Here is a 144,179-nt window from a genome sequence, read left to right on the forward strand (position 1 = left end):
AGGAATAACTTTGATATTATATATTTGGATCTTAGAAAGGCTTTTGATACTGTTGCACATGGAAGACTGCTGCACAAATTGGAGCAGTGTGGCATTGGTGGCAAATTGTTGCTATGGATAAAGGGATAGTTGAGTGGCAGAAGACAGAGAGTGGTAATTAATGGACGCTGCTCATCGTGGACTAATGTTATTAGTGGAGTCCCTCAGGGTTCAGTGTTGGGTCCATTGTTGTTTTCTGTATTTATAAATAATATTGATGATGGTATATCAAGCTTAATGTCCAAGTTTGCAGACGATACAAAGGTTGGCAGGGTTGTTAAGGATGCTACTGACACTATGCTGCTGCAACAGGATCTGGAAAGGTTGGGCAGATGGGCTGAGAGGTGGCAAATGAAGGTTAACATTGACAAATGTAAAGTACTACATATGGGAAACAGCAACCCTAGAGCAACGTATCAACTCTGTGGTACTACACTGACAGTGGTAGAGAATGAAAAGGACCTGGGGGTAATTGTACAGGCAAATATGAAGTTCTCTGAGCAGTGTAGACGGGCTGCAAGAGTAGCTCATGGTGTCTTATCAATGATATACAGGAATTTTTCTAGCAGGGATAGGGAGGTGATTATTCCCTTGTATAAGGCAATGGTCAAGCCGCACCTTGAGTACTGTATACAGGTCTGGAGGCCTCATTTCAAGAAAGATGTAGAGCTGCTGGAACGAGTACAGAGAAGGGCAACAAGGTTAGTGAACGGAATGAAGGGTTGCTCTTACGAAGAAAGGCTTAAGTTTTGCAAATTACAGTGTCTGGAGACTAGGCACCACTGGCGAGGTGATCTGATAGAGGTGTACAAAGCCTTGAATGGGTTGAGCATGCTCAATGCTGATGGGATACTGCCTCTTGCTCAGAATAATCACCTGAGAGGGCATAAATTCAAATTGAGGAAAGACAGATGTAGGATAGATGTGCGGAAATTTGCCTTTAGCCAGCGGGTAGTTGGATGGTGGAACAGACTTCCATCCCTTGTTGTGGAAGTCAATAGCCTAAATAAATTTAAAGCTCAGCTGGACATGTATTTCGAATGAACAGAGGGGTGAAGTGGAAGGGTTTTTTTTTTTTTTTTTTTGGCTGATGCTACATAAGCTTGCTTTCTTGCATCATATGCCTCTACTAATATACTGTATTAAAAAGTGCTAATTTCATTTCATTCCTTTTTGGCCTTTCACTTTTCTTCTACTACTATGGACAAGTTTAGAAATGCAGTTCCTGATTCGTAGTCAGGTGTAGTCCCCTGATGATACACCTGATCATGTATCAATATTCATTTCTGCTGACATCAGATCAAGCATTTTTGTATTACCTATATTAGACCTTTACTAAAATTGTTAGTATTAATATTAATACTAACAATTAAAATTAGTATTAAAATTAATACTAATAATTTAATTAGTATTAAATTATTAGTATTAATTAGTATTACTAATTAAATTAGTAAATTTAATTAGTATAAATTACTAATTTAATACTAATTAAATTTACTAATTAAATCCCCCCCATATCTGATGACAGCTATACCATTTTCATTTTCATTTTTATTTGCATTTTATTAATATTTTGTTGTACTAATTTTACTTTACAGTTCCCCCACTTTATATTGGCTTGGCAATTCAGCCCATAATTTACTTAATTCATCATAAACTCTAGGTTATTAACATTCTTTCACGTTTGACTAATCTACTACTCTTCTTTTTCTACTTTCTTCACCCTTATAATTACTGGCACCTTGTGTAACTTTCACATCCGTTTATACTTACTTAATTTAATTTAATATTAATACAAATTACATATACTCTTGCATCCTTTAATGTGGCTTTGCACTTTTAGGTGCATCTGTCACACCTAATTTATTAATCTTGCTTTCACCAAAACCAATTCATTTCATCTACTGTTTCTGTTTTATCTCTTTTCTATGTGACTCTTTAAACTTTTCTTTTAAACAGTTACATTAAAAATTCATTTATATATGTATATACGCCTTGTCCAATAGTATTAAGACAGGGGCTTTACTTTTGTATTTTCCCCTTTTCTTGTACTATGGACAAGTTTGGAAACACAGTTCCTGATGCATGGTCAGAAGTAGTCCCCTGATGAAATGCCTGGCCATGTATCAATTTTTTCTTTTTAACTGTCTTCAGATTTTGCATATTTGCCCTCCTTATATTCGACCTTTCTAAAATTGCCCACCCATATCTGAATACAATTATACCCCTTTGTAATTTTTTTTATTTTCTTTTTCCACAGTCCCATTTCTTTGTATTGGCTTGTTAATTATGCCATTGATTATCTTAATTCATAATTGTACTAGGATTTTAACATTCTTTCACCTTTTTCATTACTACTTCATTTCTTTATTCTGCTATCCTTTACACCTTTTTAGTTCAGGCACTATGTGTACTTCTCATATCCATCTTTGCAGACCCTGTATTAATGTTTCTTTCTACACATTTATATATATATAAATGACCCTGACCCAGTAATGTGCAGATTTGCAGATAAGGATTTGGCTCGTGACTGCAAATTTTGAAAAACTGGATAATATAGTGATACACACTACCTTTATTTACCTCTTTTCTCTGTTACTCTTTAAACTTTTCTTTTAAAGAGTTATATTGAAAACCCATTTATATTCCTTTAAGTTTTAGCTTTCTGCTGCTTTGTGTAAAGCTATTCTTTAAAACACACTTACTTAATACTTCTTATTGGATTTGATTGTTACACATCTTGCTATACAAAATTTACTTTCTACACCTAACATGAATAGCAAACCATATATAAAAACGGTGAGTTAACACTGCATCACCTCTAGTGCTCCTAGAAAATGTGTTGTGTTCCTTCCTTCTCTTGGGGATGGTATGTTAAATTTTTCACAGGAGAACCATACTTTTGTTCCTGACCTTCAAAATTCAGTTAGTTCTAAGACTGATATTAATAAACATATTCTGAATCAGACTTTGTCTTTTTCCAAATGCCATGACAAACGTCTAACTTGACCTGCAATGGGTAACCCTGAAATGAACCATAACACAGATTCCATACCCTTTTGTAAAAATACAAACATCACCTATCTACTTATCTGTAAAATTTGCAATATCAATTTATGTAGGACAAACATCTAACCCCCTAAACATAAGAATTAATGGACATAGATCAAAAAGTAAAACCTAACCATTGGAAAAAACAATGACACTGATTTAGAACTATTACACTTCCACCACTACAACTTCACTAATGCTGCCATAAATGTTTTAGCTATCATTGAAGATAAACCACACACGTGAGTACTACAAAACATTTATATGTGTATCCACAAATCCCTTTATCCATATGGTCTCAACAACAAAGCACCTCCATAGCCAGGTGGGAAGGAGCAGCAGTGCATAGCACATGCTTCTTGATTAGATCAGGGTTCGAGCCCGTCACCACCAAATACGGAGAATGCGGAAAGGTCAGGGAATGATCACCGCATATCCCGGAGCAATATGGCCTTAGTTGCTAATGCTCCTAAAAACCAAATAACAAACAACAAACAAACAAACAACAAAAAATTCTTCAATAAAATCTTATTTAGCAATAGTTCTCTTAACACCAAACAGTGAATTTACAAATTATTTAATCTTAGTCATATATTGCTAGCCAAAAAACACAGACACTCACGTGGTAACAAAAAGCATAATCCATACAAAAATATAAAGTTTAATTTTAATAACTTACTCAGTTCTTGGGACCTTACCACTTTTTATTTACCCATAATAAATCGTTTCCTTCTTAACATCAAAAAATCTATCCTTAAAGCCTTAGCTTCATTCTGTCAAAAATTCAGGTTCAACAATATCCAACTAAAACACATCGGTCTTTATAGAATTGGCAATATTACTACCTATTGCACTAAATTTTGCAATATTAAATTTACACAAAAATGGTTTGACAATATATCATGGTCCTCATTACGCAATAAGCATAATAACCTATTGCCTTCAAACAGCCCATACAAATTTGATATACATCATACTTACAACTACAATCCTCCATTAGGCTTAAAAATTTGTAACTATAAACAACTAGCTACCAACATAGGAAATATTCTACCCACTGATCTCCCATGCTGCTGCAATAACCCTATTTATGCCCCTTATATTGATCAACATCATGGGCATATTATTACAGGCAGTCTTAACATCATTAAGGACCGTGACCTAAAAACTGCTATGAGCAAAGTTAATATCAAATTACTGTTGCTCAGAGCGAAATGGATACAAAAATAGATTGTGACAAGTTTAATAATAGGAAATATACATATATTAAATTAGATACACGTCCACATACATCACAGCCACAGGCTTCAACATCCAACAATCAATCACGCACTCCACATACAAGATTGGCAGTACATGCCCTCATGCTCTATTCTTAACTGTCAGTTTAACTGAGGAAGGTTGACAAAACAACCAAAAGCTTTTATTTGTATGTATCTAATCTAATATATGTATATTTCCTATTATTAAACTTGTCACAATCTATTTTTGTATCCGTTTCACTCTGAGCAACAGTAATTTAATATTAATAATGAATCCAGAGCGCACAGGCCTCTTTAATCATATGAGCAAAGGTTTTAAATACAGATCTATAAATAATGTTAAACTTAATAGTATCAACAAAGTATTATATTTAAATCTAATACATTTTGCTAACAAACTTGCTTCAAAATACAACATTCCACATGAAGCATACCAAAATTGGATCACTGTCATCTATCATGACATTGTAAAAGCCATATCAATGCCTGTACAATAACTTTTACACATGCTACTACAACCTTAAAAAACATATAATAGAATTGCCCCGGTAGAAAAAGCTTCCAATAATTTGCCATATTTTGTAAGATTTTACTGTATTCGGCTCAAAAATGAAATAGAAAATAGTTCCACTTTCACTGCCTGCCATCTTAATCCTTCAGCCACAGTTAAAAAGCTAATTGCTTTACATAAAAAACTACACACTAAATTACAGAACTCAACCTTACCATTTCTCTCTATGATTGCAAAATTCCATAAACAACCCATTGGTTTCAGATTCATTACTAGCTCTAAAAACAGTAGCTGTTACCTTCCAGCCTAATAACATTTTTTTAAACTACTAAAAACTTTTTAATAATCTCACATCTACTTGGGTAATTAATAATAACCTAGCTGTCATCAACACCCTTAAATCTAATATTACCATAACAAACATAGAAACAATTGATTTTACCAACCTTTTTACCTCCATACCACATAATCATACCAAATTTATTAATCTTGCTTTCACTGAAACCATTACATCTACTTTTTACCTCTTTTCTATGTTACCCTTTAAACTTTTCTTTTAAAGAGTTATATTGAAAACCCATTTATATACAGTAAGACCCCCATATCCATGGGGGATACATTCCAAGACCTACCGTGGATGGCTGAAACCGCGGATATAAGCGAACACCTGCTGACCCCGTATATAACATGATTTTCTTGTACATACATACATATAATAAAGTTTAATTGATAAATTAAATTAAACACATAGTAAGACATTCGTTACCAACATTAAATATGGTAATAATAAAGTACAGCAGACTCTCGATTTAATGGGATTGGATTAACTGGGACACTTCAAGACTCCAAAAAAAAAAAAAAAAAAAAAAAAAATCAACCAGAAATCATAAAATTCAAGTAATAACTAGAATAGGTATAAACAGATATTTTGCAAGTTGTAAATAAGCGACAAGATCCGGCATTATAAGTTGTCACTGGAAGATTAGTACACCTATTATCTTGCAACACTTGCTGTCTTCACATCTACTGCTCAAAATAAAAAAAATAATAAAATAAAATAAAAAAAGAGACCAAATGTTATGACAGTTTGATTTAGTGTGTCATGTCGATTGTTGTGTTCTGTCACACCGCAAAAAGAACAAATTTTGTTTTTTATTTATGTTAAGGATGTTGGAATTTTTTTTTTTTTGTTTAGAAATCATGAAAATGATGGGCAAATGCAAGCATTGTGCTTTCAAATTAAACAAAAACTTGAAATTATTCAAAATTTTGAAAACGGTGCATCCGTTAAATCTCTAAAGAACCATTATAATGTTGGTGACCAAACCATACGCGACCCTGTAAAAAAATAAAAGGAAGCTATTCGATTTAAAATCGACATCATAAAAAATAAAGGGAAGTATTGTATTGGACATGTGAGTAGTACTTGTTAAGTTTTTTCCCTTTTTTTTTTTTTTTTTTTTTACATGGTTAACCATTGGTAAATGAATCAGCAGATACAGGGGCACAACTATATGTGTATATATAAAATGTTACAGCGGATGAAAAAAGGTTTTCAGTTAACGAAATAGTTTTAGTTAATGAAAGGTTAATAAGTCAGGTATGATAGATTCACCTAAAAGCACAAAGCAGCATTAAAGGATGCAAGAGTATATATAAGTTTGTATTAATATATTGAATGAAGTATGCATAAATGGATGTGAAAATTACACAGAGAGCCAGAAACTAGAAGGGTGAGGATAGTAGAAAAAGAAGTGTAGTAGATATGTGAAAGATGAATAATGTTAATATCTTAAAAGTTATGATGAATTAAGAAAATTATGAAGGTGGGTGAACTGTAAAGTAAAATTAGTACAGTAAAATACAATGAAAACAAAAATAAAATAAAAATAAAAAATGGTACAGCTGTCATCAGATGTGGGGGAACATATTTGGATAATGGTTGAATATAGATAAGGCAAATGTGCAGAATCAGATGTCAGCTGAAGCAATTGTTGATACATGATCAGATAATTTCATCAGGGGACTACACCTGACCACGTATTAGAAACTGCATTTCTATACTTGTCCATAGTAGTAGAAGAAAGGTGAAAGGCCAAAAAAAGCAACAAAAATGTAATTAGCACTTTCTAATACAGTATGGACAATGTAGTCCCAATGCAGTATCATTTATTAAAGTAAAAATAAGGATCAAGTTAGAATAAGATATGGTTAATATAAATAATGTAAACTCTTGTAATAACTGAGAGCAAAGTGGAGGAGAAATTGTTGAAGATAAACACAAGAAAGGCACCTGGGGTGGATGGGATCTATCCAGTTATATTAAAGGAGGCAGCAAAGGAGGTAAGCAAACCCTTAGCCATAATTATGAGAGCTTCCTTGGACTCAGGGGAGGTACCCATTGACTGGAGATGTGCAAATGTGACCCCAATTCACAAAGGGGGATCAAAGGCTGACACAAGTAATTATAGACCTGTGAGTTTAACTTCTGTTCCCGGAAAATTAATGGAGGCACTGGTGAAAGAAGCACTGCAGGATCATCTAGACAAGACTTCAGTTATAGCTAGGACACAGCATGGTTTTGTTAAGGGGAAGTCTTGCCTGACCAATTTGATTGGATACTATGATGCAGTCACAAAAGAACTGGATGCAGGGAATAACTTTGATATTATATACTTGGATCTTAGAAAGGCTTTTGATACTGTTGCACATGGAAGACTGCTGCACAAATTGGAGCAGTGTGGCATTGGAGGCAAGTTGCTGCTATGGATAAAGGGGTGGTTGAGGGGGAGAAGACAGAGAGTGGTAATCAATGGACACTGCTCATCGTGGACTAATGTTATTAGTGGAGTCCCTCAGGGTTCAGTATTGGGGCCTTTATTGTTTTCTGTATTTATAAATGATATTGATGATGGTATATCAGGCTTAATGTCCAAGTTTGCAGACGATACGAAGGTTGGCAGGGTTGTCAAGGACACTACTGACACTATGCTGCTGCAACAGGATTTGGAAAGGTTGAGCAGATGGGCTTCGAGGTGGCAAATGAAGTTTAACATTGACAAATGTAAAGTACTACATATGGGAAACAGCAACCCCAGAGCAACGTATCAACTCTGTGGTACTACACTGACAGTGATAGAGAATGAAAGGGACCTGGGGGTGGTGGTGCAGGCAGATATGAAGTTCTCTGAGCAGTGCAGACGAGCTGCAAGAGTAGCTCATGGTGTATTGTCAATGATATATAGGAATTTTTCTAGCAGGGATAAGGAGGTGATTATTCCCTTGTATAAGGCAATGGTCAGGCCACACCTAGAGTACTGTATACAGGCCTGGAGGCCTCATTTCAGGAAGGATGTAGAGCTGCTGGAACGAGTACAGAGAAGGGCAACTAGATTGGTGAATGGGACAAAGGGGTTCTCTTACGAAGAAAGGCTTAAGTTTTGCAAATTACAGTGTCTGGAAACTAGGCACCAGCGGGGTGATCTGATAGAGGTGTACAAAGCCTTGAATGGTTTGAGCATGCTCAATGCTGATGGGATTCTTCCTCTAGCTCAGAAAAATCACCTGAGAGGGCATAAATTCAAATTGAGGAAAGACAGATGTAGGATAGATGTGCGGAAATTTGCCTTTAGCCAGCGGGTGGTTGGTGGGTGGAACAGACTTCCATCCCTTGTTGTGGAAGTTGATAGCCTAAATAAGTTTAAGGCTCAGCTGGACAGGTATTTCGAACGAACAGAGGGGTGAAGTGGTTATTTTTATTTATTTATGTTACTTTTTTTTTTTTTTTTTTTGGCTGATGCTGCATAAGCTTGCTTTCTTGCATCAAATGCCTCTACTAATGCTAATGCTAATGCTAAATATGTAGCGTTTTGTGTAGGATTTAAAAGTTGTAATTTTGTGTAGATTGGAATTCAATAATATAATAATTTGATAATTCAATAATTTGGAACAAGCACATGGTATAGGGTGAGGTATTAAATTAAGGATAGGGAAAGGAAAAAGGAGTATTTAAATAAATAAAGACAAAAAATAGCAATAGAAGTAGGATAGTAGGAACATTAGTATCACCCTCATATGCACTAATAGTTTTACAAACGGGAAGAATAGAAAGCAGTGGTAGAAATAGAAAGCAGAAAGATATAAAGCAAAGAAAAAGTTATTAAATAACACTAAGCTAGTTATTATTTAATAACCTTTTCTTTGCTTTTTATCTTTCTGCTTTCTATTTCTACCATTCTTCGCGTTTGTAAAACTATTAGTGTATATTAGGGTGATACGAACATATCACCCTCCTATACTATGGGATTGCATAGATGTTTATGGCTTTAACTGTGTTCCCTCCATTCAGCTTTGCTTTAAGCAGGCTTCTGAGTCTCTGATGGTATTTTTCGGTCAGGCAGGCCTTAATTTCCTTGTGCTCTAACTGCTGAGCCTGCATCATCCCCAAGTATTTGTAGGCCTCTCCCTCTGCCATTGCTTCAATCTCTGTACCAGTCTGCAGCTGGTAGTTTCGGTTAACTAATTTTCCCTGGTGCAATCCGTGGATCTTGCATTTGTCTATACCAAATTCCATCCTAATATCACTGCTGAATATTTCGGTGATCTGGAGTAGTTGCTGGAAGTGCTTCTCGGTTCACGCGTAGAGCTTGATGTCATCCATGTACATCAGGTGTGTGAGGATGTACAGGTTCTTCCTTCCTTCTTTGAGTTTATATCCATACTTGCTACTGTTCAGCATGGTGGATAGCAGGTTAAGTGCTAGATAGAACCACAATGGACTCAGAGCATCTCCCTGAAAGATTCCTCTCCTCATGGTGATTGGCCTGGTTGTGATGTTTCCGACCTTAATGGTGGTACTCCATTTCGCCATCATGGCTAAGGTAAAGAAAGCCAACATGAGAATGACAAGAAACGTCAGATAACTTACACGGAAAATTAGTTTCCCGACACCGAACTCTAGCGGTTCTCGCTCGGTAAACAGACAGTAGGTGTTATTGGTCTGGAGCCAAAATCGAGAAGGATATATTAATTGACAGGATATTTAATCCCAAGGGCTCACATCTGGTGAGTTTGGGCTTGGCACACCCAGGATCCTGAGCTGGATATCATCATTCTTCTCTTTCTTGGTGATTCCCTTCTACTTCTCTCTCTCTCTCGCTCAGGGTAACTCGGGATATTTTTTTTTTTTTTTTTTGCTGGTGCAGCATAAGCCTCAGGCTTCCTTGCACCATATAGCTAATAATATTAATTAATTGTAGGCGTGGCAAACGATGAAATGATTGGTGGTGGGTGTGACAGAGGACAAGCTACTGTGTAGTTATTGGTTGGCATTATAATATGTATTTATGAGTAAAGAACGGTGCATAATAGTTTTGTAATGAACAGTAAACAGGTAATAGTAGCGATGAATCTTTTAAAGATGGAAGAAATTTGTAAGGAAAATAAAACGTTGGTTGATTTTTTGATGAAAACTAAATTAATAAAAGTTTCGTTCTGTTAATTTTTGTTTTTTCTCTTTATTAAAAGCAGATTTTTGGAGTTCATGAGTGTTTTTACTATATTGTTGATTTAGGTTTGGTTACGAAAAAAGGAAAAGGTTTCTTTATTTTTCGTTATATTTCATAACCTGACCTTAAATGGTAGGTTAGGAAATAATAGAAATGGTTTCCTTATATTTAGTGACCTAACCTTAAACGTTAGGTTAGGAAATAATATAAGAAAAGAAAGAAAGATTCTCTATATATATATATATATATATATATATATATATATATATATATAGTGAATAGCTGTTGAGGTGTTGATTGACATTATGATACATGTGTATCTGCACGAGTGTCTTTAAAAATAAAAGTACAGTAATAAAAAAATAATATTTTGTTAATAAACAATTTATGCACTAGTCCACATGATTCTAAAGAAAAAAGGTTAGGTTAACCCTTCCATTTAGGGAGGGGTTCAAGCTTCCATGGGATTCAAGTGGAAGCAACCTAACCTTATTTCACCATTATGGAAAGCATTCATTAGGGCAAGTTACCATTAGTGCTTCTGAGTGCTACTAAAATGATACTAACCCGATGTTATCGTTTGATGTGTTTGGTTCGCGCACCAATCATTTCATTGTTTGCCATGCCTACCTGTCAATCAATATATCATTCTCGACTTTGCTCCAGACCGATAACACCTACTGTCTGTTTACCGAGCGAACAGCACTAGAGTGCCGTATCGGGAAACCAATTTTCTGCATACGTTATCCAACATTTCTCGTCGTTCTCATGTGGCTTTCTTTACCTTTGCCACCATCATTTCTCCTAGGAAGTTTGTCACTATCGGATTGACTTTGTAGATGTTCAGCACCTCTATTAGCCAGCTATGAGGCACAGAGTCAAAGGCCTTGTGGTAATCGATGTAGGCTGTGTACATGTTGTGGCACTCCTTGTAGGCTGGCTCCATAACCGAATCTATCTATTTTTAATTGCTCCTTGCATCCTTTGCTCAGCTGCAAAGAGGTTCAATGTGTCCAAGTACTCTCCTGTTCTCTGATTTTTTGTCTCATGTTTGCTGTGGACACTGTCTCTCTTGAGGATGCTCTTCACTTTTCCAATTAAATAAATTCTTACTCCTGTTGCCCCATTGGTACTGGGTCAATTGATTCTTAATATTATTATTATTACTAGCCATATGCTGCAAGGAAGCCTAAGGCTTTTGCTACACCAGTCAAAAAAATTGATTAGACTGATTGGTTGTTTGGATCCCATTCATTGCTTCCATGATCCCTATACTTGATGTCAATAGATTTCTGTATTTGGAGTTTCCATGAAAGATGACATCTGTCAACCTCCATTACTAAGGAATTTGGTTGAACTGAAGGCCTGAATCACTGCTGTCGTAGCAAATGTAACCTCTGAAATACTGCATTAAGTGTGCGAAGAGATTAATTTTCAGTGGGTTGTTCGTTGAATAACTGCTAGTATCCATATCAAAAATCTGTAGCTCATAAAAACTTTAGGTGTTCCTCTTTAACTTGATGTATTTGTCTTCCCTCAGTTTCTGAAATTGTGGTAGTTATAAATGTTTAAAGTTGTTAAGCTACTTTGTAATAATCCTGTATAATATTAAACATAAAAAGAAAATAAAACATGAGAGGACAACTGTAGGAGAATTATAAAGATGAAAGATATTTGCATATCCTCTTTCAAAGCAGCAAAGATAAATGTAGCATAATATGAATTATTAGAACAAAAAATAGATTGAATAATTGAAATGTATGCAGCAAATGAATAGAAGTATAGTGCCTATGAAACTACAAAATTTTAATAGAAATACTAAAGGCAAATGCCAGAAAAACTAAATAAGACCTAAAGAAATAAATTTATAAGCCATCAAATAAATGGGCTTTAAATTCAGAAACAATGTAATATCATAAGGCTCAATGGTGAACACTGTAATTTAGCTTTGCACAGGAATCTATAACTATAGAAAATGATATAGCAAATGCAGTAGAATTAAAGAATATTGTGAATGAATTCATTTGGATTATTTCATTAGATTATTCCTTAGTAAGCTGTGAATTGTCTTATAAGTTGTCATGGTTTACTATAGTTGACTTCAGCTGTATCAAGAAACAAAGATTTTAGCATTAGCATTAGCAGAGGCATGATGCAAGAAAGCAAGCTTATTCAGCATCAGCCAAAAAAAAAAAAAAAAAAAAACACCCACTCCCATTTCACCCCTCCGTTCGTTCGAAATACCTGTCCAGTTGAGCTTTAAATTTGTTTAGGCTATCAACTTCAACAACAAGTGATGGAAGTCGGTTCCACCAACCAACCACCCGCTGGCCAAAGGCAAATTTCCGCACATCTATCCGACATCCGTCCTTCCTCAATTTGAATTTATGCCCTCTGAGGTGATTATTCTGAGAAAGATGAAGAATCCCACTGGCATTGAGCATGCTCAAACCATTCAAAGCCTTATACACCTCTATCAGATCACCTCGCCGGTGCCTAGTCTCCAGACTCTGTAATTTGCAAAACTTAAGCCTTTCTTCGTAAGAGCAACCCTTTGTTCCATTTACTAATCTTGTTGCCCTTCTCTGTACCCGTTCCAGCAGCTCTACATCCTTCTTGAAATGAGGCCTCCAGACCTGTATACAGTACTCAAGATGTGGCCTTACCATTGCCTTATACAAGGGAATAATCACCTCCTTATCCCTGCTAGAAAAATTCCTGTATATCATTGACAAGACACCATGCGCTACTCTTGCAGCTCGTCTGCACTGCTCAGAGAACTTCATATCTGCCTGCACAATTACCCCCAGGTCCTTTTCATTCTCCACCACTGTCAGTGTAGTACCGCAGAGTTGATACGTTGCTCTGGGGTTACTGTTTCCCATATGCAGCACTTTACATTTGTCGATGTTAAACCTCATTTGCCACCTCTCAGCCCATCTGTTCAACCTTTCCAGATCCTGTTGCAGCAGCATAGCGTCAGTATTGTCCTTAACGACCCTGCCAACCTTTGTATCATCTGCAAACTTGGACATTAAACTTGATATCCCATCATCAATATCATTCATAAACACCGAAAACAACAACGGACCCAACACTGAACCTTGAGGAACTCCACTAATAACATTAGTCCACGTTGAGCAGTGTCCATTGATTACCACTCTCTGTCTTCTGCCACTCAACCATCCCCTTATCCATAGCAGCAATTTGCCTCCAATGCCACACTGCTCCAATTTGTGCAGCAGTCTTCCATGTGCAACAGTATCAAAAGCCTTTCTAAGATCCAAATATATAATATCAAAGTTATTCCCTGCATCCAGTTCTTTTGTGACTACATCATAGTATCCAATCAAATTGGTCAGGCAAGACCTGCCCTTAACAAAACCATGCTGCGTCTGAGCTATAACTGAATTCTTGTCTAGATGATCCTGCAGTGCTTCTTTAACCAGTGCCTCCATTAATTTACCTGGAACAGAAGTTAAACTAACAGGTCTATAATTACTTGTGTCAGCCTTTGATCCTCCTTTGTGAATTGGGGTTACATTTGCACATCTCCAGTCTATGGGCACCTCCCCTGAGTCCAAAGAAGCTCTCATAATTATGGCTAGGGGTTTGCATACTTCCTTTGCTGCCTCCTTTAATATAACTGGATAGATCCCATCCACCCCAGGTGCCTTTTTTATGTTTATCCTCAACAATCTCTCCTCCACTTTCCTCTCAGTTATTACAAAATCATCCAGCTCACTGCCAATGTTTACTTTACCTACATCATTCTCCTTCCTGAATAACTCCTCATGCGTGAATGTAGATGCAAAATACTCGTTTAGATTGTTAGCCACCTGAGCAGGATCCTCAACTGTTGAACCATCAATATCCAGTGGACCAATCTGATTCATCCCTTTCCTTTTCGAGTTCAAGTATGTAAAAAACTCTTTTCTGTTTTTCTTTGCATCCTTTGCCAAGGATTTTTCATAGTCTGCCTTTGCCTGCCTAATCTCCTTTGTGACTTGGTTACAGACCAACTTATATCTATCATAGGCTTCCATGTCACCCATTAATTTGTATGTATCCCATGCATTTTTCTTCTCTGCCACATGTCTCATTAGCTCATCTGACAACCATTTAGGCCTAAACCTTGAACAATATTTCTTAGTTGGTATGTAAAGCCTGGTAGCCTCCAAGATTAGTTCCTTGAATGCTTCCCATTTTGAGTTTGCTGTTGGTAACATCATCAGTTGGTCCCACTGTATAGAATTTAAATACTGTCTCAGACCATCATAGTCGCCTTTACGAAAACAAAAACCCTTCCCTTTACCTCTGATGGTAGTTACCTCCTTGAGTAAATCCCACTTCAACACACTGTGATCACTGCCACCTAGTGGTTCATTTATCTGCAGGTTCTTAATGCATGAAGAATCACTACTGATAATCAGATCAAGAGTATTGCTCCCTCTTGTTGCCTCACGAACATGCTGATGTAGAAAACAATCATCCAATAAATCCACAAAAGCCTTGCTAGTGTGCGAGTGACCAACCCACAAATTCCAGTCAATATCTGGGAAATTAAAGTCCCCCATTATAAGACTCTCAGATTTACTGGCCCACTCTATTTCCCTGTACAATATCTTATTATACTCATCAGAGTCATTAGGCCTATAGCACACTCCTACTCTCAATTTTGATTTCCCTATGCTTATGTCGCACCAAACTGACTCGACACTGCCCTGTCCATCGATGTCGACTGGCTTCACTTCCTTGGACTTTATTTTTTTTTTTTTTTTTTTTTGTTTGGTAGTTGTTGGCGCATCGGCTTCTGTGGCCATAGTGCACCTCCCAAGGTTTTTGCAGTACTTTGATCCAAGCCCGAGGCGGGAATCGAACCCGCGACCTTTGGGTTGCCAGGCAGGCACTTTACCCACCTGGCTAGCCCGGTCGGCTTTGGACTTTATGTGTTTCTTAATTAATAGCATAACCCCTCCTCCCCTCCTGTCCTGTCTATCCTTTCTATACACATTGTATTCCCCAAATTCCAGTTCCGCATTACTTATATCTGTGTGACACCACGTCTCTGATATCCCAACAATATCTGCCTTTGATGTTTTGAGCAATACCTCAAATTCATCAAATTTATTTACCAAACTCCTAGCATTGGTGTACACGCAGGTATACATGCACCTGTTTCTATTCTTAGCTACCCTAACACAACCCATGTGTTTACTTGTACCGCAATGACTACCAGCAGTCTCTGAAATATCCTGCATCTTGTTTTTCAGACTTCTGCTCATTTGAATAGAAGCAGTGCAAGAATCACTTCCACCTCTGCCAGTGGCTACTGTTAATCTATTAGTCCTTGTATCCCCCCCAACTAGCAGTTTTCCGACCCACCTAACACTGCCTCGACAGCATCAGCAAAAATTCTTGCACCCTTTCTATTTAAGTGTATCCCATCCCTGTAGAAGCAATCTCTCCTGTTAACAAGTACAGTCCAGGCTGAAAAAAATTCTACCCCTTAAGCCTTGCACAATCCCTCCAGGGCCGAATTGATCGACAAGGCTCTCATCATATACTCCCTCCTATCGTGTCTGGGCAGAATTGCAGACACTTTCAAGTTCAACCCTAATTCACGGCTTTTTTTCAACAGTGACCTGTACTTGCTAAGTAATTCCGCCGGTCTCCTACTCTTAATATCATTAGTGCCAACGTGTACAACTATATCACCTTTTGTGCCCTTAAAAGATGATATCCGCTCTACAACGTCATCAACCTTTGCCCCTGGCAGACATACCCTGGTCCTATTCCACCTATCGTTTTTACAAAGTATGTTCCCCGTTTCCCTGACAATAGAGTCACCAACAACTACTAGTTCCTGTGGGACCAGCGCATTCTGCCTAGGGGGCTGCTTCTGTGTTGCCTGATGACCAAGTGCAAGCTCTGGCGTTGATGTGGGCAGCTGAGAGCTTGATGGGCCCCTCAATTTATTTCCTTCGAGGGCATCCACCCTGTCCTTCAAGCTCTCATAAAGGCCCATAACAACGCTGAGTTGTCGCCTGATTTCCTTGCACTCCTTACATCGTGCACACACAAAGACATCCCCCTTGGCAGTATCATGTCCCGTACCCGACTGCTCCGCAAACATCAAGCAAACAGTGCATTTTAATAGACTGTGATTCAGAGGGCAACTGCCCCCCTCAGTTCTCCCCTGAACCACAGCACTCCCATTAGCTTGAGCCTTTTGCTTTGCTGCTCTGGTCAGAGTCATGATTCCGATTTAATTCAATAAAATTCAAAACAAAAATTAAATCCTTAAGTTATATCCCAAAACAGTTATGTTATATATATATTTTTTTCGGTATCTAGTGTTTTCTACGAGTTCCCTTTATACAACTTCCGTATCACGTGTACCACTATAGTTATGTATTAATTATTTGTTACGATTAAGTCGTTATATATATATATATATATATATAGAGTTAAAAGTACAATTTAATTGACAATAAAGTTTATCAAGATTAATAGATTTACTGATTAATTGACAATATTATATTATGCACTATACGACACTAAGCTTATGCTATCGTGTAAAAATGGCGGGAATCACGAACGGTATTTCTACGGACTCGTAAGTATTGATTAGCTTCCAAATCTCGCTATCTCAATTTAGAATAAACTAAGGATCCTGACTAGGTCTATAATCTACTTATAGATGATAATTTGATATAACAGTTGGTTAATAAATCGACTAAATTTGGTTAAAAAAAAATTTGGTTTGTGACACGTGGATTTGATACCGTTACCGATACTAAGTAATATCTACAAAATCTCTGTCTAAGTTAAACTTTAAACTAAGTATCGTAACTAGGAATATAAAGCTACTCTAGAAAATAAGTTAATATGACAATTTAAACTAATAAAGCAGAAAATAAATCAGGAAAAACTTCTCTGTTTGAAGAGCTTTAAGGAGCAATGTCCGCACAGGCTAACCTCGCACCCAGACTCACTGAAACCAATTTTGCATTAGTCAGTGCTGCATAATTGAACAGAAAAGAATAAATAAATAAATAAATGAAGATTAATAAACAAAGCAAAGAACATTTTAAAATACAAATTATTGCATTCCATGATTATATGCATAATTTACCTGTTGCAGCATGTCACATATATTAATTAGTTATTGTCAATTTGGACAAAAAGTCTGGGAACTGTGGTACTACATTCTGATTGCATCGAATGTAATACCAGAGCATTCTGGTGGCCAAAGCTAGATTTCTATTAAAAGCTTTCCATTTTTTGAATTTTAAAAGTTAGCAAATGTGCACTAATGGACTGCTAATTTTGGGATTTCAAAATATTTTGCAATTTCAGATATTTTGTAATTCAGAGCAGTTGATAGTACTGCCTTTTGAAATGTACATTATCTTATAAAATATAGTACAGTATATAGTAAGAAATTAAGTTCTTTTCTTATATAAGTATTTTATATTAGTAACGGTGGAAAGTTTTTTTTTTTTTTTTTGCATTTCATACTTGTTGTGGCTTTCATCCCTAACGAATATCATGTAATCAATTTGTATGCTTTTATAAATTTATTCTTTCCATTTCCATCATTCATGTGGATCACATTACCCCTCCCAACGTATATTTAAAATGCACTGTCATTAAAATTTAGTTTTAATCTAGTTTAATTTAGCTTTCATTTAGTTTTTAAACATCAAATTGGGCGCCTCCGTAGCCAGGTGGGAAGGAGCAGCAGTGCGTAGCACACGCTTCTTGATTAGACCGGGGGTTCGAGCCCGTCACCACCAAATACGGAGGATGCGGAAAGGTCAAGGGAATGACCACCGCATATTCCCGGAGCAATATGGCCTTAGTTAACTAATGCTCCTAAAAAACAAAATAACAAACATCAAATTTTTAATCATATCAAGTTAATCCAAATATCCAAATTAATCTAATGTTTATGAAACTTTAATTAATACATAGGTTTTTCTAAGTCATCATTTTAATATTTGATCACAATATTAATAATAATATTTGATCACAATAATATTTGATCACAACTTAACTTATAAAATGATTTAATTGAAATATGCTAAAATATATTCTTATACTAATAACAATATTTTTTTATCACTACAGGACCACTTCTCTTATGATTTTATACATTTGGGACTGATGCTGATTTGTTTCCAGATATCAGCCTTTGCATTTCTTTTAAGAAAAGCAGCTTTTAAAGAATAATTTGAGATGACATATATCGCTGGTTTTATTCCATATGAATTGAGAAAGGCTGTCAGTGGAGCTCAAATATTTCCTTACAGAATATCAGCATGTTAAGAATGTAAATAATTGTACATAAATAACATCACAAAGTTATCATGATAATATACAAGTTAATTATGTTTTGGTAATTAAAATCAGCTACTGTAAGGCAGATTATGTGGACTGTTATTTCACTGAAATTCATGATTTAGTCGGATTTACTTTCACACTTAATGGATAATTCTATAATGTAGTATGGATAATTCTATAATGTAGTATGCATATGTTTTATACAGGTAATAATGGATTCTAACACTTTACTGAAATGTTGGTTAATTAAGATGATCACCTTTATTTTGAAACTGTACTGTCAACATAAATTAGCTATCGATCATTATTCTTTGTCATTGTTAATTATTTATATAATTGGAATCTTAAAATATCGTTTAATTTTTAGTAATATAAAAGAAGAGAAATACAAAATGAAAAACTGCTTTTATGCTTTAAAATAAGCTTTATAAATATTTTGAAAACTTTATTTCATTTGGACAGTATAACCAGTGATTGATAAGACTAAAAAAAATTTGAAACAGAAAACAGGTAAGAAAATAAATTTCTAAAGTTCATAAATATTGTAGATCAGGATCTAACAATAAATGTTGTTAGATTCACGGAAAATTAAAAAGTTTAAATTTTTACCCTGTGGGGGGGGGGGAATTGCAAAGTTTAAAGAAATGATGTTTTATGCAATATGGCTGCATTAACTTACAGTGTGCCATGTATAAAACAATTCATAATCATGACTCTTTTTGATGGAGAGGTCCTGAATTTTTGATAGAGGAACAAAAGGAAGAAACTATTTTTGAAAAGCATTCTGAGTTACAAAATGAGTGAAAGCAATGGTGTTAATTATTCTGAATGAAAATAGTAGTTTTAGAGTACAAAAGAAGCTTCAGTGCAGAACAGATACTATTAAGCATAGATAAGTATATATAAATAAAAATTATATATGGGTTGAGCAAAACAAAAACAGTATGTCCAGTTTGTCAGTTTTTTTTTTTAATTTATAGGCTTTCAATAAACACATCTGCACAAATTGCTTCTTTTTCTACTTTGGCAAATTTGCCAGAACACAATTTCATTATATTTTACAGCAACAGTAATTATCTTAAGCACTGAACTTTTTATTAACCCATTGGAAATTAAAGTGCTGTGATATGGCTCCTACTTTAAAAAACAAATTAATTATGAAGCTTTTGAGGAATAGTCTTGCTGTTCTTCAGTGCCTGGCATCCTGAAATTTCTATAGTCAATTTCTTGTGTGGAAATTTTTGACATACTTTTTTAAATTAACTCTTTTGCCTCCTAAAACCACTGTTTACCCACTTTTAACTTACAATACCTTTTAAGAATAGCTTTTCTTTGTTTCTCTCTGAAAATTGTGGAAGATCTCCATTGAATAGGCACAAAATGATCCCCACATGTCCATGAGTCTGTGCTAAATTTTCTTTGCATTCTATTTTCATACTGTAGGATAAATGGATAGATGAGATCAGGTCACTTTCATTGGCCTTAGCTTTGTAGAACAAAATATCCATACATATCCATACCAATGTATGGCAAAAGTATACATCAACAACTTATGTGATACCCACAATTGTATGGATGGGCAAATCATTACCATGAAGGAAACAAAACTCTGGTGGACGAGCCAAGATAAGTTGTCACTGAACAAACAAAAAAGTGTGGGGAGGGATGGCATTTGAGTATACAGGGTGTTTCAGTTAAACGTTTCAGAACTTCTAAGAGGGGTAGGGTACATCCTGACAACTCGAAATCATATAGCAATGTGGGGTCGGAAATGCTTTCCTGAAGCGGTGTTGTACACAGAAGCACCATAAAGAAAAGAGACCGTAAGTGAGAAATCGTTTTAATAATACATGAAAAGAAGCAAAAGGTACATGGATTAAAGTAAGTGTTCGAAGTTTCTTCCACGGGCTACAATGCACGCCTCACATCTCCGACGCATGGACATCCGAACATTCTGGAATACTCCAGGCGAATTTCGAATTTCTTGAACGAGAACGCCAAGTTAGTAGGATGGATGATTACACGAACGCAGAGTTAGCCGATATGCATTTGGCGTACGGGGCTGCAAATTGTAGTGGGCCAGCCGCACAGCGTTTGTACGCGGAACGATATCCGACGAGGTGTATTCCCAGTCATAATTTCTTTGCAAGACTGCACCAGAGGTTAGCTGAGAGAGGTTCATTTGAAAGAGCTGACAGGGACAGGGTAAGAACAGCACGGACTCCAGCCGTCGAACAGAATGTGCTGCAGCATGTACAGGGGAATCCAAGAACGAGTACACGAAGTCTAGCAAACGCAGTCGGGGTTTCCCATTGCAGCGTCTGGAGGATTCTCCGAGAACAAGACATGCACCCTTTTCACGTGCAGCGTGTCCAGACACAGCAACCGGAGGATTATGCACCTCGTATTGCTTTCGCACAGTGGTACCTTGGAAAATGTGCTACAAATCCCCTTTTTCCTGCTGAAGTGTTGTTTTCCAATGAGGCATCCTTCACAAGGGAAGGAATTTTCAACACGCATAACGACCATATCTGGGCGGTCGAGAACCCGCATGCAATACGACGTCGTGCAGCACAGATTCGATTTTCGGTCAATGTATGGGCCGGTATTATGGGAGATCACCTCATCGGACCTTACCTGTTACCGTGTCGTCTAACCGGACCTATCTACTTGATCTTTCTGCAGCAAGTATTGCCACAACTTTTGAGAGATGAACAGATTTCTGCATCGACGCAACAGACAATGTGGTTCCAACACGATGGAGCCCCTGCCCATTATAGCGGAGATGTTCGTAACTACCTGGATGTCACATTTGGTCAACAGTGGATCGGACGTGGTGGTCCCGTGCGTTGGCCTTCTCGGTCACCCGACCTATCATGTCTTGATTTTTATTTCTGGGGTCATATGAAATCGCTAGTTTATGACACCCTGTTGACAATGCTGAGGAGCTGGTTGCAAGAATCGCAGTAGCTGCCGAAGAAATTCGAAATTCGCGTGGAGTATTCCAGAATGTTCGGATGTCCATGCGTCGGAGATGTGAGGCGTGCATTGTAGCCCGTGGAAGAAACTTCGAACACTTACTTTAATCCATGTACCTTTTGCTTCTTTTCATGTATTATTAAAACGATTTCTCACTTACGGTCTCTTTTCTTTATGGTGCTTCTGTGTACAACACCGCTTCAGGAAAGCATTTCCGACCCCACATTGCTATATGATTTCGAGTTGTCAGGATGTACCCTACCCCTCTTAGAAGTTCTGAAACGTTTAACTGAAACACCCTGTATAGGTCCCTACAAATGAGGACTCCTGGAGGAGATTTTTCAAATAATTTTTTGAAACACCAATTTGAGGTTATTTTTTCATTAAAAGAATTGCATAATTGTATAACGTTTGCTTTTGACAACAGTAGCATGTATGTGGTCAAAAACAACTTTTTACATGCACCTAATTTCAAAAGATAATCTAATTAATGTAACAGAAACTAATCTGGAATTGTCACGGGTCCTTTCAGATTACAAGCCTTAGTTGTGTTTGTTTACACATAAATTTTACCTTGAATTTAGAAAGAAAACCTTTTTTAATAAATGTAATTTAATTAAATTGCACACTTTTGAAATGAGGATAAATTTAGGCATTAGTACTAATGCTTGTACTGATTGGACAAATTGGCCATCCTGTACATTTTGGGAGTGATGCACAGCAGTAGAGACAATAGAATCTACAGTGCCGGATTTATCCCGGTTAGTGCCATGCAGTGTTCTTCAGCTGCTCACAGTGAAGGATTTTCTCCAACAGAAGTTTACCAATGTATGGCAAAAGTATACATCAACAACTTATGTGATACCCACAATTGTATGGATGGGCAAATCATTACCATGAAGGAAACAAAACTCTGGTGGACGAGCCAAGATAAGTTGTCACTGAACAAACAAAAAAGTGTGGGGGGGGATGGCATTTGAGTATCTCAGAAAGACATCCAGAATTTATAATTTTGCCTCTGGTCTGCCACACTATAATCCACACTTTTCGTGTTTTTGAAAGACCAAAAGATGATCTTGTAATGTGTCGATTTCCCTCAAAAGAAAGAATCGATCGATCATGCAACAGCAACTAAAAGACTTATTAATAGGATGTGAAAAATGTGGTCTACAAATGGAATAAGTGACTGTGAAGAATTTTTAAAAAATAAAAGCCTAGTTATTGATAAGAAAAAAATTCTAATTTTTATTTGGTTCCCCCTCCTATTTAATGTAATCCTACATTAGCTTCAGTCACTTGGTCACTGGGTGACACTACTGCTTCCTTCACATGGTGGGCTAGAAATTCAAGAAAAACTTTCTCCTGGGAATAAAAATGACCAATTACAGACATTATCAACCAGTTACTGCATGAGTGTGTTGATCCTGATGAAAGAAATAGAAGGCAAGAATCTGTTCACTGAAAAATGTCTCCAAGAAATATCTTGGGTGTAAAGATGTACACTTCTGGAGCTACTGCAAATTGATGTTTTCTAAGTTTTCTTAGAAATTTTATCGTATTTTTGATTAATTAACTTATTAATTTGTGTTTTACAAATAGATTAAACAGACTTAGTAGCATTTGTTAGCTTATTTTTTAAATTTAGCTAGTGATTTTATAAGTTACAACTCATTACTCATACTGTTTTTGTATATCAGTGTTTCGGTGGGAATATCAAAGCACATAATAGTTGAGTTTTAATTGTAATAAATAAGTATTTTGACTTTTTGAGCATATATCTTTTGTATTTAGCTAAGGATACAACTAATTTAACATTGTAATCATTACAGTATAGTGTAACTGACAGCATATATCTCGAACTTGATAGCTAAGGTATAACGTAAAACTATGAGTATAAACCAGAGCTATGGTGCTCAATACGTTCTACGTTGATATCAGCATCTGCAGAAGAATAAAAGAAATTGGTAAAAATTCAGATCTTGGGCAACTCTCCATACTTCGACTAAAAGTCAGAAAGAAGGCAGTGATTGGCAGGTGCCACTCAATATTTTCCCCCACCCCTACCCTCCTAGGTTGACATGCCTAGGGTGTTTATCCCCCCCCCCCACTTGCTGTTTTAAAATCAGGAACTTGTTTTCCGATTTTAAAATAGCATGATGGGGGTGATAAACACCCTACCTAAGCTAATCAGAATGCTTCAGCTAGTTCTTGAACACCCCCTCACCCAATGTGCAACATACCTACATATCAACAGGTTACAAATCTTTCCTCATATCGCAGAACCAGATTTCACTTTTATTCAAAGGATTAAATTATAATTTTCCACCTTGCAAGCTACCTAAAACACAGTTCATAATAGATATTGAATTTGGACTTCATAATGTTTTAAAATCAGGAACTTGTTTTCCGATTTTAAAATAGCATGATGGGGGTGATAAACACCCTACCTAAGCTAATCAGAATGCTTCAGCTAGTTCTTGAACACCCCCTCACCCAATGTGCAACATACCTACATATCAACAGGTTACAAATCTTTCCTCATATCGCAGAACCAGATTTCACTTTTATTCAAAGGATTAAATTATAATTTTCCACCTTGCAAGCTACCTAAAACACAGTTCATAATAGATATTGAATTTGGACTTCATAATGTTCCACAAAAAGATTTATTTATTCAACAAGTTAACCAAGTGGTGAATAACATAAAAGAAACACGACTTCCTAAATTGATTAGACATGAAAGTTTAACTTTACGTGAACTTTGGGAAAATAAAGATATTATTATTCAGAGAGCAGATAAAGGAGATACAATTGTAATACTCGATAAAACTGATTATATAAATAAGTTAGATTCAATTATATCAGATACCTCCACTTACCTTGAAATAGGCCTGGCACTATTTACCAATTTGGTCAATCAGTACAATAAAACGTTAACCACGTATTGAAAAAAAACTACATTACTATGTCTCAGTTAAAGGAATTGAGGGCCAGAACATACAACATTCCTGCACTTTTCAGTCAGGTAAAATTGCATAAGACCAGATTTCCTATTCGGCCCATTGTTTCTTACAGAAACTCAGCATTTTCATCCTTGGCCACACATGTATATAGTATTACAAAACCCTTTAGACAGACGATACAATTTGGGATAAAAAAACTACGATACATTATTTAATAACCTTAAGGACTCTAGACTTGGCAATAATGATAATTTATTCTCACTGGATGTTACATCATTATATACAAATGTAAACATTGAATATACATTAGATATTCTTTGTGATATGTTAAATAATAACTCTATGCTGATTAATTATATGAAGCTTCCTATTAAAGAAATTTTTCAGTTAATTAAACCCTTAGTTGAAGCCAACTATATCGAGACAAAGTATACAAACAAAAATTTTGGTTTGCCAATGGGATTCAGTCTAATCGGCTTAATATCAGAGATCTATCTCTCAACAATTGAGCATATACATTTGACACCTTTTCTACCCTGTATCACATACTATGAAAAAACATACTTTTTTATTCAACGACACCAAAATACTTAGTGTCCAACGTAATTATACAAGACTATTAAGTGCAGAAGCCATTGAAATTAAATTACATGAGAATTCTGCTAATGTTTGCTGTCCATATCTAATATCCGATTCGTGGTCTTTTACATGCATGTGCGAAGACAAATAATCTCTATTTAAGATTCATGCTCACACATACTCCATAATTTTTATTCCTGTCATCACGACATACAGCCAAAAAGCCTTATCAGCTTCAGAAAGGAAAATCGTTTTTCAAAATTTACGTAAACTTTTAAAAAATTTTTAAAATTAATTTTTAATTATGCTCAACTGATTTTTTAATTGTTTGCAATTTTTTACTGTAATCATTTTGTGTTAATGTTATATTTGTTTTAATTTCTGGAAAGTATCATATGGAAGTGTTCTGTGTATCATATTGAGGTAAATTTCTCTTATTCTTCTACAACTCTAGAGCTGAATACATATCACTGCATTAGCTTAGTATAGTTTTGTATAATCAGTCAAGTACAGTGCAGTATAGTATAGTCAGTTAATCAATTAAATTTATTAACCTTATTAATTTTCATTGTTAATTAATTACATCATATTTAAACAGCAATCATGCCCTAGACTAGAGCAGGAAAGCAACATGCACAAAGTAGCAGGAGAACCAAAGGGGACAATTCTCCAACACATCACAGCCTGAAAAAATGTGCAACTTGTAAAATGTTTGTGGACCATTCTGGGACAGGACATGATCTAGCCAAGGAGAATGTCTTTCTGTATGCTAGGTGCAGAATGTCTTTGTGTATGCTAGGTGCAGATAGTGTGAAAAAATTAGGCTCCAACTCAGCATTCTGATGGGTGTCTATGAGAGTTTGATGAGTAGGGTCGATGCCTTCGAAGGAATTAAAATGGGGACCCATCAAGCTCTCAGCTGCCCAACTCAATGTTAGAGCTCTCTCTTGTGCATCAGGCAACACAGCAGCAATCTTCAGCACAGAATGCGTGGTCCCACAGGAACTAGTTATTGTTGGTGACTCTATTGTCAGGGAGATGGGAAATATATTGTGCAAAAAGGATAGGTGGAACAGGACCAGAGTATGTCTGTTAGGAACAAAAGTAGATGACATTGTGCAGATATCATCTTTTAAGGGCACATAGGATGATATTGTTGTACACATTGGCACTAATGACATTAAGAGTAGGAGATCTGCAGACTTACTTAACAAATACAGGTCAATGTTGAAAAAAGTCATAAGTTTGGAAAAAGTCACAAGTCAATTACTTTGCACAAAAATAATTGACTTTCAGTGCCAGGGGAAGTAATTTGAAAGTGTCTGCAATTTTGCCCAGACACAATAGGAGGGAGTATATGATGAGAGCCTTGTCGATCATTTGGTTCTGGAGAGATTATGCAAGGCTCATGAGGTAGAATTTTTTTCAGTGTGGTCTGTGCTTGTTAACAGGAGAAATTGTTTTTACAGGGATGGGATACGCTTATATAGAAAGGGTGCAAGAATATTTGCTGATGCTATTGAGGCAGTGTTAGGTTAGTCAGAAAACTGCTAGCTTGGATGGATTCACAGACTAATAGATTAAGTAGCCACAGGCAGAGGTGAAAGTGATTCTTGTACTGCTTCTATTGGAATGAGCAGCAGCCTGGAAAGCAAGGTGCTGGGGATTTCAAGGAGTGCTGGGAGTCATCATGGAACAAGTGTATACATGAGTTGTGTTAGGGTAACTAAGCATAAGAATAGGTTTATGTATACTTGCATGTACACCAATGCTAGAAGTACAGCAAATAAATTTGATAAATTTTAGGTGCTGATGAAGGCATCAAAGGCGGATATTGTTGTAGTATCAGAGAAGTGGTGTCACACAGAAATAATGCAGAATCAGAATTTGGGGAGTATAATTTGTACAGAAAGGATAGACAGGAGGAGGTACCATGCTGTTAGTTAAGAAACACATAAAATCTAAGGAAGTACATCCAGTTGACATGGGTGAACAGTGCAGTGTTCCTTTATGACCAGTTTGGGGCATTATAGCCTTTAATTTGGCACCAATAAAACCAAACAAACAAACAAACAAATCCTTTATGACCACATCATAGTATCCAATCAAATTGGTCAGACAAGACCCTCCTTTAACAAACCCATGCTGTGTCTGAATTATTACGGCAGTCTTATCTAGATGATCCTGCAGTGCTTCTTTAACCAGTGACTCCATTATTTTCCCCGAAGCCAAAGTTAAACTAACAGGTCTGTTATTACTCATGTCACCTTTCAATCCCCCTTTGTTAATTAGGGACATATTTACACATCTCTAGCCCATGGGGTCCTCCCCTGAGTCCAAGAATGTTCTCATAATCATGGATAAGGGCCTGCTTACTTCCTTTTCTGTCTCTTTTAATATAACTGGATAGATCCCATCCACCCCAGGTACCTTTGTTATGTTTAACTTCAACAATTTCTCCTCCACTTTGCTCTCCGTTATTACAAAATCATTTAGCTCCCTGTTAGAGTTTAGTAAACTTTTAGCATTAGCATTAGTAGAGGCATTTGATGCAAGAAAGCAAGCTTATGCAGCATCAGCCAAAAAAAAAAAAAAAAAAAAAATCCACTTCCACTTCACCCCTCTGTTCGTTCAAAATACCTGTCCAGCTGAGCCTTAAACTTATTTAGGCTATCAACCTCCACCACAAGGGATGGAAGTCTGTTCCACCAACCAACCACCCGCTGGCTAAAGGCAAATTTCCGCACGTCTATCCTACATCTGTCTTTCCTCAATTTGAATTTATGCCCTCTCAGGTGATTATTCTGAGCAAGAGGAAGAATCCCATCAGCATTGAGCATGCTCAAACCATTCAAGGCTTTATACACCTCTATCAGATCACCTCGCTGGTGCCTAGTCTCCAGACACTGTAATTTGCAAAACTTAAGCCTTTCTTCGTAAGAGCACCCCTTTGTTCCATTCACTAATCTTGTTGCCTTCTCTGTACTCATTCCAGCAGCTCTACATCCTTCTTGAAATGAGGCCTCCAGACCTGTATACAGTACTCTAGGTGTGGCCTGACCATCGCCTTATACAATGGAATAATCACCTCCTTATCCCTGCTGGAAAAATTCCTGTATATCATTGACAATACTCCATGAGCTACTCTTGCAGCCCGTCTGCACTGCTCAGAGAACTTCATATCTGCCTGCACAACCACCCCCAAGTCCCTTTCATTCTCTACCACTGTCAGTGTTGTACCACAGAGTTGATACGTTGCTCTGGGGTTGCTGTTTCCCATGTGTAGTACTTTACATTTGTCAATGTTAAACTTCATTTGCCACCTCTCAGCCCATCTGCTCAACCTTTCCAGATCCTGTTGCAGCAGCATAGTGTCAGTAGTGTCCTTGACAACCCTGCCAACCTTTGTATCGTCTGCAAACTTGGACATTAAGCCCGATATACCATCATCAATATCATTTATAAATACAGAAAACAATAATGGACCCAACACTGAGCCCTGAGGGACTCCACTAATAACATCAGTCCACGATGAGCAGTGTCCATTGATTACCACTCTCTGTCTTCTCCCCCTCAACCACCCCTTTATCCATAGCAGCAATTTGCCTCCAATGTCACACTGCTCCAATTTGTGTAGCAGTCTTCCATGTGCAACAGTATCAAAAGCCTTTCTAAGATCCAAGTATATAATATCAAAGTTATTCCCTGCATCCAGTTCTTTTGTGACTGCATCATAGTATCCAATCAAGTTGGTCAGGCAAGACCTCCCCTTAACAAAACCATGCTGTGTCTGAGCTATAACTGAAGTCTTGTCTAAATGATCCTGCAGTGCTTCTTTAACCAGTGCCTCCATTAATTTTCCTGGAACAGAAGTTAAGCTCACAGATCTATAATTACTTGTGTCAGCCTTTGATCCTCCTTTGTGAATTGGGGTCACATTTGCACATTTCCAGTCTATGGGTACCTCCCCTGAGTCCAAGGAAGCTTTCATAATTATGGCTAAGGGTTTGCTTACTTCCTTTGCTGCCTCCTTTAATATAACTGGATAGATCCCTTCTTCTGTCCTTCTGTCCTCCCCTTTCTTACAGAATTCCTCATGTGTAAATTTAGATACAAAATACTCATTCAGTTTGTCAGCTGTATGAGCAGGATCATCAACAGTCAAACTATCAATATCAAGTGGACCAATCTGATTCATCCCTTTCCTCCTGCAAGACACACAATCTTACTGTGTCTCCCACTAAAACAAAAATAACGTATATGAAGGGGTAATCTTAATACAAATAGAACACTAATAGTCAAGCTTGGAACTCGTGCCATAATTCATGTAACCACTTTTTGAACACTAAACAAAACTCAGATTCATGCCACACACTACTTGCATAGTCAAAAAAGTGAAAATTTTCATATGCATTGAACAACAAACTGGGGAATAAAAGGAACAATGTCAGTACTCTAGCATGGGCTGGAAGGTTCCACTGGACCTCTTGGTCATATTTCTGGGCCTCGGCTGCCACTGAATTAGACTCAGACTTATCAAACAATGTATATCACTAGATCTAGAAAATTACATAAAAAAGGAAAATAAGAGAATATGGGAATACTTCACACAACAGTGGCAGATGAAATAGAGGCAGCATCACACAGGAAATTCATACCAAGATCGCATTCACTAAGACCTTATTGTTGTTCATGGCAAGTACTTATACCATCATCCTACTAACTGACCAGGACACAGTGCATGCACTTGGCCATGAAACACTACGAAAAGCTACCTATGTGGTGATATTGAGGACTGGATGCCATTTGTACAGCCCCCCCCCCCCCCAATGAGGTAAAGAGGAGACAAATGACTGATCCCTTTTAACAGCCTTCCTCCATCTACTGATACTACAGCATCATTCATTACTAAATAGGATGCAACTGTATCTGCTGTATGGCCTCAATTAATTGCAGGATTTGGGTTTCCATTAGAGCACAGTTAGCCTATCTGGCTATGTTCATAAACTTAGTATACCTACACCTGTAATAACTGAAAATATTAAGTTAATACTCAGACACTAACTGTTAAACATGAATACATCTGTGGTTTCCACTGACCCATGGTAGCATGGAGCAAGATATTCCCCTGCCTTTCCCTCTCTTTTCTGTATTCCTCCCCCCCCCCAACTCTGGAATGGCCTGACCACACATCATACTGTGCCATGAGGCTAAAACTTGCCAACCCAGTTCCTATCATTGCATCCACAAGACCCTAGTTACAACATAAACCTAAATACCTGCCAACTCATTCTTGTGGGCACACTCTGATGCCAAACACACCCATCATACATCACTCTCTCTCCCTACAGTTCTCCTTAACAAACAGTCCCCCCACTACTACATTGTATTGGTCCTGCCATCATGCAATTGGGCTCAACACTGAATCCCCCTTTTTCTGCCCTCATGCGCCTCCATAGCCAGGTGGGAAGGAGCAGCAGTGCATCTTGATTAGACCGGGGTTCGAGCCCGTCACCACCAAATACGGAGGATGCGGAAAGGTCAGGGAATGACCACCGCATATTCCCGGAGCAATATGGCCTTAGTTGCTAATGCTCCTAAAAACCAAATAACAAACAAACTTTTCTGCCCTCCTGGGTAGCACAGTTGGTAGAATCGCCATCCTCCCAGGTGAAAAAGATCTAAGTTCAAGTCCCTTCAATGACGTGAGGAATCTTTATGGGCCTTTTTCACAGCATGGCTGAATTAGTCAGTCTCGGGTAAGGGTAGCATGGTTTTTCTCCCAGAAACTCAGGTTTTTCATCCAGAAAACAGAAAATCTCCACAGAGCACACTCAATTTACAGACAGTATACATGGAGTCTTGGTCACTGAGCTAAGAAAACCCTACTATGACAATAACAACCCCTTTCCTCTCTGCCATCATCCCCCACAAAATCCTTTCTCCTTCAGCCACCAACTGCTTCGCCATATAGCCACCTGGGGGAATAGGGAATACCACAGCTAACTCCACAATAGAAACCTCGTCCCTCCTTCTGCTTAATTTACCCTCCCTGAAACTATTCAAGTCATCCTGAAGGAGTGTTGCTTGATGCTGGTTATTATTCACTCCACCAAACTTCACATCATCCTCAAATTTTAACATTGTAGCCACTATCCTTCATCAGTGGCATTTAAAAAAATTAGAAACTGAAGTAAACTAACGGCCTCCGTAGCCAAGTAGTCAGGAGCGGGAGTGCAGTAGCACACACGCTCTTTGAGTAGACCGAGGTTCAAACCCCTGACTGCTGAATACGGTCGATCTGCCAACCCAACCCGCACTGGACCAGCGTGGCAGATTATGGTCCATTTCCCTCAGCATGAATTGTTGAGGAGGCTTCCATCCTGCAGTGGGTTGATAATGGCTGCCCTTTACTTTTTACTTTTTACCCATTAATTACGACTGGGTGTCCTCTGTCATGTAGCCATTCCACAATCCATCTAAGGATCTTATCTGTGATCCCAATGTTAAAGTTTATATAAGAATTTATTTTGCAGAACCAAGGCATGCACTTTGCTAAAGCCCAAATAAACAATTTCATAATTATTTCCTACATCCAACTCATGAGTTACCTGATAAATTATTATGACAGTGTACGTTAAACAAGATTTTCCCTTTACAAAACCATGCTGAATTCCCTTGAGGGAAAGATTCTTATCTAGATGAACCACTTTTGCATTCTTAATCATTTCCTCTATGATTGTCCTTACCAATAAAATCAACTAACTGGTTTTCAGTTATCTGCATCTTTCTTCTAACCATGTTTATGAATTGGTGTTACATTGCTGCTTTTCCAATCCAAGTGAATGGAGACCATTAAGGTTAATTATAAGTCCCTTATAATTAACCTTAATGGTCTGCGTCCTCTAGATACTAACCTTAAAATAGCAGGGAATATGCAATATTTCATACCTAAACTTGAAATATTGCATATTTGATTTCCGAGGGCTGTGCCTTTATGCTTGAAATTTTTTATAGTAAACAATTTGTAATTTCCATATCACTGATTTTAGTGCTCAGGTTCAATAGCACAGTTTCTTCTTGCTATGAAGGAACTTTTACCTGTAAAGCTCAATGTGAAGTACCTATTCAATTCACAAGCTACATTATTTGGCTTATCAATGACTTTTCCTCAACCATATCATAATGGTCAATCTGATTTGCTCTTTTCTTTGTTTTATTTATATAAGAAATTATAGAGGATAAAGAATTTTTTACTTTGCTCTTTTAGCCAACGATTCCTCATAGTCAGCCTATGCCAGTCCCACTATTTCTGGCATAGTATTACAGATCAACTTACAGCTATTATACTATTATATATGCTTCAGAGCTTTTCCTTGCTCTATAGTTGTCCCATGCTATAATTTTTTTACTCTATTAAACTAGTTAGTTCTTTTATTCATCCAGCTCGACATCCTTCTTGTGCCATATTTTCTTAACAGTAGTAGGGTGCCTCCGTAACCAGATGGGCAGGAGCAGCAGTGCATAGCACATGCTTCTTGATTAGACCCGGGTTTGAGCCCGTGCCTACCAAATATGGAGGATGCGGAAAGGTCAGAGAATGACCACTGCATATCCCCGGAGCAATATGGCCTTAGTTTCTGATGCTCCTAAAAACCAAAACAACAACAAATAACAACTTAACAGTATATGTAGCTTCTGTGACAGTATCTTTCAGGTTATTCAATAATTCTCCTGTGTTTGCTCTCTGCACATTGTCTTTACAGTTGATAAAGGCTTTTAGCATCTTAATGAGTAAGTTCCCTTCTTGAAATTGAAATCCCTGACCTTTAAATAACAAGATCTTACTTGTCATCATTCACCTTGGCCCTCCTTAATCGCTGTCTGCTATTGGTTTCAGTGTCGTCCATCGTATAATGCTATCTGGATTACAGTTGATAATCAGATCCAAAATATTTGTGTTTTTAGTAATTTCTCTAATATTCTGATATAGATAACAGTTACATAGTTTGCTATAGTGCCTTCTCCATCCAGTTACTCCAATCAGCAGATTGAAATCTCCCATAACTAGGTATTCACTTTCTTATCTTTACAATTAAATTATGAAATAAAATAATAATTATTATAGAAGAAAATGCAGTTTTTCTAATAAGTTATTTAGATGATAGCAATTTTAGTGGTATTTTCAAAATGAATTATAAATTCAGCTATTCTGGGACTTTTCTTTTAACTACATTTAGTGCCCATGGCTAATCAGCAACAATGGCCAAGGCCACAGTCACTATACCCTAGTTAAGCCTCTGATGAAAAGAACTAAAATTTCATATAAGAAAATTTTATGAAATTATTTATATTCAAGACAAGAGGGAACACAAAGAGTTGAAGTCAAATGGAGCATGAATAATATGATATTTTAAACAATATTTATTTACTTATTCATTAATTTAATCAGTTTTGATTATATACTTACAGTTGCTCCCTGTATCACAGTTTAGTGAACAAGGACAGATTTCAGTTAATCATTAGTAAAATATGTGTTATTCTGGCATGAACGCTAGGTCAGAGAAGTTTACAACTTATCATTTTGACAAAGAATGCAATTGTTTTAATTAAATATTTATGTGAGATGTTTTCTTCATGGGTAATATCCATCATGAAAGAAACTTTTCTAACGCTTTATATATAAGAAATATTTTAATAAATGAATATACCATTAGAAACCATTTTCCAGGTTCTTTTTAGCATTCATATTGAGTAAGATCAAGGCTTAAAAATTCAAGAAAGGCAAATTTGTAATCTTTTTTATTATTTATTAAGCAAGTAAAAAAGAAACTGGTAAGGAGTTGGTGACATGATGTTCATTTATTAAAATATATATCATGGTATAAAGTGTCAGGATAGTTTATTTAGTATTAGTATTAGTAGTGGCAAATGATGCAAGAAAGCAAGCTTATACAGCATCAGCCCAAAAAAAAAAAGGAATTTCCATTTCACCTATCCTTCTCCTACAATAGTTTGCTTAGTTCTTTCTTGAATTTATTTAAGCTGTCAACTTCCACAACAACAGATGGAAGTTTGTTTCAGCAATCAACCATATGCTAACTAAAGGCAAACTTCTGCACATCTATTTTGCAACCGTCCTTCCTCAATTTGAATTTGTGCCCCCTCATGTATATAGTCTGAGCAAGAAAAAGAATCACATCAGCACTGAGTTTACCCAAACCATTCAAAGCCTTAAACACCTCAATCAGATCCCGTTGCAGGAGCCTAGTCTCTAGACGCTGCAGTTTTCAGAACTGAAGCCTTTCTTGAGAAGAGCACCCCCCCCCCTTTGTTCTCCTCACTAATCTCATTGCCCTTTTCTGTATCCTTTCCAATAGCTCTACATCCTTCCTAAAATAAGACCTCCAGACCAGTATGCAGTACTCAAGATGAAGCCTGACCATTGCCTTATACAATGGGATAATCACCTCCTTATCCCTGCTAGCAAAATTCCAATATATCATTGACAAAATCTCCACTCCTAGCAGCCTGTCTGCACTGCTCAGAGAACTTCATAACTAACTGTGCAATTATCCCCAGATCCTTTTTATTTTCCAATACCCATCTGCAATACAATAAATATTTTTCATGCACTGTTTACAGAGTTGTGTTCTCTCTTATACATATCTGCACGTGGGAGATTGCCCTGCAACTTATATTATGGTCAAAGTAAGGAAATCGTGATACTGTAAAGGTTAAACTGATTGTAAAAGTTAAAAACATTAGTAGGTATTGATTTGGTTTGGTTGTTATATTATTTAGAAGCACAAGGCTACTTTGTGCTTCTAAATAATAAAAGCCATACTAAAGCCATATTGTGCCTATTTCTGTTCAACTATGAAAATCAGACATTAATTGTGTCTGTTTCAGAATATAAAGAACTCGCTTAGATTTACGTAATTTCCTATCAGATGTAATAATATTAAAGGTTCCTGTAACTGAGAAAGTTATTTGAAAATTGTATTCTGAACATTGTGATACTGACTAGAGTCTAATACCAAAAAGAATGACAGAGTGTACAATGAATTGGATCCGTCCACACACAAAAAAAAAAAAAAAAAAATTCTCATTTCACCTATTCATTCCCTGTCTAGTTCTTCCCTGAATTTATTTAAGCTATCAAATTCCACAACAACAGATGGAACTTTGTTCCAGCAATCTACCACCTGCTGGCTAAAGGGAAACTTCCACACATCTATTCTGCAACTGTCCTTCCTCATTTTGAATTTGTGCCTTCCTTAGCATTAGCATTAGCATTACTAGAGGCATTTGATGCAAGAAAGCACGCTTATGCAGCATCAGCCAAAAAAAAAAAAAAAAAAAAAACCATTCCCACTTCACCCCTCTGTTCGTTCAAAATACCTGTCCAGCTGAGCCTTAAACTTATTTAGGCTATCAACTTCCACGACAAGGGATGGAAGTCTGTTCCACCAACCAACCACTCGCTGGCTAAAGGCAAATTTCCGCACATCTATCCTACATCTGTCTTTCCTCAATTTGAATTTATGCCCTCTCAGGTGATTATTCTTAGCGAGAGGAAGAATCCCAACAGCATTGAGCATGCTCAAACCATTCAATGCTTTATACACCTCTATCAGATCACCTCGCTGGTGCCTAGTCTCCAGACACTGTAATTTGCAAATCTTAAGCCTTTCTTCGTAAGAGCACCCCTTTGTTCCATTCACTAATCTTGTTGCCCTTCTCTGTACTTGTTCCAGCAGCTCTACATCCTTCTTGAATTGAGGCCTCCAGGCCTGTATACAGTACTCTAGGTGTGGCCTGACCATTGCCTTATACAAGGGAATAATCACCTCCTTATCCCTGCTAGAAAAATTCCTATATATCATTGACAATACACCATGAGCTACTCTTGCAGCCCGTCTGCACTGCTCAGAGAACTTCATATCTGCCTGCACAACCACCCCCAGGTCCCTTTCATTCTCTACCACTGTCAGTGTAATACCACAGAGTTAATATGTTGCTCTGGGGTTGCTGTTTCCCATGTGTAGTACTTTACATTTGTCAATGTTAAACTTCATTTGCCACCTCTCAGCCCATCTGCTCAACCTTTCCAGATCCTGTTGCAGCAGCATAGTGTCAGTAGTGTCCTTGACAGTGTTGCCATTTTAGCGGTTTTCCCGCTAGATTTAGCGGAATTGCTTCAGGTTTAGCGGATTAAAATATGAAATAGCGGATAGCGGATTTTTTAGCGGGAAGAGTATAAATGTTTAGCATTTTATATATTTTGGCAATGTAACATTTAAATTAAGAAATATTTATTTAACAAATATTAAATTAATTGTTTAATTAATTTAATTTAATTTAATTAATTTAATTAAAGTAATTATTTAATTAACAATAAAAATATTTCATAATTGAAATGTTTTATCGATACACATCATAAACATAGTAGGGATATCATATTTCATAGTTTTTTTTTTTGTTGTTTTTTTTTTTATAAAGCGAAGAATCGGTTTTATATTATTCTGGAATTTCCCTGAGGAGAACCCCAACAATTTTACGTAGTTACGCCCGCGGTCAAACGACCTGACCGTTGGGTCATAGCTTTAATTGTTGAATCAAATCTAAAAATGTGGGAAAAATTCTAATGACGCTTTTTTTGAAACCGCGAAGAAATGGCATTGAATAATTTTTATTCGTCGTATTTGATTGGCTTCCAAGAAATGCGATCCCAATTACCGACATAACATTAAAAGTCATTTAAAAACTTTCAAACATATTAAGTCAGTAGAAGAACCATTTTCACCTAATAGATCAGGCAACCAATCTAAATTAAAATTTCCCACCAAGAATTTACAAACAGTGGAAGCTGAAGCAAAGTTAAGTTTGTTTGTTTGTGCTCGCTCGTCAATACTGGCAATAGACCACCTTGGTGAATTATGTAAGAATGCATTCCAAGATCAAACAGCCAAAACTTTAAAAATTCATCGAACAAAATGCAACGGCGTTATAAAATATATCCTACACCCCCACTTTCAGAAATGATATATCTCTTTTGGGGATTACCCTGACTTCTAATCTCTCTTGGCACAAGCACATTACAAATATTGCTTCCCCTGCATCTAAAAAACTTGGTTTTCTCTTTCGCTCTCGGCGTTACTTTTCTTCCAAACAGCTGCTCACTCTGTATAAATCGCAAATTCGCCCTGCCATGGAATATTGTTCCCATATCTGGGGTGGTGCCCCCAAAACCTCTCTCCGGCTTCTTGATTCCATTCAGAAGAGGGCAGTTAGGTTAATTAATGATTCATCTCTAACAGAGTCTCTCCACTCGCTTTCTCATAGACGCACTGTTTCTGCTGCATGCGTCTTCTACAGATACTTCCATGGGCACTGTTCTTCTGAATTGGCTTCTATAATTCCTGCTCTCTCTTTCAAAACAGTCCGAACACGTGCCGCCACCAGCCAACATCCATTTACTGTCCAACTTCAAACCCACAGAACCAACTTTTCATCTTCCTCATTTATTCATTCAACTGCCGTTTTCTGGAACAACCTTCCTTCATACGTATTTCCTGAAAATTACAATGTACAGAAGTTCAAGTCCAATGTCAACAAATATCTTCTTTCGTCTTCTTAACCTCAAACCCAAGCACGGTACTAAGTACTATAGGTCCTAATACCTCTCGTGTTTGGGGTTCACATAAAAAAAGAAAGATTTATTATAGTCAGTGCTCAATGGCTTTTCAAATTATAGTTTGTTACTAGATGAATCAAACGATATTAGTGTAACAAAACTATTAGGTATTGCAATTGTGTATTATGATGAGCAATTCGATAAAAGAGTTTCTACATTCTTAGCTCTTGTAGAATTAGACCAATGTGACGCTGAAAATATTTCAAATTCAATTAAAATAACGCTGGAAAATTTTAAACTTCCTTTAAATAAATTTTCTGTTTATACTCCGGGACGACCAAACGGTCAGAAGAGTTTACAAGATACACAGAATACAAGAAACAGTACCGTATTCAGCAGTCACAGGCTTGAACCCCGGTCACTCAAGGCACGTGTATTTATGCACCCGCGCGCCTGACCACTAGGCTACGGCATCAGAGCCAGTCTGTTTTCAGTATCATTTAATCTACCTTCCATAATTACAATATACCAAAAATAATATGAAGAATTAGCTGAAACGATTTAAACCAGAATTTAAATAATTTGTGGGCATTGGGACAGATAATGCTAGCGTTATGATTGAAGTTAATAACAGCGTTTATACACATTTGAAGTCCGATGTACCGAAATTGATATTAATTAAATGCGTATGTCATTCTTTGTAATTAGCAGTATCTCATGCAACCCGCGAAACATTCCCTAGAAGTCTAGAATTCATGATCGCTGAAACTTATAATTGGTTTAGTAAATCCACTAGCTGACAAAATCAATTCAAATATTTATACAGTGCCATAAACGATGGTGCAGATCCGAAAAGCGTCTCCGTAGCCAGGTGGGAAGGAGCAGCAGTGCGTAGCACACGCTTCTTCATTAGACCGGGGTTCGAGCCCGTCACCACCAAATACGGAGGATGCGGAAAGGTCAGGAAATTACCACCGCATATCCCCGGAGCAATATGGCCTTAGTTGCTAATGCTCCTAAAAACCAAATAACAAACAAACAAACATATCCGAAAAAGATAGTTCATTCGTGTCAAACAAGGTGATTATCCATTGAAGTTGCTATAACAAGAATTTTAGAATTTTGTTTGTTTTTATTCACTACAAAGTACAAACAAATGAAAATTTTAAAAATTTGGCGGGTTAAGTGTTAAAAATAGCGGATTTTGAGTATGCGGCTAGCGGGAAATATTATTAAGAGTTGGCAACACTGGTCCTTGACAACCCTGCCTACCTTTGTATCGTCTGCAAACTTCGACATTAAGCTTGATATACCATCATCAATATCATTTATGAATACAGAAAACAATAATGGACCCAACACTGAGCCCTGAGGGACTCCACTAATAACATTAGTCCACGACGAGCAGTGTCCATTGATTACCACTCTCTGTCTTCTCCCCCTCAGCCACCCCTTTACCCACAGCAGCAATTTGCCTCCAATGTTACACTGCTCCAATTTGTGCAGCAGTCTTCCATGTGCAACAGTATCAAAAGCCTTTCTAAGATCCAAGTGTATAATATCAAAGTTATTCCCTGCATCCAGTTCCTTTGTGACTGCATCATAGTATCCAATCAAATTGGTCAGGCAAGACTTCCCCTTAACAAAACCATGCTGTGTCGGAGCTATAACTGAAGTCTTGTCTAAATGATCCTGCAGTGCTTCTTTAACTAGTGCCTCCATTAATTTTCCTGGAACAGAAGTTAAACTCACAGGTCTATAATTGCTTGTGTCAGCTTTTGATCCTCCTTTGTGAATTGGGGTCACATTTGCACATCTCCAGTCTATGGGTACCTCCACTGAGTCCAAGGAAGCTCTCATAATTATGGCTAAGGGTTTGCTTACTTCCTTTGCTGCCTCCTTTAATATAACTGGATAGATCCCATCCACCCCAGGTGCCTTTCTTGTGTTTATCTTCAACAATTTCTCCTCCACTTTACTCTCAGTTATTACAAGATTCTCTAGCTTACTGCTAGAGTTGAATACACCTCTTGCATTCCCCTCGATAAATAACTCCTCATGTGTGAATGTCGATGCAAAATATTCATTTAGTTTTTTAGCTACCTGAGCAGGATCATCAACAGTTGACCCATCGATATCAAGTGGACCAATCTGATTCATCCCCTTCCTTCTAGAGTTTACATAAGTAAAGAACTCTTTGCTGTTTTTCTTTGCATCCCTTGCCAAAGATTTCTCGTAATCTGCCTTCGCCAGCCTAACCTCCTTTGTAACTTGGTTACAGATCAACTTGTATCTATCATAGGCTTCTGTGTCATGTGTTAATTTGTATGTATCCCATGCATGTTTCTTCTCTGCCATATGCCTCATCAGTTCATCTGACATCCATTTAGGCCTAAACCGTGAACAATATTTCTTAGTTGGTATGTAAAGTCTAGTAGCTTCCAAGATAAGTTCTTTGAATGCTTCCCATTTTGCATTTACTGTTGGTAACATCATCAGTTGGTTCCACTGTATAGAATTTAAATACTGTCTCAGTCCATCGTAGTCGCCTTTACGAAAGCAATAACCCTTCCCTTTACCCCTAATGGTAGTTACCTCTTTGAGTAAATCCCACTTCAGCACACTGTGATCACTGCCACCTAGTGGTTCATTTATCTGCAGATTCTTAATGCATGAAGAATCACTGCTGATAATCAAATCAAGAGTATTCCTCCCTCTAGTTGCCTCCCGAACATGCTGATGTAGAAAACAATCATCCAATAAATCCACAAAAGCCTTGCTAGTGTGTGAGTGACCAGCCCACAAATTCCAGTCAATATCTGGGAAATTAAAATCTCCCATTATAAGACTCTCTGATTTACTGGCCCACTCTATTTCCCTGTACAGTTTCTTATTATACTCATCAGAGTCATTAGGCCTATAGCACACTCCTACTCTCAATTTTGATCTCCCAATGCTTATGTCACACCAAACTGACTCAACACTGCACTGTCCAGCGATGTCCACTGGCTTCACTTCCTTGGATTTTATGTATTTCTTAACTAATAGCATAACCCCTCCTCCCTTCCTATCCAGTCTATCTTTTCTGTAGACGTTGTACTCCCCAAATTCCAGTTCTGCATTCCTTATATCTGTGTGACACCAAGTCTCTGATATCCCAGCAATATCTGCCTTTGATGTTTTGAGCAATACCTCAAATTCATCAAATTTATTTACTAAACTCCTAGCATTGGTGTACAAGCAAGTATACATGCACCTATTTCTATTCTTAGCTACCCTAACACAACCCATGTGTTTACTTGTACCGCAATGACTCCCAGCAGTCTCTGAAATATCCTGAATCTTGTTTTTCAGGCTTCTGCTCATTCCAATAGAAGCAGTGCAAGAATCTCTTTCACCTCTGCCAGTGGCTACTGTTAATCTATTTGTCTTTGTATCCCCCCAAGCTAGCAGTTTTCCGACCCACCTAACACTGCCTCGATAGCATCAGCAAATATTCTTGCACCCTTTCTATTTAAGTGTATCCCATCCCTGTAGAAGCAATCCCTCCTGTTAACAAGTACAGTCCAGGCTAAAAAAAATTCTACCCCTTGAGCCTTGCACAATCTTTCCAGGGCCGAATTGATTGACAAGGCTCTCATCATATACTCCCTCCTATCGTGTCTGGGCAGAATTGCAGACACTTTCAAATTCCACCCTATTTCACGGCTTTTTTTCAACAGTGACCTGTACTTGTTAAGCAATTCTGCCGGTCTCCTACTCTTGATATCGTTAGTGCCCACGTGTACAACTATATCACCTTTTGTGCCCTTAAAAGATGATATCTGCTCTACGTCATCAACCTTTGCCCCTAGCAGACATACCCTGGTCCTGTTCCACCTATCCTTTTTACAAAGCATGTTCCCCGTTTCCCTGACAATAGAGTCACCAACAACTACTAGTTCCTTTGGGACCAGCGCATTCTGCCTTGGGGGTTGCCGCTGTGTTTCACGATGACCAAGTGCAAGCTCTGGCGTTGATGTTGGCAGCTGAGAGCTTGATGGGCCCCTCAATTTAGTTCCTTCGAGGGCATCCACCCTGTCCTTCAAGCTCTCATATAGGCCCATAAGAACGCTGAGTTGTTGCCTGATTTCGATACACTCCTTGCATCGTGCACACACAAAGACATCCCCCATGGCAATATCATGTCCCGTACCTGAATGCTCCACAAACATCATGCAAGCTGTGCATTTTAGAAGGCTGTGACTCAGAAGGCAACTGCCCCCCTCAGTTCTCCTCTGAGCCACAGCACTTCCATTAGCTTGAGCCTTTTGTTTTGCTGCTCTGGTCTGAGTCATGATTACTTTTAATTTAAATAAAATTTCAATTTCAGTTTATAACCCTAACTTATCTCCCAACACAGCTATAACGGGATATATATTTTTAGCGTCAAGTATTAATCAATCAGTCAAGTATTAATTATCTCCGAGTTCCCTTTATATAACTTCTGTATCAGTTATGTATTAATTAATTATACGTATTTATTAGATTACGTTTGTAATCTAAGTCGGTATATGTATTTAGTTAAAAGTGCAATTTAAATGCCAACGAAGTTGAACAAGTTTAATGGATTTTACCGATCGCTGAAAATATAACGTATACTATACTAACGCTATCTAGGTTCGATATATAACGATCGTATGACAAAGACAAAGGCGGAAGTTACGAACGGTAATCTATGGACACTTAAGTATTAATTAACTTTCAAATCTCGCTGTCCCAATTCAGAATAAACCAACGATCCTTACTAGGTCTATAAGCTACTTACAAAAAATAATTTGATGTAAAAGATATTCAATAAGCGGCTAAATTTGGCTAAAAAAACTTCTCGTTCAGCGGAGTTGTAACTTGTAACACGTGGATTTGATACCCTTACCGATACTTTTATGCAATTACAAGGCCGAGTAAAGAATAAATACACCAGATTAATCAGAAATATCACAAAATAATGCTATACTACTAAATTTAAATCAAAAGTTTTAGAAAAACAATAATTTCAAATCAATAAATAAGAAAAATCCACTTAGCGGCTTTGAACACGTCTGTAACACGTCTTTGAACACGTCCTTCCTCGTTTTGAATTTGTAGTCTGAGCAAGAGAAAGAATCCCATCAACATTGAGCTTGCTCAATCCATTCAAAGCCTAAAACACCTCAATCAGATCACCTCACAGGTGCCTAGTCTCCAGACACTGCAATTTTCAGAACTGAAGCCTTTCTTGGTAAGAGTGCCTTTGTTCCCCTCACCAATCTCATCGTCCTTCTCTGAGATCGGTGAGAAGGACACTTCTCCTTCTCGTTCCAGCAGCTCTACATCATTCCTAAAATGAGGCCTCCAGACTTGTATACAGTACTCAAGATGTGTCCTGACCACAGCCTTATACAATGGGATAATCACCTCCTTATCCCTACTAGCAAAATTCCGCATTTTTTTTTATTTTTCACTACCCTGAGTGTAGTACCACACAGTTGGTATGTTATTCTTGGATTACTACCTCCCATATGCAGTACCTTGCATTTTTCAATGTTAATCTTCAAATATCATTTCTCAGCCCACCTGCCTAATTTTTCTAGATTTTGTTGCAGAAGTTTAGCCTGATTACTGTAATTAACCAGCAACCTTTGTATCTGCAAAATTAGCCTAAGCCTGATATATCTTCATCGATATCATTAATAAATATAGAAAACAACAATGGGCCCAGCTCCAAACCATGGAGGATTTCATTAATAACATTATTTTACAAAGAGCAGTGTCCATTGATTACCACTCTCAGTCTTTTCCCACTCAAATTTGTACAGCAGTCTTTTATACATAACAGAATAAAATGTTTTCCTGAAATCCAAGTATGTGATATCAAAATTATTTTTCACCTCCAATTCCTTTGTGACTGCATCATAATATCCGATCAAGGTTAGACAAGATCTCCCCTGAACAAACCCATGCCTTCACTGAAGTATTGCACTCCTGTCTAGATAAACTTGCATTATTTCTTTAACCAGTGATTCCATTATTTTCCCTAGAACAGAAGTTAGCTAACAAGTATGTAAATTACTCATGTCACCCTTTGATCTCTATTTTTGAATTGGGGATACATTCACACATCTCCAGTCCACAGGGACCACCTCTGAATCCAAAGATGCTCTTATAATTATGGCCAAGGATCTGCTTACTTCCTTTGTTGCCTCCTTTAACATAACTGAATAGATCCCATCCAGAACAAGTTATTTTTTTTATGTTTAACTTCAACAATTTTTCTTCTACTTTCCTCTCTGTTATTACAAAATCATTTAGCTCCCTGCAAGAGTTTGATAAATGTCTGACATCCACATCCCTAACATATTCTTCATGTGTGATTCTAGATGCAAAATACCTATTTAGTTCATCAGCAACCTGAGCAGGATCATCAACAGTTAAACCATCGATATTAAGTGGACCAATATGATTCATCCCCTTCCTTGTAGTGTTTATATAAGAAAAGGAGTCTTTGCTCTTTTTCTTTACATTCTTTGCCAAAGGTTTCTCATAATCTGCCCTGGCTTACCTAACTTCCTTTGTGACTTGATTTCTGATTAGTTTATATCTACCATAGACTTCTGTATCACCTGATAATTTATATACATCTCATTTGATGACTTGACCAGCACTTCAAATTCATTAAATTTATTTACTATGCTCCTACTATTGGTGTACATGTAAGTATATATGCCCCTGTTCTTATTCTTAGTTACGCTAACGCAGGCCATGTATTTCCATGATGATGTATTTCCATGTATTTCCACACTAGGCCTTTGAAATCCCTGGTATCTTGCTTTCTGGTCTGTTGCATGTTCCAATAGGAGCGGTGCAATAATCACTTTCACCTCTGCTTGTGGCTATTGTTAATCTATTAGTCTGTGTATTTTCACCCAAGCTAGTAGTTTTCTGACCTACCTCTAACATTGCCTCAATAATATTAGCAAATATGCTTGCACCTTTTCTATTTAATGTATCCCACACCTGTAGAAGCAGTCACTCCTGCTAACAAGAACAGACCACGCTGAAAAAATTTCTACCCCATGGGTCTTGCACAATCTCTCTGTAGGCCTGAATTGATTGACAAGGTTCTCTTAATGTTCTCCCTCCTATTGTGTCTGGGCAGAATTGCAGATACTTTCAAATTCAATCCTCACTCACAACTTATTCTTAGCATTAACATTAGCATTAGTAGAGGCATATGATGCAAGAAAGCAAGCTTATGCAACATCAGCCAAAAAAAAAAAAAAAACACGCTCCCATTTCACCCCTCCATTTGTTCCAAATACCTGTCCAGCTCAGCCTTAAATTTATTTAAGCTATTAACTTCCACAACAAAGGATGGAAGTCTGTTCCACTAACCAATGCTGACTAAAGGCAAACTTCCGCACATCTATCCTACATCTGTCTTTTCTCAATTTGAATTTATGCCCTCTCAGGTGATTATTCTGAGCAAGAGGAAGAATCCCATCAGCATTGAGTATGCTCAAACCATTCAAGGCTTTATACACCTCAATCAGATCACCTTGCAGGTGCCTAGTCTCCAGACACTAATTTGTAAAACTTAAGCCTTTCTTCGTAAGAGCGACCCTTTGTTCCATTCACTAATCTTGTTGCCCTTCTCTGTACTCGTTCCAACAGCTCTACATCCTTCTTAATGAGGCCCCCAGACTTGTATACAGTACTCAAGGTGTGGCTTGACCATTGGCTTATATAAGGGGATAATCACCTCCTTATTCCTGCTAGAAAAATTCCTGTATATCATTGACAAGACACTATGAGCTACTCTTGCAGACTGTCTGCACTGCTCAGAAAACTTCATATCTGCCTGCACAATTACCCCAGGTCCTTTTCATTCTCTACCACTGTCAGTGTAGTACTACAGAGTTGATACATTACTCTGGGGTTACTGCTTCCCATATGTAGTACTTTACATTTGTCAATGTTAAACTTCATTTGACACCTCTCAGCCCATCTGCTCAACTTTTCTAGATCCTATTGCAGCAGCATACTGTCATTAGTGTCCTTCACAACCCTGCCAACCTTCATATCGTCTGCAAACGTGGATATTAAGTTTGATATATCATCACCAATATCATTTATAAATACAGAAAACAATGGACCCAACACACTGAACCCTGAGGGACTTCACTAATAACATTAGTCCATGATGAGCAGTGTCCATTGATTACCACTCTCTGTCTTCTCCCACTCAACCATCCCTTTATCCATAGCAGCAATTTGCCTCCAATGCCACCCTGCTCCAATTTGTTCAACTGTCTTCCATGTACTTCCATTGCCCCATACTTGTTAAGTAAGTCCTCAGATCTCCTACTCTTAATGTCATTAATGCCAACATATACAACAGTATCATGTTTTGTGCCCTTAAAAGATATCTGCTGTACAACTTCATCAGCTTTTGTCCCTGCAGACATGCCGACATACCCCTGGTCCTATTCTACTTATAATTCTACCTGTTTTTCCTATATTTCTTAATGTAATCATTTGAATGTGTGTTTGAATCATGGTCAACTCAAATACATATGATATTGCACTTCCACTCTTGAAGTATTTGAATTCAACATTTAATTAATTAAACATTAAATTAATCAATGTGTTAAAATGTTAATAATTCCAAATCTAATCAGATATAGAAGAACCTTCGAAATCAAGTGTCTTTTTTGAAGAAGTTTGAAGTTTCTGTTGAGTAAAGGTCCTCATTTTACACAAAGTGATTGTATAACCTATACTTGTTTTTTTTTTTTTTAGGAGCATTAGCAACTAAGGCCATATTGCTCCGGGAATATGCGGGTTTTCATTCCCTGACCTTTCCGCATCCTCCGTATTTGGTGGTGACGGGCTCGAACCCCAGTCTAATCAAGAAGCGTGTGCTACGCACTGCTGCTCCTTCCCACCTGGCTACGGAGGTGCCGTATAATCCATACAATCACTTTTTGAAAGAAATAAAGTTATTCAAAAGGAAAAATTAAGTGCAATGCTGCAAGAATTTTGGAATTGCATTATCCAGTTTTGTTCAGGAAAAATTTCCATTTTGGAAAACTAATATACACATAAAAAGGCTTTCTGAGGGTCAGAATTAGTGAGGTTTAACAGTAATTATATTGTTTAACAATACAATACAAAGTAATTGTTTAACAGTATTTAACAGTAATCTACCTTTGTACCATGATTGTTATTAATACACAAAATGATACATTAATATGGACAATTTCATTCCATTCTGGAACCTTGTGCTGTAAAGCCCTTAAACAACCTCTCCTGAAAAAAAAGCTGATTAAATATAGGAATGGCATATGTACCAATTCAGCAACTTTTATGTATTTAATCATTTGAATTTTTATGAATTTAGTGAAATCACTGTATACAAAATGTATCTTGAAATATCAAGGTGGAAAGCATCTCATTCAAATTGTATGAACTAATGTGTAACAACTTATCAGTTAGACATATATTTCACACAAGCTCTGATCAGGTAGGCTATAAATGATTAGAAGCATGCCTGTGATGAACCAGAATGCCATTCCAGTTTGTCACACACACACACACACACACACACACACACACACACACACACACACACATCACAAACACTTTCAAACTACATTACTCAAGTGGCAGCTTGTACACCATAGTACAGTAGCAGACTCAGGATTTTTCCTTGCAGAAACTACCACCCTCTTTCCCATTGCATGCACCCTTATGCAGAGTCACTCTCAATTTTGAAGGGAAGAAAATAGAAAAATATCAAATTGGGTGAAAGAATTCCAATATGGCAGTGCACACTGAAGTGCAGTGCCATCACTGAAGCCTTTTGCATTTTACTCATAAGCTTTTTTAAATGATCTTAAAATAAAAAAATATCAAGATGGAAATAGCTATTAAATGGTGGAAATAATTCAAATTTTGACCTGTATGTAGATGGAACCGTTTCACGAAGCAGAAATGTATATAGCAACATACATGGGGCACTATTATGTTATGATAAATCAGCCTCTAATGAACAGTAAATAAGCACAAGATTATTTTTTAAGACAATTTTTAATTTTGAAATAGGGAAACTTAAATAATATTTAATTTCAAAAAGTTTTTATGTATTGTATATTGATTCAAAAATATCAGTATTAGTATTGGTAGTATCAAAATGATGTAAGGAGGCAAGTTTATACAGCGTCGGATAAAAAAAAAAAAAAAACTCATATCATTTGCCCATCACCACTAATAATTTGTCCACTCCTTTAAATTTATTCAAACTACACACTTCCACAACAACAGGTGGAAGTTTATTCCAAAAAAATCAATTACTCTCTGGCTGAAAGCAAACTTCCACATACCTAGCCTGCAGTCAACCTCTTTCAATTTAAATTTATGTCCTCTTTGTGTATTGTACCATCAGTGCAACACTCAAGAACATGCACAGGTTAAAGAAATTAACTGGGACATAAACACCTTTTTTGACCAAAAAAGCAAAATGCTCTGCAGCATAAGATTTTCTTCTGGGTAGGTGACAAATTCACTGCTGCTTTTTATGATTTGTGGAGGAAAAATAGGGAAATGGGTGGAACTGCTATCTCTGGCAAAGAGGGAAATAATGCATCAAGCACAACTTCAGTTATTTTAGCCAAATTTCAGGAATGGACTGCAAGTACTGGAAAATATTTTCCTGACAACTGACTACAGGAACAATTTACCACAAGCAATGAAATATGTCAGGGCTGTCCACTCACCTCTTCAGCACTTACTAAATACAAACAAGGAAAAAAACACCTAATTCAGATGAGCTTACCATAGAATTCTATACAAAAAATTCCCGAAAACTTAGAACTAAAATAAGTATATTTCACAAGGTCTTCATGACGGAGTCTGCGCCTCCAAATTTCCTAAAAGTATGCACAGTATTTTTAAAGAAAAAGACAAATTGCAAATTCAAGATTGATGACCTGTTACACCAGCCAGCCCAGATCATAGGAACTATGCTAAGGTACTAAATAAAAGATTACAACATATTTAGACATTTAACTATATTTAATGGATTTTAGACAGAAATATTGACTTTCAGGTTAGGTTTTTGTGGGACTTTAGTGCATATATTGAGCACAAAAAGAATAGTGCAACCATAGTTCTTGAAAATACAAATACGGGCTCTATATGAGAAGGCCACTACCAAGCTGATAATTAACAGTATGTATTCTAACACCATTACCTGTCAAAGAGGGGAAAAGAACACTGATTGCTGCTGCCCTCTGCTCAATGTTCTTTTCCCTTCTAGTCCAGAAGTTCCCAAAGTGTGGAGTGTGCCCCCTGCGGAGTTCACTTGGTTTCTTTTATGGGCACATCTTTGTATGAAGTACTTTTTTAATGAAATAACTTTTTTTTTAATCCTTTCCTTGGTTGATGTAATTTAGTTAAATGTATTGAAAATTTATGAGAATATGTATACTCATAGCTAAATTTTTAGGCTAAATCTGTATTTGCACTTGTTCTGGAAGGGTGGGTGCAAAATTTATGAAATATTTTATGGGGGTAAGATGCAAGGTTAGAAGTTTGGGAACCTCTGTTCTAGTCACTTTTAAGGAAGTGAAACATTGGGAAACACTATCAGAATGTTACAGTGCCAGCACCCAGAAAACTGCTGAAGCGTAGCTTACACCAACATCATACTTTCAAGGAGTGGAGACTATATCAAAAGATATCTGGAGTTGGCTGACAGCGTCTAAGATATTTCTGGCCTAGATATTAACAGAAGAAAAACTAAAAAGTTTAAGGTGAATGGGCATATTGAGGTTATGTTGCTTCATCAGTAATATCATAGTTGAACCTGCCACACTCAAGATACTAAGAGTGCTTTTCACTTACAAACCACTGTCAAAATTCAAAATGATTAGGGAATGGTAAGCAAGATTTGACAAGTGGAATGCAGAACTTTCTGTGCCAGGGTTGTACATAATGCATATTGTAAACATGATGGGTGTAAATAGAAGGATGAGGGATAGGCTCCATAGAATGTTCTTTCATTTCTTCTTGGACAAAAAACACCAAAAGGTGAAACATGACACTTTGTTTCTAAGCTGCACTGACTGGCAGATATGAAATCCCACATAAGAAGACAGAGAGTGGTAATCAATGGATACTGCTCATCTTGGACTAATGTTATTAGTGGAGTCCCTCAGGGTTCAGTATTGGGTCCTTTATTGTTTTCTGTATTTGTAAATGATATTGATGATGGTATATCAGGCTTAATGTCCAAGTTTGCAGATGATACGAAGGTTGGCAGGGTTGTCAAGGACACTACTGACACTATGCTGCTGCAACAGGATTTGGAAAGGTTGAGCAGATGGGCTTCGAGGTGGCAAATGAAGTTTAACATTGACAAATGTAAAGTACTACATGTGGGAAACAGCAACCCCAGAGCAACGTATCAACTCTGTGGTACTACACTGACAGTGGTAGAGAATGAAAGGGACCTGGGGGTGGTTGTGCAGGCAGATATGAAGTTCTCTGAGCAGTGCAGATGGGCTGCAAGAGTAGCTCATGGTGTTTTGTCAATGATATATAGGAATTTTTCTAGCAGGGATAAGGAGGTGATTATTCCCTTGTATAAGGCAATGGTCAGGCCACACCTAGAGTACTGTATACAGGCCTGGAGGCCTCATTTCAAGAAGGATGTAGAGTTGCTGGAACGAGTACAGAGAAGGGCAACTAGATTGGTGAATGGAACAAAGGGGTGCTCTTACGAAGAAAGGCTTAAGTTTTGCGAATTACAGTGTCTGGAAACTAGGCACCAGCGAGGTGATCTGATAGAGGTGTACAAAGCCTTGAATGGTTTGAGCATGCTCAATGCTGATGGGATTCTTCCTCTTGCTCAGAATATTCACCTGAGAGGGCATAAATTCAAATTGAGGAAAGACAGATGTAGGATAGATGTGCGGAAATTTGCCTTTAGCCAGCGGGTGGTTGGTAGGTGGAACAGACTTCCATCCCTTGTCGTGGAAGTTGATAGCCTAAATAAGTTTAAGGCTCAGCTGGACAGGTATTTCGAACGAACAGAGGGGTGAAGTGGAAGTGGTTATTTTTATTTATTTATGTTACTTTTTTTTTTTTTTTTTTTGGCTGATGCTGCATAAGCTTGCTTTCTTGCATCAAATGCCTCTACTAATGCTAAATGCTGATGCTAATGCTAATCTTGGTTATCTTTATCTCACACAGTAATGAACACTAAAAAGCATATATATTGTGGCTACTTTAATCCAGTATTCTCTATGATATTGAGTCTCATATTGGTAATGCAATTGCCCACCATCCAGCTATGCCCTTCTGGTTCAGGTGTGTAGGTGTATGGCAGAAGGTGGTTATATGCATCATCATATATTTAATATCAGACAAATATATACTGACCTGACGTACTTATACACTAAAAGAGATTAGATTCCATCACTCAGTGGGGAGAGACCTTTACCATCCAGCTCAATAGCACAGGATATCCTTCCCATATGGAACTAACTTGGAAAATATCATTTAGAAGACTGTCAACTCTGTACAATGAATATTGTTTTGGCAGTGAAGGTGATGATCTCTGTCAATTCTACAGAATATTTGAAACAGTTTCACATTTTGCCTATACCCAATTGCACAATGTGTCTGGATTGAAATCAGCAGGTTCTTTAGATGATAAATCTAGAAGAAAGAATTCATTTGCTTATGATGTGAAGAGCCTAACAACAAACAATCCAGCCACTCTGCTTTACTTTTAGTATTACAATTATTATCAGTATTACATCTGGCAGTCACCCAAGCCTGGGTCTCCAGTGAACAGAACATATGGGTAGGGTTGTTATTATTATTATTAGCCATATGGTACAAGGAAGCTTGAGGCTTATGCTGCACCAGCCAAAAAAAAAATTCTGAATTACCCTGAGAGAGAGAAAACAAGAGTCAGAAGTAGAAAGGAATCACCAAGGAAGAGAAGAATGATGATATCCAGCTCAGGACCCTGGGTGTGCCAAGCCCATACTCACCAGATGTGAGCCCCTGGGGTTGGTCAGCTCTGGGCTCTCTCTTTTTTCCAAAACAGTCTGTAACACAATGGTCATAATCACCGTCCTCTCCACACTGGGTGGAAAGGGCAAGGTTTTCCTCCTGAAAACTTGGGTTTTTCATCCAGCAAAACAAATCTACCCAGAGCACAAAAGTTCTGGAGTAAATTTGTTTAGGCAGATGAGTTGGTTATCTGGCAGTCCTAATGTTGCAATTTTTTTTTTTTTCCTCAAAACATCTATTGCTATTTCCAATCTGTGTACCTTTCTCTCAAGTCTGTTAAGAAGTCAGAGTGGACCCTGTCCAAAAGAGTGAGTGGCAGAGATAGGCTGACATGGGATCTATCAGATATTTAATGGCACTGTTTTTTTTTTATTTTTTTGTAACAAATAAAGTCCCTTTCATTCTTTAAGAACAGATTTTTCTTCTATTGTCCCATTTTTCCCTAATGTGCTATCTTTGCTACTTCACATCTAGTCAGTCGCCTGAGAATAAATATATCCTCAAATCAAATGTGTTTTCATTAGCTTCATATCTAATGTGGATTCTATAGGAACCAAGATATTAAACTGATTTTTGGAAACAGGTCTAGAAGCTTGCTGGCCTTTGCCACAAGTTGTCCTAGAAGGCAGTTTAATATCAGAAACCTGTGCATTTTTGATTATGAAAAATGTTTAGTCTGAGCTGATGGGCAGCAGGAGAGCACTGCAGTATATATTTTTTTAAATTGGATTGTAAAAATATCCAGTATGTATATGAAAGCTGTTGTTGTAGTAAGGTTTTAGGAACATTAGCATCTAAGGCCATATAATAATAATATTAAATTCCATTTACTAGCTCTTGGTCACGAGTTCCTACAATACATAGAGGTAACAGATATCAACAGGCCAGTGGTTGCAGGTTTGTCCAAGTGGCATTCTGGACAAAGTGACAGGCCAGCATGTCAAGCTGTATACCATCTATACTGTACAGAAATATACTGACAATGCTGAGCATGCCCCTGGACAGCTTCTGAAACAGCTATAGGGGCTCACAGTAAAGTATAAAGAAATATACATTTAGACTATAATACCTCTAATAGGAAGACAAAAGTTATTGACACATAGTAAAATTATGTACATACAATTGGCGTGACTTGGCTATCACTAAATTCTCAATATGTACACGTGGCTAATGCAAAACACTGCAGTTCATGACTACATAAAGACTGGAGTTACCTGATATGTGGAAGGTATATGATCACACTGACATCTAAACTATAAAGTCAGGGTGAAAAGAGCAGAAAGATGTAACATGGTTATTTTTAGTTCGGTTGAGATTCCTTAGTTCAGCTGCTTGTGACAGGAGAGTTTTTTTTGGGGCTATTAGGACAGGGTCTAAATTCAATCCATTAATAAAGAACAGTGTTGAATGGAAAGTGCTTTTCAATTAAACGGAGTTGGGTTAGTAGAGAGGGCCAGTGTTGGTTTGGATCTTGCCGCTTTCCTAGGGATTCTTCAAGCAATGACCCCAAATTTCTGGGCAATCGATGTCAGAATTGTACAGTTTTGCAAAGAAAGATAGGTTGTTGTACCAGATTAAAAGTGAAAAATTAGAGTAGTTTAGACAGTCAACCATGAAAGACCGAGAGGAGACAGGTTCGTAGCTTGACTTGAAGAAAGTCCATTTCAGAAACCAGTATTCAAGAGAAAAGATCTTTTTGAAATTTGCGTTGACCACTCTGGCCCACACAGGGGAAGCATAAAGAATTTTTGGCTTGATTTTGGAGAAGAATTGGATTATAATATAGGCAGAATGGATATGTTAAAGGTTTTGTTTTGCCAGCCAAATGGCTCTTGTGAGTTTTTTGGACAGGTAGTTTAGATGAGTAGAGAAATTGAATTTGAAATCAGAAAATTCCCAGATCCTTATAGTCTGACATAATAGGATTTGTTTGCACATGCAGCGAGGCGGTTATTGGAAAGATGCTCTTTTTAAGTGAAATTTGAAGGTGATTGGATTTTGAGAGATTGAAATATTTGAGGTACAAGTGAATTCTTTGAGGGTGTTACAGATCAGCTCTTCAGTGCAGGTAGCTGATTGACTCAAATCCGAGGTGGCAATGATTTTAATATCATCTGCATAAGACATTACATGCTTATGGGTCGGGAAGAACAGCTGGAGGATTGCAGAAAACATTATTGCCAATAGTATACCACCCTGGGGGATTCCAGATGAGCAAATGGCACGATAGGATTTGTTTTTGAAATTTGCTATAAGGACCCTTTCTTTGAGGACATTGGCAAAGAGATTTAGTAGACTACCATTGATGAGGTAAAACCGTTCAAGGAGATTCAGGAGAGAGTATATTGAGACCGCATCGAATGCAGAGCTGATGTATGTGTAAATTATTTCAATTTGATTTTTAGAATTCGGGGCCTTCAGAATTATTTGGTTTGTTGTGAGAAGATTGGTCAATGTGAATCTACCGATAATTCCATAGCGAATTTGATTATGATATATTGGGAAGAGTTGCTTCCTAATTGTTGGTAGCATAGATCTTTCTAGGAGTTTTAGTACAGAGGATGAGATTGATATTGGTCTGATGCCTTTCTTGCTTTTAATGTTTTTGCATTTTGGTAGTGGAAAAATTTTGTAGTGAGCCCATTTGGAGGGAAAAAAGTTACTATTTATGGCCTGATTGAAAAAAAAAAGATGAAAGTCTAAAATGTAGATACTAGCAATTTTGATCATGAAGATTGGTACATTGTTGTGTCCCGTGGTACCTTTAGAAGGGAGATTTTTAATCGCAGCTTTCGTCACCTCTTTCGAGATAGAAATACTGCTTAATTTGTTGATAGCATACATTCTTTAAGTTCTGGGCGAGGATTTGTTTTGTTGAAGCAAGTTATGTGTTCCAACCAGCAGTTGCAATCAAAATCTGACAATAATGGGTGGAAATTTTTCGGATATATTGTAGAGTTTTTCTTGATCCTATTAGATGCGAATTGTTGGATTTCTTTTCTCTTTAGTTTGTTAACATTATTACAATGAACTAAGAAATTTAGATAGTCGTTTTTCCAAGTTAGAATTTTTTAAAATTCCTGAAAGCCTTTTATTTTAATTTGAAAAGGGACTCAAGTTGTGGTGTACACCAAACATGAGTTGAAAGGAGCAATGATTTTTGATGCCGCAATTTTTGAGATTGAGGCCAACCAAGTCGAGAAGAAAGTATATGACAATTCTGTAGGACAGTTGACCAAATTGTCCCAGGGGTACAGGCTTAGGAGCTCCAGACAGATATCCTGTTTTAAGTGTTTGAGGTTAAATTATCTGTTTTTGTAGACTGGGTTCTTATCAGACTGGGATGGAATGTTGAAGGACAGTTGATTTGAAATTGGATCATGGTCGGATTCAAATGCGATTGAGAGCGGGAGTTCGGAAGACATAGCAGTGTTAGAGAAGATTTAGTCGAGTGTGTTGATAGGCAATGAAATTAAAGGCTCTAAACCTAAGCTTTCAATCTGTAACGTTACAAATTTTGATAGATCATTAGATGGCAGAGGTAAATTGTTCAAGGTTTAGGCCTAAATGGATGTCAGATGAACTTATGAGACGTGGCAGAGAAGAAAAATGCATGGGATACGTATAAATTAATGGGTGACATGGAATCTACGATAGATATAAGCTGGTCTGTAACCAAGTCACAAAGGAGGTTAGGCAAGCAAAGGCAGATTATGAGAAATCTTTGGTAAAGAAAGCAAAGAGTTCTTTACCTATGTAAACTCTAAAAGGAAGGGGATAAATCAGATTGGTCCACTGGATATCGATGGTTCAACTGTTGATGATCCTGCTCAGGTGGCTAGCAAACTAAATGAGTATTCTTCATTTACATTCACACATGAGTTATTCAGGGAGGGGAATGCCAGAGGTGAACTAAACTCTACCAGTGAGCTGGATGATTTTGTAATAACTGAGAGTAAACTGGAGGAGAAATTGTTGAAGATAAACATAAGAAAGGCAACTGGGATGGATGAGATCTATCCAGTTATATTAAAGGAGGCAGCAAAGGAAGTAAGAAAACCCTTAGCCGTAATTATGAGAGCTTCCTTGGACTCAGGGGAGGTACCCATGGACTGGAGATGTGCAAATGTGGTCCCAATTCACAAAGGAGGATCAAAGGGTGACAAAAGTAATTATAGACCTGTTAGTTTAACTTCTGTTCCGGGGAAATTAATGAAGGCACTGGTTAAAGAAGCACTGCAGGATCATCTAGACAAGACTTCAGTTATAGACCAGACACAGCATAGGTTTGTTAAGGGGAAGTCTTGTTTGACCAATTTGATTGGATACTATGATGTGGTCACAAAGCACCTGGATGCAGGGAATAACTTTGATATCATATATTTGGATCTTAGAAAGGCTTTTGATACTGTTGCACATGGAAGACTGCTGCACAAATTGGAGCAGTGTGGCATTGGAGGCAAATTGCTGCTATGGATAAAAGGATGGTTGAGTGGGAGAAGACAGAAAGTGGTAATCAATGGACGCTGCTCATCATGGACTAATGTTGTTAGTGGAGTCCCTCAGGGTTCAGTGTTGGGTCCATTGTTTTCTGTATTTATTAATGATATTGATGATGGTATATCAGGCTTAATATCCAAGTTTGCAGGTGATACAAAGGTTGGCAGAGTTGTTAATGGCACTAACGACAGTATTCTGCTGCAACAGGATCTAGAAAAGTTGAAATGAGATGAGAGGTGGCAAATGAAGTTTAACATTGACAAATGTAAAATGCTACATATGGGAAGCAGTAACCCGCAGAGTAATGTATCAACTCTGTGGTACTACACCAACAGTGGCCAAGAATGAAAAGGACCTGGGGGTAATTGTGCAGGCAAATATGAAGTTTTCTGAGCAGTGCAGATGGTCTGCAAGAGTAGCTCATGGTGCCTTTTCAATGATATACAGGAATTTTTCTAATGGGATAGGGAGGTGATTATCCTCTTATATAAGGCGATGATCAGGCCACACCTTGAGTACTGTATACAGGTCTGGAGGCCACATTTTAAAAAGGATGTGGAGTGTTGGAACGAGTACAGAGAAGGGCAACAAGATTAGTGAATGGAACAAAGGGTTGCTCTTACAAAGAAAGGCTTAAGTTTTGCAGATTACAGTGTTTGGAGACTAGGCACCTGTGAGGTGATCTGCTGTTTTGTAAATTGCATGTGTTCTGAGGGTGAATTTTCCTAGACTGAAAACCTGCATTTCAGGGAGGAAAAAACCATGCTACCCTCACCTGAAACCAACTAACTCAGCCATATTGTGAAAAAGGGCCATAAAAATTCCTGTCATCGATATAACTTGAACTCAGATCTTTTCCATGCAGTGGGGGAGGTTTGTTGTTTGGTTTTTAGGAGCATTAGCAACTAAGGCCGTATTGCTCCGGGATATGCGGTGGTCATTCCCTGACCTTTCCGCATCCTTCATATTTGGTGGCGACGGGCTCGAACCCCGGTCTAATCAAGAAGCGTGTGCTATGCACTGCTGCTCCTTCCCACCTGGCTACGGAGGCGCCTAGTGGGGGAGGACGGCAATCCTACCAAGAGGGCATATGAAAGCTAGCACAATGTATATAATCACTGTTGTTGTTGTTTTGTTTTGTTTTTAACACTGTGGCCGAGTTAGCTGGTGAACACCTCAGGGGCTCATATCTGGTGAGTATGGATTTGGCACACCCAGGGTTCTGAGCTGGATATTATCATCCTTCTCTTTCTTGGTGATTCCTTTCTACTTCTCTCTCTCTCTCTCTCTCTCTCTCTCTCTCTCTCTCTCTCTCTCTCTCTCTCTCTCTCTCTCTCTCTCTCTCGGGGTAACTCAGGATTTTTTTTTTTTTTTTTTTTTTGGCTGGTGCAGCATAAGCCTCAGGCTTCCTTGCACCATATGGTTAATAATAATAACATTTTTCCTGCTATTTCTGATTTTAATTCCTTCGAATTAGGTACACTTATCGTTAATTATATACGGTGTCCATTCGCAATGTAATGACGTTCAGTGGCCTTAGTTATCTCAACGATGATCAAAAATGAACTGCATGCAATATCGATAACTTATCCGCCAACCTAATCCAATGACTGGGTATAATGGGCAGGTGTAATTCTTTTCGAATTTCGTTCCTCTCTTTGTGGGATGAAAAACTCAAAAAATGATGGGTGTAGATACATTAGAAGAATGTTTAAAATATTGCTGCAGTACCAGAAATTTCAAACGATGAAGAATAAGATAAATATGGTAAATTATAAATAATTAATTTTTCAACTGAACAATAAATGCTAAAATATTTATTTTATAATTACGAACTAATGACAAATGTATAAAATATGCAAAACATAGCAGAGACAACTAACCCCACCCGATCGTTTCAGTAGAGATAGAAGCAAAGTTGAAAAAGAACTTTTTGATTAAACAAGTTTTGCAGAATTCGCGTTTATGCATTTTTCAGGCAAATTAAAATATATATATATTTTTTCAGAAATTTTGTTAATAAAGTTACTTTTATATTATATATGTAAAAATTTGCAATTTTTATCTGGCGGTTTTGTGCACTCATTTCGATGTTGTTACATAGGCTGTTATGTTTCGTAGCCGTTGGCTCCTTTTAACTGAAATGGTAATCTTTGGCATCAGGACAATGAAAACTGTAATGCGTTGTTGAAAATCTAATTGATAGATTTTCAAAAAGTGTGCATAATTCATGCTCGTATGAAAATAACTATTGTGAATATGTAATTATTGAATCGTAAATCATTTTGTGTTGTATGGAACTGTTTGCTTCTCTTTTAAATTTAATATTTAATACCTAATGATAATTAACAGGTCTGACATTTTTGGGTGTGGACATATGGCTGAAGATATATTACATACTACCCAATTTAGTGACCTCCCGGAGGAGTTACAGTTGAAGATATTTTCTTATTTACAACCTAGAGAACTTTGCTGTCATGTTGCGCCCGTATGTAAAGCGTGGTATAGGATGTCACTAGATCCATATCTTTGGCAAGTTGTAACATTAAAAGTGAAAAATGAAAAAGAAATAAAAATATATTGCAATATACTAGAACGATCCACTCTGTTAAAAGCTCTAACGTTACGTGGGTCATCTACATCCTTGAAGGAAATTGCACTGTGTTCATCATCTTTCCCACATCTTAAACAAATTGATCTGGGTTTTTGTTGTGAAGTGGATTCATTTGTTATATCAACATTTGTTTCAAACTGTCCCAAGATAGAGTATGTAGATGCTGAGGGTTGTCCAGGTATAACTTGTGAAGCAGTAGCTGCAATTGTTAAGTTGAAACATTTGAAATATTTAAACTTATCGCACTGTACATTTTTAGATGATGTTGCTGTGTTTGAAATTGCTCATAACTGCCATGAACTGCGGTACTTGAATATTGATGGAATTACACGGATAACAGACAGGTAACTCAAGTTAGTAGCTGTCTCATTTTTTATAAGAAAAGGGATGATCGAATTGAACGTCTTGTGATTATTTTTTGGACTGTTTAAACTTAGTCGGTAGCCTGTGTGGAATTGCCCATATCAGTGTAGTGAAATAATACAGGAAAACCTCATTAATTTGAAGACAAAAGAGACAAAAAGCTTGACTAAAAATTAAATAAATTTGAATAATCAGATATATTATGTGGCAAAATTTTATATGCAATCACTATAGAGCCTTCTGCAATTTTTCATTTTCTACCTTCAGTTTTTACTATATTTGTCAAACTTTTAATTGGGAAACCAATGATATAGCTATTTGTAATTAAAATTTCTTCCTGTTTTGATTTGGGCATCTTACCTTAAAAATCCGATTAAAGGGCTATTATTATTAGATGTTATCCCCAATTTTGTACTTTTTTTTAGTTGATATGTTAATGAGACACAAACTATTCATTTTAAAGAGGTTTACACCTGATGTTTGAATACTCTTTTGTACTTCCTCTTCAGAAAACTTCTAACACTAAGGAAAATATAGATTGGCACCCTGTAGCTATCTCTGCTTCTATTTTAAAGCTTTTCCAACATGCCCTTCACCTTCACTTTCTATTCAGATTTTGATTTCCCAGTTACTAATATATACTATGGTTACAAACTTTTAGAAATATGGTTTGATAGTCTTTCTAATAAATATCATTAACACCACAATTGCCATCCACAATTGCTTGTTTAATAAAAAAAACTGCTTTTAAAATTGATCAACAGACACATTCAGAAACAGTGAAGTAGCAAACCCTTATGAGCTCTACTGCAAAATTCAGTTTGGGGCTCCAAATCAACAACAATTGATTTTATATCAACATATATATATATATATATATTTTTTTTTTTTTTGTCCTCTCCTTTTTCCCATTATATGGGTTCAGCGTTTTTATTGTTTTGGCATGCAATTTTTACGGCCGGATGCCCTTCCTGACGCCAACCCTCACCCTTTATCCGGGCTGGGAATATGCGGTGGTCATTCCCTGACCTGCCGCATCCTCCATATTTGGTGGGTATGGGCTCGAAACCCGGTCTATTCAAGAAGCGTGTGCTATGCACTACTGCTCCTGCCCACCTGGCTACAGAAGCGCCTGAATTTGTGTATTTAATACTATGTAACTATGGTGTGGTTCTTTATAATATATGAAAAACCGGAATGTGGCTCTCATTGACTTCATGCGTGCCCACCCCTGCATTATATGATTAATATTTTTTTTATATGTGATGGTGATGACAATGATTCATTAATGATGATTATTTCTGTTTTTATTGTAGTATTTTAATAGTATTGTATGGAACGTTAATCTCTATTCTCCTTTAACATTATTAATTGCTTTTTTTTTTTTTTTTTTGATGTTTTAATATTTGTAGTGTTGTAATATTAGTGTTATTAAGATTAATTGTCTGTAAAGGAAGAAATTATCGTACTAGAGTACACCTTTCTCTTTTCATTGCATGGGAGAAGAAAGGAAGAAGACTTCCCCTCATCCTTTCTTCTGGCTGGCGCAGTGAGGGGTGTCATAATGGAGTTTTCATTTATGCCTTTTTTAATTGTTTCTAACCCCCCCCCCCCTTACGTATTTCTTATTACAAAATTAAACTTATTTTAGTACTCCACTATTCCTTTGTTATGCCCATTAAGGATTTCTACAGAATCTTTTACTTGTAATATTCAATTATCAACTCCATTATAACGAAGTATAGTAGTACATAAAACTCTCACAAAGTTCTACTGAGCTCTTTCTTAAAATAACCTATATTATAAACAGAGAAGCCTTACGCTACTAGCTTGGACATAAATTACATGCCTTTAGTGGTATTCATACATGTGGATATCAGCAGTAGGGCCAAATATGGAAATGCGCTTGGTACTTCAGGTAGTCACCGGACACTGATTGAGAGATGGGGGGACATTGTGATCATTCCTTTTCCATCACGTGCCGTCCAGGTGCATGAGATGAGCACTGGAGAGTCCAATCATATCTGAAATTTATGTAAATGATGGAGGATCTTCTCCCTATAAAAACTGCTCCTTGGAGACCCAGCAAAGGTTCATTAGGGTAGAATAGAGTTGAATAGAGCCGAGAGAGGAGAGTGTCGGGAGGTGTCATTGAAGCAGCTTTTGACCATAGTGCACAAAAAATGTCGTGATAGTATTTCTTTTGTGATATGGTGTCTGTGTCGTCGCCAGGGAGAAGGCCACTGCCCAGTTTCTCCAGATGAAGGTACCCATGAGAGGACAGCAAGAGAGGAGAATGGGGTAAATGAGAATCCCTTTTCATAAGAGTGAAAGGATTGTGAGGAAATAACTGAATAGAAAATGTTTGTGTTAATTCTTACCCATAAGGAACGATGATTTCTTCCTAAGAATATATATTTCTTCTTAATGTTATGCCTAGTATATCTTGTGTTTTTTTTAGTATTCTGATAACTTAATAGATACGGCTAATAAATTGATATTTCCAATAACGCATTTTCAATGTAAAGCAATGACAATGGCTATTTATTTGAAATTACTATAATATGGGCTCAAACGAATGACCACTATGACTAATTATTATGCTGACTTAATCTCATAAATGTAGCATACATTATATTAGAATGTTCATGTCTTTAATCTTTTTAATCTTCTTGTATGGAAGGTGTGATGTATGTTTGTTTATTAATTTGTTAGATTTTATATCAACATATACATATATAAAATCAACAACAGTTGATTTTATTGGTTTGCTGTAGTGTTGGGACATTGGATCTCCTTTGGGAACCCTGGTGCATGCACTAATTGTTTACTACGTGTTCTATACCACTATTCAGAGTTATTTCAGCAGGAATATCAAAAGGTGGGACCCTTTCAGTGCTGTTTCTTTTCTTCTCCCCCCACTTCAATTACTTCTTCAGAAAATTAAAGTAGTCCCTCATACAGGATGATTCACTCACAGGAGGCCCTGAATTAATAATTATAAACCGCACAAAGATTTACTGATGAAAAAGAAACTTGGTGAGCATGCACCTTGGTAGATGTGGAGATGATTGGGCCATAGATATTACCTTATAGATTATTTTAAAATCAGATCCAGCTTTATTTGATAATCTTTATATGTTCTTCCTCACCTTAGAATAGATGTAAATATGACAAAACACGGTACTTGTGTCCATTGCCACTCTAGCAGTCTAACCATCATCAGCATTAAACTTATGTACAACCTACTTACTTACCTATCTGTTGTTGTTCCAGCTTCTTGCTGGATTGATAAGGAAATCTTCCCCCCCCCCCCTCTCTCTCTCTCTCTCTCTCTCTCTCTCTCTCTCTCTCTCTCCCCCCAACTCCTCAGTTAATGCCTCTTCTCTCCATGCCACTCTTCACCTCTTCTTGCCATCTTCTAGGCCTTCCTATTGGTCGTAAACCTTCCATTTTAATTTCTAACATCCTCTTTAGTAGTCTGTCCCTCTCAATCTTTTGTTGTAATAATTCTTCCACTTGCTCCTGAATGATCACATTTCTTACTCTAGCTCTCCTGGTCTTTCCACACCCTCCTCTCATAGACTTCATTTCTATTACTTGCAGTCTGATAGTATCCTCCCGGATTATCTGTGATTCCAATCCATAGGTTACTAATAGTACATAATAAGCTCTAGAGAATACCATCTTGCACTTTTCAGGTACCTCCTTTTTCCAAACTATATCTTTTACACAGTTATAAAACATTCTTCCTTGGTCTGCTCTTCTTAATGTGGCCTTCTCAATCCTTGCCTTCTTTATCTACTACAAAAGATAAATATACTTATGAATAAATGTAAACATAAATATATATACATGGCAGGAAGGTAACTAACTTAATTATAAGGAGAATGATAAACAAGTATCAACAACACTCCATGTTCCCAAATGTTGTAGCCGGCATGGCAGGATAATATTAGTAATGTTTCTTTTCTGTTTGTCAACAGCTTTTTTGTTTATAAGCAGACCTTTAAAGGAAAACACTACTGGTACTGGTACTGGGTCTGAAAACTGAAGTAGCCAAAGTCCTTTTGAGATAATTCTGTCTCCAAAAGAAACTTTATTTCATCCAAGGCCTAATAAGATATGTGATATATTGCTCCTTCTTGTTGAAAATAAGAGTTCTACTCCTGGTCATTCAGATGATTCACAAATTTATGGAAAATGCAAAGTTAGACAAACCCACTGGTTTCCATCATTGTCAAAGACATTGGGACCAATAATGCAGATACATGACAGAAATTCAAATCCAATGCCAATAAATAACTGTCTTCTCAATCCATATATAGTACTGAAGTATTGTAAGTTCCTTTAAAACATTTTGAATCCTTAACTAAATCAAATTTATGGGTCCTAATTTTCAGTCAGTCCCTCTAGTCATAGGAAATTTCTGCAATCAGAGGGATTGATTACAAAATATAAACGTGATCAGCAGTGAGCCTGATATTTGTTTCAGACACTTATACTGAATGATGAGCATGCTTTTTCTCAAGAATTAAACATACAGCTGTGTCCAAGATGCTTAAAATACCTATGGGGGAGGATATGGTCCCATTAGAAATTCTGGTTTGATCTATTATAAATTATGATCTTAATCTTATTGTTTTAAGTTAGGGTTTCACTGAAACTGGGTGAATAGTATAGCAAAGTATTGACTCACAGTAAATTCAACCAGATGAGGAAACAAAGCAAGGGAATCCAAATAAAGAGTGCAAAGAAAAATTAAGATGAGAAAAACAATAACATTGTAAAGAAAATATAAAGATTATCAAATAAAGCTGGATCTGATTTTAAGGCCATCTGTAAGCATTACTGACTCTCAGTAATGCAAAATATACATCTATCCCTAAAAATGACCTTTTCTATTTTTAAGTAATCTTTGATACTTATTGAATCATCTGTTGCCCTCTTTCTATTAGAAATCTCCCAGTAAAGGTTTTGAAGAAACTTTGCATCCACATAATTTATTTTTGGTTGTCTTCCACTTTTGGCTTTTGAATAAAGATGTAATTTCACCTTAGTAGACCTTTACTTCAGACCTTTCAGTCAGTGGCACTTTGTACCAGAAAGCGAAAGCCAGTGCAACACTATCCCCTTAGTGTAAAGCGATTCTTTTTCACCCACTTCTGTTTTTGTAAACAGAACTACTTTAGAACAAATATTAAACGTTACATAAAGGTAACTGATTGTTAGCCAGCATTCGGTCAACTTAAGGTAATCTCTTATTAAGTTGCCATAAAAGTGCAAATAGGCATATCTACATGTAAAGAAAATTAAAAAACTGTACCTTCAACTGCAGAATACGGAATTTATGTGTAAATACATTTCAATAACACAAAACATTATAATTAATTATCCCATCTGATAAAGTAAGATTGAGGTAAAAAAATAAATAAATAAATAAAATAAATTTTCTATTTATTTTCTCTGTGATGACCATACAGTCATAGGAGGTCACAAGATAAGAGAGAGAGAGAATACAAGAATATACAGTCACGTGTTAAAAGTGCCTGCATTTACGCACATTGCACCTGACCACTTGACTACAGCAACCTTCAAAAAAAAAATGTAATCCTCGCCCGAGACTGACTAACTCGGCCATGTTCTGAAAAAAACTTTTAAAAATTCCTTCATCATTGATGGGATTTGAACCCGTGCCTTTTTCCAGCCAGTTGGGAAGAATGGTTATAACCATTGTGCTATCTGCAAGAGCAAAAAAATAAATTTTCTATTTATATTCCAGGGTGACCACATATGGTCAGAGGAGTTCACAAAGTAGAAATAATAAAAGAACATTTCCATATTTAGTAGTTATGGCAGCTTGAACCATGGTCACTTAGTGCACCTATATTTCTGTACCTTTGGACTTGACTATTTGACTACAGCAATCTTTATTGGTATGGTATCTGATTTATCTTTGTTATTTTAGACACTGAAAAATTATTATAATAGAAACCAGCGGTTATCATTCCTGATCATGCACAGAAATTTCTTTTGTGTTTTATTTATTTTTATTTTGTTATTATTCACAATGTTATTGTATTGTATAATAATTTTTTATTTATACAAGTCGTGGCAATAAAGTTCCCAGACTGGTGCTGTTATGGTCATGTTTGATGAGTTTGAAAATAAACAGAAGTGTTATGTTGTAGTTCAAACTTCCTCCAACAGATGGTGGTACAGAGATTGTCAATAGGCTGACAGTTTGCAAGTAATAACCAATTTTGTTTCTAGCATTAATGTTCTGTGTCATGATTTTGCAATGGAATAACAAACAAATAATAAATTTTTCTTTAAACTGGGAAAATCTGCAAAAGAAATGTATGAAATGTTAAAAGCTGTTTATGGTGATGAACTATTAAGTCGTACCAGTGTGTTTGAATGGTATAAGTGGTTCAGTGCATCCTAGATACAAAGTGTCAGGGCGTGCAATGGACTTAAATCATCACCAAGGCTCAAAATATTTTGTTTACAGAAGTTCAGGATCCAGACAATGCTGATCATGTTTTTCAACAAGCAGCTTATAATTCACAAGGAATTTGTACCTGAAGGGGAGAGAATTTATGGTATATACTACAATACCCATGGTGAATATTTTGCCAAAATTGTTTCTGAGAAGTAAAGATTAATATCAAAGTAACCTCACCCTTTGCTGCTAGCTAAGGTGTCAGTGGAACAGACTTGGGTAATAAAATGGTTAAAAATGAGTCTGATAATATTTTACATGTATAGCTGTATCATCCTTTAAAAAAATTACAATCATTGCAAAAAAAAATCTATATATATATATAACGCTTAGGTATGCTGCCCAAATTTTCCAAATACTAATTGTTGCCAGCAGCAGTTTGTGCAGTTCACCTTGCATGGCTACCATATTGGGGATTCTTTATTAATTTTTGTACTAACGTTTTTCCAACTGCCAATTGTTGCCAGCACCTGTTCACGCACCTCGCATGACCGCCATACTGGACATTCTTTATTCATTTTTGTACTAATGTTTTTCGGCTGAAAAAGGCAATCTATGCTTGAAAGCTGTCGATGTATGTTTATTTTATCTCTCTTCAATTTTAATAAACCGTTCTAAGTGTTAAGAAGTGTAAAAATGGCTGAACAATGTATAAGAACTTGAGAAAATGTAGAAGAAATGCGAATGAAACATTAGAGGAGAGATCTAAGAGAAGAAAGAGAAACAGGATTGGAAATGAGAAGACTGGCGAAACGCCGTAGGACTAATCAAATAGAAGTACCAGATGCAAATAATCAACAAGCTGTAATTAATGTGGAAGAGCATGACATAGGAAATATTTGTTACAACTGTGAGTTGTAACACATCAATAACACATCAAGATATTGGGGACATGAGTTAAACACATCAAATAAATACACTAAATGCTGTCATGATGGAAAGGTTTCACTTGACCCGCTGTCTGAGACACCTACTCTATTACGAGAGCTGCTTACAGGGTATACACGTGAAGCAAATAACTATGGAGAACATATACGAGAGTACAACTCAGCAGTAGCATTCACATCAATGGGCTCAGAGATTAAATCACCACCTGGAAATGGTCCATACTATTTTAGAATACACGGCCAGATTTACCATTTGGTCTCACTGTTATATCCAAATGAGTCAAATAAGACAGGATATGGACAACTTTATATTTTCAATTCTGCTGAAGCAACAACAAAACAGCTTGAAAAACAATCAAATCAAGGGTATATGGTCGAAATAATGCAACAATTGGATGAGATGGTTAAGAGACGATATAATGCATCTACATCCAAAACAGAGGTTTCTGCAATATTTGTTGGAGAAAATGGGGAACTACCTGCAAATAGAGACATATATCCCACAGGTAACTGCTGTAAAATTATATCACCGCTAAACAATAATGGTGAAGACTGAAGGATTTAGATTAAACCGTAGCCTTAGATTAAACCTTAGATTAAACCAAGGCTGCCGTAGTCTAGTGGTCAGGCGTGCGGGTGCATAAGTACACGTACCTTGAGTGACCGGGGTTCAAGCCCGTGACTGCTGAATACGGTGTTGTTTCTTGTATTCTGTCTATCTTGTTAACTCCTCTGACTGTTTGGTCGTCCCGGAGTATAAACAGAAAATTTATTATTTGTTTATTTTAAACTGTTTACACCATAATCAGAAAAATGGTGTATGTTACGCTGGGTACATCTAGTTATCAGGACCTGGAAACTGCTACGTAAAGTCAATGAGCAAAAACTCCAACTTCGTTGAGTCTGACCCTGAGAAGCTAAGAAATTGACTGACTTCTCTTCAAAGTAAATGGCAAGTTATATATATAATGTTCAGAACTTATATTAATTTCAACAAAATATATTGCTGACCAGGCTAGCCAGGTGGGTAAAGTGCCTGCCTGGCAACCCAAAGGTCGCGGGTTCGAATCCCGCCTCGGGCTTGGATCAAAGTACTTCAAAAACCTTGGGAGGTGCATTATGACCACAGAAGCCGATGTGCCAACAACTACCAAAAATATATATATATTTTTTTTTTAATTATGAGCTATAATATTGTATCTTGAATAAGAAATTATGAGCTATAATATTGTATCTTGAATAAGAAATTATGAGCTATAATATTGTATCTTGAATAAGAAATTATGAGCTATAATATTGTATCTTGAATAAGAAATTATGAGTTCAAATTTTATGAATAAATCTCTGTTATTTTGCTGAAATTAATATAAGTTCTGAATATGTATACCATAAAGATTTGGATATAAAAATTATCTATTTATCTCAGATTTCGTTAACTGAAATGAATTTTTTTCCTTTATATAAAAAAAAAAAATATATATATATATATATATTGCTTCATGCATTAGCATTTCATTTTCTTTAGCAGATCTGGAAAAGAGTTTTCCAAATTTGGAAAAGAGCACATACTATTGCCACCATCTTGATTTTGTGCCACGACCTGTATTCTAATAAGCTATGGCCTATACCACCTGAATATTGCACTGTTTGGATGGTAGAGGCATTTTAATACATTGACCTGAAAGTTTGATGGATAAGCTCTCATTTCCTTGCCACTTTTTCCCAGTTTTTCAAAATTTCAATCACAAATCTTTGCTGTAAAGCCTACAAAATATCATTTATATCCACCATTATAAATGAATTTTACTTTCTGTGCAATCTAATTCAAACAACTAGGTTTAATGGTGACTGCTGCACGATATGCTTATCCCTGTACTGCAGTCTCTTATAAGGCCAAAGTGTGGTCATTTCTCAAAACTTTTAAAGTACCTCCTCATATAATTAATTTCTTGGTTGTGATATTTATTTCATCATCAGTGTGTAAAATTTGTTGATAAATTTTATTTTTAAATTTCCTTTTACTATTATTTCAAATATTCTATAATCATTTTATTCATAAAATATTGTTATGGAAAATATAACTACTTGGAAAGTAAAGCCAATATTTAATTTGTGCTTTTTATTTTATAGTTCAGTTTGTACTCTAGCCAAAAAACTTCAGCATTCCCTTTTTTATCTCTACTTGGATGGCGAACAGTTAACCGATGACAGTTTTATGAGTTTAGTTACATATAACCAGATGAGGTCACTTTCTGTGTCATTCGGAGAATTAATAACTGATTGCAGCCTTAAATACATCAAGGTAAAAAATTTACTTTTCACTGAAATTATAAAATTGTTTTCCTTTGTTTGATTAAGTTGATAATATCAAAATTGGACAGAAAAGTAAAGCCAAGCCAGAATTTGCTTTCGTTGGCTGTTCTAGCGATGACCCAAAACACAAAAGATATTTTTAAGTTTTTTTTTTAATACAAAATTTAGGCTTATATTTCTGTACACATAATTTTATAAAATTTCAGTGGAATCTATAAATTATGTGTACCTTCACAGTTCTTGCTAGTCAGGTCATGTTTTCATTTACAAGGGTCATATGCTAAAATATTTAGTATATATTTCATACAGTTAATGTACATTGGTGTACTATGTGTGTATTTTAATTTTTAAAATTGTTACTTTATCTTTTTATTAAAAAAATTTAATGAAGTTATGATGCCAAAAAAAGTTATACAAGCAGGTGTATAGTACACCAAACAGTGAGGGATCTGATTTTTTTTATGGTTATGCTTATTGAATTTAAATGCCTTCAAATTTTAATGCCTTAAAATATAATACACAGTAGGGTTTGAATTAACCTCAACCCACCTTTGGCCTGTATGACAGTCTCAATCCTCCTGTGTATACTTTGTACCATCTTCTGTTAGTGTTGATCAGAATTCATGTCCTTTCCTCTTGTAGAGCAGCTGCCAGAGCTGGTTTGGATGAAGGCAGTTTTTGCTGCAGTCTATTCCAGCACTCCAGTTTGTGTCAAAGGCGTTCAGTGGGATTTTAAAGACTAGACTAACTTTTCGTCATCATCACTGTCCACAGACCAATCCTATAAGATACAATGCACTGCTATGATGATACTGACAGGGCCTGTTTACACAGTACTGCAACAGTGTAGATGATACATAATTCCAAAATGCTTGAGCAGGTCACGGCACCACCATCAACAGACCAAGTCCAAACCAGCAACACATCAGGCTGCTTGCACAAAACTGTGGTTGAGATGATACACTCTGATAGGAAGCTCTATCTAAGCAATCTCCACACCCAACAGAATGAAACAGTGTGCAGCATGATTCATCAGTCTATAACACCTCCTTCCACTGTTTTAGTTGTGTTGTTCCCATTAGATGCTAGTCTGATGGGCACAACAACACTCCAAATGTCAGTTCACATTGGTGACTATGATATTAAGGTTATGTGTAGTTTCCTGTGGATGGGTGGTGTACTAATAGATGCCTTATGGATCTCTAAAGTTTTCCACAGATGATATGCATGAGGCAAAAATGAACCATCTTTATGATTCAATGAACATATTCTGTGAGTTTGTAAAAGCTATCTAGATCCTGTAGCTACTGCGGGAGTGCAGTAGCACACGCTCTTTGAGTAGACCGGGGTTCAAGCCCCTGACTGCTGAATACGGTTGATCTGCCAACCCGCACTGGACCAGTGTGCCAGATTATGGTCCATTTCCCTCAGCATGAATTGTTGAGGAGGCTTCCATCCTGCAGTGGATTGATAATGGCTGCACTTTACTTTTTTTTTTTTTTTTTTTATCTAGATCCCTCCTTTTTCTTGTGGTATTATCACCTATCATTTTTCATCTTTGAATGATCAGACAGGTTGCAGTTGTACACAGAAAGGTTACTGATCTGCCATCCAGCCACCATCCCATGTGGTGCCTCCGTAGCCAGGTGGGCAGGAGCAGCAGTGCGTAGCACATGCTTCGATTAGACCGGGGTTCGAGCCCTTGACCACCAAATATGGAGAATGTGGAAAGGTCAGGGAATGACCACCGCATATCCCCGGAGCAAAATGGCCTTAGTAGTTAATGCTCCTAAAAACCAAATAACAACAACAACCATCCCATGTTGAAGGCCTGTATATTCCAATCCGCAACCCATACTAGCTTCTAGTTCCCCATGTTACCGTTGTAAAGGCAGACCCGTGAAAATTACACCCTTTGTCTAAGCCAATATGCATGTATGGGAGACTTCTAGCTAGTCCACAATGTTTATAGAGGGATGTCCAAATACTTTCAGTCATATAGTGTAACTGTTTATGGCTTAATGCAACCTGTGAACTACTTTTACTACTTGCAAGCCCTCCCCTCTTGTAGCACTTCTGAATTTTACACCCTTGATAATAATCTCTTTACACTTGTCCCCTTTTTGTAAAGGGCTGAGATCTCTTGCACTAAGGTGTAATTGGTCAATTTCAAATGTAGGTTTTCCTCCCACATATATGCAGACTGATACGTTGTGGCTTTAGTTGTTCATTAAAGTAACTCAACCTGCAAAGTTTCATTGTAGACCAACATACATAAATTATGAAACTGTGAAATTGTATCTTATATGCACAGACAGTGGTATATGATACTTGAGGATAAATCTTCTAGGATAACTCTTCTAGGAAAATTATAGCATGAATCTGGTTTAAATTTAAGAGAGAAAAGTAGTACTAAATTAGCATAATAAGAAGGAATTTGAGAAACCTAAACTGCTGCTACAAATAATAAAAATATAATTCCTATAATTATATTTTTTTCAGCATAATTATATTTTTATTACCATAATCAGCAACCTCTAATGAAATCAGTTAAAAGAGTATAATATCACTTTAGAGCAGCGGTGTCCAACCTTTTCCCATACGGGGGCCATATTCAAAATTAGATTTGTTTCGCGGGCCACACAGAGTGATTCGAGAAAAAAGTGTGTCACATTTTTTATATCTTGTTACTCGTAAAAGGAAGTTTCTATTTTCATGTTACTGTTTTTTCTTTTCAAGCTATATATAAAAAAATGCAAATTCCCAGCACTTTTGTGTACAACAAATCTTTGTCAATTATTTATTTTTTAGATTTTTTTAAAATTATAAAAATATGACTTACTTTTGTATGTTTTTTTTTTTTAAATACTTTACTTTTGTTTCTGTTTGAAATACTTTACTTTTGTTTCTGTTTGAAATACTTCACTTTTGTTTTAAAAAAATACTTTACTTTTGTTTCTGTTTGAAATACTTCATTTTTGTTTTAAAAAAATACTTTACTTTTGCTTTTAAATGCTCATTTTAGAAAATTTACAACCTGAAAAGGATCACTGCTTTTCAGTATTAAGATGAATAAATAAATATAATGATAAACCTAAAATTGAAATATTCGAAAATTTCATTAAGTACAATACACAGTAACATTTACTGGACAAACTTAACATTTAATGAGATGATTGAGGCTGGATATTTTAAAATAATTGTTCAAAATTTGTGACGCCAATCTCAATACAAAATGAAGATTATGTCCTGGTGGTATTTTTCGATGGAGCTTCAGTCCTGATGGTATTTCTACACTTGTTCTCAAAACCTGCGCTCCTGAACTTACTCGTGTAGTCACCACCAAATACGGAGCATGCGGAAAGGTCAGGGAATGACCACCGCACCGGAGCAATATGGCCTTAGTTGCTAATGCTCCTAAAAACCAAATAACAACAACAACATAACTTACTCGTGTTCTATACCACCTTTATTCACTTTCTTATTCCAAAGGTGTTTTTCCTTCTGCTTGGAAATTTGCTTACATCCAGCCAGTTCCTAAAAAGGGTGACAAATCCCTCCCATCTAATTACTTCTACTCTTTCTAAAGTAATGGAGAAATCAATTAACCATCAACTCTTAAACTATCTAGAAACCTTCTGTCTGATAAACGATCACCAGTATTGATTCCGTCAGTGTCGACCCACCGGTGATATTCTGGCCTATGTTATCAAACACAAGCAGTTGCTCTTGACATCTCAAAGGCTTTCGATCGTGTTTGGCATAAAGATCTTCTAAACAAGCTTCCATCTTATGGTTTGGGAAAACCCACTTACCACCAGTGAGGTGTTGAACGACCACGGCTCATCAATGCTCAAGGTGAGCGAAGGCTCTCCCGGATGGTACATGGCAACAGAAGGGCAACTGTGGTGCAACTCACCAGTAATTGGAATGCTGGTGATGGGAGTAATGTGTCACAACACACAGTACATCGAACCCTGCTGAAAACGGGGCTGCGTAGCCTCATTTTCTAAAATGAGTCTAAAATGGCAATATTCTTAAAGAAATCTTGTTATGGACATTTGTTTCATCTCTTTCTAGTGCCTTGCAAGTCTTCCTGTAAAGGATTGTATGAGCTTCTGATCCTCTTTAATTTTTAGATTATGCTCCATCAAAGGAGATATATTAAACACCTTGTCATATTAACCTTAGACATATCCAAAATCTTTGCCAGTGCCTTAAGTGAAGTGACAGGCTGAGGCTTTTTAATAATACAGTACTCTCTCGATTTTCCAGGATAGATGGTTAAAAAAAATTCCTGGATAATCGATTTCCCAGTTAATCCAAAAATACAGTAAGTCCCTGACATACGTAAGTAATACGTTCCAGGACTTCTTACGTAAGTCTAGTTTTACGTGGAAAATGTGTGAAATGTAACTCAGGAATGACTAATAAAATATTGCTACTATATCTCTGATATTCCAAAATTACAAAAACCACATAATATCCTCAAAAGAATGAAGAAAAATAGTTAAATATTTTTAATTAGTTCAATTAAAAACTTTATCTGGGGACAGCGGTGAAGTAGCCGGAGTGGCACATAAGAAAAGAAAACATAAAAAGAAAAAAAAATGCCATGTTATTGTACTGTAAAAACTGATACGTATTTCATACCCTTGGTTATTATAGTTGACTTCACTGGTGCCGACTGCTTCTTCTCATATTCTGTCTTTCTCCTTTATTGTGTTCACCGTTGCCACTGACAAATCTGAATTCCGCGCAATACTTGTTAATGTTTGGCCATTTCATACATTCTTATTATTTTAATTTTCTGATCCAAGTCAATCGCTTTCCCTTTCTTGATAGATTTACTAGTACCGCTGTCACTTATTCTCTTAGTTGGCACCATGATAACGATCAAAATAAATTTTCTGAAAATAACTTCACAGGATTAAGGCGAAAACTCTGATATCCCAAATATCAGATATCACTCCATGCAAGCTCACATTTTACTAAAGCACATTTCTGAGGTCTCTACCATAAAGCAATAAAAACAATTTGCACTTTCCGAGTTATTGGGCTTTTCTGTTAGTGCAATTCATTATAAACGGGTAGTAAACTTTATCTTATTGCATTTGTGATAATACTGATAGCTGAAATTCTGTGGGTTTTTATGTTATTATGGTGAAATGTGTGTCCCCTTCACTGAAATCTTCAGTCATATAAAAAAAATATATAAATAACATAACGTAAGTCTGAATCTACTTAAGTTGGGAACTTACTATGTCTACAAATGTTCAGCAACCTACGTAAAAAGTATGGTGATAGATAAAAAACGAAAAAACTTACCATGCACTACTCGTGTGTCCAATACGATGCTTCCCTTTATTTTTTGCGATGTCGATTTTAAATCCAATATCTTCCCTTTATTTTTTGCAATGTCGCATATGGTTTGGTCACCAACATTATAATATGGTTCATTAGAGATTTAACGGATGCACCATTTTCAAACTTTTGAATAATTTCAAGTTTTTGTTTAATTGAAAGCACAACTCTTGTGTTGCCCATCATTTTTGCGATTTATAAACAAAAAAAAATAGTTACTATAAAAAAAATTCTGATATCCCTGACATAAATAACAAATCAAAATTTGTCCTTTTGCGGTACGACAGAACGCAACAATTGACGCAACGCACTAAAACAAACTAAACATTTAGGCGGTTGTTTTTTTTTTTGTGAGCAGTGGGTGTGAAGACGGGGGTTTGCAAGATAATAGGCACACTAATCTCCCAATGACAACTTATAACACTGCTTCTTGTCACTTATTTACAACTTGCAAAACATCTGTTTATACCTATTCTAGTTATTACTTGAATTTTATGATTTCTGGTTGGGTTGTTTTTTTTTTTTGTTTTTTTTTTTTAATTTGGAATCTTGAAATGTCCTGTTAATCCTATCCCGGTAAATCGAGAGTCTGCTGTATCACTTTTTTGTTCCTCACTGCTTTTACCTTTCTTTCTTTGAAATCATTGAAACCCTTTCCTCCAAAGTCACAATCCTCTACAGAATCCACCAATGAGATGCCTTTTAGGTCTTTCACCACATCAGGCAGAAGCTTCCTCTAGTGCATATTCCAAATTGTTGATTTGATTTCATCTAGAGTTAACTTTACATTTGTTATACAATCAAAAATTTGTGGTTTTTCCAGCAATTGCTAACTGACATATAGGAATGCTCTCCAACTAGTGGCACCTCCGTAGCCAGGTGGGCAGGAGCAGCAGTGTGTAGCACATGCTTCTTTATTAGACCGGGGTTCGAGCCCTTGATCACCAAATATGGAGGATGCGGAAAGGTCAGGGAATGACCACCGCCATATCCCCGTAGCAATATGGCCTTAGTTGCTGATGCTCCTAAAAACCAAATAACATAACAAACTTCAACTAGTAAAAGTTCTTGCAAATATATTGCCATACAACTTAAATGTTGCTTGCTATGAGACTCTGATCCATTGAATGGATCAGGGTCTCAGCTATGCTTCTTCAGCATAATCATAGAGACAAGTGTGTATACTGTACATGCTAGATCTGTAATATAGGCTTGCAGAGAGAAACCATCTGTGAATAAAGAAAACGTTAAATGGGTATTGCATAAAGACAGCCTATGAATAATTAAACCCCCCCCCCACACACACACAAAGACAGCCTGTGAATAACCAAATAACTCCACTCACACAACATAACCTTTGAATAATCAGAACCATGAATATAGGTTTGCTCTATTTTTTTGGCATATCTTTACTAAATAATATTGTCTGATGCTTTTAGCCTCATATTACGATATAGTGATTTCTTTATTTTGTTTTTATTAAAATATATTTTATTTTAACTTTATTTTATAAAAATAAATAAATAACAGTAATCAAACACACTCAGTAAAATTGAAAACTCCATAGTTTTTTTAAAAATTCAAACAGGCATAGCTCCATAACTGTTCAGACTCAGATACATGTTTGCTACATACTAATTCTTTTTTCCCTGTTCTTATTTTGCACCTCCTTCTCCAAACCATGCCATGTGCACACACACACACACACGAGGTGCATTTGTGAGGGGGTGACAGGAAATACTGTGTAGTAGAAAGGTGCATTATACTAAAAAAAGAATGGCAATCACTGGTAATATCAACTGCTTGCAGTTCCCATTGGGGAGAAGATTGACAGTATTATTTAAGTATTTAGGATTATGTGATATTCTAACAGGAAATGAAGAATTTGTGTAAGGTCATTATAAATAGCAAAATTCTTTGTACCCCTGGCAGCTGGCTACATTTGATAAGTGGCAGCCACTCAAAGTTAATGAATGTTAGCTGCCAAAGAAACTGACTTCACATTTAAGGAAGTTAGTGTCAAAAGTTGAGATTCAAAGAAAAAGAAAATCAAAAAGTTCTAAGTAATTTATAAAGTTTAAAGAGCAACAGAGATGGCAGAAGGAGATACAGTATCAATTTTAAGCCAAAGAAGGTAGAGAAACTGGAATTCTAAATCAGGAATTCTCTAACAAGAAATAGCAGGGAAATGCTGTGCAGAGATACCACCTCTAAAATGATGGAGTCATAGAGTAAGTTAAGTGAGGTGAGTAGTGTTTGAAGAAAAACTGATATTTGAGATGCTGTTAGAAAAGTAAGAATTCATGATCGTTATAAATGTGATTTGGAATTCACTTTACATATATTTAGTAGTGTTAGATTTTTGAGAGCCTCCCCCCTTATAAACTTGTTTTTATAACAGACAAATTTGTCTGCTGTATTCAGAATTTCAAAAGTAGTATATGATGATAATTATTATGTTAATCACTATATACATTTGTTAGACATAAAGAATTGTATTTCTTTTTTTGCTTTCTTTTTTAATTTTAACTAATTTCTTTTGCTTTAGAGTTTAGAATCTTTGAAGTACTTGAAGTTGCGAAGAGCACCACAGCTCTCCACAGAAGCTTTAACAGAGTTTTTTTCAGGAAATGAAATGCAGAATTTAACACATCTTGAAATGGATAGTCTCCTTTTGGATGACAAAGGAATAGCAAATATGACTAAGTGGTAAGAGCAAATGAATTAGAATAAGTCAGTTTGTTTTGTTCAGTAATAATTTGCCATTTAATGTACTCTCCCTTTATGCAGTTTTCCTTTTTATTGCACATAGCTTTTCTATCAGAGATTTTTGTCAAACACAAATTGTACTGATTAGTATGTAGTGTTTGGTGGGTGTGGTCAACAGTGGACTAATTTCTTAAAGAACAGTTATGATCAGTTAATGTAGCACTTCAGAAATATATCTATTATATTTAGCAGGGAACTGCTCTGCAATTATTTCATTACAACTAGATTGATCCACCACCGAACAGAGCTTTAATAGCCATCATTAGTCTTGGAAATTCTTCAGTTAAGAAATTGGCTGTTTTAGAGAATTTATTTATTCTAATTATTTAGATTATAAATTAAATTCACTAAGTAAAAAAATGAGCGTACTAAAAGCAAATTTTTGTAATCATTTAAAATTGGTGGTAGTCAAATAAGTTGTTATTCTCCATTTTTAGCCTCATAAGTGTATTATTTGTAGTAAAAAGAAATACTTTCAGAATTATATTATTCTTTATGTAATATACTATTTGGCAACAAGACTAGATGAAAATATAATATAGCTAGTCCTCAGTATATGTTAGGGTTATTTACCAGAAAAGTGCAACTTATATTGCAACTGCACATTTAGAGAATTTTTTTTTGCATAGGAATAATGCAAACATGGCCAGGGGATAGGAATGTAAGAATGCTGACTTTGCTATACAAGTCAAAGCATGGAAATTTCTTCCATAAGAAAGAGTGGAATAAAGTAGGACAAGTTGTGTTTATATTCCAAGTATAAGAACACTTAAATATCACTTTTACCTACTGAACACTTAATGAAAATAATTTCTAAGCAAATTTTTATCATTAAAACATTTTTAACCCAAACTATCACTCGTTTTTATCAAACTTTTATTTTTACTTACTAATAATTTTAACAGAAACTAATTTTAGTATGCAGAAGCATTTTAAATGGCAGTTATAAAAAAAATTACCTTAACATAGTAATGGTGTTTATGTTCTTACCTTGACAGATTGATGAGTTGTGTTTGATTAGTGGTATTGGGAGAAGATTAGTTGGAAGTTGAAGGCAGAGATTCAGATAGAGATGTAGCATCAGTTATCATCTCCACATAACTTACATCAGTAGCATCCATGTCATTACTTCTATAGACATAGACTTAGTGATGGTTGTTGCAACAGTTCTTCACCTGAATACCAGAAGAGTCTGGTTGAGGCTCATTTGTGAGCCTCAACCAGATTTTGCATTCTTTTTTCAAAAGGTGGTCAGTGTTTTCTGCTTCCCTACTTGAATATCCTGAAAAAGTCATCAAATTTCCCCAGAGGATGCGGTTATCGTGGATCGAGCGCATGGGTTCTGGAACCATAAATGGCTCGAGAGCCTACGAATCTGTTCATCCGACCACAATATTATGAATAGGGACAGAGGTATGCATATGCATCCTCTGTTTGAAACTATCATCCTAAGTACGGATGAACGGTTCTGCTTAACACGTTCCCGAGCTATTTCCGCTTCCAGTTCAGACCATGCGCCGACTGCACCACGTGTATAGGTACCGTGAGCCTGTTATATATGGACGTGCTGCAGGAAGTTTTGTTACTGCTGAGGAAGGAAGCCGATGCTTCCGAAAGCTCCAGAGACTTTTATTGTTTTTATCGCTTTTAATCCGGTTTATTTTAGTGTATTTTATCTTAAGGATTTTATCACAGTTTTAATGTTTTTACATGTATATAATTTATATTTAATATAATAGCAGTTTTTGTAAATAGTTATTTTATTTTATTTTAATATGTAAATATTTTAGTTACAGTAAATACTTATTCTTATGGTTGGTGTGTGAGCTGATTTAATGCTAAAATATTCCCTACTTGAAGTTTTGCTTTTACACTTTTTCTGTAGCATATGAAAGCATCTGTTATAGTCACCTTTGAAGAATGGCCAAAGAAAGTGTCATGTCTGGATAAGATCAATTATGTTGACATACTGAGAATCTTCATATCACTGGAACTGTGAAGTCCTGTGGAAAGGTTAAAGGTCTTCACTGCATTCCAACAGCTCTTTCATATCATCTTTTTCTATTTAAAAACCAGCCTCCTTTGGTAGTTAGATTATTTTTGTCACATTTTCATGTCATCAAACCCTTCTAAGTGATGCAATGCATCAGAATATGTTTTTATCCAAATATTGTTCATGAAGCAATTAGAGACTTCTCAGGTTGTTGTTTGTTTGTTTGTTTGGTTTTTAGGAGCATTAGCAACTAAGGCCATATTGCTCCAGGAATATGCGGTGGTCATTCCTTGACCTTTCCGCATCCTCCGTATTTGGTGGTGACGGGCTCGAACCCCGGTCTAATCAAGAAGCGCGTGCTGCGCACTGCTGCTCCTTCCCACCTGGCTACGGAGGCGCCCCGACTTCTCAGGCAGAACCAATCATCAAAATACAATCTAAAATGTTTAATGATTTTCATAATATCTGTATTCTGAGTCTAACCTTACCAGCATTTCCACTGATAAGTTTTCAGAATGTTCTTCACAAATAATAGGCCTTCAGACTGGCAGTAACACCCTAGTCCATTGGATGAGAGTTCAATTTCAATTCAATTTCCTAGTTCAATTTCTACTGAGAACACTTTACATTGTTCTCAGTAGAAATTGAACTTTAATGTTTGGATACAACTGTTTGAAATACAGATTGTTGCAGGAACTAGTATTATATAAAAGGAGAAAAACCTTGAAAGTTTTCCGTCACTTTTTTATTTCAATCATAAAATAGTCAACTGACCACTCATGGAAAATATGCCACATTCCTGGAAGCTGAGATTTCAGTTCTTATGGATTTTCATTTTTGCAAATGAGCAGTGGCTTTAACTTCTTATCACCATTAGTATTACATACTACTAGGAGAGTTAGGACTTGAAGTCAGAAGCACTTTTCTTGTTAATGGATGATATCTGTTAGATGGCATATGCGTCTAATATAGCCCAGTTTCATTTGCAGTGAATGCTTTTCTGAGAAAGTCAGGCTGTTATGATTTTCTCCTGCATCTCTCCTCATTCACATTATTAAGCCCATATTTATATCTTGGAACCAGTGAAACCTTTTTATGAGCAACTTTTAAAGCTTTCTTTTTCACTGCATCAACCTATTCAGACTCTTTTAAATCTTGACATAAGTTGAGGGCTAAGCTGATTAGCATGTTTGTATTTATATCCTCTATCTGTGAAGGTAGTAGTTTTCTATTGTAGCACTTCTTTGCCATGTAATTTTCACCTTCTGAATACTTGAAAACATGTTTTGCTTAACCTTCAATGTCTTCGGTATTCTTAAGGCTTGTATATGTGCACTCATCAGAGGAAGTCTTAAATAGCATCCAATATCAGTAGTGCATTCACCTCTTTTACTACATTTTATCACTTCTGATGATATATCTTTTTTGAATAACACTATGCTTCCTGGTATATTCTTACATGTATTTGACCTTGTTATAGGGTTAGTTATTTTATGACAAAATCAATGCCACCTATATTGAGGACTACCTGCATACCACTTGAGATACAATAGACTAGGATGGAAAAGAATCAGAAAGGATGCTACAAAGAGATTCTGCAATAGCTTAAGTGTAAACTATGAATTTTTCCATTTTATACACGAAATTGATTTCTCAATAAGTTAATGTAAGTGCAAGGCAACGTATATAGGGGAGACTTATGTGCCCCCCTCCTACATCTAAAATTGGAGACTGAAATTTTAATAATTATATTTTCTGAGTAACTTTTTCACTTTGGTATAATGAAGCAGTAAAAATGCATATTGGTTGGGATATTGCCTGAGTCAATAAGGACCCTGCTGTGCTCATTAGGGAACCAGAAAACTAAGCACTAAATATGCTATTTAAAAAATATAAAGATAAGTAAATTTTTGAAGTTTCAAAGGAAAAGAAGTGGAATTAACAAAATTAGATCTGCATGCTGCCAGAATGGCAAGTATCGCAGAAGCCTGATATTCTAATCCTGAGGGATCTAACTTTTGGAAAAAAAATTTAATTTCCCAGGAGTCATTATCCAATAAAGGTATGTGAGTAAATTTAAAATATTCAGCCATTTGTTAAAATAATGACAATTGGCTGAAAATTTAAATAGCAGGACAGGAAATGAGAGTTACATCTACAGAGATATTTTAATAAAAATTTGGAGGTAGCTTAACCTAACAATAATGGTAAAAAAGTATTTTAATAGAATGTATTTTAATAGAATTTTGTGAGCAAACCATGCACTCCTAATTACAAACAGTATTTCAGTATGAAGGTAGCCACAAGTTTACAGTATAGAGGGAAAATAATAGAAAGAAGAAAAGCATAATTGATTGTATCATTATAGAAAAGAATTAAACAATTAGTTTAATATACAAGAGTATATAGAGAATTTTAGATTGTCAGCTACCATTTAATATAGAAACCCCATATTTATGATAAAATCAATGATGCTTATATTGAGCACTAGTTGTGCACCACATGAGATATCTATCAGATTAAGATGGACAAGATAATTCTGATTTTAAGAAAATCAGAATTATCATCTTTTTTTTATATGATTAAATTTTACTACATTTTTAATGTAGTTTAATTCAAAAATCAATTTCATAGGTTTTATTATTCATTCTTTAAATGCAATTTATCATCTTTTTAAATACTGGTAAGCATATAACAATGCATTTCTAAATTAAAATTCCACACATGTTTGCTAATGTTTCAAAAGGAAATGACATCAGTTTCCACATTTTTCAAATATTACTTATAAAATTTATTAAAGCCAGCAACAAGTGTAACACAAATAGAAATCTTAGGGTTATCTGATTGTGAAGTTTATGTCAATTGTAAATTGTAACAACAGAAGCAAATTTAAAACAAATTAACTTAAAGCACACCAAAACACCCTCGGCAATGAAAGTTAGACACTTCACTTGCTCAACAATAAAGAATAATACTGTTAGGTCAGACACCATGTTTTGACCAACAACTTTTTATTCTTATATGTAAGGTGATGCCTTAAATATAAGAATAAAAGATAAATACATAAAAAAATCTAAAAGCCTTTTGATCATATGTGCAGACTCAAAATTTTACCCTGGTTCATACTAATAGAAAATGCAAATTTAATTTGCAAGATGAAAAAAAATATTTTTTTTCTTGCAGATAGCATTTAGTGGTTGACTGACGGACACTTTCAGGGCAGTGAAAACACACACTATACCAAAGTTTCTCCTGGGCACATAACACAGCTGTTATTTGTTATTTGGTTTATAGGAGCATTAGCAACTAAGGCCATATTGCTCCGGGATATGCGGTGGTCATTCCCCGATCTTTCCGCATCCTCCGTATTTGGTGATGACGGGCTCGAACCCCGGTCTAATCTACGCACTGCTGCTCCTTCCCACCTGGCTATGGAGGCGCCGTATAACACAGCATGGTTAGATTCAGCGAATGAAGAATAACACTGGTCGGCATCAATTTCCTCTTTGAAATAATTTTGACAGATTCTCATAGGAAATATGTTCAAAAATCCAGATATGTGTTTAAAAAGTTCTCACCGCCCTCAGTTTTCACATATCGTAGGTTAATTGATCGAAAATCAAAACCTGTCGTTAAAGCTTCATTTCTTACATTGCCATTTAGAATTTTTTCCTGAAAACTTGGGATCAGTCTCCGATGAACATGGTGAAAGGTTTCATCAAGATATTTCTCAAATGGTAAAAAGATACCAGGGAAAATGGAGTCCAAATATTTTGCCATACTACTGTTGGAATCACGTACTGGAGACACGAATGGATGATTATAAAAGGCAAAAAATGACATAATAAGTGTGTTTTGTAATCAGTTAAACATTTTTGTAAATAGAATAAGATTAATAGACCCATTGTTCAATATTTAGTACTGTATGTAATAATTTAGTACTGTATACACAGCGAAAATAATTCTGAAGTTAATACCTGTTATTTCCTTGCTGACTTGATAGTGATGTGTTTTTATCACAATTTGTTGTTTGTTTGTTTTTTATTTATTGATTGTGATGTGACTTTGTTTTACTGTAATTACTAATTTTTTATTTATTGAATTGTGTGCTTATAGCTGTAAGCATCTAAAGCATCTAGCACTGCCATGGTGTTGGGAAATAACTGATATAGGATTGGAAGTTGTCATTCAGAATTGTAGGTAAGTTTTTCATGCAGAAAAGTTGAAAATTTTTCAATTGATTTTGAATGCACTCACATCTGGTTGATCCTGTTTACAACGTATGACTGCTCCTCTTCCAGTATAGTCTTTTTTTTTTTAATTGTTAATACAGAGTGATTCAAAAATATGTTTATATTTTGTGCCATGATGAATTTATTTTAAAATGTTACATTTTTAGCTGATGTGTTCTTAATAAGCAACATTCATTGAAGTATAGCATCAAAGCTTCACTCACTCACTCACTCACTCACTCACTCACTCTCTCTCTCTCTCTCTCTCTCTCTCTCTCTCTCTCTCTCTCTCTCTCTTTCTCTCTCTCTCTCTCTCTCTCTCTCTCCCTGTGTGTGTGTGTGTGTGTGTGTGTGTGTGTGTGTGTGTGTGTGTGTGTGTGTGTGTGTGTGTGTGTCCTTTCTGTAAATAAGAACATATATAATAAAAATAATCATCATAATAAACAGTCTTCTCTTTGGCTTGATCACAATCTATTACACAGCTTCTGAATCTTTTCCTTTCTCCTTAGGTTATGGACCTGATCTCTGGATCAGCTACAGTTCTGTATCTTGTTGCGTCTGTTGAAGTAATTTCTGTTTGACAGTTCTGGATTTCTTTTCCTTCATCTGAATTGAGAGAATTATGCTCTTGATCTATAAAGAGACTTGGGATACCTTATATTTACCTCTTACCTGCTTACACGAAAGTCATTCCCTCAAATTCTGCAATAGTTCTCAATATGCTGTTTTCTTCTTTCTAAATATTTTGTCTTGTGTTGATATTTGTTTATTCACATACTCATGGTTACCATTACAATTAGTCGCTACAGCTGGCTAGACGTGCATCAAACTGGCTAAATCTCCACAAACAGTTTGAGAAAATGTTAAGATTGGCTAGAATATATATATTCTCACTTTAAACATCACAACCAGAAGAATATATTCTAGTGAGAATATATTCTTCTGGTTGTGACGTTGAACTATCTTGTGCTGATATCTGTATTCACATACTTCTGATTACCATAGTAATCACTACACCTCTGTGCAACATCAAACTTTATCTCTGAAACTCGGAATTACTAGGTTTGATTGGTGTTTTGTTTAAAAAAATACTGAGATGGTCCATTTTCTTATTGCTTATAAATGAGAAACTAGTTATTTCATCTCAAATTTCACATAAAGTATTTTATTTATGATATGAAATAGATCCTTGGCCATGGGAGTAAATTTTTCTGTCAAATTCATTTTCTTGTGATTCCTCAACAAAAATAATTCTCATGTCCTCAGAAGCTTCACTTACTTCCTATTTATGAATGTCCTGCTCTTCTGGTCCACCTTTTCATTATCCTCTGTCTCAAAATAGCTCTAGCTTTATTAAAAGATATTAATCTTAGTACCCGGTGTTTGAACATGTTGGTAAAAGAGGATTATGACCATTAGGACAAGGAAACACTTTTCTTGGGTAGAAGAGTGAGCTACCAAATTAAATTTAATGGTTCACAGGTGAAGTTCCAGAAGAGTAGAGATATGCAAATATCTCTATTGTATATGAAAGAGGGGGGAGAACTAGGCAAATATATCTTATAAGTCAGACTTGTTGCAGCAAAAATTATGGAATCTGTGATTTATGGATGCACCACAGAGTCACCTTAATAGTAATGACATAAGAGAGTAAAAACATGGTTTTTTTTTTTTTTTTTTAAAGGAAGAGATTGTCTTACCAATCTGGTAAAAATATTATGCTAAGGAACTGAATGCAAGGGAGCAAAGGTTATCATCTAGCATCTGCTATAAAAAAAAAATAATAATAATAATAATATAAAATAAAGATGAGATAAAATAAATATTTCCAAAGTTTTATATTTGATTTTCCTCATCCAAACATTTATATAACATCTAATCCCTGTATAGATCTACATAAGCTCTCCCTCTACAAGACCTACGAGACTTGGTGGTAACTTGTTCCAATAATTGATTAATCTTCAATTTCTCCTTAACTTTAATATATTTCTCCTTGTTGTGTCACCCAAGAAAGAGAAATTATGCCTCTATCAGTAAGTTTGCTCTACCCTTTTATACCCTTGAATATCTGAATTAGCTCTCCATGTAGATACCTAGTTCCAAAATTTTCAACTTACATAACTGGAGTCTCTCCTTGTATAAATATATGGCGCCTCTGTAGCCAGGGGGCAGGAGCAGCAGTGCGTAGCACACGCTTCTTGATTAGACTGGGGTTCGAGCCTGTCACAACAAAATACGGAGGATGCGGAGAGGTCAGGGAATGACCGCCGCATATCCCCAGAGCAACATGGCCTTAGTTGCTGATGCTCCTAAAAACCAAATAACAACAAATAACCGTATAAATATCTTTTTGCCTACAATTAGTTTTGTTACTCTCCAATTCACTTTTTCAAGCAAGTTTATACCTTTCCTGAAATGAGTTCTTTGCACCTGTATATAGTGTTCATGATACAGTCTCCCTCTTGATTTGTACAGTGGAATAATTACCTCTTTATCTCTGCTGGTAAAATTCCTCTATATGATTGACTACCTCATGTGTTGAAGTCTCAGTCTTACTGTATTGTTGAAAGAACTTCATATTAGACTATTACAACCACAAGGTCCTTTTCCCTCTTCAGCAGTACTGAGCATACTACATCCCCTCCTTTGCAGTTGATAAATCAGATGCAGAATCTTTCATAATAGTATGTAAGCTTAACTTTTGCATTTTGACATGTTATCTAATTTACCCACCTCCTTGCATCAGCATTTTCTAGTTCACGTTGTTAACAATCCTGCCCAAATTAATATCATCAGTAAATTTTTGGCATGAAACTTGATACTATCATAAGTAGCATGAATGAATATTGGGGTCCCTTGAATGGACTAGTATTACAACTGTGATCTCTTGGAGTCCTGCAACACAGAACCCCCAAGGGACCCAAATTGTAAAACTGGTTCATTCAAAGCACTGCTTATTTTTAATAACTGTTTATCTTCTACTGGTTATCCATCCTTTTATTCATCATAACATCCTTAGCTGCCAATGGCACACTTTTCAACTTATGCACAAAGTGTTTGTGTAGATCAGCATTTCCCAAACTGGGATCCGTGAAATGTTCAGAAGGGGTGTCAAGTAATGTGTGTGTTTATATATATATATATATATATATACAAAGGGTACTAGGAACGTTTTGCAATATGACGCAACAATGAATCACAGGAAGCTGCTTGTTGCTGCATGTTGAGACATGTTCATACGTGCATAGTAGCCGCCGCACCAAGTCGATGGGCTCAGTTATTCATTAGTAGTGAGAGTTTAAAGTGCTTGCGATGGCATTGTGGTCACGAAATGAGATAAGGACAGTTTTGCGGTATAATTTCATGCGTGGTTTAACCATAGACCAGTGCTTAGAAGAAATGACTCTTGCACTAGATGATGATTGTCCACATCGTACGATATTCAGGTGGTATAGAGAATTCCAAAGGGGAAATTTCACTCTGGAGGATTCTGAGAGGCCGGGAAGGCCACGAACGTCAGTTACATAGGAAAACGTTACTGCTGTGAGGAAAATGCTTGACGAAAACAGGAGAGTGACCTACCAACAGATAGAGGATACTTTGGGCCTAAATGCACCAGCAATTCGTTCGATTCTGCAAGATCATTTGCACGTGAAGAAACTTTGTTCTCTCTGGGTGCCGCATCAACTGACTGAAGAGCAGATGACACGACGTGTGACTTGGCGCCGGGAGATGTTAAAAAAGTTTGATAAGGGACAATCTCGGTATGTGAACAACATCGTGACAGGTGACGAGACTTGGCTGTACTATTACGATCTGCCGACCAAGGCTCAAAACAAAGTTTGGGTCTTTGACGACGACGACACACCCGTAATTGTCAGAAAATCCCGATCTGTAAAGAAGAAAATGATAGCTGTATTTTTCAAATCGAGTGGAATTGTGGAACGTGTTGTTTTAGACACGCAGAAGACAGTCACAGCTAAGTGGTATACTGAACAATGCCTGCCTAAAGTCATTGGATCTATGAAGAACCTGCGGCCAAAGTCAAGAATGGACACCTGGTACCTCCATCACGATAATGCTGCAGCTCACCGCGCCAAAGCCTGCACCGAATATTTGACCACGACAGGACTGAAACTTCTCGAGCACCCTCCCTACAGTGCAGACCTTGCTCCCTGCGACTTTGCACTGTTCCCGCATGTGAAAATGAAGCTAAAAGGGAGGCGGTTTTCCAATGATGAGGACCTTCTACGGGCTTGGGACAACGAGTGTGCTTTACTCCCTAGTGAAACTTGGCAGAACTGGTTTAAAGATTGGTTTCGGAGGATGGAGAGGTGTATTGAATGTAGAGGAAATTACTTTGAAAAAATTAAATAAACAAAGCTGTATTGCAAAACTTTCCTAGTACCCTTTGTATATATGTAGGGGTCTACTTTTTTTTTTCTTTCTTTTTTTTAAAGGAGTCTGTAGATCTCAAAAACTGTTCTGAAATCTAAGTAATAATGACTGTATTCCTTATCACTAGAGAGTGGCAGCCACGACATGTTTTTTCGAGTTTAGGGTGTTTGTTACTTTTCATTCTGTATTCAGATCATGTGGTATATCAGTTAACATTTTACCAGATGGCATTCAACAACTGATATGATCCTTTTGGAAATCACAAGCACTGATGTTCCCTGAAGTAGTGTGCTTGGCAGGTTCCCCGCCTTTTAGTTCATTTATTGAGAAAGTGGCACTCTTTCCTTTGGTGGGTGTGAGAGTGCATCTCTTTAGGCAGGGACATATACATTTGTGCATTCGAACTGCTGAGAATGAGTGTCACCTTTATTTTTTATTTCATTAGGGTATCTATGAATTCAGGCAGTAAAATTGCATCTTGCTAAATATAACCCTAATTGTAGCATTAATTTATTGAATTTAGTTTCATTGTATAATTAGTGTTCTTATTTCTATTAATTAGAATATGATAAAGTTTACTTAGATTTTAGAAGTGCTTCTGAATAGCCTCACATCAACATGTGCATAAATTAGAGAAATATGGTATCGGGAATGAGTTGCAATTGTATGGCAGATGAAGAGATAGTTAACTGATAGAGCACGAAGAGTGGTTATAGATGATGCTTCAAATCAGCCAGTGTTGTTATGTGTGTGGATCTTTGGAATTCTGTGTTGAGGATATTGTAATCTTTGTTAGGTTTTCTTGATGTTTAACTTCAGACCAAAATTTTCATTTATTGCATTAACTCTATCCAGTATTAGAATTAGTAATGGCCACATGATGCAAGGAAGCCTAAGGCTTATGCTACACCAGCCAAAAAAAAAAAAAAAAAAAAAAAAAACAGTAAAAAAAACAATAATAATAAATAATTAATAAAAAATAAAAAGAAATAGAAAACCTATGTATTTCCCTCCTCCCGTAGGTAACTATCCAGCTGACCTTTGAATTTCTCAAAACTCTCTTCCACTACCACCCAAGTAGGTAGGTACAGTCGGTCCTCGTATAACACGTGTTTACATTACACGAATTCGATCATACACGATTTATAAATAGGGGAACGTTATCTTATATAACACGAACCGAATTCGCTTATGCACGATTCGCCTTTGTGTTTACAAGAAATGGCAGTCGAACGCAGAATCACCCCAACTGAACGCAACACGATAGGAATAAAGAAGATTCCGAAAATGTATTTTATGTTTTTTATATCAGTGAAGGGGGAACACATTTCACCATAATATCGTAAAAACCAACAAAATTCCAGCTATCGATATAATCGCAAATGCAATTAGATGGAGTTTACTACCACTTTATAACAGATTCCACTAGCAGAAACGCAACTGGAAATTGTTTTTATTGTTTTATGGGAATAACCCCCAGAAATGTGCTTTAGTAAAATGTGAGGTGTTAATAGTGTATCTCGGCCTTTACAGTGTTGTTTATTCAGTTGCTACACGCGCAGCTTTGTTTATGTGTATCAAGCGTGCCTCCTCGTTTTGTAATTGTTCTTTATTCCCTAAAAATTAGTAAAATACTTAAAAGGTGTGAAAAGGAAGCGTCCTGGCGAAGACACTGCAGATTCAGAGAGAGAAAAAAAAGAAGCAATATCGATAAACAGAGGCGGACTGGGTCAAAAATTCTTACCCGGGAAAATTTATAGTGGCCTCATACTACAGTTTATGGCCAAAATCACACCGGCCTCCGGCCCACCGTGGTTTCCCCGGTAAGGCTTATGGCCAGTCCACCTCTGTCGATAGAGAAAAAATATGAAATTGTGAAACGCTTTGAGCGAAATGAAAGACCGTGTGATATTGCACGTGCTACAGGCCTAAATGAGGCAACGCCGAGAATTACAAAGAATGCAGAGAAAATAAAAACAACTTTCGTAGCAGGTACAACTCAAAGTGTAATTAAAATCCATTAGATTAAGACACAAGAATTGGAAGAGTTGGAACGGCTGTCATCTGTTTGGATAGAAAATCAAACAAAAAACAAGTTTGCTTACGATAGAAACAAAAGCATTAGCAATATTTTATTACGTAATAGTCGTAATAAAATACGTAAATATTTTATTACGACTTACGTATTATAATTTATACTTAGTATTATAAAATACGTATTTTATTACGACTATTTTATTTAATATAATAATTTTTTTACGAATAAAATACGTATTTTATTCGTAAAAAATACTTTTTTAGTATTAAAAAATACTAAAAATACTTTATTAAAATATAATAAAAAATAAATTTTTATTATTATATTATAATAAAAAAAATATATTATAATATTATTTTTTATTACGTATTTTAATCGTTATAAAATACGCAAGTATTTTATAATGATTAAAATTACCCGATTATTTATTGTGTTTGGTAATGTTTTGGTTCCAAATGTGTGTTCAATCTTGGGTGGTCAGCACATAACCCTACTTTTCCTATAGGGCCTGTTGTTTATATTGCACGATTTTGCATTGCACGAGGGTTTCTAGGAACACAACTATCGTGCTATACGAGGACAGACTGTAACTTATTCCAGTAATTTATAACTCGCTGGCTAAAATAAAATTTCCTGCAATCCAGTCTAAACATCTCTCCCCATAACTTGAATTTATGGCCCCTAGTTCTAGAATCATTTATAACCATGAAAATTTCATCCTCATTCATATTACTATTGCCTCTCAGAGCCTTAAACATCTCAATCAAGTCTCCTCTAAGGTGCAACCACATATTCGAAGTCTTTCCTCATATGGATGCCCTTTTGTCAATCTCACCAGGCGAGTTATCCGTCTCTGGACCTTTCCAAGAAGTTCGATGTCTTCTTTTTTGGTGAGGTCTCCATACTTGAACAAATTATTCCAAGTGTGGTCTAACAATAGCTTTGTATAATGGGATTATGACGTCCTTATCTCTACTAGCAAATGTTTGATAAATCATCAGTAGGACACCATGGGCCTTCCTTGCAACCTGTCTACAATGCTTGGAGAACTTCGTGTCTGACTGTATCATAACTCCCAAGTCCCTTTATTCCACTACTGACTTTAGTTCAACTCTACTAAGTGAATAAGCTATTTTGGGGTTACTGTTCCCCAGGTGTAAAACTTTACTGGATTAAAGCAAAGCTGCCACTTTTCTAACCATCCCTGATCTGTCTAGGTTACTCTGCAGAAGCTCTGCTTGGCGGTGATCATTAACTGTTCTACTAATCTTTACGTCCTCTGAAAATTTAGACATCACATCCTCTATCCCTTCATCGATGTAATTTAAGAAAATCAAAAACAACGGTGGTCGCAATACTGATCCCTGGGGAACCCCACTTCTTACATTAACCCAATCTGAGGAATAACCATTTATCACAACCCTATGCCTGCTATCCATCTAAGGATTTTCCCTGTGATTCCAACCTATTCCAGCTTATAAAGTAACTGCTCGTGGAGAAATGAGTCAGATGTTTTGTTGAAATCTAAATAATGTTGAAATTGTTTCCTAAATCCAGCTCATGAGTGACCCTGTCAAAGTAGTTAACCAGGTTTGTTAAACATGATTTTCCCTTTACAAAACCATGCTGCATATCCTTCAGAATTCCTTTTTATCTAAATGATCCTGAATCATTGCCCTTGATCATTGCCTCCATGATTTTCCCTACTACTGAAGTTACACTGACCAGTCGGTAATTTCCCACTACACTCTTAGAACCGCATTTATGTATTAGTGTTACATTGGCACTTTTCCAATCCAACAAAATCCCTCCCGAGTCCAGCGTTATCACTTGTCGCCTCCCTTAAAATTATAGGATATATGCCATCCATTATAGGATATATGCCTTACTCACCTGTAGGCTCAAAAGTTTTTTCATTAAATAATCATGTGAAATTTCAATATCATTAATTACATATTTTTCAACTTCACTCCCATAATTTTTCATTGACGTAAAGGGTTTTTCTTCTGTAAATAACAATGCAAAGTAAAGTTCATCTGCATCATCAGCTGGAGTATCTAATACTCTTCCACATCCATTACATAAGAGTGATCTGGTTTGTCCTCTTTTTGACATTTATATATGTGAAGAATTTCTTATACAGGCACTATCCGGCTTACATAATACTCGACTTATGGAAATTCAACTTTACAAAGTTTTTGCTGGCTGGTGCAAACTTAAAAAAAATTGTAGAAACTTATTTTGCATCTCATAAGAATAAATGGAGGTATCATGAAAATATCATAATGTGAACCCAATACCACATTGGTTTTTTTTTTTTTTTTTGGTAATTCGTTCCAAGACCTTGGAAGTTGAAATTTTCGCTATATAACTAAGCTATTTATCTCTCTAAAAGGTCATTTTTATAATAAAATTGCACTACACTTTCGTTATCATACGTTTTGATATAAGAATCAATTTTGAATGCCTTTGCGATATTTTTCTAAAACACATTTCTGGAGGTCACTACCATAAAACAATAAAAACAATTTGCACTTACCAGTTTATTGGGCTTTTCTGTTGGTGCAATCTAATTATAAACGGGTAGTAAACTCGATCTTATTGCATTTGCGATAATACTGATAACTGGAATTCAGTCAGTTTTTACATTACGGTATTATGGTGAAATGAGTTCCCCTTCACTGAAATCTTTAGTCATATAAAAAACATAAATAAATTTTCAGAATCTTCTCTTCATTCCTATTCACTTATTACTATGGTGAAGGGAAAAGGACCAATGAAAAGTGAAAGTGCTGTTGACTAGGAAACGAAACAAAATTGATTTAGAAATGAAGATGATTAATTAAGAAGTTCAAAGCAGGACAAAGTTCGTCATCTATTGCACGGAATCAGGTCTCACTGCTTCAACAACGAATACTATTTTAAGGGACAGTATACGTATAAAATAACATGTTAAAGGATCAATGTTTAAGATCAACAGTGATCACAAACCAGCATTCAGGTGCTATATCGAAGATGGAAAAGCTATTAATAATATGGATGGAAAATCGGATTCAGAAGTAAGTGCCCCTGAATCCAATGGCCATTCAAGCAAAAGCAAGAAGTATTTATGAAGATATTGAGGATAAGTAGGGTGAACCCCAAGCCAAGTTCATGGCAAGCAACGGGTGGTTTAATAGGTTCAAGCATCGAGCTGGTTTCCAAAACATTAAAGTATGCGGTGAAGTCGCTAGGGCTGATTCTGCAGCTGCAGAGAAATTTTGTGATGTGTTGGAAAACACTTCTAAATGTCCACAGCCCTCAACTTTCCCAGTGACTTGCTTATCAGCTGGAGAGTTAATTCTGGCAACAATATTCAAAAGGTAAAACTTGCTGACGTTATGCCTGTCTCCTCTCTTTTTGCGATTTTGTAATTTTGAAATTTTTGTAATTTGTATACTTTTGTAAGTTTTCCTGCGCATGAGAAAAAAATTGAATGAATAATTCCATTTACATGTTCATCAAACATTTCTTTTTCACTTCAATCATATTCAGAGCACATAGTTGCAAGTGCTGTATAAGCATTTAGGGAAATTCCGACACGTAAAATTCGACTTACATAGAGTTCTGTGGAACCCAACCCTTACGTAAGTCAGGGAGTGGCTGTAGTAGTAGTAGTATTAATGGAGGCATGTGATGCAAGAAAACAAGTGCATGGGCTTATGTAGCATCAGCCAAAAAAAAAAAAAAAACCAATTTCACACATCCATTTCCTCTAAAAGTTTGTCCAGTCCCTCCTTGAATTTATTTAAGCTTTCAACTTCCACAACAACATATGGAAGTTTGTTCCAACAATTAACTACCCCCTGGCAAAAGGAAAATTTCTGCACATCTATTCTACAATTGTCTTTCATCAATTTGAATTTATGCCTCCTCAGGTTCGTAATATGAGCAAGCAGAATAATCCCATCAGAATTCAGCGTGTTGAAACCATTCAAGGCCTTGTACACCTCAGTCAGATCACCTCGCAGGTGCCTAGTTTCCAGCTGCTGCAATTTGCAGACTTAAGCCTCTCTTGGTAAGAGGACCCCTTCGTTCCGATCACCAATCTTGTTGCCCTTCTCTGTACACGCCCAAGCAACTCTACATCCTTCCAAAAATGAAGCCTCCAGACTTGTAAGCAGTGCTCAAGACATGGCCTGACTATTGCCTTATATAAAAGTGATAATCACTTCCTTTTCCCTACTAGCAATATTCGTGTATATCATTGACAAAACCCTATTACCTGCTCTGGCAGCTTGTCTGCATTTCTCAGAAAACTTCATATCTGACTGCACAATTACTCCCAGGTCTTTTCATTTTCTATCACCCTAAGTGTAGTGCCACACAGTTGATACGTTTCTCTGGGGTTACTTTTACTCATATGCAATACTTTGCATTTATCAATGTTAAACTTCAATTGCGACTTCTCAGCCAATGTGCCCAAATTTTCTAGATCCTATTACAGTAGCAAACTGACATTACTGTCATTAACAACCCTGCCAACCTTTGTATCATCCACAAACTTCAACATTAAGCTTGATATACCCTCATCAATGTCATTGATAAATATACAAAACAGTGAGCTCAACACCGAACCCTGAGGGTTGCCACCAATAATATTAATCCACGAAGAGCAGCATCCATTGACTCTCTGTCTTCTCCCACTCAGCCAACCTTTTATCCATTGTAGCAACTTACTCTTAATACCACACTTCTCCAATTTGTGCAGTACTCTTCCATGTGCAACAGTGTCAAAAGCTTTCCTGAAATCCAAGTATATGATTTCAAAATTATTTTTTGCATCCAGTTCCATTGTAACAACATCATAGTATCCATAAAATTTGTCAGACAAGACTTTCCCTTAACAAACCCATGCTGTGTCTGAATTATTACTGCAGCCTTGTCTAGATGATCCTGCAATGTATCTTTAACAAGTGACTCCATTATTTTTCCCGGGAACAGAAGTTAATCTAACTGGTCTGTAATTATTCGTGTCACACTTAGATCCCACTTTGTGAATTGGGGATACTTTTTCACATCTCCAGTCCGTGGGAACTTCCACTGAGTGCATCCTTCCCCAAGGATGCTCTCATGATTATGGCTAAGGGTTTGCTTACTTCCTTTAATATAACTGGATAGAACCCCTCCACCGGAGGTGCCATTCTTATGTTTAACTTCAACAATTTTCCCTCCTCTACTTTGCTCTCAGTTATTACAAAATCATTAAGCACCCTGTTACAGCTTGATAACCTTCCATTTTCAAACTGTAATAATTCCTCACGTGTGAATATAGATGCAAAATATGCATTCAGATAATCAGCTATCTGAGCAGTATCATCAACATTCGGATATCACTTGGACCAATCTGATTCATCCCCTTCCTTTTAGAGTTTATATAAGTAAAGAAGTCCTTGCTGTTTTTCGTAGCATCCTTTGCCAATGATTTCTCGTAATCTGCCTTTGCTTGCCTAACCTCCTTTGTTACTTGATTATAGACCAGCTTATATCTGCCATAGGTTTCTGTGTCACCTGATAATTTATATGCATCCCATTCTTTTTTCTTCTCTGCCACAAGTCTCGTCAGTTCATCTGACATCCATTTAGGCCTAAACCTTGTACAGTATTTCTTAATCGGTATGAAAAGCCGGGTAGCTTCTTGATTGGTTCCTTGAGTGCTTCCCACTTAGAATTTGCTGTTGGTGACATCATCAGTTGGTCCCACTGTACAGAATTTAAAAACTGTCTGAGATCATTGTAGTCACCTTTACAGAAGCAAAAACTCTTCCCTTTACCCCTGATGGTAATTATATCTTTAAGTAAATCCCACATCAGTACACTGTGATCACTGCCAGCTAGTGGTTCCTTTATCTGCAAATTCTTTATACACAAATAATCACTGCTAATTACCAGATCAAGAGTATTACACTCTCTGGTTCCTTCTCAAACATGCTGCTGCTGCAGAAGAAAACAATCATCCAGTAAATCCACAAAAGTGGATTTACAAGCACAGGCCATACTGAGAAAAATTCTGCCTCATGAGCCTTGCACAATCCCTCCAGGGCCAAATTGATTTATAAGGCTCTCATCACATACTTCCTTCTATTATGTCTGGGCTGAATTGCAGACACTTTCAAATTTAACCCTAACTCACGGCTTTTTTCAGCATTGACCTGTACTTGTTAAGTAAATCTGCAGATCTCCTACTCTTAATGTCATGAATGCCAACGTGTACAATAATATCCCCCTTTGTGCTCTTAAAAGATGATATCTGTTCTAAAACAGCAACTTTTACCCCTGGTAGAAATACCATGGTCCTATTCCACCTATCCTTTTTACACAAATATATAACCCATCTCCCTGACAATAGAGCCACCAACAATAACTAATTCCTGTGGGATCAGCGCATTCTGTCTTAGAGATTGCCACTGTGTTGCCTGATGCACAAGAGTCAGCTCTGCTGTTGAGTTGGGCAGCTGAGAGCTTGATGGGTCCCATATTTGAATACCTTCGAGGGCATCTAACCGACTCTTCAAACTCTCATAAGCGCCGATCAGAATGCTGAGTTTGTGCCTAATTTCTTGACACTCTCTGCACCTTGGCTAGTTCATGTCCTGTTCCAGAGAGTTCTGCAAACATTTCACAAGCTGCACATTTTTTTAGGCTGATGCATTTGAGAATTGGCCCCCCCACCCCAGGTTCTCCTCTGAGTTACAGCACTCCTACTACTTTGTGCCTGTTGCTTTGCTGCTCTAGTCTGGGGCATGATAACGATATTAACAATGAAAATTAATAAGCTTAATTAATTATCAATACTAGACTATATAATAGATTTCTAAATGCAGTGATTCGTATTACGCTATGTAGTTTTATGTTAGAGCTACCTATTTACTACAATTCAAAATTTGAATTACCTACCACTAACTCTATACGAAAACAATGGCTGCAAGATTCAAATGAAACAGTGGTTTTACATATATTATCCCCACTCTTTGGCAGTGATTTCTCATAATCTGCCTTTGCCAGCCTAACCTTTTCTGTGGCACTATTACAGATCAATTTGCTGGATATTAAGGCGGGTAGATTTTTTTGACTGATAACTAGGATATGTTGCTACAGCAATACTTAGAAAAATTATATAGCCAGTCAGTGGCAGATCCAGAAAAAAATGACAGGAGGGGCACCATTTTGTGCCTTGTTTGTGCACAAACTAGGAACAAAACAAATATGACACTCAAACATAATGTGACCGGCAGACACAGGCACACAGCTAAAATTTGAATTACTTTGAAGTAAACATTATGCACAACCAAACTGCGTGACGCCTTGAACTAGAATGGCAATCACATCAGCATTGGCAACTGCAGTCAGTTGAAAATAGCTGAGCCACAATGCAAAAATAGATAAAATCCTGTTAACAGTGAAAAAAAAAATTTTTTTTTTTTTTGTAGCTAAAGGGAATTTAAATGATTGGTGGATATTCTTCAAAAAACAATAGGGGGGCATGTGCCCCTACCCTGAATCTGCACTGCAGCCAGTCAAAAAAATGGTTAAGCATTTAATGTTATTAAATGCAAGGTTCTGAACCTGCTTCACAGTAAATCCAAATTAAATTATCAACCTTGGGAGGGGGGGGATATACTCAGGATTGTTGAAGATGAAAGGAGAACTAGTAGTTGTAATACTATTAAACATGAAGTTTTCTCAATGGTGTAGTACGGCTGCAAGGAAAATGCATGAGGTACTGTCAGCATATATGGAATATTGCCAGTAAAGACAAAGTGGAGATTATCTGACTGTATGGATCAAAAGTTAACAGTTATGTCTATTTAGGAACAGAAATTAATGACAAAGGGGATGATTCAACTGAAATTAAAAGAAGAATTGAAATAGCAAGACTGGCCTTTTGCAAAATGAAAGGTGTTTTATGTAATCTGCAATTGGATCTAAATCTTTGACTAAGAGTAATGGAGTGCTACATTTGGCCCACACTACTCTGCAGTTGCGAGACTTGGACATTAAAGAAAGCAACGATTAAGAAATTGGAGACATTCGAGATGTACGTGTATTGAATATTACATATTCCATGGACAGCTAAAGTTACAGATGTGGAAGTGTTGAGTTCAGTCAACAGGAAATTGCTGTCTCTAATCAAGAAATGAAAAACTTATTTTTTTTGGTCACATTATGAGACATCAAGAAGAATGTGCAGTGCCATAAATCATTCTGACTGGAAGAATTAATGGTGAGAGGAAAAAAGAAGAATATCGTGGCTGGATAATTTGAAGGAATGGACAGGCAAAACTGTGGAACAATTATTTCATGATGTTAACAGATGATGATTGCCAACCCCAGATGGGATGGCAACCCATGATGATGATGGATCAATAGTGATGGGCAGGTCCACCTTTCGCCCAGATAAGAGCAGTCACACAGCGAGGCATTTAGTTCGTGAAAGCGTTCCACGGGTATTTCCATCCATGCTTGCTGCACCGCTATCCATAATTCCATCGCATTCCTGGGTGGAAGATCCAAAGATTGAACAGACCTTTCCACAGCATTCCAAAGATGCTCCACAGGATTCATGTCCATTGCACGGGAAGGCCATTCCATGGTGATAAAATCTACGGAATGCTCTTTGAACCATGTTCTAGTTACCACAGCTCTGTGGGTAGGCGCGTTATCCAGCTGGAAGAGTCCATTGCCCTGTGGATACACGATGACCATGAAGGGATGCAGATGGTCTGCAGGGATGGATGTATAACCTGGACTGTTCAGAGATGCGTCTAGGCTTACCAGAGGTCCCAACGTGTGCCAGCTGAACACTCCCCAGACCATTACCAACCGTCCACCTGCCCGAATAGCTCCTTGTTGACATGACAGGTACATAGCTTTTTGCGGTTTCTGCCCGATACGCATCCTCCCATCCGCTCAAAATAACTGGAAATGGGACTCATTGGACCAGGTAACTCATCTCTAATCATCCAAGGTCCAGTGTCGGTGTTAGCAATGGGACTCTGGGGGGTCGGCAGCTCCCATAACCTATTGCGGCTAATGATCGCCTGATGGTCTTGGTGGAGATGTTTTTGGCACCTCCTTCATTGAAGACGGTGGTGATTTGTGCCACTGTCGCTCTCCGGTTGGCTGAAACAACACGAGACAGACATCAACGGCCACGTTCATCCACCACCTTTCTCCGCCCACAGCACTGTCCACAATGAGATGTTATTCCGGAAATCACGTATTCCCGATATACTCTTGGTACTGTCGAATGGGGATAGTGCAATTTCTGTACCACCTCTGCAATAGAGTGAAGCAGTGGGATCATCCACTAGTGAGAGGGGTAACAGCGTCACTTTGCCCAGAACCAGGTATCCCATGAATTCTGTCCTTTCACTGTATATACAGTATGTTGAAATCTTTACAATTTAAATATTTTCAGAAATAACTCATTATTTCAAAACAACCATAACGACATTACTGAGGTTCTCTTCATTAAATAACTTTATATAAAATCAATCAGTTTATTCTCCTGTTTGCACTGTTTTCTTCTCCCTCTTATTCTTCTCTTGCTGGTGTGTCCCTCAAGCAAAGCATGAGGCGCCTCTGTAGCCAGGTGGGCAGGAGCAGCAGTGCGTGACCACCAAATACGGAGAATGCGGAAAGATCAGGGAAAGACCACCGCATATCCCCCGAGCAATATGGCCTTAGTTGCTAATGCTCCTAAAAACCAAATAACAAACAGCAAAGCATGTCTAATTACTTTATACTCTGTTCTGTCTTTCAGAATTAGTCATTATTTGCAAAGGCAAGAACAGATGTATGTTAACTTGGTTACTGATAACAGTTAAACACTTGTTACCAGTATCTTGCTGTCTCTTGGAGTGCCTCTGCAGCTGATAAAAGTGTTTTGGAATAGAACTTTGTGATAAGAATCAGGGAATCATGGCTCAGCATCGTTTCAACATTATTACCATCGTTCTGAGTGTTCTCTGATTGAACATTGTAACTACGATTATTGTTTTATGTATCCATTTTCTGTTGATTCATAACTGCAAATGTAAATTCCCTTAAAATAAATATAATAAAATATAACCATCCACAGAATATTGAAATATAACTTTTATTTCTTTTTCTCTTAATCACCACTCATTTTTATGTGTACTTTCTTGTTCTTGTTTATACTCCGGCATGACCAACAAGTCAGTGGAGTTTACAATAAAAGTTATAGTTGATATAATGAGTAATGCTCACTTTTTAATTAAAAAATTGTGTTAAAAAGGATTTTATTTTGTTAGAACTTAATCCTTTCTCTGCATCAGATGTTTATTTAGAAGCATAATTAAATAATAACTGTTTATTAATATATTCATCAATTAACTCTTTACATATCAAGTAATGAATTATGTAAATATTCCATACTAGTCATCACTCTGATTTTCAGTATAACATTTTCAAACCAACAAAAGTCTGTTCTAACAATCAAAAAATCTATAAATTATGTACCTTACCTTCTCCTCCTATTTTGGTTTAGCTACCTTTCTAAATAATTTACATTTAACAAGAAAAATTAGAACAAACTTTAAAATTTAACCCAAATTTCCTGAATATTTGTTTCTCTACAGTCTATATCTAAATCAGCTGCTTCACTTCATTACTTTCACATTCTTTCTTTCTGCCTGTCCTAGCAGCCAACATATGAAACACGTATTCATGGGAAACATCAACCACTGATGCATTGTAATTCACCATGTTTCGTATGCAATAGTAACATTCTAGTATATTGTGACCAAATTTATTATGCAGCATACCTTTCAGTATTCGATTAATCTACCAGCTCAGATAACAAAAAAAAAAAAAAAAAAAAAAAGAATGCTAAACTACAGGTAAGTAAACTTTCTTTTAAAACTTTGCAAGTAACATTATAACATTCTTAGTTTATGCTTAACGTTTTCACAATCTTCAGTGTAAGCATATCACATTTGAGTTACACAACAGAAATCGTGTACACTATATATTGAGCTGTTTAAAAAAGATACTATTCATATATGTGGACCAGCAGAAAACATTTTGTACATCAGAAAAAAAAAAAACTTGAGATATTTCAGCACTAGCTGAGAGATCTTGGCTGTCTCAACTAGTGCTGGAATATCTCAAGGTTTTTTTTTTTTTTTTTTTTTTTCATTTTTTTATTTTAGTAGTCTTCTTGTGTTGAGAGCAAATCTTATCCATAACAAGAACACCATACTTCATGCACAATAATGCTACATATTACTAATCAGTTTTTCTTCTTTCATTTTATTTATTTTTAACACTATATTATAAATTCATTAAATACCTTAATACTGGAGTTGCTACATTATCTGGTCAATATAACTTAATTAGAAATTCCCCTCATTTCTTCTCTAAGTTTTTGTGCAAACATGTAATATGTACAGTGAAACTTCCCTTTAACGGACAGCCATGGGGAATGAAAATGTGTCCTTTAGAGAGAAGTGTCCGCTAACAAGAAGTCTGAGGGAGAAAAAAAAAAAAAGAAAGAAAGAAAAATCGTTAAACGTTTAATGTAAAATTAAATTAAAATATATACAGATTTTGAACAATATTTTTGTAAATAATATACAATTACATACACAAGAGATAAAGAAAAATCGTTAAATGTTTAATGTAAAATTAAATTAAATTATATACAGATTTTGCACAATATTTTTGTAAATAATATACATACAATTGTGCTATGCATATTATGACTTTATCTTAAGAAAAATACATACAGTAATCACTTATTTTCTTCTGCACCTTCTTCCGGCTGATAATTTTGTTTTCAACATTTGTTTGGAGTGAAGAAACCATTGAAAGTCCTTCAGTATCTTCTTCAGCGGTGAAAAACATTTTTAAATGATTGATTTGTATGAGTGCTTCTTCTATTTTCATCGGTGGTTCGTCGTTAATATGTTCTTTGACAGAATGACCTCCTTCCATTTCTTCATCCTCATGAGGAACTTCTTGAAAAATATCGATGATAATGTCGTTGATATCTAGAGCACCATCTTCTGTAGTGAGGTTCGAGTCTATATCTTTGTAGCCAGGGTCACTTGTAGCTGAAGTATCATACATTATCAATAGATGTTGAAGTTCTTGTTCTTCTTGGTGCTCCACATTGCTGTTCACAACTTCAATTTTTGCGTTTGAGAAGCCAGACTTTACAAAACAGTTCACGACAGTTTGTTTTCTAATTGCATTTACTGAAGAGGAAATCCATTGAATCGCATCTAGGATGCTGATTTTCTTTGCAAGGTCACTCGCACATGTTACATCGTTCATGTTTGCAATGAGATGTCTTAAAACACGTTTTTCTGTAGTGAAGTTTAAAATTTTTTATTATCCCTTGATCTAAGGGCTGACACTCTGCAGATGTGTTTGGTGGCAGAAAAACGATTTGAATGTTGGAAAATTCAATGTGCGGGTGAGATGCAGCATTATCCATGAAAAGAATAATTTTTCTGTTTTGACGAATCATGTTTTGGTTAAAGTGACTTATCCATTCGCTCATGATATCTCGTGTCATCCACGCTTTTTTATTAGACTTCCAGTCAACATTCAAAGGATTCAACTTTATGCCCTTGAAACAACGAGGATTTTGTGGTTTTCCTATAACAAGAGGTTGTTCAAAGTCTCCCAGCATATTTGTACACAATAGTACAGTCAAGCATTCCTTAGAAATTTTTTCACCCTGGCACTTTTCGTTTTTTAGACTCATTGTTTTTTCAGGAAGAGCTTTAAAAAACAACCTTGTTTCGTCACAGTTGTAAATATCCTTAGCTTCAAAATCACGACATAAATCTTCCAATTTGACGGGCCACTCTGTTACAACCCCGGTATCAACAGATCCACCTTCACCACTTACGGTTTTCCAAGAAATTTTATGCCGAGTTTTGAACTTGTCTAGCCATCCCACAGAAGCTTTGAACTCTTTTACTCCCATAGATTTCGCAACCTCCAAAGCCTTTTCCCTAATAATAGGCCCATTAATGAGAATTTTTTTAGCACGTGCGCGACAAAACCACTCATACGTAACATTGTCAATTTGAAGTCCAACAGTTTTCGGGAATGATTTTTGAACATGATCATTTCCGTGTTGCCAAAATTGTTTGAGCAGTTCATTTTTTTTCTTTAGGATGTCGCTTACCTGCGTCTTCCCGATTTTAAATTTTGCAGCGAGATTGCGAACACTATTTTTTTGCCGATCATACGCATTAATGAATTCGACTTTATCTTTTAAAGTTAAATGTTTACGAGAAGAGATTGTGCACTTCACACGACACTGAACAAAACTCAAAACTGAAACTCAAAAGACGAAAGGCCGACCAAATTCACCCCGCCCCTGCACACACCGAATTCATCAGAAGTTTTACACGTGCCTTAAAAATTCTTGAAAAAGGGTTTACAACTGCGACGTAAACCTTGATAATCAGAGTATCGGAAATAGAAAATAGATTGAGGCAATATGTGGAAGAAAAGTTCCTAGAAAAAGGGCCGTGAGCTCTCTTGCAGTCCGTTATGGGAAGATCAAATTAAGTGCTAATCTAAACGAAACAGTGCAGATTGCCTGTCCGCGTCCGTTACAGAGAATGTCCGCTAGACAGAAGCTGCAAACATGTTAAAACCAATGGAGGTAAATTGGGGAATTTGAAAATGTCCGTTGTAGAGAGATGTCTGTTAACGAGAGGTGTCCGTTAGGAGAAGTTTCACTGTATTCCAGTAATAGAAATATGCAAACCCTACATAAGAACGAGTCCTTAGCAGGCTGAGACCTGTGAGTGACCGTGTTCACCTGTATTCCAGAATATAGTGCACGCTTGAAAATTTAGTGCGCAGCACTTCCAGTACTACTACTGTGCAGCCACACGTGCTCACAGCTTAGAGGGAATCCCAGTCCCAATTCAGAATTTGAATTTCATTGTGGGCAAATTTTAAATAATTCTTACTAAAATGCCTACAAACTCTGTATCTTTGGTCAGAGGTAGTGGCAACTGCAAAATAAATAATTTTGAGTAATTCAATATTGAATTGAGGAGGATATATTTTACACTGCATACATAATGCAGTACCATAATCTGGGGCTGTCATCTTTTTTGTTTTTATATTTGAATAATATTTGAATAATCCCAGTAATGTAGAATATTTTTTAGTCTCTCAGAATTGAAGTAAAATATGAAAAATTCTTTTTAAAAAATATGAGTTCTTCCAGTTATTTTGAGTATTACTTCTGCTAACAAGGTTAAGATAAAACCATCAGAACAGAATTAAAGAAATAGCTTTTCTTTAAAAGGACATGCTCTTAAGAACATAGTTGCTCCACTGAGTTGAACTTATATTTGGACAATTTTAAAACCCACATCTATTCGTATACCTTAAATATGCTTGCTTTGTTTTCAGAGAGCTGATGTATTTGGACTTGGTAGGTCTGTATAGGGTGACTGGAATATGGTTGCTCAAAGTGCCTTCATGCCTTCCTAGTCTTAAATTCCTAAATCTTGAGCAATGTAATGATGTAAGTAATAATTTTCTGCTTGATTTTTTATTTTGAACTAATACCTAATAATATTCATCTACATATCATATTACTAATTTGATGAAGAATTGATTTTTTTAACAATAAATTTTACTGTGTAAAATTTATTGTTTAAAATAAATAAATTATTAAGTTTTCTCTATGTATGAGGAAAAAAAAGATTTGTATTCACCCAGAAGTAGTTGTGATAGAAGATTGAAACAAACACCATATATTACAGTTTTTCAACATAGTCACAAGACAAAATGACACATTTTTGCCACATCCCAATACATTTCTGCAGAAGGCCAATTTGGTAGAAGTCCTCTGCCTGTCCTTCAAACCATGACTCAGCAGCAAAATTCACCTCATCATCAGCAGCAAAGTAATTTCAATGAAGAAAGAACTTCAGGGTGGAAAGAGGAAGAAATCTGAGTATAAAGTTGGGGGAATAAGCAGGATATGGCAACATTTCAAACCCACATTCATGGGTGCACACCTCACTGCATGATGCAGGGAATGCACAGGGGCATTATTATGGAGCGGAGTCACACAGCTTTATAAGGAGGTTAGAATAATATCTTGCCATCACAATACAGCCCTTTTGAAAGTAATCTGTTAGTATCACAGCATGCTGATGCCAAAACACTGACAGCATCACCTTGCCAGCACTTGGTTGCGCTTTTGCCATTTTGAGGGGTGGTGATTCTGCATGCTTCCATTGTTTTTACATTTGTTTAGTTTTGGAATAATAATAGTGATGGATCCAAGTTTCATCCGTGGTGACTAGCCGTGAAAAAAAAACTCCCCTTGCTTCTCCTGGCACATCGACAACATTTCATGATGTCGATGATGTTCTTCACAGACCTACACTAATTTGGAATTCTGCAGCTAGTTCTTTGACACTAATGTGACGATCTTCCAGGATTAATGTCTCGATTTTTGCAACACTCACTTCTATGACAGCAGTTGCTGAGCATTCTGGGATTTCTTCATCATACATTGAGGTTCTTCCACATTTGAATTGTTTATACTAATGTGCAACAACACTGCAATCTGGACAGTCTTCTCCATAAACAGCGACCAAGTTGAAAATCTTGGATTTTCTGGGTGTTTCCCCTTGCAGAAAGAGGAACCGATCTGTATTCCACTTTATCCATTGTGACACTTCACTTCATTCAGTGCTGAAAAGAAAAAAAAATGAATAATTGTCAGATCAAAACCAAAATTTGTGTTTGCTATAGAGATTTCATGGTATCAAAAAATTTCATCTTGATATCACAACTATTTCTAGGGGAATACAAATCTTTTTTGAACCCCCCCCCCCAGTATAATTTATCATCACATATCACAATATGTTTACACGCTACTGTTGTCTTCATCTGAAAGGAAAGTAACATATCAAGAAAGAACTTATCATCACATATTACAATATGTTTACACACTACTGTTGTCTTCAGCTGAAAGGAAAGTAACATATCAAGAAAGAACAATTCTATAATCGTGAATGAGGATAGGCAATGTGTCTGCAGTGAACAGCTCATAAACAACTGGTTCAGCCAAATGCACTCCCTTTTCCTTATAAGTATATAAAAGTATTTCTAATAAATAATTATCATCATTAGCTGTTTAGCAAAATATGTGGAAGACACATTTTGCTTTTAAAGTTATAAACCTAATTGTATTTTCTTTCAATTGGTTATTTACAGTTACCAATTGCAAGCTCTTTTTTTTTTTTTTTTTAAAGAAAACCTCAAACATGAAAGGTATTATAGCATTAGCAGAGGCATTTTATGCAAGAAAGCAAGCTTATGCAGCATCAGCCAAAAAAAAAAAAAAAAACCGCTTCCACTTCACCCCTCTGTTCGTTCGAAATACCTGTCCAGCTGAGCCTTAAACTTATTTAGGCTATCAACTTCCACGACAAGGGATGGAAGTCTGTTCCACCTATCAACCACCCGTTGGCTAAAGGCAAATTTCCACACATCTATCCTACATCTGTCTTTCCTCAATTTGAATTTATGCCCTCTCAGGTGATTATTCTGAGCAAGAGGAAGAATCCCATCAGCATTGAGCATGCTCAAACCATTTAAGGCTTTATACACCTCTATCAGATCACCTCGCTGGTGCCTAGTCTCCAGACACTGTAATTTGCAAAACTTAAGCCTTTCTTTGTTCCATTCACTAATCTTTTGCCATTCTCTGTACTCGTTCCAGCAGCTCTACATCCTTCTTGAAATGAGGCCTCCAAACCTGTATACAGTACCCTAGGTGTGGCCTGACCATTGCCTTATACAAGGGAATAATCACCTCCTTATCCCTTCTAGAAAAATTCCTTTATATCATTGACAATACACCATGAGCTACTCTTGCAGCCCGTCTGCACTGCTCAGAGAACTTCATATCTGCCTGCACAACCACCACCAGGTCCCTTTCATTCTCTACCACTGTCAGTGTAGTACCACAGAGTTGATACGTTGCTCTGGGGTTGCTGTTTCCCATGTGTAGTACTTTACATTTGTCAATGTTAAACTTCATTTGTCACCTCTCAGCCCATCTGCTCAACATTTCCAGATCCTGTTGCAGCAGCATAGTGTCAGTAGTGTCCTTGACGACCCTGCCAACCTTTGTATCGTCTGCAAACTTTGACATTAAACTTGATATACCATCATCGATATCATTTATAAATACAGAAAACAATAATGGACCCAACACTGAGCCCTGAGGGACTCCACTAATAACATTAATCCACGATGAGCAGTGTCCATTGATTACCACTCTCTGTCTTCTCCCCCTCAACCACCTCTTTATCCATAGCGGCAATTTGCCTCCAATGTCACACTGCTCCAATTTGTGCAGCAGTCTTCCATGTGCAACAGTATCAAAAGCCTTTCTAAGATCCAAGTATATAATATCAAAGTTATTCCCTGCATCCAGTTCTTTTGTGACTGCATCATATTATCCAATCAAATTAGTCAGGCAAGACTTCCCCTTAACAAAACCATGCTGTGTCTGAGCTATAACTGAAGTCTTGTCTAAATGATCCTGCAGTGCTTCTTTAACCAGTGGCTCCATTAATTTTCCTGGAACAGAAGTTAAACTCACAGGTCTATAATTACTTCTGTCAGCCTTTGTTCCTCCTTTGTGAATTGGCGTCACATTTGCACATCTCCAGTCTGTGGGTACCTTCCCTGAGTCCAAGGAAGCTCTCATAATTATTGCTAAGGGCTTGCTTACTTCCTTTGCTGCCTCCTTTAATATAACTGGATAGATCCCATCCACCCCAGGTGCCTTTCTTGTGTTTATCTTCAACAATTTCTCCTCCACTTTACTCTCAGTTATTACAAGATTCTCTAGCTTACTGCTAGAGTTGAATACACCTCTGGCATTCCCCTCGCCGAATAAATCCTCATGTGTGAATGTCGATGCAAAATATTCATTTAGTTTGTTAGCTACCTGAGCGGGGATCATCAACAGTTGACCCATCGATATCAAGTGGACCAATCTGGTTCATCCCCTTCCTTCTAGAGTATACATAAGTAAAGAACTCTTTGCTGTTTTTCTTTGCATCCCTTGCCAAAGATTTCTCGTAATCTGCCTTCGCCTGCCTAACCTCCTTTGTAACTTGGTTACAGATCAACTTGTATCTATCATAGGCTTTTGTGTCATGTGTTAATTTGTATGTATCCCATGCAATTTTCTTCTCTGCCATATGCCTCATTAGTTCATCTGACATCCATTTTGGCCTAAACCTTGAACAATATTTCTTAGTTGGTATGTAAAGCCTAGTAGCTTCCAAGATAAGTTCTTTGAATGCTTCCCATTTTGAATTTGCTGTTGGTAACATCATCAGTTGGTACCACTGTATAGAATTCAAATACTGTCTCAGTCCATCGTAGTCACCTTTACGAAAGGAATAACCCTTCCCTTTATTCCTAATGGTAGTTACCTCTGAGTAAATTCCACTTCAGCACACTGTGATCACTGCCACCTAGTGGTTCATTTATCTGCAGATTCTTAATGCATGAAGAATCACTGCTGATAATCAAATCAAGAGTATTACTCCCTCTAGTTGCCTCCCAAAAATGCTGATGTAGAAAACAATCATACAATAAATCCACAAAAGCTTTGCTAGTGTGTGAGTGACCAGCCCCCAAATTCCAGTCAATATCTGGGAAATTAAAATCTCCCATTATAAGACTTTCTGATTTACTGTCCCATTCTATTTCCCTGTACAGTTTCTTATTATACTCATCAGAATCATTGGGCCTATAGCACACTCCTACTCTCAATTTTGATCTCCCAATGCTTATGTCACACCAACTGACTCGACACTGCACTGTCCAGCGATGTCGACTGGCTTCACTTCCTTGGATTTTGTGTTTCTTAACTAATAGCATAACCACTCCTCCCTTCCTATCCTGTCTATCCTTTTTGTATTATGGGGAGACATTGTACTCACCAAATTCCAGTTCTGCATTCGTTATATCTGTGTGGCACCATGTCTCTGAAATCCCAACAATATCTGCCTTTGATGTTTTGAGCAATACCTCAAATTCATCAAATTTATTTACTAAACTCCTAGCATTGGTGTACACACAAGTATACATGCACCTGTTTCTATTCTTAGCTACCCTAACACAACCCATGTGTTTACTTGTACCACAATGACTCCCAGCAGTCTCTGAAATATCCTGCATCTTGTTTTTCAGGCTTCTGCTCATTTCAATAGAAGCAGTTCAAGAATCTCTTTCACCTCTGCCAGTGGCTACTGTTAATCTATTAGTCTTTGTCTCCCCCCAAGCTAGCAGTTTTCTGACCCACCTAACACTGTCTCGATAGCATCAGCAAATATTCTTGCACCCTTTCTATTTAAGTGTATCCCATCCCTGTAGAAGCAATCTCTCCTGTTAACAAGTACAGTCCAGGCTGAAAAAAATTCTACCTGAAATACTGAAAAATAGTACTGTGAAGGATTGAAGGTTAAGAAGAAAAAAGATACTTGTTGAGATTAGACCTGAATTTTTGTAGATTATAATTTTTGGGAAATGCATGTGAAGGAAGGTTGTTCCAGAGAATAGAAGGGATAAATGAGGAAGAGGAAAAGTTAGTTCTGGGGGTTTGGAATTGGACAATGAATGGATGTTGACTGGTTGAGGCATGTGTTCAGACTGGTTTGGAAGAGAGGGGCAGAATTACAGATGCCAATTCGGAAGAAGAGTGCCCATGGAAGTGGTTATAGAAAAGGCTTGCAGAAACTGAACTTATATGAGACAGAAAGTGAAGAGATTTCGTTAATTAACCTGATTGTTCTCTTTTGAATAGAGTCAAGGAACTTGAGAAAAGTTTGGGGGCCACTACCCCATACGTAGGAACAACATTCTGTGGTAGAGCAGATTTCAGATTTGTAATGTCAGTAATGTGTAGAGAAAAAGTAATGCCAAAAGTGAAAAAGAAAATCATGTTTTCTTGATGCAGAGGAAGCAATATTGGTGATGTGCTTATGTCAAGAAAGATTGGAAGTCAGGATGACTGACAGTAGACTGTTTTGTGAGACATAAAACTGGACCAAGTTTTAGAAGGGTTGAAGTTAACTACATTTTGTTCACCCCCATTGGAGTGAACAAAATCACCTGGTGAGTGGTATTTTAGGGATTTGGTGGTGGATATTTGGGAAGTTGAAAATGTTTGTGCAGAGTAATTTTTCACAAATGGAAGATAGAATGTAGTGAGCTGTTATCAACAAAAGTGTGAATAGCATATCCATTGAGTGTAAAGAAGGTTGTTAATATACAAGAGGAAAAGAGTGAGCAAAAGAACTGAACCTTGAAAAGTTAGAAGACCGAGAGCATCTAGCATCACCTTCAGCAAGTGGTCAGTGAGAAAACTGACTAACCAATTCAAAAAAAGCAATGTAGTTCTTAAGATGGCAGCTTGGATAGAAGGCCTTTATGCCAAACATAATCAAAAAACTTGGAAATATCAATAGTAACTGGTTGAATATTGTCAACTTTTGCAATGAAATTTGTCCAAAGATGAGTGACGTAAGCCAATATAGCACTAGTGGATCAACACTGATGGAATCCATACTGGTGATCACTGATAAGATGGAAGGTTTGAGCCAGTATTAGCATTAGTAGAGGCATATGATGCAAGAAAGAAAGCTTATACAGCATCAGTCAAAAAAAAAAAAAATCCCATTTCACCCATCCATGCACTCTAAAAGTTTGTCCAGTTCTTCCTTGAATTCATTTAAGTTATCAACTTCCACAATGACAGATGGAAGTTTGTTTCAGCAATGAACTACCCACTGGCTAAAGGCAAATCATGGCTTCTGCACGTCTATTCTATAACTGTCTTTCCTCAATTTGAATTTATGCCCCCTCAGGTTCGTAATGCACAACGACAGATGGAAGTTTGTTCCAGCAATGAACTACCCACTAGCTAAAGGCAAATCATGGCTTCTGCACGTCTGTTCTACAACTGTCTTTCCTCAATTTGAATTTATGCCCCCTCAGGTTCGTAATATGATGAAGAATCCCATCAGCATTGAGCCTGCTCAAACCATTCAAAGCCTTATACATCTCAATCAGATCACCTCACAGGTGCTTAGGCTCCAGATGCTGCAATTTGCAGAACTTAAGCTTTTCTTGGTGAGAGGACCCCTTCATTCCCCTCACCAATCTTGTTGCCCTTCTCTGTACTCATTCTAGTAACTGTACATCCTTCCTAAAATGAGGCCTCCAGACCTGTATGCAGTACTCAAGGTGTGGCCTGACCATTGCCTTATACAAAGGGATAATCACCTCCTTTTCCCTACTATCAAAATTCCTGTATATCATTGACAAGACCCCATGACCTGCTCTGGCAGCCTGTCTTCTGTTCAGAAAACTTCATATCTGACTGCACAATTACCACTAGGTATTTTTTTCATTCTCTACCACCCTGAGTGTAGTACCACACAATTGGTACATTTCTCTGTGGTTACTGCTACCCATATGCAGTACTTTGCATTTGTCATTAGAGTGAGCAGTGGGTAGATTTCTCCTTACTTTAGAAAATGTAGGATAAGTGGAACGGGATAATAATTGGGAGGGAATTTTCATCCTTTTTAAGAGCAACTTTCCATACAGAAGGAAATTTGCTTATATCCAGTAGAACAAGAAAGTGTAAGAGGTGATACAAAACAAGAGAAATGTCAAGAAAGCTTCACAACATGAAGCTTTCTTAGAATCAAGATTTTAAATAATTCTTCTAATATCCTTCTTACAGAAGACCATGGGAGGCAATGAGCAAGATGTGTTTGGTGTGGTCAGATGTGATATACCAAGATTATCAATACAAGGTTGGAAGAAAAGTGAGATTCTATAATAAATCAGCCTTATCTCTAGCCTAGGATGCAAAGAACCACCAGGTTGATGCAGAGGTAGAGGTATAGATGAAAAGAAGTTGTTGCCAATAGTTTTGCAAGAGAGCAGAAGGCTCAACTCCATTTGGACAAAAGGCAAATTTCCTACTCTTAGCCTGTTAAAAATCAAGTTTGTATTGATAAATAATTGTTTTACAGTTGTTGTGAACTTTATTGTAGGCAGAAAATGAAGGTGGAAATTTGGAAAACAAAAGTTTAGTTAAAGTCTGAGATTTTATGGTGGAATGAAGAATTTCATTCCTACAAGGATAATTTCACAGACACAATCTGAGCAAAGATGAGAATCAGAACATTTAAAACAGTAATCCAACCAAAGAAAATAGGAATAGAAATAGTGCAGGTCATTCCATTTTACATTCCTGTAATACCAAATGACAAGAGGCTGGTAAGGTCAATAAGAGGAGGGGGGGGCTCCATCAAAGATGAGACCATCACCAAGTTGTGATCTGAGATATTTTTTAGATCTGTGGTTAGGAGTGTCTGATATTCTGGTGGGTAAATGCACAAGTTCTGTAAGGTCATTAATAATTGCAAAAGTCTCGGCATCTTTTCCAGCTGGGGGTCTATGTAACTAGGAAACTGAAGCCACATGTAGTTGTGAACATTAAAATCACCAAGGAAAACTGCCTTATTGTTAGGAAACTTAGATTGGAGAAAGTAGAGTTTCAACGAAAGGATGCCCAAGAGTTCCAAGTGATTAGCAAAGGCTGGGAGAATGATAGAGGCAACTGGTGAATTTAACAGAATAAAGAGATTTTAAATCAGAGGCGATTCCAGTTTAGGAAGTCTGACAACAAATATCACAGTGGGCATATGCATAAGTACCACTTTGAAAGTTATTAAATAAAATTAATAACTACAGGATTATATAACAGAAAACTTGGAACATCAGTAAAGGCAAGGGCAAATACATATTGAAAGACTGTCAAAACAAATGCATAAAACAAGAGTGTAACAGTTCTGATTAGCAGTATTGCTAATGAAGCAGTTGTCACATCAATTATGTGACAATGTTTTAAATAATGTTGATGAGCAGAAATCTCTCCGGGAAATAGATGAAGGTTATGAAGTTAAATAATTCTGGAAATATACAAAGTGCAAGAATAGATACTGTGTAATAGTATAAAATAGTTATGACAAATTAGATGAGTAGTGATTGAGGATCATGATATTTGAGATTCGGTTAAAAAAAAGTAAGTAGAGCTTAAAATATTATAGATGAAAATGTCCTTGGTTAGATTAGAATTGAAACCACATATATTATTAAAATCAATTAGGAATTTAACCTGCTTATTGAAGGATGTGTTTATTTCTACTTAGATGTCTGAATCTGATATTATTTCAAGGTTAACAGTTTCACTTCTGAAACTGTTATAGGCTCTGCAGATTGTCCTTAATGAAATAAAAAAATATATATCAACAACTTCAAAGATTGTTATATAATTTTCTATACTATGTTTTCTCAGCATAAACTGCAACTTTTATTTAACCCCTTCATATACTTGGGGTAGAATCTATATCAGTGTAAGTTTTTGCACAGGAGAGTTTCCTGTTGAAGCCATTTGTACCTTTTAAGAATATTCTGAAATTTGCATTGACAGCAGTGAAATCTTTTCATGCACGGTGACACTGCTGACACCTGGAGTCAAAACAATACAGGGTCCATAAAAAATAGCTCACACATTTTATCAGTGTTTTCTTTTTCACATATACAGTAGGAGCCTCTGCTTTTAGTGGGATTGTGCAACAGGCTAAGGAAAGGTCAGTTTATTATGGAGCATTAGAGCATTCAGCATCATGTTTCATATATTACAGTGGTTTTTTAATTGATTACCTTTGACTTGTGTCAATAGAGGATGCATTACAAACACTACTGCATTACAAACGTATATGCATCTAGATCACAAATTACTGAAGAACTCAAGACAAAAAATTTGCCATGATAAATGAGAAATGCATTCCAAAGTTATGAAGAATTTTACTCAGTGTTGAAGTGTGTATATCATTGAAAGGGATACATTTGTTGCATTCACTATTTTCAAGATAAAACTTCTAAATTGTAAAATAGATATTTGTAAGTGAGCTTGTTCTGCATTTTTTCAGTAAAAAAAATCATTTACTATCAAAATGCATTGGTTATTAGTATTAGTAGTAGCAGTGGCAAATTACTCAAGAAACCAAGCTTATATAGCATCAGCCAAAAATAGAAAAAAAAAAATCACTTCCCATTTCACCTGTCCATTCCCTCTAACAGTTTATCTAATTCTTCCTTGAATTTCTTCAAGCTACCTACCCCTACAACATCAGATGGGATTTTGTTCCAACTACCCTCTGGCTGAAGGAAAATTTTCATTAACATTCATTCAGCTCTCTTCACAGGTGCCTAGCCTCCAGATGCTGCAGTTTGCAAAGCTGAAGCCTTTCCTGGTAGGGTCATCCTTTTGCTTCCCTCACCAATCTTTTTGCTATTTTCTGCATCTGTTCCAACAGATCCACACCCTTCATAAAATGAGGCTTCCAGACCTGTATGTATTACTCAAGATGTGTCCTAACCATTGATTGTTTCTGATGGACCCTGTATAATGCTCTTACAGCATTTAGCAATAGTTTTATGTTTCTGAACTGTATAGTATCACTTTAACATAGGACTAATCGTACAGAAAGCCCATTTGTAAAAAGTTGTTCATTCGTTCATATGTATACTCTAAAGTCAGCTTTATAGGAGACTTGCCAAAAGAGAAAACACATTTTTATCACTTAAACCCACTGTTTAAAGTACACTTTGAGGAGTTACAAGAGCCTGGCAGAACAGCCCTTAATCCTAATATTAAAAAAAGGAAATTGCATGATTTCATCTTGCCTGTGGCTGATATGACTATGTTGCTACAATAGTGAATTACCTTTTAATTAACTTTTATTCCTATATGAGTGTCTTGCATTCTTATTAAATTTATTTATTTTTATTATTATTTTATTGTTTTTATTTTTTTTCACTAAAAATGTCCAAAAAAAACTGAAAATGAAACAGAAATGTCATAAAAATAGAACAAAAACTCCATCTTGTAAAACTGGACAAGTAGGTATAACAACAAAAATCCACTGAGAACTTAGTATGGAACTTGGTTGCCAAAATATGTATTGGTATCATGATTTCAGATTTTAACAAAGTCTTCCTTATAATTTTGAAGTTTTAGCATAACTTATTACACTTTGAATTCCATTTAGAATTCCTTATATTACACTTTAAATTCCATTTAGAATTTCTTATATTATATTTTAAATTTTTAGAATTCCTTATATTACATTTTGAATTCCTTGCTTTGTATTCTAGAAATGAGTAATGAATACAAAGCAGTTCCTTGCTTTGTATTCATTACAATATGACCATAAAGTAACGAGACTTATTTTATAATAAATATTCTTTATTCATATACACTTTGCTGATATGCATCATTCTGTGTATATCAGTGCCCCTCTTTAAACCATTTCTGAAATTCTTGATATGCTCTTCATAGTAATACAGTATTATATTAGGGTCACCTGGTAATTTCTTACATATACCCATATATGTGTATTGTGTCTGTAAATTGCATGTGTTCTCTAGTTGAGTTGCCTGTTTTGCTGGATGGAAAAAACCCAGTTTCTTTGGGGGGGGGGAACCTTGCTACTACACCTGAGACCGACTAACTCAGCCACAGAGTGAAAGAAGCCCATTAAAGTTCCTCACGTCATCAACGGAATTCGAACCCGGACCTTTTCCATCTGGTGTGGGGAGGACAGTGATGATACCACTGTGCTACATGCACAGACATATTATATGCTCTTCACAGTGCACATCATATTCTTCTTAATTTATTAAAGTCGGAAATATTTTCCTTTCCTCAAGTTAGGAAAGAAGTTTGTAAGAAGAAAGAAAACAAACACATGCACTCCTTTCCACTCTGGTAACTAACAGTAGACTAATCCAATTCCTGGATGAATATTGCTAATCTATGGGGAAACATGTCAGGACATAGCTCTGCAGATGATACAACAAAGCTCCATAGCAAATGCACAATAAAATTGGTCATGTTACTTCATTATTGCACCCCATATTGTTGCATATTAAATAAAAAAAATTGTGTGTGTGTGTGTGTGTGTGTGTGTGTGTGTGTGTGTGTGTGTGTGTGTGTGTGTGTGTGTGTGTGTGTGTGTGTGTGTGTGTGTGAGAGAGAGAGAGAGAGAGAGAGAGAGAGAGAGAGAGAGAGAGAGAGAGAGAGAGAGAGAAATAGAAAAATTATTCATTTTTCCTCTATTTCTTCCATAGATTATTGATGAACTGCTCTACCAACTAGTAGCGAAAATGCCAAAGCTGGTAGTTCTGGACTATTATGGAGAAATTGTAGTTTTTACTCCAGAACCATCTGACTGTGATTCAGCAAAACTGGAATAACTGGGAATTGCAGTTTTCTTGGCATACTTTTTATAATATATTTAGGATATTACCTATTTTGTTTTTGTTTTGCAGTTACTGATGTTGCTTCACTAGAGATATATTTTAATGGAAACTAAATAAATCCATCCAAATGTTACATAAAGTTTTAAGATTATACTGTCAGTTAGGTTTGTTAAATTTTACTGCGTGATACTGTATTCATAGCCTACTTTCCTGAAAATTAAATGGATTGATGATGATCTTTTACCACCTTTAAATTTCCTTTAAAGGTGGTACAAGAATTAAAAGAGAGATGTTCAACTTTTGCATGCATATGCATATAAAGTTTAGTGAGTTTGAATAGGGCTAATGAGTATAATGAGTTCTGGGATATCAAACATATATTTAATCCAACTTTCAATTAAAAATATAAAATGTTGTTGTTGGACTTCATATAACTGCAGTTCTTGGGGGGGGGGGTGACATCTGGATTTGACATTTTATTAGACTAGGATATGTCTCTACTCTTCACCATAAAGTAAACTTTATTAGTGAATAAAGCATAAACTTTTTGGTATAATTAGTACATCACGTTATAAAAATTAACAGGATACTAAAGGTAATAAATATATGAGGTTGGTTCAAAAAGTTCTGAAAAAGGATTTACCATTCTCAGCTAATAGAAATTGAGATTACACAGCGCTGTCTTCAAAGTAGCATCCACACACTGAGTAGCTACATGCTTCTGCCATCAGCTGTGGAGTTCTTGGAAGCATTACTGGAAATTATTCAATCAGCTGTTGTTGCATCTTTCATCTCTTCTATGCTATGAAAATACTACCTTTCAACAGAGAGTTCACCCTGAAGAGCTGAAAGTGTAGCAGCCACAGACTTTTACTTTTCAAAATTGCCTATATCTTCATAAAGATTTGGTGAGCATGGAGAGTCTGGCAGTACTGCCACCTTGGCATCAATCAGGTACTTTGTCACACTTAGTACTCAGTGAGTTGGTGCACTGTTGAACAGGTGTATCCAATTCTTGTCAGACCACAGCTACTACCACTTTTACAGCAAATGGCATTTTCTAGATGACATAGAAGCTCCTTCATGTGACGTCTCTTTAACACTGAACTTACCCATATACATTCATAATGAATTCCTTTTCTATTGTAGAAAACTTTCGGCATTATTTTACTCCTACTTCTGTCCTTGTGAAACTTTTTGGGAGTGAGGTAAGGACTTGTTCTTCCAAATTGCACTTACTCTGGGGATCACATCCAACTTTCATATTCACACAATTTTGTTCAGGAATGTGGGGTCAACATTAATCTCTGTAGTGAAATTATTGCAGATTGTTGTTAGTGGCTCCCAATCTTCTATTAATTCATGTGGAATAATATGCTCACAGAATGATGCATGTTCAAGCCATCCTTGAGAAACAATATGTCATGACTCCACAGAGTATTTGCTATTTCCCATATAACTTGCCGATAACCAGCACATACACACTGTCAAATTCCTTCAATGTTAGCAGGTGTTCAGAAAGTACTAGAGCACTCAGAACATTCACTGCCTTCCAGTTCATCTCAGTCTTCAGCAAATCCTTTGCTACACAAAACCACATGCCTGACTTAAATCATCATTTCTGTATACCTGCCATAACATCTGCAAAGCCTTAGTGGCAGTTTTACTTAGTTTATGGCATTATTTTACATTAGCATGCTACTGCAATTCTGACATCTTGATTACAAACATGGGAAATGCCCACCCAGTAGATGAATTCAGCACCATCTTGCAGACAAACTTGTGAAGCATGCATCACACCACACATTTCCTAGTGACACTTCTTCATAAAATCATCTTTAGTTCCTGATTTCCTTGCCTGTGACTGCTACAATTAATCCATTGTTGGAACTCTCTGAACCAGCTTCATACACAAACACACTCATTAATAACATGCATATGCATTAAAATTTCGTGCTTGGAACCTGTTCGGATATATTTGCTATGGATATATGCTGTTACATATGTTATTTCTGTAAGGATTATTATATGGATATGTAGTAGTAGTGGTAGTACCACTATTTGTTGTTGGATAAAGCCCTGGTTGTACCTTTTCAGCATTATCATTTAAATATTTTATGTTTTGTGATAAATCCAACACCTAAAAGAATTAACTCTTCCCATAAACTGTGAGCAGAGAAATGAGAAAAGACAACACAGAATGATACAAAGAAGAAATATTTACTTGTTTTTTATTTTGTGCCATGTTAGTTAATATCAAAAATTTTGCCATTAAAATGCTGCACGCTGTACATTATTTTAGCAGAACTTGCATTTCACTTATTTTAATTAAATAAATTTGTATGTAAAGTTAAATACTAATTAAAAAAATTTATATTAAAGCTTTCACATTTGACTGATTAATGAAATGTCAAAATTCAGTCAAATTACATTATGCTGAATGTTAATCACATGTTTTTATGTAAATAGCATCTTTCCATTCATTTGAAATTGTATCAGCATGGTTAAATAATGAATAATTTCTTTATGAAGGAAAATTCATTTTTTTGTCTAATTAGAATCGGAACAAATGTTCACACAGTTGCAACTATTTATTCCCAGTTTGCATTGAAAAAAGTTAGACTTTTTTCAATGCAAACTGGGAATTTAAATTTGTGTTTAAAATTTTTAAATTGGTATTTTTCTTTTGATTTATCTATTAAAAATTCGATATTCCTTTAAAGTTTCATTGCAAAAGAATAAATGTTTGATTTTCAAATTATAAGATATGATATTATGTTGAAATCATAAAATGTCAGACTAAATATGTTTCTAATTTTAAGAATGATAAATTTCTGACAAAAGTTGTAATGCAAGTTTTATATCCCTTATGTACAATTGTGTAAATATATTTATAATAAAAAATTAAAATGTAGCATATTATAATTTCATACTGAAGAACTGAATTTTCGTTAAACAGTGAAATTATATATTGCTTCCTTTCTCTATTTCAGCCCATATCATTAAGCTTTATGCTCTGATTGAACTCATGCAGATAAAACTTAATCCACAATTCTGAATCCCTAGTTCTCATTCAAACCAGCAAGAGGTTGTTGTTGCAGGGGCACATATCGGACATATTTACTTTATGGATCTTCACAGTCAGGGCCAAGCCTAGGTAGTAGTAGTAGTAATCATAGCATGTGATGCAAGAAAGCAAGCATTATGAGCTTATGTAGCATCAGCCAAAAAAAAAAAAAAAAAATTCACACAACCATTCCCTCTAAATGTTTGTCCAGTTCCTCCTTAAATTTATTTAACCTATCAACTTCCACAACGACAGATGGAAGTTCGTTCCAGCAATTAACCACCCACTGGCTAAAGGCAAATTTCTGCACATCTGTTCTACAGTTGTCTTTCCTCAATTGGAACTTATGCCCCCTTAGGTTCATAGTCTGAACAAGTGGAAGAATCATCAGAATTCAGCATGCTCAACCCATTCAAGGCCTTATACACCTCAATCAGATCACCTTGCAGGTGCCTAGTCTCCAGCTGTTGCAATTTGCAGAATTAAACCTCTATTGGTAAGAGGATCCTTCATTCCCCTCACCAATCTCGTTGCCCTTCTCTGTACACGCTCAAGCAAATCTACATCCTTCCTAAAATGAGGCCTCCAGACCTGTACACAGTACTCAAGGTGTGGTCTGACCATTGCCTTATACAGAGAGACAATCACCTCCTTTTCCCTGTTGGCAAAATTCTTGTATATCATTGACAAAACACCATGACCTGTTCTGGCAGCCTGTCTGCATTGCTCAGAAAACTTCATATCCGACTGCATAATTACTCCCAGGTCTTTTTCTTTTTCTACCACATTACATGTAGTACCATACAGTTGGTACATTCCTCTGGGGTTACTTCTACCCATATGCAGTACTTTGCATTTGTCAATGTTAAACTTCAGTTGCCACTTCTCAGCCCATCTTCCCAAATTTTTTAGATTCTTTTGCAGTAGCACACTGCCATTACTGTCATTAACAACCCTGCCAACCTTTGTATCATCTGCAAACTTCGACACTAAGCCTGATACACCTTCATCAATATCATTGATAAATATACAAAACAACAGTGGACCCAATACCAAACCCTGTGGGCTCCACTAATAACATTAGTCCACGAAGAGCAGTGCCCATTGATTACCACCCTCTGTCTTCTCCCACTCAACCATCCTTTTATCCATTGTAGCAACTTACCCTTAATACCATTCTGCTACAATTTGTACAATAGTCTTCCATGCACAACAGTGTCAAAAGCTTTCCTGAAATCCAAGTATATGATATCAAAATTATTTTTTGCATCCAGTTCCTTTGTAATCACATCATAATATCCAATCAAATTTGTTAGACAAGACTTTCCCTTAACAAACCCATGCTGTGTCTGAATTATTGCTGCAGTCTTGTCTAGATGATCCTGCAATGCATCTTTAACCAGTGACTCCATTATTTTACCTGGATCAGAAGTTAAACTAACTGGTCTGTAATAACTCGTGTCACCCTTCAATCTCCCTTTGTGAATTGGGGATACATTTGCACATCTCCAGTCCGTGGGGACCTCCCCCGAGTCCAAGGATGCTCTCATAATTATGGCTAAGGGTTTGCTTAGTTCCTTTGCCGCCTCCTTTAATATAACTGGATAGATCCCATCCACCTCGGGTGCCTTTCTTATGTTTAACTTCAACAGTTTCTCCTGCACTTTTCTCTCAGTTATTACAAAATAATTAAGCACCCTGCTACAATTTGATAACCTTCTGGCATTTTCAATCCTTAATAACTCCTCATGTATGAATGTAGATGCAAAATATTCATTCAGGTAATTCGGGACAATAGGAAAAATAAAAAAATGCCACCCCTTTGATATTGACGGAACTATTTCCATCAATATCAGCATCCTCACAATCAGATAATGTGCAGTGTGAATGTCTCTGCAGTGATTCCAAACTGTTTCTGGGTCCATTTTGTGTATATCATGTATATTATACAATATTTGAAAAACATTACTATATATGTTTAGAGATGTAAATCATTCTCAAAAAATTAATAGTTACATCTAATAAAAAGTTTAAAAAATCAACTTTAAACTTTTCCTGTGGATTCTGACTTACATCGTCTCTAGCTTCATAATCAAAATTTCTTTTTTTGCATTTGATCCTAAGAGAATGTATTGCAGGAAACACTTTTGATTTCTGCCTCTTCTGCAATTTCCCTTGCAGAAATTAATACATTATTGAAACCTTTAGGTGATATTCTTTAAAAAAATTTGTAATTTAATCTATCATGTTTACACATTCAGATAAATCTAGAGTAGAATTTTGTAACATTTTTGAAATTACATTAGTTTTCATAAGAACGTCATTCCAAATTACTATGCTACATATGTCATCATGTTTCATGCTGAACTAAATGTTCTGCATTTGAATTTTTATGTATTTCTACTAAAGCATCATATATCTCAGCTAAATGATAGTGCATAGGTTTTATAGCTCCAATTCTACTTTCCCATTGTGTTGTGCTTGACGCATTTCACACTTAATGTGATATATGCTTTTTTAACACATCCCATCCATACAAAGAACCATGGAAAAATACAAATAACTCTTGAACTATAGAAAAAAATCCAACTATTTCTCTTGAAGCAGAAGCTGCATCATTTTACCAAATTTAGAGAGTGACAAGAACAAAGTACAAAAAATGCTCTAGGATTTTTTCGAAGAATCCTACTTTGCATCCCTGAATACTGGGATGCAAAGTAGGTCAAAACCCTGGCCTCTAAGATTTTTAAAATGTAATCCTAAATCCTCTAGATTTTCAATACCAGTTCTGTTAGTCCAGCTGTTGTAGAATCATATGCATAAATCCCATGAAATGTTTAGAAGGCATATATTTATCAGTTTTTAAATCCTTGGTTATGATTCTTATAACTAATGATGATTGTTCTACATGACTTTTGTCTGGTGTACAGTCCACTATTATGTTTTGCTGTTTTAAAAAAGTCAGTTAATTTTTTTTATTCTACCAACTCATGTAGGTTAACATTTCAGATATTTGAATTATTGAGAACTCATTTTACATGTTCATTTATACATGAGTCAGCTTTTTCTAGTAATTCTGTGAGTTTTAGAAAATTTCCATTATCTTTTTCATATAGCTTTTCTAAAAAATCACAGAATGCTAGTGATTGGGTAGCTAGGAAGTGTATTATTGCTAATAATCTTCCTAATACATTTCACCAATGGTTTTTTCTTCATTTAAATTTTCTGCTGTTCAGAATCTAACAGCAGATTTATTTTTAATTGGGTATTAAAATCTTTCCATTTTAGAAACAAATTCATATGCAGTTTTGAAGTTTCATGCATGGAAAATTGCTTAAGATATATTTCTCCAGATATATTCCAAGGTTCCACAGTGACCTTGAGTTACCAACAGCTTATTTAGTTTATTTGAATCAGGAAACAATAAACATGGAAAACAATATACAGAATTTTTACTTTTAGAATAAACCAACCATTTCCTTTCAGTTTTTTCTCCTATTTTACAAGTAATGTGTTTAATGTGCCACACTAAAATACCTTTCCATGCTTACTGGCAGGAAAGTTCATATTACGAATTTGAATAGGACCTTTTTTCAACAAGTACTTGTCTCATTTTTCATTTTGTATATATTCCAACAACCAGGATCACTCAGAAAAGTCATGTTTAATATTCAGTGATTGTTGGAATATACAAAATGAAAAAATCAGACAAGTACTCTCCTCTTGGATTTCTATTTGTAATAGATCATCTTTTGCTTCAATATTTTTTTTCATTTTGGCATGTTTTCTTGGCGCAGCATAACCACAGTAATTTTTGTGCCAGTAAAATCTAAATCAATCAACCTTTTGGCATCTTGCTCCTCTTGCTGAAATTCTACTTGTTAAAGATGTTTTCCTGCTTCAGTATTTCTATCCCGTTCTGTATAGTCTGATCTTCTTCTTCCATTTATTTTTACTTTTCTCCTTTAGGCCTTCTTCCTTTTCATCATCTTGAAACTGTTTCTGCACGGGTTGCTGAAATAATTTATCAGGAACACCAGGTTGTTTTTCATTTTCCTCCAATTCTCTAAATAAAGAAATATATAATTGATATTTATTTCATTTAGAAAGTTTTTTTAATGTCTATATAAAAAATGCATGTCTTCCCATACATTTTTTGCTATTTAGTTTTCAATTTTAAAAATTCTGAAAAAATAATATTCATTGAAACAATTACAATAATTTAAATAGCCATTATAGTTATTTAAATTAAACTAAAAACTCATATAAACATCGATAAAATTGTATACTGCTTGGGATACTGAGGTACTAATTTCTGGTTTCTAAAATAAAAGTTATACGAGTATGTACCATATTTGGCGGCTTATAAGAAGCTGTGGCGTGGAAGACGCACCCTAATTTTGAAATGGTAAATTTAAGAAAAAAAAACTTTTGAAAAAAAATGTATTGTTAATACAATGGAAATTTAACATTCAAAAAAATAAAAGCCAATAAAGAAAGGCATAGGATTATTACTCTTATTATTTTAGTTTATTATTATTTATTTATAAATTTATTAAATTTATATATAAATATAAATATCTATATATATATATAAATATAAATAAATTTATTTATTATTATTCTTATTATTTTAGGGTTTTTTTTTTTTTTTTTTTGGCTGATGCTGCATAAGCTTGCTTTCTTGCATCATATGCCTCTAATAATGCTAATGCTAACTTCACATTCATTTCTGACTTGATCATCATTATCCTCAACATCATCATAATCATCATTCTCTTCACTAGGATCACTGGCACTCTCATACAATATATAACCTTCAGTGCCATCCATTACATTACTTATACCACATTTTTTAGAGAACTTCACAATTTCAGTCTTAACGTCATGCCATTACTTCAGCACTCATTCATTTTGCGGCGCCTCCGTAGCCAGGTGGGAAGGAGCAGCAGTGCGTAGCACACGCTTCTTGATTAGACCGGGGTTCGAGCCCGTCACCACCAAATACGGAGGATGCGGAAAGGTCAGGGAATGACCACCGCATATCCCGGAGCAATATGGCCTTAGTTGCTAATGCTCCTAAAAAGCAAATAACAAACATCAGCACTCATTCACACACTTCTGCTATTGATGGATATTTCATCCTTCCTGCAGGTATCATATCATGGTACCCCTCTGTCATCCATTTATTCCATTGCTCCTGCATGTTATTCTTGAATAGCTTATTGATGCTGACATCTAAGTCAACGGAATTTCCGATTTGGCTAAGTTGGTAGTTGCATTTTGTTGCTTGCCAATTTTTCAGATTTGCAAGTGTGCTGTATTGCCACTTTTGGCTTCTAAAAAATATCTTAAAAACTGCAGGGAGATTTTTTCAGATATTGATAAAGAAAAAAAAGGGTATTTGATTTTTGTTCAAAGAAAATTATTTTATGCCATTAAAACTAAATATTGAAAAATTTAATAAAATTGGAATGGCATTAACATTAGTAGATGCATATGATGCAATAAAGCAAGCTTATATAGCAAGCATCGCCAAAAAAAAAAAAAAAACCCTTTCCGTTTCCCCCATTCGATCACTCCGGAAGTTTGTCCAGTACATAGTTCAGCCTTGAATTTATTTCAGCCGTTAAATTCCACAACAACAGATGGAAATTTATTCCATCAATCAACCAGCCACTGGCTTAAGACAGATTTCTGCACATCTATTCTACCACACCAATCAGGGCATTTATGCCCCTCAATCAGATCACATTGCAGGTGCCTAGTCTCCAGACGCTGCAATTTGCAGAAATTACCAACTTGAGAAATTACCAAAATTACCACACAGCTAGTATGTTACTCTGGGGGGTTACTGCTACCCATATGCAGTACTTCACATTTGTCAATGTTAAACCTCTCAGCCCATCTGCCTAACTTTTCTGTATCCTGTTGTATCTTCCTAACAGCAACTGTCAGTTCCACACACTAATCTCACTGCCCTTCTCTTTACTCATTCTAGCTGCTCAACATCTTTCTTAAAATGAGTACTCCAAACCTGTATACAGCACTCGAGGTGTGGCCTGACCATTGCCTTATACAAGGGGATAATCACCTTATCCCTGCTAGCAAAATTCCTATATAATATTGACAACACTCAATGAGCTACTCTTGCAGCCTATCTCCACTGCTCGGAAAACTTCGTATTTGACTGCTCAATTACCCCAGGTTGTTTTCATTCTCCACTACCCTGAGTGAAGTACCACACAGCTAGTATGTTACTCTGGGGGGTTACTGCTACCCATATGCAGTACTTCACATTTGTCAATGTTAAACCTCTCAGCCCATCTGCCTAACTTTTCTGTATCCTGTTGAAGTAACATACCGTCCTTACTGTCATTAACAACCCTACCATCCTTCGTATCATCTGCAAACTTCGACATTACGCCTGATATAAGTTCATCAATATCATTCATAAATAGAGAAAACAACAATGGGCCCAACACAGACCCCTGGGGAACTCCACTAATAACATTAGTCCGTGAAGAGCAGTGTCCATTGATTACCACTCTCTGTCTTCTCCCACTCAACCACCCTTTTATCCATTGCAGCAACTTACCCTTAATGTCACACTGCTCCTATTTGTACAGTAGCAGTGTGCAACAGTGTCAAAAGTTTTCCTGAAATCCAAGTACAGTCAGTCCTCGTATAGCACGAAGTTGTGTTCGTACAAATCCTCGTGCAATGCAAAATCATGCAATAAAAATAACAGGCCGTATGGGAAAAATAGGGTTAGGTGCCGACCACCCAAGATTGAACACACATTTGTAACCAAAACATTACCAAACAATAAATAATCGTAATAAAATAAAATTTACGTAATAAAATTACTACTATTACGTAATAAAATATTGCTAATGCTTTTACTTATATCGTAAGCAAACTTGTTTTTTTGTTTGATTTTCTATCCAAACAGATGATAACCATTCCATCTCTTCCAATTCTTTGGGTCTTGATCTAATGGATTTTAATTACACTTTGAGTTGTTCCTGCTATAAAAGTTGTTTTTATATTCTCTGCATTCTAATTCTCAGCGTTGCCTCATTTAGGCCAGTAGCACGGGCAATATCACATGGTCTTAATTTCGCTCAAACTGTTTCAAAATTTCATATTTTTTCTCTATCAACAGAGGCGGACTGGCCATAAGCCTTACCGGGGAAACCCCGGTGGGCCAGAGGCCAGTGTGATTTTGGCCATAAACGCTAGTATGAGGCCGCTACAAATTTTCCCGGGTAAGAATTTTTTACCAAGTCCGCCTCTGTTTATTGATACCGTATTGTTTTTCTTTTTCTCACTGAATCCATAGTGTCTTCACCAGGACGCTTCCTTTTCACACCTTTTAAGTATTTTACTCAATTTTAGGGAATAAAGCACAACTACAAAATGAGGAGGCACGCTTGATACACATAAAGCTGCGCACGTGTAGCAACTGAATAAACAACACCGCAAGGTGTTGTTTATTCAGTTGCTACATTCTAGACATTCTACATTCTAGTTGCTACATTCTGTTTATTCTAGACACACTAACACCTCACTAGCTCACATTTTACTAAAGCACATTTCTGGGGGTTACTACCATAAAACAATAAAAACTATTTCCAGCTGTGTTTCTGCTAGTGGAATCTTCTAAACTGGTAGTAAACTCGATCTAATTGCATTTGCGATAATACGGATAGCTGAAACTGTGTGGGTTTTTACGTTATTATGGCGAAAAGCGTTTCCCCTTCACTGATAAAAAACATAAATACATTTTCAGAATCTTCTCTTCATTGCTATTGTGTTGTGTTGTGTTCAGTTGCGGGTAATTCCGCATTTGACTGCCATTTCTTGTAAACACAAGAAATGGCAGTCAGAGAAAAGGCGAATCGTGCATAAGCGAATTCAGTTCGTGTTATATACGATATCGTTCCCCTATTTATAAATCGTGTATGATCGAATTCATGTGGTGTAAACATGTATTATACGAGGAGTGACTGTATACGATATCAAAATTATTTTTTACATCCAGTTTCTTTGTGACCACATTGTAGTGTCCGATCAAATTGGTCAAACAAGACCTCCCCTTAACAAACCCATGCTGTGTCTGAACTATAACTGCAGTCTTGTCTAGATAATACTACAGTGCTTCTTTACCCATTGACTTCATTATTTTCCCCGGAACAGAAATTATACTAACAAGTCTATAATTACTCGTGTCACCTTTCGATCGCTCTTTATTAATTGGGGAAACATTTGCGCATCTCCAGTCCATGGGGACCTCATCTCAGACCACAGATGTTCTCATAATCATGGACAAGGGCCTGCTTATTTCCTTTGCTGCCTCCTTTAATATAACTGGATAGATCCAATCCACCCCAGGTGCCTTCCTTACATTTAACTTTAGCGATTTCTCCTCCACTTTGTTCTCAGTTATTTCAAAATCATTTAGCTCCCTGCCAGAGTGCGATAAACTTCTGGCATTCCCCTCCCTGAATAACCCCTCGTGTGAGTGTAGAAGCAAAATACTCATTCAGTTTGTCTGCTACCTGAACAGAATCATCAACAAACAAACCATTAATATCAAGTGGACCAATCTGATTCGTCTCCTTCCTTCTAGAGTTTACATAAATAATGTTTTTCTCTGCATCTTTCGCCAAAGAATTTTCATAATCTGCCTTCGCATGCCTAGTGAGGCGCCTCCGTAGCCAGGTGGGTTGGAGCAGCAGCGCGTAGCACACGCTTCTTGATTAGAACGGGGTTCGAGCCCATAACCACCAAATAAGGAGGATGCAGAAAGGTCAGGGAATGACCACCGCATATCCCTGGAGCAATCTGGCCTTAGTTGCTAATGCCCCTAAAAACCAAACAACAAACTAACAGCATGCCTAGCCTCATTTGTGACTTGATTACAGACTAGATTGTATTTACCACAGGCTTCTGTGTCGCCTGACAATTGATGTGCATCCCATGCATTTTTCTTCACTGCCACGAGTCTCATTAGTCAATCTGACATCCCTTTAGGCCTAAACATCTAACAATATTTCTTAGTTGGTATGAAAAGCCTAGTAGCTTCCAAGATTAATTCCTTGAATTCTTCCCACAAAATTTGATGTTGGTAACATCAATTGCTCCCACTGTATAGAATTTAAAAACGGAAACAATTGTAGTCACCTTTACGAAAGCAAAAACTCTTCCATTTACCCTTGATGTTAGTTACATCTTTGAGTAAATCCCACATCAGTACACTGTGATCACTGCCGCCTAGTGGTTCATTTATCTCCAGATTCTTAATGCATGAACAATCGCTGCTGATAATCAGATCAAGAGTATTACTTCCTCTGGTTGCTTCTCGAACATGCTGCTGAGTGACCAATCCACAAGTTTCAGTCTATATATGAGAAGTTAAAATCGCCCATTATATGGCAATCTGATTTACTGGCCCACTCTTTCTCTGTAGAGTTGTTTTCCCAACTCTACAGAGTTGCTTTCCCAGTGCTTATGTCACACCAAACTGACAACACTGCACTGTCCACCCATTTCAACTCGATGTGCTTCTTTAGATTTTATGTGTTTCTAAACTAACAGTATGACCTCCTCCTCCCTTTCTATTCTGAATATCCTTTCTGTATACATTGTACTCCCTAAATTCCAATCCTGCATTGCTAATCTCTGTGTGACACCGTGTCTGTGGTATCCCAACGTTATCCACCTTTGACGTCTTCACCTGAACCTCTAATTCATCAAATTTATTTACTATATTCCAGCACTGGTGTACTTGCAAATATATGTGCACCTATTCTTACTCTTAGTTCCCCTAATACAAACCATGTACTTACTTGATCCATGATTACACTCGAGGGTGCTGAGCGTAATTAAAAGTGGACAGAATGAAATTTGAACGCCAAGAAATATAAGTTTTGCCTTTTTTTTTTTTTTATGTAAACCCCAAACACAAGAGGTATCAGAACCTATAATACTTAGTACCGTGCTTAAGAAGAAAAGAGTGGGGGAAAGAACTGAACCTTGGGGGACACCAGCATTAGTGGAGAAGTTAGAAGACAGAGAGCCATCTACCAACGCCCTCAGTGAGTGATCAGAGAGAAAACTGAATAACCAATTACTAAAAACAGTTGGAAAACCATAAGATGGAAGCTTGTTTAGAAGACCTTTATACCAAACACGATGGAAAGCCTTTGAGATGTCAAGAGCAACTACTTGTGTTTCACCGAACCTTTCCATTGAATTAGTCCATAAATGGGTAACATCAGCCAGAATATTACCAGTGGATCGACACTGACGGAATCCATACTGGCGATTATCGATCACACGGAAGGTTTCTAGGTAGTTTAAGAGATGGCGGTTAATTGATTTCTCCATTACTTTAGAAAGAGTAGAAGTAATTGCAATGGGACAATAATTGGATGGGAGGGATTTGTCACCCTTTTTACGAACTGGCTGGATATGAGCAAATTTACAAGGAGAAGGAAAAACACCTTTGGAATAAGAAAATGAAAAAAAGGTAGCAAAGAATAGGAGTAAGTTCAGGAGCACAGGTTTTGAGAACAAGTGGAGAAATACCATCGGGACCTGGAGCTTTCTTAGCATCAAGATTCGTCAAAATCCTTCTGACATCCTTTTGACGGAACACCACAGGAGGCATTGAATGGAGTGTGTTGGGAATGATGGGAGCTGTTTTACCAAGATCATTAATACATGAGTTGGAAGAAAAATTGGATGCTAGCAGGTCAGCTTTATCTTTGGCTGAAGTGACAACAGCACCATCTGGTTTGGACGGAGGAGGGAGCAGAGATGGGCAAAAGTTGCGGCCAGTAGCTTTGGCAAGAGACCAGAATGCTCGGCTACCATTAGGACAAGAAGCAAGTTTTCTACTCTTAGCCTGTTCAGACTCTAGTTTGGACTGATTAATAACTACTTTACAATTGTTGCGAGCTTTGGTGTAGGCAGAAGATGAAACTGAAGAATTAGAAACAAGCCAATTACGATATACAACATTCTTCTCTTGAACAACCTTAGCACATTTATTGGAAAACCAAGGTTTAGATAAAGGACGAGATTTTAAAGTGGAGTGTGGGATAAAGGATTCCATTCCTGTAAGAATAATTTCACTGACACGATCTGAGCAAACGTTGATATCAGAAGTTTTGAAACAGTAATCCGACCAAGGAAAACAAGAAAAGAAATCTCGCAGGTCATCCCATTTTGCATTCTTGTAATGCCAAACAACACGAGGTTGGGAATAGCCATGAGATAAAGGCTCCATTGGAGAAGAGACAATCACCAAGTTGTGATCTGAAGTGCCTAAAGGACTTCTCACTTCGACCGTGTACTTAGAAGGGTTGTTTGTGGGAAAAAGATTAATCATATTGGTTGTATGATTAGGATTGTCCGGTATTCTTGTAGGTAAATGAACAATCTGTGCAAGGTCATCAGTAATTGCAAAAGTCTCAGCATCTCGACCTGCAGGTTCGGTGTGACTAGAAAACGGAAGCCAACTGGAGTTGTGAACATTAAAATGACCAAGGAAAATTACCTCACTGTTAGGAAAGTTGGACTGGAGAAAGTCAAGCTGCAAAGAGAGGAAGTCAAAGAGCTCCAAGTGATTAGTGGAGTTGGCAGAACGGTAAACACAACAGATGAATTTGACACAATAAGGTAGAGAGATTTTAAGCCAGAGAAGATCAAAGAGAGGAGAATCCAAATTACCAAGTCTCTGACAGGGGATTATTATTTACTTGATTGTCATATTATATCGTACTTTATAAGTAGCTTTATAGACATAGTTACCAGTGCCCGATTAAGGCACAGGTTTGTAGGGTCCTTGCCCTGGGCGCTATTATTTAAGGGGCACCAAAAACAAGAACAATGAGGCAAGAAATATACATATCCTTAGTAAAAGGGCGCTGAAAAACCCTTCTGCCTGGAGTGCGGAAATACCTTGGTCTGGCTCTGCTAGTTACACTTGTTATTTTTAATTCAGTTAGAGATTTTGCAGGTTACTACTTAATATACTGGTGTTCAAAGAAAGTGCATCACCTAGGAATTTCATATTTCTAACTCATTTTTGCGATGGTATGTTATATTAATGACTAGCATCACAAATAGAAATATAAACTAAAGATATTTATTAATAGTTACGGTATATTTGACAGGTGCTCTTAAAATATTCCTAAATGAGCATTTGCAACCTCTATACAGCAGTTTTCGTAAACACGACAATTATGGCTGAAATATCAGAAGCCTTCAGTTTATCATTTTAAATGGAAAACAAAATGAAAATTTTACCAGGTGCAAACTAATACTGTATTTAGTTGAACCGCCTCTGGCCCTGATGACAGCAGCACACTGTCCAGGCATTGACAAGATCAATTTCTGAAGATAATCAACTGATAGTTTGTGATTCCAAACACAAATTATGGCTTCCTGAAGTTCATCAAGGGTCTTTGGTTTCTTTCTGGCAACTGCAAATTCCACACGATGCCAACAGTTCTCTATAGGATTCGGGTCCGGGCTGTTTCCTGGCCAGCTAACAGTTGTAATGGACCGTTCTTCCGACCATTTTTTCACCTGTAACATGTGTAAACACATTACATAAAGATATATCGAAACTCTAATGCAAAAATGAAGCTAAAGTAACTACAGAAGTGCCTACTTACACTTTTCACCCGAAAACAAGCCACAGAGTTGTCCTGAAAGATGCAGTTACTTGGCAGGTTGAAATGGTCTCTAATGGTTGGCAGCAATTTGCCTTCCAATATAGTCAGGTATCCATTGGCAGCCAAACAGAACCTTTTATAAACGACAGGTTTATAAAAATCATTTTCTCCCATCAGATCCATCCAGGTTGAATTTCTTCTCATCTGAGAAAAAAACTGACTTCCACTGCTCGGGAGTCCATTTGACATGCTCCTTACACCAAATTAATCGGGCCTTTTTCATTTTTTGTGTGAGGAGGGGCTTCTTCTTAGGATGACTGGCTGCAGGTCCATTTTTGAAGAAGCTTCTTCTGACTGTTACTGCACTTGCTACCACTCCTGTATGTACTTCCCATTCTCTTTTCAGCTCAGACGTAGAAGCTTTATGGTTTTTAAGGCATAAGCGTTTCAAAATGCGATCCTATTTTGGCGCAGAGACTCGTTTGTGTCCGGTTCCTCTTTTCTTATCAGCAGAGCCAGTATTCTTGAGTTTGGAAAGAAATCTACTCATCAACTGATTACAAGACACTCTATAAGCAATATGACATAACAACATCCTTCCTCACGTAAAGCAGCATTAGCACTTTCTTTCTGGCATCAACTGCACCTAACTCGCCATCCTGATACAAGCAAGGAATGGCTGCAACTCTTGCAGAGCGTGCTTATATAGCTGAAAGTAAGAGCTGATGCAATATACATCATCACCCACTCATGTCGATCTTATCTGATGCAATATGTAAGAAATATTGCCATATACTACGTTATCTGAACGACAGTTACAATTTTAAGGGGTGATGCACTTTCCTTGAACACCAGTGTATATATAAAAACTGCAATTTCGTTTGAATCTTGCTCCCATTGTTATAGTATAGAGTGGTTTAGAATTCAAATTTTTAATTGTGGTAAATAAGTAGGTAACGTAAAATTAGAGTAGTACATATCAATGCATTTAGAAATCTATTAGATAGTGTAGTATTGATAATTGTTTAATCTTATTAATTTTCATTGTATTCAATCAGATATCATGCCCCAGACTAGAGCAGCAAAGCAGCAGAATTGCTATGGCTTGGGGGAGAACTGAAGGGGGCGGTTTTCCAATACATCACAGCTTAAAAAAACATGTGGCTTGTGAAATGTTTGCACATCATTCTGGTACAGAATATGATCTAGCCAAGGAGGATGTCTTTGTGTGTGCTATGTGCAGAGAGTGTCAAGAAATTAGGCGCCAACTCAGCGTTCAGATGGGCACTTATGAGAATTTGAAGAGTCGGGTAGATGGCCTCGAAGGTATTAAAGTGGGTGACCCATCGAGCTCTCAGCTGCCCAACTCAACGACAGAGCTCTTTCTTGTGCATCAGGCTACACAGCAGCAATCTCCAAGGCAGAATGCACTGGTCCCAAAGGAGATAGTTATTTCGGCGACTCCATTGTGAGGGAGATGGGTAATATATTGTGTAAAAAAGATAGGTGGAATAGAACTAGGGTATGTCCGCCAGGAGCAAAAGTTGATGATGTTGAAGAGCAGAAATCATCTTTTAAGGGCACATTGTTTGTTTGAGGATTTATTAGGTACATCGGCATCTGTGTCCATAGTGTGCCAATTTTAAAGGCACAAAGGGTGGTACTGTAGACATTGGCACTAATGACATTAAGAGGACAGCTGCAGACTTACTTAACAAGTATAGGTTTTAATGTTGAAAAAAAATCGTGAGTTAGGGTTAAATTTGAAAGTGTCTGCAATTCTGCCCAGACATGATGAGAGCCTTGTCAATCAATTTGGTCCTCGAAAGTGTGCAAGGCTCAGGGGTTAGAGTTTTTCTCAGTGTGGTCTGTGCTTGTTAACAGTAGAGACTGCTTCTACAGGGATGGGATACAGTTAAATAGAAGGGGTGCAAGAATATTTGCTGATGCTGTGGAGGCAGTGTTAGGTGGGTCAGAAAACTGCTAGCTTGGTGGGATTCACAGACTAAAAAATTAACAGTCACCGTAGGCAGAGGTGCAAGTGATTCTTGCACTGCTTCTATTACATTGGAGAGCGGGGTGTGGGGTTTATATGGACTGCTGGGAGTCAGCACGGAACAAATAAATACAATGGCTGTATTAGGGTAACTAATACAATACGGTAACTAATAAGCGCATGTATACTTGCATATACATCAATGCTAGGAGTATAGTAAATAATTTGATGAATTTGAAGTGTTGTTGGGATATCAGAGATTGTTGGATATCGGATATTGTTGGGATATCAGACGTGTCATACAGATAAGGAATGCAGAATTGGAACTTTGGGAGTACAATGTGTACATTAAGGACAGAAAGGGAGGAGAGGTTATGCTATTAGTCAAGAAACATAAAATCTAAGGAAGTGCATCCAGTTGACACAGGTGGTCAGTGCAATGTTGAGTCACTTTGGTGTGATGTAAGCTCCGGGAAAACAAAAATGAAAGTGGGAGTGTGTTATAGGCCTAATGAGACTGAGGAGTACAACAAACAACTGTACAGAGATATAGTGGGCCAGTAAGTCAGATTGTCTAATAATAGGGGACTTTAACTTCCCAGATATTCACTGGAACTTGTGGGTTGATCACTTGCACAATAACAAAACTTTTGTGGATTTATTGGATGATTCTTTTCTACAGCAACATGATGGGCAACCAGAGAGAGAGAGAGAGAGAGAGAGAGAGAGAGAGAGAGAGAGTGATACTCTTCATCTGGTTATCGGCAGTGATTATTCATGTATTAAGAATTTGCAGATAAAGGAACCACTGGGTGGCAGTGATCACAGTGTACTGATTTGGTAGTAAATCCAAGATATTACTACCATCAGTGGTAAAGGGAAGAGTTTTTGTTTCTGTAAAGGTGACTACAGTGGTCTTAGACAGTTTTTAAATTATATACAGTAGGACCAACTAATGACGTTACCAGCAGTAAATTCTAAATGGGAAGCATTCAGGGAAGTAATCGTGGAAGCTATAAAGATTTTCATACCGATTAAGAAATACTGTTCAAGGTTTAGGCCAAAATGGATGTCAGATGAACTAATGAGACTTGTGGCAGAGAAGAAAAATGCATGGGATGCATATAAAATATTATTATTTTTTTTTTTATTATTATTATTTATTGTAAACGAATTCTCTTATTATTAGTTCATTTATTGTAAACGAATTCTCTTGATAAATAAAATTGTATTGTATTGTATTATTATTATTATTATTATTAGCCATATAGTGCAAGGAAGCCTGAGGCTTATGCGGCACCAGCCAAAAAAAAAAAATTTCTGAATTACGCTGAGAGAGTCAGAAGCAGAAGGGAAGGGAATCACAAAGAAAGAGAAGAATGATGATATCTAGCTCAGGACCCTGGGTGTGTCAAGCCCATACTAACCAGATGTGAGCCCCTGGGGTTCAGGTAACACAGAAGCCTATGATAGATATAAGCTAGTCTGTAATCAAGTGTTCCACAGGCTTTTCCGTCATATTATGCTCTTGCCTATCAATATACTCGTGAATCCTCGCTATAGCAAGTCAGCACAATATCATGTGAATTCCAGAAAAGCCTGGGTTTCGAATGATCTATCTAGTGGTTCAAATTAGGACAAAATCCTGCGCCCTCAAGTCTCACTCAACATGTCACAGTGAGCGTACTCGCAGCGACAGAATTGCGTTGTGTTTTTCATCCCGAAACAACTCTTAGCTAAGGGCTGGTTCGAAATGCCGCCATAAATGATTCTTTTAAAAATGATTGTTCAGTGAATTTTATGTAATTTAGAGAGAATGATCAGAACGCAAAATAATAACAAACAAAATAAGGTTTATTTAACATATATGTATACAAATGAGTACAATATAACTGGTAAATAAAGTAGATTAATTGGTATTTAATTGTTAGACAAATTAATTGAATGCAAGCATTATCTTGCTGTTAGCTATATTACAATGTTGTAATATTCTTCATATGGTTTTTCCACTAATTCCTTAGCAAGTACAATGTGATTAGTGTTTGTCTTAACATACCACTGTTCGAAATATGAGACAGGTAATTATATTATCTTAATAGTATAATTAGTAATTGACAATTAAATTAATAAGTCGCATTATTATTAAAGTTGAATACTAAGAAAATAATACAGTTGTCGGGGTATATTTATGTGAGGAAAGGTGTCTTATAAATGCATTAAAACGTATGCAGGTAATAGGTTGGCTTTTGGGTGATTTAATACAGTTTGTTATTAAACAATAAGGGTTGTCTTACCCGAAAATATTCTGCAACGCCTCGGGGGGGGGGGGGGAATCTGTTCCAGACATCAATATGATTCTTTTCTCATCTTTTCCTATTAATTATTAATTTACCTCTTCTTCACATAATGACAAAAATCGGCCAAAACTATCACTACTCTTTCTTCAGTCATGTCTTGCACCAAGATCACTGTGTCTCCGTCCGTCTTTCTTCCCCTTTTCCAATATATACCTCCGCATCCCCTCAACTGCGCTCCCTAAGAATTGTCTTATTCTCACGAGTCAACTATGTGGGGGGGGGGGAAGAATTAAATGGATACTGTACCATGCACGGAGTCGTAGTGACAATTAATATCTTTATAAAGGTCTTGTTATGCAAGACCTGCTGTGTCTTGTTCTGGTAATTTCTACTCATATCATATAACAATTTTCACCGTTCTTCGGACCTTTGCATTCGATCAACATTCTTGTCCGCTCAGGAGAACGGGTGACGTCACTGTGGTGTAGTATTACAGCGAGCGCACCCCTGGGGTGTTTGAATTCGAAAGTAAAAGCTTAGTTCAAGTGACGCTATCGTTACATAATTTAGTTGTATAGGCCGTGAAAAATATATCAGGCATTATTAGGCCAAATACCTCTTGAAAATAAGTGAAAGGGCTGAAAATGAAAAATATTTTTCACACACCTTCCCCCTACGGATAAGAAATTCTGAGCGCCGAGAATTTCACAAGCTCAAAATTTCTCAAGTTTTTTTTTTTTTTTTTTAAAAAAAAACGTGTAACATGAATTCTACCGGTGTAAAAAAAATGAAGTGACAGACATCTTTCCTCTTACAGAATTCGGATTGTTCTCCACTATGATAAATGGTACCCCAAACAAAAAGAAAAAATGTGTCTACATACTTTTCAAAATCTTCTGAGTCCTCTAATCCTACCTTGGATGAGCCAACAACTTGGTCTGCAGACCTTAAACAAAATCCCATATTAGCAAGTAAATTTTCACAAGAGGTGTTTATCATATATGCAATGTCTATATTGTAGCAATGTTTATTTTTGTATTAACACAAATTGTTGTAGTATGTTGCACTGAATGTTCTCTACACAAACGTCTGAACTGGACAATTGAAGCACTGGAATACTGATAGGATGGTTCATTGTTGGTCAGGGAAAAATACTGAAACTTCTTCTCAAAGAATTCTTTGGTCACATTTCCTTTATAACAGCATTGACTCCGCACAATAGTATTACATGCAACAAAAAAAATCAAAGAATCTGTATCTATTCTTTTTAACATAATTAGTATAATATGACACTAGATATACTATTCATTATGACAGTTAGCAACTGAGACAATACAAATATTCAATACATATGACATCCTTTTATAATGAATGTATTTAAAAATATATCAAGTAAACAGCAAAAAAAAATATTCTTCTAACAGGTGAACATTTATTTTACTTATTCTATCATATTTATTTATTTATTTACCCTTTTTTTTTTAAAAAAGAAAAACATAGCAAACATTAAATGATTATATAATATAAATCCTCAAATATAATTAAATTCCTGCAACTAATATACAGAATTTGCAATAAGAACAAAAAATCAAAGAATACATTGAATAAATATGGCTGCACGTTCCAACTTATACTTGCAATGTTATAAGACTACAAACTGAACCGTAAAAATTTAGGCAGTTATATCAACTGACCAATTGTATAGTTTTAACTGTTCAGCACCTTCTGATGGTGCAACCATCATCTGTGGAGAATATCTCACTAACTCTCCAGACATAGAGAGAGTTCTTGGGTTCACAAATCCTTAGAGTTCAAGCCTGAGTACACTTGTTGGCTGTGAGGACAACATAATGTTCCTTGAGTGATTTCATGGAGATAATCCTTCACTATTAACTGGAACACCATGTCAGAGCATGAGAAAGACTAAATGTTCACTACAGTTCTGAATGGGAGAACTTTTTGCATGCCTTCAGAGGAAGGACAACCATCATGCACATAAAAACTGAGACTTCCTAAAAAAAATATCCTCTAAGCAACTGAGCAAGAAGATAGTAAAATGTTAAGTGGATCTCATTTTCTCTTTTTGTCTTCCTTTTTTCTTTCTGGACAATTTGTTCAACTGATAGGTTCACAACCTTTATTCATCTTTTCAGATTTGTTTTGACTTGTAGGAGAGGGGGTGAGGTCTCATGCCCTTTACCCTTCATCTATACACTTTCCACTCACTTTTCTTGTATTTGATCACATTCCAAAACTGTCACCTCCTTATTTCCTTTCACTTCTTTTCAAAAAACGGATTTTTCTCTTTATTTTCCAAAACAGAAACACACAAGTCACTCATGACAGATAAACAAGATTCCCATAAAAGGAATTGGTAACCATCCTCTAAATGAAAATTTTCAGCACACTGTTTTAATTATCAGCTGTTTGGATTATCAGAGGCAAGAGCACAAGATCGATACTTCAACAGTTTGATTTCTGTTTTCTTTTCATTATTGCAGTTGATATTGTCTAAATATGCATACCATCCAAACTCTCTTTACATTAATACAATATCATTAACCTTTCTAATGTCATAAGTGATAAAGTTCCAAATGGTGGATAAATTTCTTTCCAAAAAAAAAAAATATTTGTGGAACTAGAACTCTGATTTATATGGTATCAAAACTTTAACTCAGGATGAGGCTGAGTATTCTTTTTCAAAATGGTACAAGGAAAGATTCTCTTATCTTCATCTAGAAACACAGGTGTTACTATTTATTACACTCTACTCTTCTCTTCGGAGGAACGACAAAACAAGCAGTAACTGGGCGGAACCAGCCGTCCTCAGGCCACTTATTTCATCCGATCTTCAAAAGAAAAAGCCTAAATATATATATAGACATATTTATATTTTTTTCCAGAATCTTTTCTCTTGTAGTGAAATTTTAGTCAGGCAATGAGAGAGAGAGAAAACAAAAGAAACTAGGGGGTGCACCCAAAAGGCCCTAGTATCCACTGCAACCTTCCTCTCAAAATTGGCCTATACAATTGCAACATGTTTTGTGGAATGAGGGTGATAATATAGGTTCCATAAGAAAATATTTTCCTCAATGGTCAAATTTGAATAAGAGTTCTAGTATTTATCTTCTTTTACCTTCTCTTTTTTTTTTTTTAAAACAACTCCTGAAAATAACTCTTGTTTTTATTTGAATTCCAGATTCTCTTTCCATGTTCTCTACCTGTATCCTTTAATTCTCTGTGCTCACTACATCATCCCTAACATAACTGCTGATAAACACAATGATAGAGTTTGATGAGAACTAACCTTTCTGTTCCCTTTATAAGTAAAAACTTCATGGGTCTGATACTCTAATTAATCAGAAACTTCATTTAATGTATCTCTTAGCTTATAATCAAATCATCTTCAACCGAATGCAATATTCATCTCAAGACACTATGCATCAATTTAGCATGATACTGGAATCATTATTCTTATATAACTTTCCCTCTCCAAGAACTGACTTCTTTTCTTTAAAGATGGAGGAAACACAATAACAAACTTTTCCTCATACTGTTTTCTCTTTCTCACAAATTTCAATTTTGCTTCTTTATAGTTTTAATCTCTCCACGCATCTCTTATAAGACCTGCCAAATCAAGGCCTCTGTCATCATTTGGTGTATTTAACCTCGCGGTAAGTGGACCTCCCAACATCCACTGAATAGTCCTATCTAATCCACTGGGTTGATCAGCGTGATCTGCACTTCCATGTTCTTCTGTATTTTGATCAGAAGATTCGCCTCTCTGCATCTCTGCTTCATGAGAGGAGATTCCATGTTCTGTTCCTACTCTACTGTCAGAAGCTGATTCGTGAATTCTCACTTCATTTTGTGACGGTGGATTGAGGGTTACCACATATGGTGTGTGAGTTACACGACTACGACTGCGCAAATTATAGTCATGTGTCTGTGCTGGCCTATGGGTAGATTCAACTGTCTCTTCAGACTGTTTTATCACTGACGGCCTATTTTGGTTCTCATTTGAAGATGTCGTCAAAGGTTCTGGAATAGGTGCAGTTCTGGTTGGCTGCAAATACACAGGTTGGGGGTCTATGGGTGGGATTAAATCACATTCTTCTATTATGGGGTCATCAAAGATCCATGTTTCTTTTGGCACTGTCTCTGTACCAGATTGATCTTGTATTTCACCATCTTCTGATTCTTCTGACTCTTCTACTCTAAGTTCAGGAAACACTTTTCTATTTACCACCTTTGTCAATCTGTCAACATGCACTAACTGCTTGTCCTTAGGTTTATTTATATTCTGTATTTCAAAATTGACTGGAGAGGTCTGATTGATCACACGGTAAGGTCCTGTACTCAATCGAGCCAGTTTCTTCGTGGTACCGGCTTTCACCTTAGGAGTGAAAAGGTAAACAAGACTTCCTACTCGAATATTCTTATCCACAGCCACTGCTGCTCTACGTTGTTCTTGTTTCTGCACTGCTTCCTCCAAATGTTCAGAGACCATTTCATAAGCTCTACGGAGTCGTGCACACATTTCTTCTGAATAGTTCTCTAAGGATGCGTAACTTGGCCTTAATTTTGCATGCCATAAATCTGAAGGTAACACTAAATCTCTGCCATAGATTAAAAAGTTGGGTGTTTCTTGAGTAGAACTGTGAGTTGCAGCATGATATACAGCCACAGCCAATGGAATCATTTCGTCCCAGTCAGTCTGAGTCTGATTTATGACATGGGATAATATGTTCGCTAAGGTACGGTTTAACCGTTCCACCTTGGCATTGCACTGCGCATGAAACGGAGAGGTATGAATTTGGTGAATGTTCAATTTTTCACATACTTGTCGCAATAATGAGGACATGAAATTTGTACCTTGATCGGTGAGTATGTATTTAGGAATTCCATGTCTCGCTATCACATTGTTTATAAATGCTGTGGCTACTTCATCTGCCTTCTGAGTTTTGAGTGGAACTGCTTCAACATAACGCGTGAAATTATCCACTGCTAACAATAAATATTTGTGTCCTCTCAAGGACATAGGAAGTGGTCCTAGGATATCTAATGATACTCGCACCCAAGGTGAATTTTCACTGGGAACTCTCATCAGAGCTGCTTTAGCTTTCGGATTGTATCCTTTTCGTTCCAAACACGATGGACATGACTCAATATAATTCTTAATGTCGCTGTAAATCCCAATCCAGAAAAAATTCTTTTTTACCTTCTCTAATGTCTTCTGTAGAGACCAATGGCCTCCGTTGTCGTGGCATGCTTTCAATACCTCTGTCTTTAGGCCAACGGGGACCACTAATTGTTCTGTTGGCTCTTCTCTTGTCGCTCCAGGGTCAGATAAAGTGTAATGATATAGTATTCCCTCTTTCGATAAATAGAAGGAATCTGGGATTATTGCTGATGCCTGGGGTATTCCTTCCAATTGTTCAATTAAGTTTTGCAAAATTGGATCTTCTCTTTGCAGGGTTTTAATTAAATTTCTGGTTTGTTGCTGGGGCATCACCAATGATTCCATGGTTAAATCAGCTGATATGGGAGCTACTAACTCCGTTGTTTTAGCCTTTCTTAGCCCTTTTTTCTTTTCATCCTCTTCTAACACTGGCCTTGAAAGAAAGTCTGCGTTCGAATGTACTTTACCAGGACGGTACTGAATTTGGAAGTCGTATTCTTGTAAAAGCATGCTCCATCTCGCTAAGCGGGGGGAAGGATTCTTCAGATTGAGCAAATAACTCAAGGGTTGGTGATCTGTTATCAGGGTGAAATGATTGGACACTAAAAAAGGTCTGAACTTTGTGACTGCGAAAACAATAGCCAAAGCTTCTTTCTCTGTCGTACTATAATTCAATTCTGACTCCTTTAATAGCCTAGAAGCATAGGCAACTGGCTGTCTTGTATCTTCATCCATCTGAAGCTCGAGACAGGCCCCTACACAGTACGCTGAGGCATCAGTAGATAAGAGAAATGGTTTTGTAAAGTCAGGAAAAACCAACAGAGGTTCAGTTGTCAAGGCAGTTTTCAGTTGATCGAAAGCGTGCTGCGTGGAACAGTCCCAAACAAAAGGTTTTTCTTTTTTTGTTAGCGAAGTGAGAGGTCTTGCTATCTCTGCATAATTGGGAATAAATTTCCTATAGAAACCTGCCATTCCAAGAAATGATCGGACTTGTTTTACGGACCGGGGGGGGCGTGCGTCTCGAACGGCGACTAAGTTTTCTCGATCCGGACGGATGCCTTCAGAACTAACTAAATGCCCAACATATTTAAACTGTTCTTTCAGGAACTCACATTTCTTAGGTTTTAGCTTAAGGTCGTATTCTCTCAGACGCTGGAAAACCTTTCGCAACCTCAAGAGATGCTCATTAAGGTTGGGCGATGCAATAATTATATGATCAAGGTAAGCGAAAATCGATTCTTCACCGAGACCATGAAGCACTAATGATAAGGCTTTCAAGAATGACGAAAATCCATTCTTTAATCCATGTGGCATTCGAGAAAACTCAAATAAGGCTTCTCCAGTAGTGAAGGCGGTTTTGTGACGATCAGCTGGGTGCACCTCAATTTGATGGAATCCACTTCGCAAATCAAGTGAAGAGAAGTAGCGCGCTTTCCCTAAAAGTTGGAGAATTTCATTTAAATCTGGGACAGGATATGCATCTGAAACCGTTTTCGCATTCAATCTCCGAAAATCAATACACAGCCTATATGATTGGTCCTTTTTGCGCACCAAAACAATTGGCGCTGAATATGGGGAGTTGCTGGGTTGAATGATGTTTGCCTCCAAAAGTTCATTCACCTGCCTTCGAACTTCATCTTTCAACAAGAAAGGAACTCTATAAGCTGACTGCTTAACCGGTATACTGTCCGTCAATTTAATTCTATGTTTATATACCTTTGAATTTCCTAGCTGAGCTGGACACTTGGCAAAAATGTCTCTATATTCATACAACAAGTCTGATAGTTTACGTTTCTGATCACCAGTCAAATGATCCAGATTAAAATCACTTAAAGTCACAGGAGATGTCTTATTGTCTTCTACTTCCTTACCTGCAAGAGTAACTGGATTAATTTCAACCCTTTCCAAACTAGCAATACCCATCCCCTTTGGAAGATATAAAGGCTCAGTTGACAAATTTGCCACTAGGACTGATACTAATCCATCGGCCTGTACTTTGTCCACTGAACAACGGACAGCTAAGTCCTCACGACCAAGGTTATAATTAGGCTCTGTTAACACAAGTTGTTCTGTGGAAACAGCAAGCTGGTTACAATATGCTGTCACCACCCTTTCGGAATATCCAGGTAGCACATGTTTACATGTGAGTTTAGCTACCACAGGTTTAGAACTCATAATTTGTTCCCTAACACCTACTTCTCTTAAACAAATATTCAATGGGATTGAGCGAACCATTTTTTTACCTAAGTCAATTATGAACGAAAAACGTCTCAAAACATTCAATCCTAATATAACATTATATTGTCCGGTGAAATTTCCATTAGCTACCAAAACATTATCTTGAAAACTTGCATTATCCAGTTTAATGTTTACTGTAATTTCAGTATGGATCGGTACTACATAACCAGATACACCCGTTACCGTCAAGTTTGGAGTTCTTGGATTTAGAGACTTATCATGTTTAATTTTATTAAATAAGTCTGTATTAATTAAAGTTACGCTAGCGCCTGAATCTACCAAAAATTTAGCCTCAACATTTTGAAC

At 36.6% G+C, this 144,179-nt stretch overlaps 1 protein-coding gene and 1 pseudogene across 1 annotated transcript; both read left to right on the forward strand.

The window, feature by feature from the left end:
- Window positions 1-52,480: 52,480 nt before the first annotated feature.
- LOC150090717 (U2 spliceosomal RNA) lies at window positions 52,481-52,625 on the forward strand (annotated as a pseudogene).
- A 6,079-nt stretch (window positions 52,626-58,704) lies between these two features.
- Window positions 58,705-116,416, forward strand: LOC150090718 (S-phase kinase-associated protein 2-like). Its single transcript, XM_090379633.1, has 6 exons — window positions 58,705-59,444; window positions 68,986-69,157; window positions 77,081-77,241; window positions 83,411-83,494; window positions 104,420-104,534; window positions 116,270-116,416. Exons 1-6 carry the CDS (start codon window positions 58,825-58,827, stop codon window positions 116,393-116,395), a joined length of 1,278 nt encoding a protein of 425 aa, XP_090235759.1. The 5' UTR covers window positions 58,705-58,824; the 3' UTR covers window positions 116,396-116,416.
- The last annotated feature ends 27,763 nt before the right edge of the window (window positions 116,417-144,179 follow it).

Source organism: Mastigoproctus giganteus, chromosome 1, assembly GCF_048544385.1.
Source record: "Mastigoproctus giganteus isolate SK-2022 chromosome 1, ASM4854438v1, whole genome shotgun sequence".
NCBI classification, from domain to species: Eukaryota; Metazoa; Arthropoda; class Arachnida; order Uropygi; family Thelyphonidae; genus Mastigoproctus; species Mastigoproctus giganteus.

Excerpts from the sequence above, each read along its gene's own strand:
- LOC150090718 (XM_090379633.1), top strand. The coding sequence starts at position 58,825 with ATGATAATTAACAGGTCTGACATTTTTGGGTGTGGACATATGGCTGAA. Across the intron at positions 59,445-68,985 it reads ATTACACGGATAACAGACAG|TTCAGTTTGTACTCTAGCCA; the intron begins GTAACTCAAGTT and ends TTTATTTTATAG. Across the intron at positions 83,495-104,419 it reads GTTGTCATTCAGAATTGTAG|AGAGCTGATGTATTTGGACT; the intron begins GTAAGTTTTTCA and ends CTTTGTTTTCAG.